Source organism: Stomoxys calcitrans, chromosome 1, assembly GCF_963082655.1.
Source record: "Stomoxys calcitrans chromosome 1, idStoCalc2.1, whole genome shotgun sequence".
Lineage (NCBI taxonomy): Eukaryota > Metazoa > Arthropoda > Insecta > Diptera > Muscidae > Stomoxys > Stomoxys calcitrans.
In genome coordinates, this window is record NC_081552.1 from 235,412,741 (window position 1) to 235,556,919 (window position 144,179).

A 144,179-nucleotide genomic window follows, 5' to 3' on the forward strand; every position below is an offset into this window, starting at 1 on the left:
GCCGACTATATGAAAAATCCGCAATTACTTTTTGGGCAACCCAATATATACTTTTAATTGAACTGTGGTATGTGTGCAGTTAGGTAGATATGTGCCATGGTCTACCACATCCATGGAGCCTACGGCATTCGAAATCTATTTTCAAGGTTATAAAAATAGCATTCTAAACCAATTCTTCCAATATGCGAGTGAATACATTTCCATGCTTCACCACCTACTCGATGAATAGCCAACAACCAACAGTTTTTCCTCATTCCATGAAGGAATCCATCATCGTTTGAAATGACCGCTGTTACATGAATGTGTCAACATTCGACTGTATGGATGCACATTTAAAGGTCTTTAACCTGACCGTCAATGCAACAGTCACGGTAAGATGATCCGTTGTTTTTGTGTTCACAACCACCCCCTAACTGCATGCACTGAGAGAAAGAAAAAATAAAGAGAGAAATTAAGGATGTATTTTGGCTTTGGTTTTTTATCACATTGGCACGTTGAAACCCATCAAGCTGGTCGTGAGGTTTGGCATCCTGGCAAGAATATCGTGCTAAGTTCGGCCTGGCCGAATCTTATATACCCTCCACCATGAATCGCTTTTGTCGAGTTCTTTTCCCGGTGTCTCTTTTTAGGCAAACAAAGGACAGGAGTAAAGAAATGAATTGCTATGCTATTGGAGCTATATGAAGTTATGGTCCAATTCGGACCATAATGGAATGAATGTTGGAGACCACAATTAAAGTCATTTAGGGGCTCAATAAGTAAAATAGGGAGATTGTTTTATAGGGGAGCTGTATTAGGTTATAGACCGATTCAGACCATATTTGACACGTATGTTGAAGGTCAAAATTTCACCCAAATCATATAATAATTGCGCCCTTTAGAGGCTCAAGAAGTCAAGATCCCAGATCGTTTAATATGGCAGCTATATCAGGTTATGGATCGATTTTGAATCATACTTTGCACAGTTGTTGAAAGTCATAAAGAAACACTTCGTGCAAAATTTCAGCGATATCGGATAGGATTTGTACCCTCTAAAGGCTCAAGAAGTCAAGACCCCAGATCCTTAATCGAGATATCAGTATATATGGCAGCTATATCCAAATCTAGATCGATCTGGGCCAAGTTGCAGAAAAATGTCGAAGAGCCTAACGCAACTCATTGTCCCAAATTTCGACGAAATAGGACAATAAATGCCCCTTTAATGGGACCAAAACCTTAAATCGAGAGATCGGTCTATATGGCAGCTATATTCAAAACTGAACCGATCTGCACGAAGTTGCAGGAGAATTTCGAAGAGGAGCCTAACACAACTCACTGTCCCAAACTTCGGCGAAATCGGACAATAATATGGCCCTAAAACCTTAAATCGAGAGATCGGTCTATATGGCAGCTATATCCAAATCTGGACCGATCTGAGCCAAATTGAAAAAGAATGTCGAAGAGCCTAACACAACTAACCGCCATTTGGCAATAAATGCACCTTTTATGGGTCCAAAGCCTTAAATCGAGAGATCGGTCTATATGGCAGCTATATCTAAACCGAGAGATCTGTCTATATGGCAGCTATATCCAAATCTGGACCGATCTGAGCCAAATTGAAAAAGAATGTCGAAGAGCCTAACACAACTCACTGATATTTGACAATAAATGCGCCTTTTATGGGCCCAAAGCCTTAAATCGAGAGTTCGGTCTATATGGCAGCTATATCCAAATCTGTACCGATCTGAGCCAAACTGAAGAATGATGTCGAAGGGTCCAATACAACTCAATATTCCATATTTTGGCAAAATCGGACAATAAATGCGCCTTTTATGGGCCCAAAACCTTAAGTTGAGAGATCGGTTCATATGGCAGCTATATCCAAATCTTTACCGATCTGGGCCAAATTAAAGAAGAATGTTAAAGGTCCTAACACAACTCAATGTCCCAAATTTCGGCGACATCGGACTATAAATGCGCCTTTTATGGTCCCAAGACCTTGAATCGAGAGATCGGTCTATATGGCAGCTATATCCAAATCTGGACCGATCTGAGCCAAATTGAAGAAAGATGTCGAGTAGCCTAAGACAACCCACTGACCCAAATTTCAACAAAATCGCATAATAAATGTGAATTTTATGGGCCCAAGACCTAAGCTATACCCAAATCTGGTCCGATCGATCTGGGGCAAATTGAAGAAGATTCTCGAAGGGCCTAACACAACTCTTTGTGCCAAATTTCAGTAAAATCTGATAACAAATGTGGATTTAATGGGCTTAAGAACCTAAATCGGCGGATCGGTCTATATGAGGGCTTTATCAAGATATAGCCCATCTTCGAACTTAACCTGCTTATGGAAAAAAAGAGTCTATGCAAAAATTCAGCTCAATATCTCTATTTTTACCTGTACCGGCTGAACCGATTTTCATGAAATTTTCGCAGAGGGTAGAGTTTGGGCCCCCGGTGAAAAAAGGCTAATTTTTTTGATAGGCGTAGGCGGACCCTCCTCCATACTACAATTTTCAAAAACAGCAGATCTCGGAGATGAGTGCACCGATTTAAGCGAAATGGTATGCCACGAAAATAGTGTAAAATTTTTGGGTCAAATAACGGCGGGACCGCTTTGGACAATATGGGTATCAAATGAAAGGTGTTAAGAAGTTGTGTACACATCTGTTGGGGTACCACATTAAGGTACCCCAAAACCACGAAATTAGTATAAAATTCTTGAGTCAAATAACGGCGGGACGCCCCATCCCAAAAACCACCCGCACGGACATGTTTACCGATTAGGACAATATGGGTATCAAATGAAAGGTATTTAAGAGTAGAGTACGAACTTTGTATACGACTTTCGCCCAAAGTGTTCGGGGGGGGTCCACCCAAAAAAACCCACAATAAGACTCTTTCACCGCTTTGGGCAATATGGGTATCAAATGAAAGGTGTTAAGAAGTTGAGTACACATCTGTTATAAGAATTTGGTCCAAGTTGTCTACTGGGGAGGCCCCAACCACAAAATCCCTTAAACGGGCATACTTGTCCAACGTCGCAAAATGGGCACCAAATAAAAGGTCTTTGGGAGTTGACTACGAATCTGGAATACATATTTGGGATAGACTCTGGCACAGGCCCCACCTCTAAATAACCTTCAATAACACGTGTAGTTTGAGCGGCATAATATGTGCATTAAAATAAAGGTCCATGTCAGTAGAGTTCGAATTTAATGTTGATATAGTGATACAAGAATATGGGTCACGTCCTGCCGTTCAGCAGGACATGTATATTCCGACAATGAAGGACTCAAATAAATTGTCTTTTGAGTCATAGCGTCGGGCGGAACGAACTTTCCTCCCAATAAAAACAACACCAAACTGTCATATAGGACGACCGAGAATATATTTTACCCAAACGAAGGATGTGTCAGCGAGCAATCCCCCTCCCTCTATTCTACCCAAAAAAAAGGAATTTAAAATAATATATGAACGTCGATCAGGATAGAATAGGGCAGCCATAAAAGTTCTTTGGTAGTAGAGTACCCATTTTATTCTCAAATTGGTACAGGCACAGGAGGACCCACAGATCTTTAAAAAGTCGTATCGGGGCAAAGGGTTTGGCAACTCAAATCCACCACCAAAACCAAGAGAATGAAGTAGATCCAACATCCAAACTGTAATGGGCGGATCCTCCCCTTACCCTATTTAGGGTAATGCCAAAAATTTGGTATCCTTCTTTAGGGTGGGATATCTAGGGGGCTCCGCCACCTTCAAAACCCTCCAAATGGAAATATAAACCAATAATGACAATATGGGACTCAAATGAAAGGTATTTGAGACAAGAGCACGAATCTGATATATTAGCCCCCACCTCACCCCCATACCGGATGTTTTTACCGACCATAGCAATATAAGGCTCAAATGAAAGGTATTTGAGAGTAGAGCATGAAAATGATATCCCCATTGGGGTAAATATCTGAAAGGCCGTACCAGCATCCCCCAAAACAGGACTTATTTCCTGCCCGTGTCCGTATAGGGTTCAGATAAAATAAGAGAGTGAAAGAAGGCGGAGCAGAGTTGGCCCTGTCCAGCTTGTCTCGACGTTCTGAGTCGATCTAGCCATTTCCGTCCGACCGTCTGTCGAAATCACGATATCGGTCGACCGCGTAAAGCTAGTCGCTTTGAAATTTTGCAACAGACATTTAATATTGATGTAGGTCGTTGGGGATTGCAAAGGGCCATTTCGGTTCAGATAAAGGTAAACCGATCTCCCGATTTGATTTCTTGAGCCCCTGGAAGCGGGTCGAAATCGGTCTTAATCGGTCTATAACCTGATATAGCTCCCATATAAAACGATCTCTCGATTTGACTTCTTGAGCCCCTGGAAGTCGCAATTTTTGTCCGATTTGGCTGAAATTTTGCATGTAGTGTTTTGTTACGGCTTTCAATAACTGTACCAAGTACGGTCGAAATCGTTCTATATCCTGATATAGCTCCTATATAAACCGATCTCCCGATTTGACTTCTTGAGCCCTTGGAATCTAAAATTTTTGTCCAATTTGGCTGAAATTGAGCATGTAGTTTTCTGTTATACCTTTCAACAACTGTGCCAAGTACGGTTCAAATCGTTCTATATCCTGATATAGTTCCCATATAAACCGATCTCCCGATTTGACGTCTTGAGGCCCTGGAAATCGAAATTTTTGTCCGATTGGGCTGAAATTTTGCATGTAGTGTTCTGTTATGACTTCCAACTACTGTTCCGAGTATGGTCCAAATCGGTCTATAACCTAATATAGCTCCCATATAAACCGATCTCCCGATTTGACTTCTTGAGCCCTTACAAGCCCTTACAACCCGATTTGGCTGAAATATTGTATGCGGTATTCTGTTATGACTTTCAACAACTGTGCCAAGTACGGTCCAAATCGGTTTATAACCTGATATAGCTCCCATATAAACCGATCTCAAAATTTGACTTCTTGAGCCCCTGGAAGCTGATTTGATTTGGCTGAAATTTTGCATACGGTGTTCTGTTACGACTTCCAAAAACTGTGCCAAATACGATCAATCGATAACCTGATATGACTCCCAAGTAAACCGGTCTCTCGATCATCCTTGTTCGGTTCCTAGAAGCTTTAATTTTTGCTGGTTTGACAAAAGTTTGGTATGTAGAAAAGTATGCCCTTCAACTAAATTTATTTTGTATAAATTTTTAGCAGAATCCATGGTGGTGGCTTCCCACGATTCGACCCGGCCGAACTTAGCACGCTTTTTTTTCCAGTGTATTTAAGATATTTTTTTGAAACGGGCGCCTTAAGGTAGGTAATTACCGACGAACATAGAACGTAAATACCAAACTATAAAACTTTTTGTTTTGTTTTTGCTTACCAAAGTTCTCCATATTCTTGTTTTGGTATGCAGCCTGAACATCAGTCCAGTTTAACGCACAGCTCAATATTTATTTAATATTCTCCCCCACACAGTGTTTCAAAACGGAGAATTAATATAATCGAATATTAATAAACTTCTGGGACAACCAAAAAGGGAACATTACAAATGCGACCCAAATTTAATAGAATTTGTGTAGACCCTCGATAGGCGAGTAGAGGGCGTGCTCGGATGGCCAGTGCGGGGGTCGTGGGTAAGATCTCCAAATGCCAGATGCCTGGTCTGTCGCTACTATGGCGACATTTTTGACGTACTTTGCATTGTAAAAACTTCTCCCCCAAGAGATGTCGCACTGCGGCACGCCGTTCGGACTCGGCGCCTATAAAAAGGAAGCCGCTATCATTGAGCTGAAAGTCACATCGGTTTCACCCCACTGTGCTGCACAGCACTTTTGGGGATTCCTCAATGTTTTCTTTTGTCCAATTTTGAGAAAAAAAAATTAAAGCAAAAGTAACAGACAAATAGGCAACAACATTTACACACAAAAAATACAACTGAAATTAAAAACCAAACAACAAGGTACTGGAAATGGCCTTTATTAAATTTTCACCTAGAAATTCCCACAGTCTAAACGTATCTTATCAAGGAACAACATGCGCCAAGAAATCGGTTGATTAAATTTAAAGAAACATTTTTTGTTTTTAATTTTTCTACACCCGTCATAAGCCTGTCTGCACCTTGCATTAAAGTTAACTGTTGACCTATTTTAAGTTGGATTTTATTTTTCCAAAAACGTAACTCCGGTACGGATATGTTATCTGATCCGGGTCTCAAGAAGCTGCGTAACATTTTCGTTGTCAATCAAATATTCGTGAATGTCGCAGTTGTCGTGTGTCTCTTATTGTCGTTGTCGTTAGCTGCAGCATATCCTTCGAACAATTATAAGGATTTGGATATATGCAATCATTGGAATGGTCGTCGCCATTTTCTCGAATTGGGTGAACGTGGAGAATTACATGCTCGCAATGTGACCACTTCAGCATATCGTGTAGGAGGATTTGTCTTTTTTTTTTTGAAGTTTAAATGCCAGCAACACTACATTTTTGGCACTAAATGTTGTTTGCCAATTGCTCGAAACCAGCTGTTTTCTATAGAGCGAAAACAGCTGATTTTGAAGAATTAGCTAAAGTTAGTGCTTTTGGCAGTTAGTTGAAAATTGATTTTGGAATTTTACAATTTCCAGAGTACTCTTTACTCATCTGCCACATCATCTACCTCATCGCCATCATCTCCAGTCAGAGGACGTTCTACGGCCGATTTTTGGTATCAGTGTAATCTGGAGTTGGTTACATGTGCTGAATGTGTCATTCGCATTACGGTCACCCATGCAAATTTCTCCAAAACCTGCGAACGCATCTCCAACTCAGCTGTGGGCAAATCATCACTGTGTCCCTGCGAGCACATACAATTCTCCGAGCCACCCTATGATAACACCATATCGGGTCAGGAGTTTTGCGGTGAAGGCAAAGTGTTCCGTAGCAAAACCCGTTCACTATTGCTGAAATTTTTCTATCGAGCTACAAATAGTCATGTTTTTTCGTTGCAGTACTTTTCCGAACGTGAGTATTGTTATTAGAGAGAAAGAATTACTGCTGAGGAGATGGGAGAAAAAGTCACAAAATTTATAAAGTGCAGTCGGGATTTTCGAAACTTTTACCTTTAGAGAGATAAAGAGAGAGAGAGAGAAATGTGAAATCTGTTGGAACGTAAATACCTTTCCACAAAATGATTATCAAATAAAAGATAAAAAATTATTATGAATATGCAAAAAAAACACAAAACGTGTGCCATCATCACTTAAAGAGCAGTATGCACCTCTGACGTAATTTTCGTTACCATAACATACCGTTACCGAAAATTTCGCTTGCAGTTACGCAGCTTAAACGAAATTTTCTTTGCGTAACAGGGTGCCGTAATAGGCATTGGAGAACTTTTCTTACAACTACAGCTGACTAGTTTTAAGCATGAAATAAAGTTATTTGCTAATAAAAACTATTAATTTCAGCTAATGTGTACTTCATTAGCCAAGAATTATTAAATATCGGCCAAAATGATCAATTAAGTTTATCGCCATCTTGTAGTTTACACAACTATTTTTCAGTGCAGTTGTAAGTGTCTTGACTGCAACCCAAGGCGGATTTGAAAAGCGATGGTCTCACGCGAACAGCTGTTTACAGCCGGCCAAGTTTGACGGTATTAAGATGTCAGGTTTTTGTTTGCATTCTCTTTGTTGTCATCTTCTTTCTCGCATATTTTCTGCTCATGTACGCACACAAAATTCTTTGTGTGTGTTGACAAAACGTCGATCAGCTTGATGGCTGCAACCAAAAATTTCTTTTGAGGTGCGTACTCCATTTAAAGCCCAATATTCACCTCAAGCAAAATCTTCGATAGCAAACACATGGTGACAAAAACCTATGTATTCCTTTTGGCCAATCTGCCACACTTTTTATACCCACCACCGAAGTATGGGGGTATATTCATTTTGTCATTCCATTTGCAACACATCGAAATATCCATTTCCGACCCTCTAAAGTATATATATTCTTGTTCAGCGGAAAAATCTAAGACCATCTAGCCATGTCCGTCCGTCTGTACGTCTGTCTGTTGAAATCACACTACAGTCTTTAAAAATAGAGATATTGAGCTGAAACTTTGCACAGATTTTTTTTTGTCCATAAGCAGGTTAAGTTCGAAGATGGGCTATATCGGACCATATCCCCATTTAGACCTATCCGCTGATTTAAGGTCTTAGACCCATAAAAGCCACATTGACTATCCGATATTGCTAAAATTTGGGACAGTGAGTTGTGTTAGGCCCTTTGACATCCTTCTTAAATTTGTCTCCGATCGGTCCATATTTGGATATAGCTGCCATATAGACCGTTCTCTCGATTTAAGGTTTTAGGCCCATAAAACGCGCATTTATTGCCTGATGTCGCTGAAATTTGGGACAGCGTGTTAAGTTAAGCCCCTCGACATACTTCTGCAATATGGCACAAATTGGTCCAGATTTGGATATAGCTGCCATATGGACCGATCTCTCGATTTAAGGCTTTGGGCCAATACATGGCGTATTTATTGTTCGATGTTGCTAAAATTTGGGACAGTGAGTTGTGTTAGACCCTTCGACATCCTTCTTCAATTTGGCTCAGATCAGTCCAGATTTGGATATAGCTGCCATATGGACCGATCTCTCGATTTAAGGTTTTGGGCCAATACAAGGCGCATTTATTGTGCGATTTTGCTGAAATTTGAGACAGTGAGTTGTGTTAGGCCCTTTGACATATTTCTTCAATTTGGCTCAGATCGGTCCCGATTTGGATATAGCTGCCATATGGACCCATTTCTCGATTTAAGGTTTTAGACCCATAAAAGGCGCATTTACAGTCCGATGTCGCCGAAATTCGGGACAGTGAGTTAGGTTATGCCCCTTGACATCTTCCTGGTATATGGCACAAATCGGTTCAGATTCGGATATAGCTGTCATATAGACCGATCTCTCCATTTAAGATCTTGCGCCCATTAAAGGCACATTTAATGTACGATTTTGCCAAAATTTGGGACAGTGAGTTGTAATGGGTCCTTCGACATACTTCCTCAATTTAGCCCAGATCAGTCCAGTTTAGATATCGATGCCACATAGACCGATTTCTCGATTTATGGCTTTAGGCCTATAAAAGGCGCATTTATTTTCCGATGCCGATGAAATTTGGGACAGCGAGATGTGTTAGGCCTTTTGACATCTTTCTTCAATTTGGCCCCGATCGGTTTAGATTTGGATATAGTCCCCATATAGACCGATCCGCTGATTTAGGGTCTTAGACCCATAAAAACCACATTTATTATCCGATTTTGCTGAAATTTGGGACAGTGAATTGTGTTAGGCCCTTTGACATGCTTCTTCAATTTGGCCGCGATCGGTTTAGATTTGGATATAGCGACCATATAGATCGAACTGCCGATTTAGGGTCTTGGCCCCATAAAAGGCGCATTTATTGCCCAATGTCGCCGAAATTTGGGACAGTGAATTGTGTTAGGCCCTTTGACATACATCTTCAATTTGGCTCAGATCAGTACAGATTTGGAAATAACCGCCATATAGACTGATCTCTCGATTTAAGGTGTTGCGCCCATAAAAGGCGCATTTATTGTACGATTTTGCCAAAATTTGGGACAGCGAGTTGTCGACATATTTCTTCAATTTGGCCCAGATCGGTCCAGATTTGGATATAGCTGCCATATGGACCGATATCTTGGCCCCATAGAAGGCGTATTTATAAACCGATTTCACTGAAATTTGACATAGTGACTTATGTTAGGCTTTTTGACATCCGTGTCGTATATGGTTCATATCGGTTTATTTTTAGATATAGCTACTAAAAAGACCAATATTTTGTTGTACACATTAAATAATGACTTGTACTCATTAGTATTTGGTCCAAATCGGAACATATTTCGATATAGCTGCTATGGGGCATATGGTATGCAATTTTTACCGGATTTTGATGAAAGGTGGTTTACATATATTCCCGATGTGGTGGGTATGCAAAGTTCGGCCCGGCCGAACTTAACGCCTTTTTACTTGTTCAAACTCAAAATTTCATAATTTCTTTGCAAATGCAGCTAATTCTTAACCCTTTTACCATAACAATTCCCCCCTAAAACTAGTTATGTTCCAAGTTTTTGAAAGAACTTTTGATGGGACAATTAATCGGAATCCTGACCACATTTACAATTTATTATGTCACCGCCAAACGGTATAAGAAATTTTTGAAATAATAATTTAAATATGTTTTGTTTATTTGAATGACCTTATAGGGAAAAGAATAATGACGCTTAAAGCCAATACATCCATTCTGTCACCGTACCCATGACAGTGAAAAGAAAGGCAGCCATATAAATAATGCTAGCATTACGACTTGTAACAACCCCCCCTATTGTAATGGGGTCATGTAACGATTGCGTAGATAGATGGCAGGCAAAAATCAATAGCAAATGCGAAAACACTAAAAACTTTTTATATGGAAACTAATTTAAGGCCAATTCGTTTTCTCATTGGCCTTAATCAAAAGTAAGGTTAAGGTTTTTCGAAAGCAAATTTGAAAAAAATTTTAATGACTAGATTTTCCTTAAATGCATGTAATACAAAATTGTTTCTCTCTTTTCCAGGTAATGTAAAAATCGTAAGTGGCATACCACACCAATCCGGCTTTGGAATAAGTCCCAATGGCAAAGGTCCCCAAATAATATCAACGCCCTATTTTCCCATGAATTATCCGAGGGATTATGGCACTGAACAAATACTGACATGTGAATCGGATAATTGTCATGTGCGTCTGGATTTTACAGACTTTCAGTTGGGTCTCACCTCGACTCTGGAAATCTTCGATTCGAATGGTCAAATGGTTGACTCTTATACCGGGGAACATTTTCGACCACCCATCATCATAAGTACGGATAAATCTTTGCTTTTGCAATTTCGTGGCAATGGTGGTACCAGTGCAGGATTTCGGGCGGAGGTGACATTTGTTACACCTACTCAACTAAAAGAGGATCGCTTATTGCCATTTACAGGTGAGGGGGAAAATATGCAAAAATACTATTTTAACCAAATAATCATTGGGTGTTGTTTTGGTTGTCATAGATTGTGGTGGCCTGGTTGCGGGACCCGGTGGTGCCATTACCATGATGAATATGATCGAGAATGCTACCGATGTTCGCCTATTCGATTGCATTTGGATTATAAAGCCCAGCAGCAATTACATGATGATGAAAACTCACATCTCTCTGCGCGTCGAGGAATTCCATAGTATGGCCTCACGATCCGATCTGACCATACGTCAGGGTACTACTTCCGATTCACCCCAAATCGAAGATGTTGTCTGGCCCAACAATGGCATGTCCAAGGAGAGCCATGTTGTGCCCGTGCTCACGGGTTACTACATACGCCTGCGTGGTGTCTTTGGCATGTCCTCCAAATTGGCCATAGTCTACAGTGTCTTCAACTATTTGAGTAAGTGCTAAGAGTGTGGGTAGATAACTGACACTTCCATTACTATTTTATTTAGATCCCTATATCCATTTAGATTGCTACATTGGCTCGGAGTTCTTGTGCAGCAATAATCACTGCATCTCTATACGCCTGCATTGTGATGGCTTCGATCACTGTGGCGATGGCAGCGATGAGCCGGACTCGTGCGAAGAGGATTGGGCTCACTTACAGAACGATCGTCGCTGGTATTCGCATAAACCCAATTATTATTTTCCCAAAATAGAACAATATCCCGATTTGAAAACAGCCACTGGGATATTTGTTGTATCGACATTGGGCATCTTTGCAGTTCTCTCCGGATGGATGGTTATTTTATATCGCATGGGTGTAAGGGCCCGACATCAGAGAGAACTGCAAAATCATTTACAAACTATAAGTGAGCTCTTGGGTAAGTAAAAGCCAATACAACACATTGAAATAAATCCCAAACGCTTTCAAGTCAATACCAGACAAGGAGATTTGGTATAAAATCAAAACATATTTAAACTATTTTTTATAACTAAAATTGAAGCCCTAACGGTATTGATTGCATAAATGATTGGGTTTGATTTTAATAACTATCTGATAGTTCCTAATTTTTCTTTTCTGAAGAAAACAAGTCATGAGACAAATTTCCGTAAAGAAAAATTGTCATGCGACACATTTTCGCATAAAAAAGTGTCATGAGATACATTTTTGTATAGAAAAATTTGTCATGAGACATATTTCGCATAAAAAACTGTCATCAGATACATTTTCGTACAAAAAAATGTTCGTGACAAATTTTAGAACAGCAAAATTGCATGAGACAAATTTTGTTATAGAAAAGACTGTCATGAGGCACATTTTCGTATAGAAAATTTGTCATGAGACACATTTTCGTATAGAAAATTTGTCATGAGACACATTTTCGTATAGAAAATTTGTCATGAGACACATTTTCGTATAGAAAATTTGTCATGAGACACATTTTCGTATAGAAAATTTGTCATGAGACACATTTTCGTATAGAAAATTTGTCATGAGACACATTTTCGTATAGAAAATTTGTCATGAGACACATTTTCGTATAGAAAATTTGTCATGAGACACATTTTCGTATAGAAAATTTGTCATGAGACACATTTTCGTATAGAAAATTTGTCATGAGACACATTTTCGTATAGAAAATTTGTCATGAGACACATTTTCGTATAGAAAATTTGTCATGAGACACATTTTCGTAAAGAAAATTTGTCATGAGACACATTTTCGTATAGAAAATTTCCCATGAGACAGATTTTCGTATAGAAAATTTGTCATGAGACACATTTTCGTATCGAAAATTTGTCATGAGACACATTTTCGTATAGAAAATTTGTCATGAGACACATTTTCGTATAGAAAATTTGTCATGAGACACATTTTCGTATAGAAAATTTGTCATGAGACACATTTTCGTATAGAAAATTTGTCATGAGACACATTTTCGTATAGAAAATTTGTCATGAGACACATTTTCGTATAGAAAATTTGTCATGAGACACATTTTCGTATAGAAAATTTGTCATGAGACACATTTTCGTATAGAAAATTTGTCATGAGACACATTTTCGTATAGAAAATTTGTCATGAGACACATTTTCGTATAGAAAATTTGTCATGAGACACATTTTCGTATAGAAAATTTGTCATGAGACACATTTTCGTATAGAAAATTTGTCATGAGACACATTTTCGTATAGAAAATTTGTCATGAGACACATTTTCGTATAGAAAATTTGTCATGAGACACATTTTCGTATAGAAAATTTGTCATGAGACACATTTTCGTATAGAAAATTTGTCATGAGACACATTTTCGTATAGAAAATTTGTCATGAGACACATTTTCGTAAAGAAAATTTGTCATGAGACACATTTTCGTATAGAAAATTTGTCATGAGACACATTTTCGTATAGAAAATTTGTCATGAGACACATTTTCGTATAGAAAATTTGTCATGAGACACATTTTCGTATAGAAAATTTGTCATGAGACACATTTTCGTATAGAAAATTTGTCATGAGACACATTTTCGTATAGAAAATTTGTCATGAGACACATTTTCGTATAGAAAATTTGTCATGAGACACATTTTCGTATAGAAAATTTGTCATGAGACACATTTTCGTATAGAAAATTTGTCATGAGACACATTTTCGTATAGAAAATTTGTCATGAGACACATTTTCGTATAGAAAATTTGTCATGAGACACATTTTCGTATAGAAAATTTGTCATGAGACACATTTTCGTATAGAAAATTTGTCATGAGACACATTTTCGTATAGAAAAATTTTAATTTTTAATTAAACTATTTGATTCATTACCTTTTTTATTTTTTTTTTTTAATTCTTCCACCAGATCGTCAAGAGGAAATAATTCCCGATGAACCGCCCAGTTACGAAGCTCCACCCGATTACGAGGAAGTCATTAAAATTGGAATGAGCAATGAAATGCGCGAACCTCGTGGTCGTCAACATCAGCGAAAACACCATCGGCGTCACAGGGATCGAAGTTGCAGCAGAGCGAACAGCAATACCACAGTCTCATCGACACTGCGCTTAGATCTTTATAGCGATCTACCATCGACATCAGCAGCAGCCTCCTCTTTGGTATTGGCCAATGAAAACGATGGCCTTCGAACGACAGCAGAAGAACAAACGGAAACAGAAAGTGCTGCAGCTGGGGGCGAGAATGGTGAACAACAGGATATGGTCCAGCAAATGGCAAGAGCAACGCAAAATTGTGGTAAATAACTTTCATACAATACAATATTCGGTGAATTAAGGATATTCATGATCGCCTTGACATGCTTTGTCGATCTATTTGTCTGCTGTAAATAGCTAAGAGGGTAACCCATCGACTCCTGCTGCCGCTCACACTTGCAAATTACAAATTTGCCCATTAACATTCCATTAAGGAACAGGACAAACTTCGCCTGATATGTGTGTTCAGCGGGTAACCCATCGACTCTTGCTGCCGCTCACACTTGCAAATTGTATATCAATGAATGCTGTCCGATTTAGTTTTAAGCCCAATGATGAGTGGCCTCCTCTTTACAGCCGAGTCCGAATGACATGCTGCGCGACACCTCTTTGGGGAGACGTTTTTACATAGCGTAGTACCTCACAGATGTCGCCAGCATTAGGAGGGGAAAGCACCGCTGAAATTTTTTTTCTGATGTTCTCGCCAGAATTCAAAGTCATGAGTTCAGCGCGATAGGCGGACATGCTAACCTCTGCGCTACGGTGGCCTCCATCTTCCGCTCACACTAACGTCTTTCCATTTCTCCCTTCTTCTTGTTGAATAGACGTTTTTTCCTTCCTTTTTTTCTCCCGACATCTTACTTTCGTTTAGCGTATTCGCATTATTCTGGGACTCGGTACCTTTTCGACACTCCTGGTGTCCCTTATGGAATCCCAACTAAGAGCATATAACTCTCATTTAAACCGAATTCGTCCGAAGAAGAAGGCAATCCTAGGTGGCCCAGCCAACTTAAAAAAATTCTTCATATAAACATGTCCCAGACCCTTCATCTTGTTAAACGGTTTTTTAAACCATATAAAGAATCTCGTTTGCAGGTATTACAGGCTCGGCTCAAGCACCAGAGACAGAGGCAGCGCAAGTTACATGCAAGTGTAACTGTAAGAGGCCGACATCAACGTCAGTAGTCGACAATGCCCCTAACGTCTTGCTAAACTCGTGAGTACCAGGAAAAAAGAAAGAATTTCTGGAAGATTTATAACAAGCTTTACTTCTGCATACTTGTCTTCCATTTCAGCAATACACCACAGCAAGAGGAAAGTGCTCGAGGTTTTTGTGATGATTCTTTAAATATCTCATGCACCCTGGGTAACATACATCCGCCGCCAGGCACAGCGGCCAGTGGTGCTGTCCTAAATGATAATAATAATGAAGGTAGATCATCTACTCACCCCCAACACCTTTCTTTTGTTAATTTTCAATTTTTTTTTTACAGCTGCATCCTCCAGACCCAAGAGCTCGCTGAATTGTACCGAGCACACCTATTTGAAGAAGACCTGGATTGTTATGAACAACGATGGCCGCAGCTATCGCGTGCAACGTCTGCGTCCCACTTTCTCTTCGCCCGAATCGTTTCTCAGCGATTGGTCCTGCTATGGAGATACCCTCAACTATGGCTCCATACTATCGCATGACCAACGCTCTAATTTAAGTCAGAATACCAGTAATTATATATCAGATATCTCTCGTGATCCATCCGACAACTTTACGGATGGCCTAAGAATGCCACCGGTGGCCAAACTGAAAACTAGTTCTCCCATCAATGGTGACAGTAATTCCAACACCTTCTCCGAGAGACGGGCATCCCATGATGCTGCCCTATCAAGGCAGATGGCTGTGATTACACTCAAGCAGAATAGTGGTGATGAAGATGAAGACGACGAGGACGATAAAGGAAGCAATAAACGCAGCATTTCCTGTTTCAGTGCTGTGAATAATCCCTTTAAAAGCTCCAATGGCAACAGGCAAAAATATTCCTCGGTGGCCGCTGGCCTAGGCATGACTTTGGGCGGTGGTCGCAATCGTCGCCGTCATGCCCGCAGTAAATCACTAACAAGCTCCGAACGTTTTACTGAAGCCAGGCGGCACAACTCCTTGAGGCGCACTTCCTCTGCGAACTTGTTGATGGGTTTCCAAACCGTTAGAGAGTGTCTGAATAGTGATAGGAAAGATTCCATATTATATTTAATTTAATTTAACTAAATTACAATGAACTATTTATACCAATTGAGTATGTGTGTTGTGTATATATACTACATGTGTATACGTATGCATATTTATAAAAGTAAAACAGTGATAAAAATATACAAAAATATAAAAAATAAATATTTTTTTTTCGATTTTATTATTCAAAGTTTCATACAGGTATGCATTGTTCCTAAAAGTTAAATAAAACCATACAAATCGCATAATAATCGGGCCCTATAGAGGATCAAGAAGTCAAATCGTGAGAATGGTATAAATGGAAGCCATATCAGGTTATGAAGCGTTTTGGAATACATTTGAAGCAAATCGGATTACAATTGCGCCCTCTAGAGGCTTCAAATGTCAAATCAAGAGATCGGTCTGCATAGGAGTTATATCAAGTTATATACCGATTTGGGGTACACTCAACACAGTAAGAAAACACTAAGCGCAAAATTTCACTGATATCCGATAATAATTGCGCTCTTTAGAGTCTCAAGAAGTCATATCGGTAGATCGGCTATTAGACAGCTGCATGAAAATATGTACCCACTCGGCCCATTTACGATCCCAATCCGCCAATAATAACAGTATATACGTAAAGGGTGATTTTTAAGAGCTATAGGAAAGTTTTCCCGAAAAAAAAAAAACATTAAGTTTGGCCGGTCCGAACTTTGGATACCCACCACCTCGGGTATATATGTAAACCCCCTTTCGTCACAATCCCGTGAAAATTGAAAGCTTTTATGAGCTTCAGACCCTTAACCGCCATATAGGTCTATATGACAGCTATATTTAAATACAGTCCGATCTGAACCATATTTGAGTCGGATGTTGGGAAGCATAAAACTACTCACTGTTCCAAATTTCGGCGAAATCGGTTAAAAAATAAAGCTTTTATGGGCTTCAGACCCTTTATCGGGAGATCGGTCTGTATGGCAGCTATATCTAAATATAGTCAGATACGAATTATATTTGGGGCGGATGTCGGGAGACCGAAAACTACCCTCTGTTTCAAATTTCAGCGAAATCGGGTAGTAAATAGAGCGCTAATGGGCTTCCGACCCTTTATCGGCAGATCGGTATATATGGCAGCTATATCTAAATATAGTCCGAACTGAACCATTTTTGGGACCTATTTTGGGAGGAGTAAAACTACCCACCGTTTCGAATTTCAGCGAAATTGGTTAAAAAATAAAGTTTTCATGGGCTCCAGACCCTTAATCGGCAGATTGGTCTATATGGCAGCTGTATCTAACTATAATCCGATTTGATCCATATTTAAGTCAGATGTCAGGAGGCTTAAAATAACCCTCTGTTTCAAATTTCAGCAAAATCGGGTTATAAATAGAGCTTTTATGGGTTTCCGACCCTTTATCGGCAGATCGGTCTATATGGCAGCTATATCTAAATATAGTCAGATCCGAATTATATTTGGGACGGATGTCGGGAGACCTAAAACTACCCTATGTTTCAAATTTCAGCGAAATCGGGTAGTAAATAGAGCGCTAATGGGCTTCCGACCCTTTATCGGCAGATCGGTATATATGGCAGCTATATCTAAATATAGTCCGAACTGAACCATTTTTGGGACCTATTTTGGGAGGAGTAAAACTACCCACCGTTTCAAATTTCAGCGAAATCGGTTAAAAAATAAAGTTATTATGGGCTCCAGACCCTTAATCGGCGGATCGATCTATATGGCAGCTATATCAAAGTATAATCCGATATGATCCATATTTAGGTCAGATGTCAGGAGGTTTAAAATAACCCTCTGTTTCAAATTTTAGCGAGTTCGGGTTATAAGTAGAGCTCTTATGGGCTTTAGACCCTTTATCGGCAGATCGGTCTATATGGCAGCTATATCTAAGTATAATCCGTTATGATCCATATTTAGGTCAGATGTCAGGAGGTTTAAAATAACCCTCTGTTTCAAATTTCAGCGAGTTCGGGTTATAAATAGAGCTCTTATGGGCTTCAGAGTACTACATTTGTTGATATCTGAAGGGGGAGCGGACCCTCCCCCTTACCCTAATTTTCAGAAACGCCAGATCTCGGAGATGGGTGGTGCGATTTAAGCGAAATTTTGTGTGCTCTCATACAGTACCCTAAAAATAAAAATTTGGTATCCAAATTTCGGATGGGGTACTTAGGGAGGCTGCCCCACCCTAAAACCCACCAAACATATATTTAGAACCATCACGACAATATGGGACTCAAATGAAAGGTATTTAGGATAAGAAAACGTATCTGATATCCAATTGGCGGACCAAGTGCTAGGTGGACCACCCCAAGCCCCAAAATACCCCTAAATCGGACATATTTACCGACCATGGCAATATGGGACTCAAATGAAAGGTATTTGTGGGACCACGTTTCTGGGGGTCCACCCCTTTCCCTAAACACCCCCCTAAACAGGACTTATTTACTGATAATACGAATATGGGGCTTAAATAAAAGGTATTTTAATGTAGAATACGAATCTGATATCCAAATATGGGACCAAGTGTTTGGGGGGCCGCCTCTCACCAAAAACACCCCCCAAAGGGGACAAATTACGACCATTTTTTGACTATTGCAATATGAGGCTCAAATAAGAGGGTTTTTAAAGTGGAACTTACTTTACTTTAATTGGCTATTACAGAATATTTCTTCCACTAGCCGAACGTAGAATAGCGGTCCAAGCGCCTCGATCTTCTGCGCTCATTCTAAAATCTCTGACACCAAGTTTCGAGGTGTCTCCCACAACTTGATCTTTCCATCGGGCTTTTGGTCTTCCCGGTTTGCGTGTACCACCGTGTTTGCCTTCAAAAGACATCTTTGCTGGAACTTCTTCATCCATTCTGACAACATGACCTAGCTAACGCAGCCGTTGTATTTTGATGCGTGTAACTATGCTATCGTCGTCATTCAGCTCGTGGTTCATGCGTCGCCTATATTCTCCGTTAACGCAAACTGGTCCATATATTTTACGAAGAATCTTTCTCTCAAATACTCCAAGCACTGCCTCATCTGCTTTCACAAGTACCCATGCTTCAGAACCATATAACAGCACGGGTAGTATCAGTGTTTTGTAAAGTGTAGTCTTCGTCTGTCGAGAGGTGGCCTTGTTTCTAAACTGCTTACTTAGTCCAAAGTAGCATCTGTTTGCCAGTATTATTCTTCGCTTTATCACAAAACTGGTGTGATTCGTTTCGGTTACGGCGGTGCCGAGGTAGATAAAGTTACTGACTGTCTCAAAATGTTGTGGTTCCCAACTTTCTCCATGGTCTTTATCTGCTCGGTTGTACAAGGCTTTTTGGGAGTGGAAACCATCCATTTCGTCTTATCTCCATTCACTGCCAGACCCATTTTCACTGACTCTCTTTCGATTCTTTCAAAGACTGCAGTTACTACTTCCGGTGACCGACCTATGATATCGATATCATCGGCATAGGCGACTGGCATGTGCTCTCTTGTGATTAGTGTGCCATGTCTATTCACTTCTGCATCTCGTATAATCTACTCCAGCAGGTTATTAAAGAGATCACACGAGAGGCTGTCTCCTTGTCTGAAACCTCGTTTGGTATTAAATGGTTCGGAGAGATTCTTTCCTATTCTTACTGAGGAACGCGTGTCAGCAAGTGTCATCCTGCAGAGTCTTATTATTGGGTTGCCCAAAAAGTAATTGCGGATTTTTCATATAGTCGGCGTTGAGAAATTTTTTCACAGCTTGTGACTCTGTAATTGCATTCTTTCTTCTGTCAGTTATCAGCTGTTACTTTTAGCTTGCTTTAGAAAAAAAGTGTAAAAAAAGTATATTTGATTAAAGTTCATTCTAAGTTTTATTAAAAATGCATTTACTTTCTTTTAAAAAATCCGCAATTACTTTTTGGGCAACCCAATAATTTTGCAGGGACAAACTCAGACATGACTTGAAATACCTTTGAACGTAAAGGAGTATCGAAGGCGGCTTTGTAGACAACAAAGAGGTGGTAAGTGTTGATTTGTCCTTCTCGGGTCTTTTCCAGGATTTGGCGCAGTGTGAATATCTGGTCTAGGGTGGATTTACCTGGTCTAAAGCCGCATTGATTCAGCCCAATTATCTCATTGACTTTAGGTTTTAATCTTTCACACAGTACGCTAGAGAGTATCTTGTATGCGATGGGGAGGAGACTTATTCCTCTGTAGTTGGCACATTCCGTCTTGTCTCCTTACTTGTGTACGGGACATAGTATGCTGAGCTTCCAATCATCGGGTATGCGCTGATGCATACGCCTTTTCAGCGTGTCGCCTCCGGTCTTAAATAGTTCAGCGGGTAACCCGTCGGCTCCTGCTGCCTTGTTGTTCTTTAATCGGGATATCGGCTACTTGGACCTCATTCTGACTAGGAGGTAAACATTCTATACCATCATCAGGGATTGGTTCTGCGGTATCCTCTTCGCCGCCAACCAACATCAGACACTAGCAGTTGGGTAAAATGTTCTTTCCACATCCTCAGCATGTTGTCTGTGTCCGTTACCAGATTTCCTTCTTTGTCTCTGCAGGAGGATGTGCCTGCACCAAAGCCATCGATTTGGTGTTTAATTCTTTGGTAGAATTTCCCAACTTCATTCTGACTCCTGTACATCTCAATTCGTTCGCACTCTCGTCTTTCCATTTCCTTTTTCTTTCTGCGGAATAGACGTTTCTCCTCTCTCCTTTTCTCCCGATACCTCTCCTTCATCTGGCGCGTTGCTACTGATTGCACGGTTGCTCTATATGCCGCATTCTTGGCTTCAATAGCATCTCGAAACTCTTGGTCGTACCATGGGTTTTTTTTTGGAGGAGGCTTTCGGTACCCAAGTACGGATTTCGCGGCACTTTCCATGGAATGGGCAATAGTTTGCCACTGCGCCATTATCTGATCGGAACAAGGAGTGCTTTCATCAAGCAGTTGGGTCAGTCGAGTGGAGTATGCCGCTGCCATTTGTTGTCTGCAGCTTTTCAATGTCTAGCTTCCGTGCAGTGTCAGATCGTACTTTCCTCGCCATGTTCAAACGGGTGCGAATCTTTGCTGCAGAAGGTAATGATCCGAATCTATATTCGCTCCACGGATCGATCGTACATCTAACACGCTGGATGAACGCCTTCCATCTATCACAACGTGATCAATTTGGTTTCTCGTGTTTTGATCGGGTGACAGCCATGTGGCTTTGTGGATATTTTTATGTTGAAATCTGGTGCTATTGGGTTGCCCAAAAAGTAATTGCGGATTTTTTAAAAGGAAGTAAATGCATTTTTAATAGAACTTAGAATGAACTTCAATCAAATATACTTTTTTTACACTTTTTTTCTAAAGCAAACTAAAAGTAACAGCTGATAACTGACAGAAGAAAGAATGCAATTACAGAGTCACAAGCTGTGAAAAAATTTGTCAACGCCGACTATATGAAAAATCCGCAATTACTTTTTGGGCAACCCAATACTAACTACCATGTTTTTCGCCGCGGCGAAATCTATCAGCCTCAACCCATTACTGGAGAGTTCTTCTGCTCTTACTTACAAACTTGTGGAAGACACCAAAGCAAAATTTTCTTCTTTTTTGTAGTTTTTGTTATTTTTTTTTTATTATGTTTTTTTTTTCTTTGTGTATATATATTTGTGATTCCGCTGATAAATATATACGTATGTATGCAAGCCCTTAATAAACTACATAAATAATTTCCATTATATATTTTGTAATTTCTTCCATGCAAATTCATTTAAATGGTGGTTAGTGGAGAGAATTGAATTACTTAATCACATATAATGTCGGTCTATCTGTCTGTCGTCCATTGCCCTTAAGTAGAGTGTTGTCTCAAGTGTGTGTGTGTGTTTGTTAGTTGGTTTTTATTCGCTTCAACTATATTGTGATGTATTAATTTCAAATTTCTTAGGTTTTTATGGAATGCTATGCAGTGGAGACTACGACAAAAAAAAAACAAATGCATCCAAAATTACTGCTGCTGCCGATGATGTTACTGCTGGTGCTGTTTTAGGGTCTCATTTAAAAGATGCTTGCCGGAATTCTCCAAAGGCACCACTATATTCCGTAGACTATCAATACTGTTGCGTAAACGGGCCGTTTGGAATTTCGAGGGTAACTTAGGTGAGCTGCTCACAGAGAAGGCCTTGAATTCCTTTAATTAGTAAGGAAATGTGGAGAGTAAAATATGGAAAAAAAGCAAATGGAAAATACCAAAAAGTAGTTCGTTAATAGTTTTACCAATTGTATATATTTTTGTCAGAGAGCATTTTCCGCTCCATGTTCATTTTCAGCGGATGGGTGGGGGGAAACAAAAAAAAAATGGTTTCAATAATAATTCATGGTAATAAAGACAAAGAAGACTTGTAGAAAAAATATAAAGATTCGAAACAATTATTGCAAAATGTAAATATGTCGATAAGTGTTTAGCTTAACTAGCTAGCTATTCGTGGGGATAAAACGATTTTTGATATATATTTAAATATATATATATAGTATTGTGTATAAACAACTTAACTTAGTTTAAATAAAGAACTTAAATATTTATAAATAAACACTGCATGTCATGATTGGGATTTGGGATTTGGGATTTCATTTTTGTTTATGATTTATGTAATATGTATAAAGAGTAAAAACAAATTTAAGCCGTGCTTAACAAAACAAAATAAAAACCAGAGAGAGAATTTGAATTCAATTCCTTTTCTAACAAAAAGTTTAACTCATAAACTTAAGCAAAATCAACTAGGACGGCTGAAAGCAGGCTGGGGCAATGATTCCCCTTATGATACCTGATGTCCCGATGGCGAATTAGTTTCACTTCCTGTCGCCGAGGACATGTATGACTGAAATGTGGGCGTTTGATCACGATTATTACTGCCGCCTCGTGTCGATACCTTTTCCTGTAACGTGTTGAGGGTCTTTGAAAACCATGGCTGCCAACTATTGCGATTGGATTGCATTTCGGTTATGGTCGTACTGAGCTGATGGTTTAAATCTTGATTTTTACATTCAGCTTCTACTTGTGCCAGTTTAGCTTGCGCCAACTCCAATTCAAGTTCACGTATATGCTGTAATGCAGCATGCAACGGATCCAATGGACCCAGTGGCGTTTCATTTGCATTCTTATTTGTGTTAATGGGTGATCGATTGTCGTTGTTGGACAAGGATGACGATGATGATTTTGTTGTTATGGCATTGTTGGCATGGCTATCCTTCTCAATGTGCTGCGAACAGTTATCACATTTGGCCACAGTGCTCTGAAAAAAAGCGAAAAATTAATGATATTGGGTTGCCCAAAAAGTAATTGCGGATTTTTTAAAAGAAAGTAAATGCATTTTTAATAAAACTTAGAATGAACTTTAATCAAACATACTTTTTTACACTTTTTTTCTAAAGCAAGCTAAAAGTAACAGCTGATAACTGACAGAAGAAAGAATGCAATTACAGAGTCACAAGCTGTTGAAAAAATTTGTCAACGCCGACTATATGAAAAATCCGCAATTACTTTTTGGGCAACCCAATAGAATTAAAAGTCAAAAGAATGTAAGCCAAATTATTTTATATCAGTCAAACGTTATAGATGGCGACAGCATATTCCAATGGCAACCGGTCGTACGCACCGGATTGACCCCATAGAACCCTTCATCGGCAAGAGCTGCCGCCTCAGTGTACGTGTTCCTCTTTTTTTCGTCATGGGAGAGGCACATCCCGGAGTGCCTTCTCCGCACGCTTCTGGTCTGTGCCGGGATTGAAAAGACCCCCGGACCCTGGTTCTGTTCGGTTTGCCAGAACCGCCTTCATCATAGGTCGGTGTCGGTGAGGTGTAATTGGTGCATGGAGTGGAGTACATTTCCGATCATTTCACTACGGGAGTATAGTCATACTGGATATGTTGCAAGTTGCTGTGCGAACATAGTAAGCAGTGGGTCACAAGCGTCGTCGTCGTCGCCTTCTGCGTCCTCGTCGTCGGACTATGTGACCCCCCGACCTCTTCCGTGTGGCAATATACGCAACAGCAGCATCCCAGCCCCAATATTGCGAGGTCAGTGCCGGGAAGAGCATCATTTTTGCAAGCAACTAAACTGCAACGGTCTTAGTGGCAAAATCGATGAGATTGTGAATTTTATGAGTCGAAAGAACATATTGGTAGCAGCGATCCAGGAGACAAAGCTGACCAAAGCTGATTGGAGGTGGGGGATTGGAGGTGGGGGATTGGAGGTGGGGGATCGGAGATGGGGTATTGGAGGTGGGGGATTGGAGGTGGGAGATTGGAGGTGGGGGATTGGAGGTGGAGGATTGGAGGTGGGGGATTGGAGGTGGAGGATTGGAGGTGGCGGATTGAAGGTGGGGGATTGAAGGTGGGCGATTGAAGGTGGGGGATTGAAGGTGCGGGATTGAAGGTGCGGGATTGGAGGTGCGGGATTGGAGGTGGGGGATTGGAGGTGGGGGATTGGAGGTGGGGTATTGGAGGTGGGGGGTTGGAGGTGGGGTATTGGAGGTGGGGGGTTGGAGGTGGGGTATTGGAGGTGGGGGGTTGGAGGTGGGGGGTTGGAGGTGGGGGGTTGGAGGTGGGGGATTGGAGGTGTGGGATTGGAGGTGGGGGATTGATGGTGGGGGAATGAAGGTGGGGGATTGAAGGTGGGGGATTGAAGGTGCGGGATTGAAGGGTGCGGGATTGAAGGGTGCGGGATTGGAGGTGGGGGATTGGAGGTGGGGGATTGGAGGTGGGGGATTGGAGGTGGGGGATTGGAGGTGGGGGATTGGAGGTGGGGGATTGGAGGTGGGGGATTGGAGGTGGGGGATTGGAGGTGGGGGATTGGAGGTGGGGGATTGGAGGTGGGGGATTGGAGGTGGGGGATTGGAGGTGGGGGATTGGAGGTGTGGGATTGGAGGTGGGAGATTGGAGGTGTGGGATTGGAGGTGGGAGATTGGAGGTGGGGGATTGGAGGTGGGGGATTGGAGGTGGGAGATTGGAGGTGGGAGATTGGAGATGGGGGATTGGAGGTGGGGGATTGGAGGTGGGGGATTGGAGGTGGGGGATTGGAGGTGGGGTATTGGACGTGGGGGATTGGGGGTGGGGGATTGGAGGTGGGGGATTGGAGGTGGGGGATTGGAGGTGGGGGATTGGAGGTGGGGGATTGGAGGTGGGGGATTGGAGGTGCGGGATTGGAGGTGCGGGATTGGAGGTGCGGGATTGGAGGTGCGGGATTGGAGGTGCGGGATTGGAGGTGCGGGATTGGAGGTGCAGGATTGGAGGTGCGGGATTGGAGGTGCGGGATTGGAGGTGTGGGATTGGAGGTGCGGGATTGGAGGTGCGGGATTGGAGGTGTGGGATTGGAGGTGTGGGATTGGAGGTGGGGGATTGAAGGTGGGGGATTGGAGGTGGGGGATTGGAGGTGGGGGATTGAAGGTGGGGGATTGGAAGTAGGGGATTGGAGGTGGGGGATTGGAGGTGGGGGATTGGCCTTCGTGATACATTATTTGGAGTTGGGGATTGAAAGTGCGGGATTGGAGGTGGGGGATTGGCCTTTTTGATACACCATTCCGTGCAATATAGACCCATCACGCTTGCGTCTGGTGTAGGTGACCCCTACAAAGAGTGCATGGGGATCGCAGTCAGGTCCGGTACTGCCGAGATAGAGCTATACAGCGTGTCCCAATTAATGGCCAAGCTTACTACCCCGACATAAGTGGATTACTATCTGGCCATAATCGTCTGGTTCTAGGGGACTTTAATGCGCATCACACTTCACGGCATTCTCCCCTAGGTAACGACCAGCGTGGCATAGCTTTGGCAAAGCAGATTGAAGGCTCCACGTTTTGCACGGTAAATGAGGATTACGAGGAGGTGCAGCAGCTTGCCACACATCTCCATTGCATCTCCTGAGTGACGTAGCCTGGGAAGCCGTCATCTCTTTGGAGTCAGACAACCTCTCCATAATTTTCACCATCGAACGACCATCCGACTTCATTACCTCTAAGCGCCGGACGTTTATCAATCAGAAGAAGGCCAATTGGGCTGGCTTCAGGGAGTATAGCAATCGCGGCTTCAGTGAACTGCCACCCCAGAGGAGACATTCGCCGTATCCGTGGTCTTCGAGTCGATGGACAGCCATCACAATTTACCATGGGCGAAGTTACGAATGTCATCCGTGGCGCCAAATCATCCAAGGGCGTTTGGCCCCGACGGAATCTCCACATTGATAGTGAAGAATCTGGATTTACCTGGAGTTGAGTACCTTACTACTGTCCTCAACCTGTCTTTAAACACTCTTACAGTACCCGATGTCTGGAAAATGGCCAGAGCGATCCCGCTACTGAAGCCTGGAGTTGGGGTAGTCTTACAATCCCATCTCCCTTCTCTCACCAGTAGCAAAGACGCTTGAGGCATTACTCCTCCCAAGCCTCGGATTTCGAAGACTGCATAGCTCAACAACTGCTTTCCATGACATCACCGCACACATTTGCCGTGACTTCAATCAGCCCAGGCCATGTGATAGGATGGTCCTCGTGGCACTGGACCTATCGAAAGCATTCGACACGGTCAGCCATGCCAAACTATTTGAGGACATCGCCAACACATCCCTCCAGCCAGGCCTGAAACGCTGGGTCGCTAGTGATCTGTGTGGTCGCCAGTCATTTGTGAAATTTAGGGATAAGAAGTCGAAGCACCGAAGAGTGAAACAGGGAGTTCCCCAAGGTGGGGTGATATCTCCGGCACTGTTTAACCTCTACCTATCCTCCAGTCCACCTCCTCCAGACGGCATAGAGATCGTATCATATGCGGACGACTGTACGATCATGGCATCAATCCCCCCACCCATTGTTGACATCTGTGATAGGTTGAACGTCTATCTCAACGAACTTGCCTCATATTTCGCTGCAAGAAATCTGAAGATATCTGCCACCAAATCTTCAGCCACATTGTTCACTACAAATACGCGTGAGGTGAATACCGAGCTGGCTGTAATGGTCGATGGAGAAATGATTCCGACCATCAAGTGTCCCGAAATACTTGGTGTCACATTTGACAGCTCTTACACGTTCTCCCCACATGGAATTTGCGATAAAGTCAAAAGTAGAAACAAGGTCCTCAAGTCACTTGCTGGCAGCACTTGGGGTGCAGACAAAGAAACCTTGTCGACCACGTACAAAGCAATTGGCCGGTCTGTGTTATGTTATGCAGCACCAGTATGGTCCCAACAACTCTGTGACATGCAGTGGAATAATATTCAGATTTGCCATAATGCAGGCCTCCGAACTCCTCAGTTCTCATGTGGACCACCTCCATCAGGAGACAAAGATCCTTCCAGTGCGAAGACATAACTATATGCTGTCTAAGCAATACCTTTTGGGCTGTTATCGCAGAGATCATCCAAATTATCACCTTGTAGATAGATATCCACCGCCCAGACGCCTTAAGGTAGATCTACATGAACTAGAGCGTGAGGTTCAGCGCTATAATAGAGAACCTCTAGACCAAGCGGCATGTGAAGCGGCATATCAAGCAGGTCTAGACAACATTCATGCAGACACCGTAACAAATGCCGTAAATAGCTACCGGGTGAATGTAGTCCTTGGAGAACGACCGCCTCCCATTGCATCTGAAGAAATTAACCTCCCCCGGCAAACCAGAGTGGTTCTGGCTCAATTACGTTCCAGCAGATGCACCCGGCCTTGAACCTAAATGTTCAAATAAACGATTAATCGAATTTCCAAAAATACATATAAATGTCCACCCTTGCAGTAGTCTCCGCAGAGATAACTACCAAACCAATGATTGATGATTTGATTTCTAGGAGATTTTACTTTCATTAAATATATCGACGATTTCAATAACACGATACGAATACAATAACTAAAAACTCACCATAACATTTCCCAACGTCTCATTCATTGTTGTCATATCCTGTTCCAAACGTTGTATTATCTGTTTGTACTCCTGTATAATACCAGTGTGTTTCTTCTCCCGCTCAATGGCACGTTCATTGGCTTCCGACAACTTTTGCTGTAGCTCATTTATCTCTCCCTGTAGTTTACGGCGCTCGGCGCCAAAACGATTCTCATATAGTTGTGATTCCTTTTCCAAACGGTCCTTATCCTGTTTCTGTAGTTTAAACTCTTCTTCGTACAATTTAAGTTTTTTAATTTTACGCTCACAAGCCATTTTCATTATACGTCTTGCCTGGCTGGGACTACGACATTTCTTGGGCAAGGTAACACGGAAATATTTCAATATACCTTCGAAATCAAGTTGACGCAAATCATTCTCACATATCGAGAGAAGTGTGAGAGCAACTTGGAATAGAACATTGATGCCGTCCAGCAGGAAAACATCGAGTACATGGAATACAAAGCACAAGGGAAAGCGTGCCGTGAACAAAGTCAGAAACCATTGTGAGGCATACATGTGAGTTTCAATGCCACAGTTAAGGAAATGTTCATAGAGCTTGGGTAATTGATCTTTAATCAAACGTTCCAATTGATAATGACGCAAATATAATACTTCAAAGCCTTGCTTGTATAGATCGCGTAAGCCATAGTCGTACATTAGGGAAACTAAAACGCAGAAAGCATCTTCCTCAGGCATCTAGAAGGAAAAAAATGCAGAGAAAATAGTATAAAAAACAAGTAAAAAGGCATTAAGTTCGGCCGGGCCGAACATTGGATACCCACCACCTCGGGTATATATGTATACCCTCTTTCGTCACAATCCGGTGTAAATTGGATAACTTATGCACTCAAATTCGGGACGGATATTGAGTGGTGCAATAAATATAAGTCACTGTTGAATTTTGTATTTCAAATTTCAACAAAATCGGGTAATGAATAAACCTTTTATGAGCTTCAGACCCTTAATCGGCACATCGGTCCATATGAATGCTATATCTAGCACATCGGTCCATATGAAAGCTATATCTGCAATCCCATAGCAGCCGGTAGTACGAACTGGATTGACCCGATGGAGTCCTCCATCAGCAAGCGCTGCCGCCTCAGTGTACAACACACTGCTACAACAACAAAGCTATATCTACAGTCCTATCTTTACCATATCAGCGAAATCGGATAAAAAATAAAGCTTTTATGGGCTTAAGACCCTTTATCGGGAGATCGGTCTATATGGCAGCTATATCTAAATATAACCCGATCCCAACCATATTTGGGACGGATGTCGGGAAACCTAAAACTACCCACTGTTTCAAATTTCAGCAAAATCGGGTAATAAATAGAGCTTTTCTGGACTTCAGACCCCATATCGGGAAATCGGTCTATATGGCAGCTATATCTTAATATAGTCCGATCTGAAACATAATTAAGTCGTATGTTAGAAGGCGTAAAACTACTCAATGTTGCAAGTTTCAGCGAAATCGGTTAAAAAATAACGCTTTTATGGGCTTTAGACCCTTTACCTGGAGATCGGTCTATATGACAGCTATACCAAATATAGTCCGATTTGATCTATATGTAGGTCAGATGTCAGAGGGCTTAAAATAACCCTCTGTTTCGAATTTCAGCGAAATCGGGTAATTAATAAAGCTTTTATGGGCTTCAGACCCTTTATCGGCAGATCGGTCTATATAACGGCTATATCTTAATATAGTCCTATCTGAACCATATTTGGGTCGTATGTTGGGATGCCTAACCCTACTCACCGTTTCAAATTTCAGCGTAATCGGATAAAAAATAAAGCTTGGATGGGCTTCAGACCCTTTATCGGGAGATCGGTCCATATGGCGGCTATATCTAAATATAGTCCGATCTGAACCATATTTGGGTCGGATGTTGGGAGGCTTAAAACTACTCATGCTTCCAATTTCATCGAAATCAGATAACAAATAAAGCTTTTATGGGCTTCAGACCCTTTATCGGCAGATTGGTCTATATGACGGCTATATGTAAATATAGTCCGATCTGAAACATATTTGGGTCAGATGTCAGAAAGCTTAAAATAACCCTCTGTTTCAAATTTCAGCGAAATCGGTTAAAAAATAAAGCTTTCATGGGTTTCAGATCCTTTATCGGGAGATCGGTCTATATGGCAGCTATATCTAAATATAGTCCGATCCGAACCATATTTGGGACGGATGTTGGGAAGGCTAAAACTACCCACTGTTTCAAATTTCAGCGAAGTCGGATAAAAAAATAAAGCTTTTATGGGCTTCAGACCCTTTATCGGCAGATCGGTCTATATGACGGCTATATCTAAATATAGTCCGATCTGAAACATATTTGGGTCAGATGTCAGAAAGCTTAAAATAACCCTCTGTTTCAAATTTCAGCGAAAACGGATAAAAAATAAAGCTTTTATGGGCTTCAGACCCTTTATCGGGAGATCGGTCTATATGGCAGCTATATCTAAATATAGTCCGAACCGAACCATATTTGGGACGGATGTTGGGAGGCCTAAAACTACCCACTGTTTCAAATTTCAGCGAAATCGGATAAAAAAATAAAGCTTTTATGGGCTTCAGACCCTTTATCGGGAGATCGGTCTATATGCCCAGCTATATCCAAAAATAGTCCCATTTGGCCCGTTCAATAGCCGTATCTGTGCCAAATTTCAGCTCAATATCTCAATTTTTGAAGGCTGCAGAGAGATAACAACAGACGGACAGACACACGGACATCGTTAAATCGTCTTAGAATTTTTCGACGATCCGAAATATATATACTTTGATATTTCGATATGTTGCAAACGGAGTGACTAAATGAATATACCCCCTATCCTATGGTGGTGGATATAAAAACGTTTAGGCAAATTCAATAGCTAAACTTACATGCAAAAGTAAACTGGCTGCAATGAAACTGAGACCTTGACAATAGCCAACTTCACTGTCATACACCGCATAAGCCTTGGAAACCTTGAACAGGGCATCTTGGCCTAAATGAAAGAATTTTCGTTTTAACCAAAAAAGTAAAGTGATAATGTAGTGGTAATAAGTTAATATACCTGATCCTCCAGTTTCCCTAAAGCATTTGTGGGCTGGAAAAGTCCTATGTATGTCACGTTGTATAACAGTTTCACATTTGGTTTCCTAAAGGGGAAATTATAAAAAAAAAACTGTTTTTAAACCCCTTTTAAATCTCAATGGCTTACTCACTTTGGTAATTAAAATTTTATACATATCCAACATTTCGGTTTTTGTCTCTATGCCAGCCAATTTTTTCCATATCATTTCGCGCATTGCCTCTGGTACACCCAAACGTACTAGGGGAGCCAGGGCCTTAGGCCTCTTCTCACCATCCCATTCCTTTAGCACTGGATCCCATTCGTCCAAAGTGTCCTGCGAACAATCGCGAGGCACTTCTCCAGTGCCGCTTAACAATGGCTCATCACCGTCTGAGAGATCTTCGGAGTCGGTAGGGCAGTCTTCCTCTATGGAGGCTATCGATGATGATCGCACTATGCGCGACAAATTATTCATGCCAAATTTTAGTAAATAAGATGAAGATGAAGTTGATTGTTGCGTTTGCTCCACTATCTCTTCGGCCGGATCTATGGAGCTTACTTTCCAGCTGAATTCATCGGTTGTACGTTTCAAATGCAAATAAAAACGTAAGGTCATGGGCCGCTTGGAGATAAAATGATCCATAATACGCAACTCGCCGGCCGACTGTATAGTAACGGGTGTCTCTATGACAAATCGCACTGGCTCTTGAATGCCACGCATAACAATATCCACAGCAACGGTGAGGAAAGTTTTAGAAGTTTCCACATTCAACTGATCAAAAGCCTTCTCGCTAGTTTTCCATTCGGCCTGAATGTGATAGGGATTCAAACACAAGGGAGTAACGGGAGGCACTACATCACCTCCTCCAACACCTCCCCCGCCTCCATTACTGCTAGTATTTGTTGCTGCGGGTTGTTGTACATAGCCCATGGATATCATATCGATTAAGCGCATATCAGCTTGTCTCACCAATTTACCAGGACTTAACAGTACACCAAAACAACGATCTATAAACAATGGCTGCAACACTGTCGACGGAGTCTGTTTAACGGTTATATAGACCTCTTTGTCGGTATTTGCTCGCAGTTTAAAGGATCCACGATCTCTTGGAACTGGTGCATATGAATTTTTAGCTACCTTCTCTCTTATCTCCAGCGACACCAAGAACTCATAACCAGCTGTGTTTAGCGGGTTGCCACTGACATCTGATGTTATGGAATTCATCATATTATTATCGGTAGCTGATATCAGACTGCAAGTCATACTGGCCGGATAGGTTTGGAAAGCTTTTTGGAAGCAAGCTATACAAAATGGAAAGAAAGGGTTAACAATTAAAAAAAATAAATAAAGAATTTTTGGACGATAAACCAACTACAAAATTTTATTAAGTAATTCTGCTAAACACAAATTTTAAAATGCCGTCGTTAAAAATATTGAATTCAGCGGAGTCGACCAACCGCACCCAGATAAGATTTTGACCAAATGAAAAACTTCAGACTGGTTCTCTGCTTTGCAGATCCCCACAGCTTTACCCATGGCATGAAGAAGCTTCTACATCGCTGCCTGACTCACCAGGTATATCCTGACAGCCATTTCCATCGCATTAAAATCGTCGCTGGTGTCTTTAGAACAGCGAACATCTCTGCCTGAAAGATGCTACACCCCTTCAGAAGATCATATAATTCTGTGATTCCAAGGAACATAAAGACTCCTACCCCGGTGCAATTTAGAGACATCCAAGTATCCAGAAGGTCACTGTAAAGTACTCACATCCCAGAGATTCCTATTTGGGAATTCGACATCTAACCCTTCAACAAGGATAAACTCCTCTGACTAATAATCGGATAATTTCCATTCGCCGAGCATCAACATGGATTTCGAAGACTGCATAGCACAACAACTGCTTTGCATGCCATCACCGCACACATTTGCCGTGGCTTCAATCAGCCCAGGTCATGTGATAGGACGGTTCTCGTGGCACTGGACCTATCGAAGGCATTCGGTCAGCCATGCCAAACTATTTGAGGACATCGCCAACACGTCCCTCCAGCCAGGCCTGAAATGCTGGGTCGCTAGTTAGCTGTGTGGTTGACAGTCATTTGTGGAATTTAGGGATAAGAAGTCAGAGCACCGTAGGGTGAAACAGGGAGTTCCCCAAGGTCGGGTGATATCTACGGCACTGTTTAACCTCTACCTACCCTCCATTCCACCCCCTCCAGACGGCATAGAGATGGTATCATATGCGGACGATTGTACAATCATGGCATCAGGCCCCCACCCATTGTTGACATCTGCGATAGGTTGAACGTCTACCTCAACAAACTTGTCTCATATTTCGCTGCATGAAATCTGAAGATATCTGCCACCAAATCTTCAGCCACATTGTTCACTACAAATACGAGTGAGGTGAATACCGAGCTGACTGATGGTCGATGGAGAAATGATTCCGACCATCTCTAAGCAATATCTTTTGGGCTGTTATCGCAGAGACCATCCAAATCATTATCTTGTGGATAGATATTCACCGCCCAGAAGCCTTAAGGTATATCTACATGATCTAGAACTTAAGGATAAGCGCTAGCGCAGAAACCCCCTAGATCTAGCAGGTCTAGATAACATTCATGAATGAAGTCCTTGGAGAACGACCGCCACCCATTGCACCTGAAGATATTGACCTCCCCCAGCAAACCAGAGCAAACGTTACGGCAGATGCGGCCGCCTCAACTCCAACAGAGTAAGAATTGATGCCGACGTGCAAGATGTATGTCCAAATTGTAACCAGGGACCGCACGATACACGTCACCTCTGTAACTGCCCAGCCAGAGCCACTCGACTCAGACCCAGATCCCTGCGGACGCACCCCATCTTAGTCGCAGAGTTCCTGGGTCTTGACACCCAACAGAATCCAGCAGACGAAAGATAGAACACAACAAACTGCTACAATAACAACTGGTTGTACGTACCGGATTGACCCGATGGAGTACTTCATCGGCAAGGGCTGCCGCCTCAGTGTATAATACACTGCTACAACAACAACAACATAATCGGGTTCTGACTCCCTTAGCCTAGAGGGGACTTTGGTTGCCACATTACCATCATACAGGTGCGAAAGGCACGGAATAACTATGGACACCATAGAGGTCCCAATTTTCAGCACCGATCTGTGTGGTGGTCGAGTCATCACGAGAAGCTCAGCTGAGAGCTATCAGACGCGTCGACAGGTTGCTGATAGTGGGATGCTTCATATACAGAATAGCTGCGACTGCAGTCGCGGACAATCAGCGGTATCGAGTGGAGAATATCTTGAAAGGGATCGCACCTCACATGCAAATGTGGCTACAGCAACTAAGAACGTACAATCAACACCTCCATCGGGCCACTTTTCCTAGCTCCAGAGATCACACACTGGGTACCGCGGCCAACCAACACCGTAAATATCAACCGTCGTAAACATCGAGGTAGGAGAAAACCACCGCTTAAAAATTTTTCTGATGTTTTCGCCAAGATTTGATCCAGGAGTTCAGCTTCAAAGGCTACGGTGGCCATTCCAAGCCCCAAAACACCCCTAAATCGGACATATTTACCGACCATGGCAGTATGGTTAGCAAATGAAAGTTATTTGAGAGTAGAATACAAATTTGATATCCAAATGTAGAACCAAGTGTTTGGGGGGTCCACCCCGTCCCCAAAACACCCCTAAACAGGACTTATTTACTGACCATGGAAATATGGGGCTCAAATAAAAGGTATTTGAGTGTAGAATACAAATGTGAGACCAAATGTTTGGAGGCTTGGAACACCCCCAAAGAGGAAAAATTTGCGGCCATAGCAATATGGGGTTCAATTGAAAGGTCTTTGGAAGTAGAGCACAAATCTAATAACAACTTTTGGGAAAAGTGTCTATGGGGTAACCCCAACCCCAAAACACCACCCCCATAACACCACCCCAATAAAACGTATTTGGTGACCATTGCAATAAGGGGCTCAAATAAGAGGTATTTTAGACTAGAACACGAATCTGAAATATATTTTCAGGACCAAGTCATGGATGGCCACCCCATCCCCCAAAACTCTCCCAAACCGGACATGTTTGTCGAATGAAAAGTATTTGGGAGTAGACCACGAATCTGATATCAACATTCAGGACCAACTATCTAGGGGACGTACCACCCCCATTACAACCTCCAAATAGGACGTATTTGCTCACCATGACAATTTGGGTCTTAAAGAGAATGGAGCTCGCTATTAATAGTTTTTAGAGCCCATACCTCTTAAATGAAAGGTATTTGAGATTAGAAAACGAATACGATAGCCAATTTTTAGACCAATGGCAATGTGGGGTTCAAATAAATGATATTTGAGAGTATTTCACAATGATGATAATTTTCAGGGCTAAGAGCTTCTGGGTGTCAAATGAAAGGTATTGGGGAGTAGATCGCAAAATTTATACCCACTTTCGGGACCAATTTTATGGAGGTCTACCCCTTTCCCATATGGGGCTCAAAAAAGGGTATTTGGGAGTAGAATACGAATCTGATATCCAAATGTAGGACCATGTATTTAGGGTACCACCCCTTCCTCAAACTGTACAAATTCACCGACCATGTAAATATGTGGTGTGGTATTGAAAACAATTAGGGAAGTGGTATTGAAAACAATTAAGGATTTTGTAAGTACCACGGAATTCCTAACTTAAAATTTTCTTGTTAAAGGTTACTTTATAGTTTTTGGAGCGCACAACAAACCGATTACTGGCTTAGGTGTATCTCCGTAGTGGCATGAGGCGTATTAATATCTGCACCCTCTTTTCAACCTAACCTTAACTAATATGTGGCTTAAATGAAAGGTATTTGAGATTGGAAAACTAATTTTATAACCAATTGTTGGGGCCAAGTGTTTGGGGAAGCTTCCCCCCCCCCTTAAACCAATGGCAATACGAGGTTTAAATAAATGGTATTTGAGAGTAGAGCATGATGCTGATATATTTTTCGGGGTTAAGTGTGTGGGGAACCACCCCACCTCTCAAAACATCCCTAAATCTGACATATATATTTACTGACCATTGCAATATTGGTCTCAAATGAATGGTATTTGGGAGTAGAGCACGAAATTGACTCACTTTCGGGACCACGTTTTTGGGTTACACCCTCAACCCACCAACCACCACCCTGGGTGCCTTCCCACAATCCCCACTAGGATATCGGGCTCAAATAAAGTCTATTAAGAATGGCCCTAAACCCCCCTAACATTTTAGCAGATTTGGTTACACCCCGAGAATGCCTTATAAGTTTCTATATGACAAGAACTACTTTATGGAGAAAAGATTACCGAATTCCATTGAATTTCTATAAGAAAAATTCAAATGGACTTCAAGGTACTTTAGTTATATTTCGTTGTTGGCCTTCGATGAAACTTTCATGTGTTGATTGGAAAATTACAACTAGCTGCCAGATATAATGGCGCAATACAAAATACATGCACTGAAAAGATTTATTGGCGAATTTAAGGATTTTGAGAAAACTGATAGCAAGAAATTTTTATAAGACACAGAGTGTCTTAGTGTCGTTCGAGATAACATAGGCTGTAGTGGAGTGTCATAGAAAAAAATTTTGCGTTGTAGAAGAATTTAAAATAGCATAGCCTAACGTTTGGAAGCCACCGTAGCGCAGAGGTTAGCATGTCCGCCGCATGACCATCAGAAAAAATTTTCAGCGGTGGTTTTCCCCTCCTAAAGTTGGCAACATTTGTGAGGTAATATGCCATGTAAAACTTCTCTCCAAAGAGTTGTCGCACTGCGACATGCCGTTCGTACTCGGCTATACAAAGGAGGCCCCTTATCATTGAGCTGTAACTTGAATCGAACTGCACTCATTGATATGTGAAAAGTTTGCCCCTGTTCCTTAGTGGAATGATCATGGGCAAAATTTGCATAGCCTAATCTTTATACATATAGGTGATAGCTTGCTATCGATTGCATATTTTTCAAATATGTTTGCCAGACATTTGTATTTTTTCTTCTTTGGTTATTCACATTGAAATGTATTAACCCGAAACGTGTAATAAAAACTTACCACTAACTTGATTCACCGCTTCTGGTATATGGCAACGAAATACATGACACTGAAACAAAGATTCACCATGCAACCAAGTAAAAGCGAAACATCCATGTTCCACCGTCTCAATGGGGCCACGAAAATATAAAATTATACTTTGTACTTCATAGGTGGCAATAATGGTATTTGATTCGGCGTCATGTAAAACCACCAAACCATCTGAACAATTCGGTATGCTTATGGAAATTTTTAGACCATTCGAAGAGGTGCCATTATTCAGCTCACTCATAATGCGATAGACATCCGATTCCGATTTGGGGGCATTGATATTGGCTGCTCCCAAATAAGTAACACCCGAGAATATGGTGCAGCCTTGATCAATATCTGAAACTAAACAAAAGCCAAGACATTGTATAGGGAACAAACAGAATGTGGGTATATTTGGTTTACCATCATCATCGGTGTCATTTCGTTCGGGCTTCATAATATCCTGTTTCTCCTCCACCTCAGCACCATCTCCTTTGGCCCTTTCGCCCATGGGTGCTGGTGGTGTAGCTGCATTGCCATCAAGACAATCGTAGAAAACCGATTGGCCCACACGATTTGGTTGTGCTGTTGAAATTTGACTGTTAGGTGTTGGCATAGTTCTCATTTTCATGGTACTGGCATTGTCCATCAATTTATCCTGCTGTTGCTGCTGCTGCTGCTGGGGAACCACCAAAGCTGGACTTGTTGTTCCCACCAAGGGTAAAGTTAATGATTTCTGCTTAACACTTGCAATGGCCAAACCAACTGCAGAATGAAGATAGCAAACGAAATTACTTCCAATCAATAATAATTTTCAATTGACTTTGAGGCCAAGTATGTTATGAATGAGTTGGGAAAACAGAGCCCACTAAAAACAGTAGTTTGTGTGTTTACATACAGTTAAGACGTCTGTCCGTATTTGGCGTTTAGGTAGATATCGTGGTAGGTACATTTATAAATGCTATGGTCGCTGTGTGTAATGAATGATTACTATTTTCTGGTATTGTATTTTGGTGGTTTCATTTATAAAGGGGCGTCATTTTTATGTTCGGAATTTTAAGTTCAGCAAGTATGAAGTTGTTCGTATGTATGTTTTTTGGTGTTGTTGTCATAGCAGCACATTGTTTATAGATTTTTTTCTAGATGTATGTCACAAATGCCCAGCTGTTTTCCCCCCAGCCCCTAGGATAGCCGTCGCTGACACCCGGACAATAGATTGCCGAAATTGGAACAAACATTTAATCAAGCGCATCGCTCATAATGTTCGTATAGGGTACACAAAAACTGGTAAGCGCCAGTCGATTTGCATTTCTTTCAAAGTGGAATTATTCAACAGAGCACATTTCTTATCTCCATTTGAAAATTAATTCCAAGTGCATTTACTTCAATGATAAGTTGCCTCAATGTGGTTTTGTAATAATTCATAAGTTTAAGAAACAAGTAAGAGTGTGCTTAGTTCGGCTGGGTCGAATCTTAAATACCCTCCACCATGGATCGCATTTGTCGAGTTCTTTGGGCGGTTGCTCTTTTTTTAGGCAAACAAGGAATAAGAACTGTAATGCTATTGGAGCTATTGGGTTGCCCAAAAAGCAATTGTGGACTTTTCATATAGTCGGCGTTGACAAATTTTTTCAACGGCTTGTGACTCTGTAATTGCATTCTTTCTTCTGTCAGTTATCAGCTGTTACTTTTAGCTTGCTTTAGAAAAAAAGTGCGCGAAATTTTGTTTACATTTGTTTGTTTGGCGTCAATTTTAATATGGAGCCCACAAAGGAGCATTTTCGTCATATTTGACTTTAATATTTCCGTAAAGGAAAAAACGCGGAGCAGGTTGCTAAAAAGTTACGAGATGTGTATGGTGATAAAGCCTTAAAAGGAAGACAGTGTCAAAATTGGTTTCGCAAATTCCGTTCTGGAGATTTTTCACTTAAAGATGAGCCACGTTCAGGTCGGCCAAATGAAGTTGATGATGACCAAATCAAAGCATTAATCGAATTGGATCGTCATGTAACTGATCGTGAGATAGGAGAGAAGTTAAATATACCAAAATCAACCGTTCATTATCAAGTCTTGGACTGGTGAAAAAGCTTGATATTTGGGTACCACATGTATTGAAAGAAATTCATTTAACAAACCGAATCAACGCTTGTTATATGCACCTTAAACGCAATGAATTCGATCCGTTTTCAAAACGAATCATAACTGGAGATGAAAAATGGATTGTTTACAATAACGTTAGTCGAAAACGATCATGGTCCAAGCATGGTGAATCAGCTCGAACCACTTCAAAGGCTGATATCCACCAAAAGAAGGTTATGCTGTCTGTTTGGTGGGATTGGAAGGGTGTGGTATATTTTGAGCTACTTCCAAGGAACCAAACGATTAATTCGGATGTTTACTGTCAACAATTGGACAAATTGAATACAGCCATCAAGGAGAAGCGACCAGAATTGGTCAATCGGAAAGGTCTAATATTCCACCAGAACAACGCTAGACCGCACACATCTTTGGTCACTCGCCAAAAACTGAGTGAGCTTGGCTGGGAACTTTTGATGCATCCACCATATAGCCCTGACCATGCACCATCAGACTACCATTTATTTCGATCTTGGAAGAACTCCTTCAATGGTATAACTTTCGGCAATGATGAGGCTATAAAATCGCACTTGGTTCAGTTTTTTGCAGATAAAGGCCAGAAGTTCTATGAGCGTGGAATACTAAATTTGCCAGGAAGATGGCAAAAGGTTATCGAACAAAATGGCAATTATATATTTGATTAAAGTTCAATCTAAGTTTTATTAAAAATGCATTTACTTTCTTTTAAAAATTCCGCAATCATCTTTTGGGCAACCCAATATATCAAGGTATAGTCCGATTTGGACCATAAATGAATTGAATGCTGAACATTGTAGAAGTCATTGTGTAATACTTCAGTCCATTCGGATAAGAATTGCGCCTTGTAGGGCTCAAGAAGCAAAAAACGGGAGATCGGTTTATATGGGAGCTGTATCAAGTTATAGATCGATTCAGACAATATTGAATACATATGTTGAAGGTCATGGGAGAAGCCGTTGTGCAAAAGTTCTGGCAAATCGGATGAGAATTGCACCCGCTAGAGGCTCAAGAAGTCAAGACCCAAGATCAATTTATATGACAACTATATCAGGTTATGTACCGATTTGCGCCATACTTAGCACAGTTGTTGGATGTCATAACAAAAGACGTCATGCAAAATTTCAGTCAAATCGGATAAGAATTACGCCCCCTAGAGGCTCAAGAAGCCAAGATCCAAGATCGGTTTATATGGCAGCTATATCAGGTTATGAACCGAACTGATTTGAACCATACTTAGCATAGTTGTTGGAAGTGATACCAATACACATCATGCAAAATTACAGCCAAATCGGATAAGAATTGAGTCCTTTAAAAGCTGAAAAATTCAAGACCCCAGATTGGTTTATATGGCAGCAATATCAGGTTATGAACCGATATGAGCCATACTTAGAACAGTTGTTGGAATTGATACCAAAAGACCATGTGCAAAATTACAGCCAAATTGGATAAGAATTGCGCCCTATAAAAGCTGAAAAAGCCAATACCCCAGATCGGTTTATATGACAGCTATATCAGGTTATGAACCGATTTGAACCATATATAGCACAGTTGTTGGAATTGATACCAAAACACAATGAGCAAAATTACCGCCAAATCGGATAAGAATTGCTCCCTCTTAAAGCTGAAGAAGTCAAGGCCCAAGATCGGTTTATATGGCAGCTATATCAGGTTATCAACCGATTTGAACCATACTTAGCATTGCCAGTGGAAGTGATACCAAAACACCACGTGCAAAAAAAATATTTATTATAAGAAATATCGAAAATATCGAATGTTGCGAAGGAGCTTGCCAAAGATCGCTGTGCATGTATGTGGCTACAACAACAAAACACTCCCTGTGAAGCACCCCATCTTAGTCGCGGAGTTTCTGGGTCTTGACACTCAACAGAATCAAGCAGACGAAAGATAGTACACAATAAACTGCTACAACAACAATAACTCGATCTTAGGATTTTGACCCTATATGTTGTGTGTGTGACAACGAAGACCGCCAGACGAACTATCATCGTCCTTGGGTATTCTTTAGTTCTGCTAGGGAATGGTGATGCTGCATGGTAGCATGCTACATGCTGCACGACGAACTTTTCACCAGCGGAGTCCTTGATTGTTGACGGATTGGACATAATTCTAGGCTGCAGGTAATCCCCTTTTTCCAGGACGGGTTTTAATTGTATGGGAGCAGGAATTTTCATTAGATTGAGATTTGGCATCAGGAGACATATGAGCTTCTGAGCGGTTGTTGCCTCTTTCAGGCGGAGTTCATCACTGTCCTGAAGCCTCTAAAGATTGTTTTGATGTGGGAGCTCTAGCCAGGGAGCACTGAAGGCTCTGCCGTCGGACCATGCTAAGTCGAGACTGGTTAGAAGATGCAAAGCTTCCTCGAACCACGGGGAAGGCTGTCAGGCTTTGCTGGATCGCGCACCATTTAAGCGGTAAAGCTTTCTTAAGGGTCATTTTTTAAAGCTATACGAAAGATTTTCAAAAAAAAATTCGGAAAATGCATGAAATCTGAAGATTATTTCATGCAAATGTTTACCGTGACTGCGCCTCAAATGGTCCATCCGCTTAGTCCAATTTTGGCATACCCTTTCCAACATTTAGGCCGGTATCTTACGAATAAATGTTTCAATGTTGTCTTCCAGTGCGTCAATTGAAGCGGTCTGTATAGACATGAGTATTAACATAGCCTTACAAAAAATAGTCTAAAGGCGCAAGATCTAGGCGGCCAATTTACCGATCCCGAACATGAAATAACAGATTCTTCAACATCCGTCGGCATCCAACGCCTTGGAAGATTTGGCCCAACAAATGACATTCGTAACTTCGCCCACGGTAAATCGTGATGGCTGTTCATCGGCTCGGAGACCACGAATACGGCGAATGGCTCTCATGTTTTATGGTGTTTTGGTTTGGTGGACGGCGCTTCAAAAGTCCACCTACTCTTCAATACTCAATCGTATCCAACGGATGGCTTATTTGTGCATAACAGCCGCACTGAGGACGATACCATCTGATGCACTGAATTTTATTATGACGGTTAGCACTACACAAATTAGAGACTAGAGTTCAAACCCGTGTGGTGCTCATATTCATCCCGTGTCCGCACTAATAATCCAAGCATGCTACCAACTCGGCTGATGACCACCCATAGGAGTAGTTCCCTGCTTCCTGCCCTGTGCCATCTTTTACTTAGCCTTATCAGTCATGGGGCCCACAATTTAGTCACGTGTTCCTGGCCATATGGGGAATTCAGTCCCTAGGGTTCCGATCAACCAGGAACTGGTCTAAGGATTGTATCAGATTTCGGTCTTCACAACTCATTCGATGTCAATGCATTCCAGCAACATATACTTCGTGGCATCGAAAGATTGCATACACAACCTCATGCATGGAGGTCATATCTATCTATAGGTTTTGGGGCCGCATAATTTGCTTTGGCGGTTTTGGGTATGAACACCACCCTTCCCTTCGGCCTTCGGAGTTCGTCGAATCCTAGGCACGTTGTGAATACAGTTGTTGTTTGTTGTGTTCTATGTTTGGTCTGCTTGATTCTGAATATAGTGGTCGGATTGGGATGATCCAAATGACTTAAATGGCTGGTTTTCAAGGCTTTCTTTAACATAAAGGCCTACATGATGAACCCTCGGTCAACCTCATTGGGTGTCCCGTGGTATCTTATGGAAAATGAGTCATCAAAAATATCTTCATTAGCCTTTTGCTCCCGTCTTCTTATATATAAAAATCAATTTGTTTGATTGTCTGTTCCGTATAGACTCCAAAACGGCTGAACCGGTTTTCTTGAAATTTTCACAGATGTGCAGAATAATCCCGTGGTGAAAATAGGGTCCTACATTTTTTGATATCTGAAGGGGCGGCGGACCCTCCTCCTTACCCTTATTTTCAAAAACGCCAGATCTCGAAGACAACCACACTCCTCAAAACACACCTTAATCGGTCTTATTTACCGACCAGGTCAATGTTGGGCACAAATGAATAGTATTGGGGAGTAGAGCACGAAATTGATACCCATTTTCGGGACCAATCTTCTGACGGTCTACCCCTTCCAAAAAACACCTCACAAACAGCAATTATTTATTTACCATCATAATATGGGGATCAAGTAAAAGTATTTGGGAGTAGAAAATGAATCTGATGAGACCATGTATTTGGGGCACCGCCCCTTCCCCCAGAGTATAAATTTACCGACCAAATGAAAGGTAATTGAGATTAGAAAATATGATAACCAATTTTGGGGCAAGTGTTTGGGGTACGCCCCATCCCATAAACTTTCCTCTAACCAATGGCAATATGGGGTTAAAACAAATGGTATTTGAGAGAAGAGCATGATTCGGACCAACCACCCCGAAGACACCCATAAATCTCACATACATATTTACGGGTCAAGGGGACTCAAATGAAAGGTATTTGGGAGTAGATCACGAAATTCACACCCACATTCGGGACCACGTCCGGAGGACGTCTGGAGGTCCACACCAACCCCTAAATATCGGGCTTAAATAAAGTCTCTTAACAATGGAGTACATCTAACATCCAAACAGTAAAGATCATATGGAATTCAGATAAAGGCATTTAAATTGTTTAATTGTTAACCAAGTGATATATATACAAATACTAGCTGACCCGGGCCCACTCCGCTGCGCCTTCTTTTGCTTTATATGGAACAAAAGTTTCCTTAGAATATTTATTTTCGACAATGAAAGAGCTTTTAGTGAAATACCATGGAAACTTGACTAACAGTTTAACAATATATTGGGTTGCCCAAAAAGTAATTGCGGATTTTTTAAAAGAAAGTAAATGCATTTTTAATAAAGCTTAGAATGAACTTTAATCAAATATACTTTTTTACACTTTTTTTCTAAAGCAAGCTAAAAGTAACTGACAGAAGAAAGAATGCAATTACAGAGTCACAAGCTGTAAAAAAATTTGTCAACGCCGACTATATGAAAAATCCGCAATTACTTTTTGGGCAACCCAATAAGTGCCTTTATCTGAATCCCACATGATCTTTATTGGTCTACGAATTTAAGTTTGGATGTAAGGTGTACTCCATTCTTAAAATATTGTACTTAATTTCAGCCCGGTATTCTCACGATGTCTGATTTGGTGGTGTTTTCGACGAAGAGGTGGTCTCCAAGATACTTGGCCCTGAAAAAATATCAGCATTGTGATCTTCTCTCAAATACCATTTATTTAAACCCCATATTGCCATTAGCTTAAGAGGAGTTTACAGGATGAGGCGTCCCCCAAAAACATGGCCTCAAAATAGGTAATCAAATTCGTTTTCTAATTTCAAATACCTTTTATTTTAGCCACATATTGGCATGGTCGAAAAATTTTTTTCCTTTGGGGGTGTTTTGGGAAAGGGGTGATGCCCTAAATACATGGTCCTACATTTGGATATCAAATTCGTATTTTACTCCCAAATACCTTTATTTGAGCCCCATATTGCGATGGTCACTAAAAAATTGTTGCTTGTGGGGTATTTTGGAAAAGGGGTAGACCCCCAGAAAATAGGTTCCGAAAACGGGTATAAATTCTTGCTCTACCCCCCACTTCCTTTCATTTAAACTCCACATTGACATGGTCGGTAAATATGCCGGATTTAGGGGTGTTTTGGGGATTGGGGTGGTCCCCCAAACACTAAGCGCGGAAAATATATTAGCAACGTGCTCTATTCTCATATATCTATATATCATTTATTCGAACCTCATATTGCCATTGCCCTCAAATTGGATATCAAATTCGTTTTCTAATCTCATTTAAGCTCCTTATTGCAAAAGTCAGCAAATATGTCCGGTTTGGGGTATTGGCCCTGAAAACTATGAATATTTAGTTCCACTCTCTTTGAGACCCAAATTGTCTTGGTGAGCAAATATGTCCTATTTGGGGGTTGTTATGGTGGTGGGACGTCCGCCAGACAGTTGGCCCCTAATGTTGCTATTAGATACGTGGTCTACTCCCACATACCTTTTATTTGAGCCCCATATTTCCATAGTCGGCAAACATGACCGGCTTGGGGGGTGTTTTGGGGGATGGGCGGCCGCTTAGTGAGTTGGTCTTAAAAATATTTATCGGATTCCTGTTCCACTTTAAAACCCTCTTATTTGAGCCTCATATAGCAATAGTCAGAAAATACTTCCTATTTGGATAGTGTTGTGGGAGTGGGGTGGCTCCACATAAACTTTTTCCAGAATATTGATATCAGATTCGTGCTTTACTCCCAAAGATCTTTCATTTGAGCCCCATATTGCTATGGTCGTAAATTTGTCCCCTTGGGGGGATGTTTTTGGTGAGAACATTTGGTCCCATATTTGGATATCAGATTCGTATTCTACATTCAAATACCTTTTATTTAAGCCCCATATTGCCATGGTCAGTAAATAAGTCCTGTTTGGGGGGTGTTTTGGGAAAGGGGTGGACCCCTAGAAACGTGGTCCCACATTTGGATATCAGATTCGTATTCTACTCGCAAATACCTATCATTTAAGTGCCATATTGCCATGGTCGGTAAATATGTCCAATTTAAGGGTGTTTTGGGGGTTGAGTGGTGCTATGGGGGTGGGGTGGCCCCAAAGGCACTTTTCCCGAATATTGATATCAGATTTTTGCTTTACTCCCAAAGACCTTTCATTTGAGCCCCATGTGGCTATGGTCGTAAATGTGTCCCCTTTGGGGGAGGTTTTTGGGGAGAGGCGGCCCCCCAAACACTTGGTCTCATATCTGGATATCAGATTCGTATTCTACACTCAAATACCTTTTATTTAAGCCACATATTCCCATGGTCAGTAAATATGTCCGATTCAGGGGTGTTTTGGGGCTTGGGGTGGTCCCCCTAGCACTTGGTTCCACAAATGGATATCAGATACGTTTTCTTATCCTAAATACCTTTCATTTGAGTCCCATATTGTCGTGATTGGCCTAAATATATGTTTGGTAGGCTTTAGGGTGGGGCAGCCCCCCTAGGTAACCCATTCAAAATTTGGATACCAAATTTTTATTTTTAGGGTACTATTGGGTTGCCCAAAAAGTAATTGCGGATTTTTTAAAAGAAAGTAAATGCCATTTTAATAAAACTTAGAATGAACTTTAATCAAATCTACTTTTTTACACTTTTTTTCTAAAGCAAACTAAAAGTAACAGCTGATAACTGACAGAAGAAAGACTGCAATTACAGAGTCACAAGCTGTGAAAAAAATTTGTCAACGCCGACTATATGAAAAATCCGCAATTACTTTTTAGGCAACCCTATATATGAGAGCACAAAAAATTTCGCTTAAATCGCACCACCCATCTTCGAGATCTGGCGTTTCTGAAAATTAGGGTAAGGGGGAGGGTCCGTCCCCCCTTCAGATATCAAAACATGTAGTACCCTTTTTTCACCACGGGGTCATTATGCACCATCGGTGAAAATTTCAATAAAATCGGTTCAGCCGTTTCTGAGTCTATAAGGAACACACAAAGACTATTTTCGTAGCATGGTGTTTCACTAAAAGCTCTTTAATTGTCGAAAATAAATATTTAAAGGACAACTTTGTTCCATATAATCGCATAGTATACATGTAAAACTTTTTTCCTATTTAATTTCTTAAGCTTCTGGAAGGCGTAAAATCTATCCGAATCAACTGAAATTTTGCACATTGGCCTTTTGAAATTGTCTTCAATCTTCTATGCCAAGTAGGGTCAATATTGTTTAATCGCATAGTATAGCTTCCATATACATAAACCATTCTTCTCCTGATTTATCTTTTTAAGAACTTTTAGGATAAGTTTTAAATTTCTGCTTATTAAGAGTAATCGTGCAAAGAAAGATTCCAACCTACTCTAATCAAGGCGCTTTTAATTATTCATACATTTCGTTATTTGCGCTCAAAAATGTTTATTTGAGTTCAGAAGCCAAATTAGTCGCAGAAGCCAGAATTGGTGGGTAGTATACTACCACATACAAATATGCAAGAATGCAACAAAAATTGGGACACGGCATTTTTTGGGGGAAATATGAAGTAATCTTCATTAGAACATTAAAAAAAAAACTACATATTTGTCTGCTACTCGGTTTTTGATGTGGGGGTAACAATGGAGTAACTATCTAACTATGAAGGTCAAATACACATACCCACAAGATGCAATAAAATAAGATTTTATAAATTGTGCATTGTAAACTTCCTCTCAAATCCTTATCACATTGTCTTTGACGACTGTTTGATATACTATGTACGTAAGGACATGTTAGTTTTGGTTCAAGTATACACATGGATTCTTACATACAAATGTATGTTTGTTCGTTTGTCACGAAGATGTATTTGGCTTTACAAAGAAGAAATTTTCTTCTTCGACTTGATGTGTGCGTACGAATGTGTGCTCGTATAATTGTGCATATGTAAATCGTCAGAACCACTGCACAATGAAACTTTAACGTCGTATCAAGCAATTCGAAAATACCTATGCAGTGGCTGTGGACAAACAAATGAAAAAATCCAACAACTATTGAGAACGGTGTCACTTACCCTCCCCACTTTTGTCCAGTTCCAATTCTTTCAAAGCATCTGTCATGGCATTTTGTATATCCGATAAATTGCGATTATTTATATCCATTAATGGCTGTTCCGGAGATGTTGAGTCGGTTGCAACAATTTCGTACTCCCCGCTGGTGGTTATAGAAGACTCTGAAGATTTTGTGCTCAGATTATCATCCATGTCGCCGTTTGGAAAATTAGGCAAGAATTCTTTATTTTTCTTTTCTGTGTTGTTCTTGTCCTATTAACGCATAGATAGATTTGTTAATTTACATATGAAACACTTCATACTTTTGACAAAAAGGACATGAATGCTCAAATATTCGAGTATTTGTTTTTAAAATAACAAATATATTTATTTTATTCGCCTTTCAATCGATGACGAATCTGAATCTGTTGTGTCGTGAACTGTTTTGTCTCCTCCCTTCCTTTTTTTGCTTTTTGACAGCTATAGCACAATTTTCCTCTAAAGTTTTTTTTTTTCTTTGAAATGTTCAAGTTTTCCTTAACATTTTGATTAAGGTTTCGTTTATTTTTACATTCACATATAGTTTGTTGTTCAGTTCATTAAATTCTTCTATATCTCTTCTAATAAACAGCAAAAAATTGCGATTTTGATTTTTCGTCTGTTTTGACAATTATATTGTTTATCAATTGCTGTGCTTTTCTTATAGGCAGTTTATACGGCACATCTTGATTGTGCTCATCCTGTGTAATGCCATATCCACATTAGCTGTGTTCGGAAACTCAAAAATTTGTGCAAATTTGCACAAATTTTTAATGGAAGTCGTTCGCGTTCTTTAGAGAAGAGCTAGCAGAAGAGAGCGCGAGAGAGAGCAAATTTTGACAGTTCGAAAATAGAGAACCTGCAAATTTCTACTGTAACTTTTTTTGCCAGCAGAAATTTGCAACTTTGAACAGATGTTTTGTAAAGGTCAGCTGTTTTATGAAAAGCAGCCGTTACATGAAAATACAAAAGCTAAAGGCAAAATGGATCAAAAAAACAGAGATAAGTAAAAAATAAAAATATTGTTAATTATTTAATTTGTTTAATTTGTAATTAATTTTAATGAAGATTCAAGGCAGCAGCTAGTGTTCAGGCAAAGAAAACTCGCCAAATGAAATTTTAATTTTACCTCAAGTCGGTTGTTCTACATTTAGGCTGGTACTGTATTCGTTTTTCACAGTTGAAAACACATTTTTCACGGTCACTTTTTCGAAACACTACAAATGAACTCAATGAAAACATAATACTTTTAAGAAAATGTTTTCATAAATAATGAGGGAAAGTCCTACTGAATGAAATCAGCAAGTTTTTTTGCTTCAAAATCAATTATCTAATAAAAGTAATCACGAAAAAATTTTGCGAAAAACGAACATAGTACTAGCCATTGGAAGGTAAGTGCAAAATTTGCGGAATTATTTAGAAAATCTTGAAAAATTAAGTGTTTTGATGGAATCATCCTCATCGGAGTGCTACGATGAAACCAACACCCAAGATATATTCATTTACAGGCAGTGGCAGTTGCCCAACAACAATATATTGAGTGCGTTATTTGTCAAAATCAGTGATTAGTGCAACTCTTATTTTGAGTATTTTACTAGTTCGCGCCATTTTTCGTTGTTTGCGTGTGTAATGGTTCTTAACTATGATATACACACACAACCAAGACTCGTTGACAGGTAGCGCACTTCCCGAGAAAAAATTGTACTCTGCTGTTTACGGTACTTTACCTCGTAATTATGTCATGCCAACACCGTTCCTTTGAATTTGTTAAGAAGGGAAGATGCTGCCATGGGACTGAGTGGGTCTCGCTCAAGATATATTCATTTACAGGTGGCAGTTGCTCAACAACAAAATATTGAGTGCACTATCCGTCAAATTCAGTGATTAGTGCAACTCTGATTTTGGGTATGTCAGTAGTCCGCGCCATTTTTCGTAGTTTTTCTTCTTTTTTAAAGCAGTTGTAGTCCTATGCAGCCTTCGAAATTCATGCTAATGCTCGGCGAATGGAAATTGTCCAACGAGAGGAGCGGGAGGAGTAGTTCCTCATACGTCTTGGCTACTGATGAGAAATGAGAGCTCGGTCTGTACGACTCCCCTTTGCTCGTGTCCTTTTCAGGTTTCAGTAGCGGAATCGAACTGTCCATCTTCCAAACATCGGGTACTATAATTGTGCTCAGATAAGCTGAGGACAGTTATAAAATAACCGACTCCAGGCAGATCCAGATTTTTCAGCATCAGTGTAGAGATTCTGTTTGGAACCAGCGCCTTGTGCGACTTGGCGCCACGGATGACATTCGTAGCTTCATGCACGGTTGTTGTTGTTGTTATACACTGAAAGGCTCCATCGGGCCAATGAAAGGCTCCATCGGGTCAATGTGGTACGTACAACCATCTGCCATGGGATTGCACGGTTATTTGTCATGGCTGGCCAGCAGCACGGAGATCACAGATATACGAATGGCCTCCTTCTAGCCTTTTACTCTCGGGTCAAAAAATTGACGTTTATCTAAGTAACTCACAAGTATCGCCAGCATTGTTTATTTAAAATAAGTGTTTTCCTAGCAAGCAAATAAAAAACCAATCAGAACAAAAATCGACTGTTTTTCTGCAAATTTTCACTGGAAGTCGTTCGCGTACTTTTGCTTGCAATTTTTTTTTAATTAAATGAATATATCTTGATACCAACCCTTCAGTCTGATATGATATTCGCTTTGCGCGATATTTTCGGCGATTACTTTTTTAGATAATCGATTTTTAAAGCAAAACAACTTGCTGATTTCATTCACCAGGACATTCTCTTATTATCTAAGGTAACATTATAACAAAATTGTTCTTTTATCAATGTTATTTGTGTAGTGTTTCAAAAAGTAATCGCGAAAAACATGAAATCATTCAACAGTGAAAAACAAACATAGTACCAACCTTTAGTGAGCAAATTATAAACTCGGCCTACTGGGTTGTTGTCTCCATTTGGCTGTCAAATTTGCACGCATGCCGCTCTCTTGACAGTTCAGTCATCATTTAGTGTAAAGGTTATAAAGAACCCCACTGTAATTTGTAAGATATCGTTGTTAATATATAATTTATAAAATGTGGCCCCGTTTCGGTATAAAAGTCGGCAACAGTACGCTATGCATTGCACAAGTCAAGCCCACGGATACAAAGCCAGATGTAATAGCCAATAAACAAGGTGATCGGACCTCCCAGGCTTGTTTGCTATGGGATGGGATGGATGAAATAGAATGCGGATTAACGGCGAATCAAAAGATGTCTTCAAAACCAAAGCAAGCTGTAGCCAATAGTTTTCAATTACTCAAAGATGCCCAAGATATTACCGAGGAGTTTCTGGCAAAGGCTCGAAAGGCCATACCGTGTGAATATGATGGTGAAAAACAAAAATTTGTGCTGAAAGCTGCGCAGCCAACAGACAATGACGAAGACAAGGAGGTGACGAAGGAAATGTCAGCTTTTGAGGTTCAGGTTAAGCTGTTTGAGTCCGAATTGGAATTGGCCAAACAGTACCATAACGAGGCCGGCAAACCGACAGTGGTGTTGTCGATACCCAGCTATTATTCAGACAAATCGTGGTCTTTATTGGCTCAAGCGGCAGAAAAGGCGGGATTTCATGTTGCTCAAATTGTCGATGAACCCACCGCAGCTATTCTGGCATATGGCATAGGCGAAGAAGTCTCCAACGATGAATCCAAATTTGTGTGGACAATCAAATGTGGTGGCCTATATTCACATTTTGCTTTGTACGAAGTCCGACATGGACTGTATACAAAAATAGAATGCTTTGGCCCATTTCCCATTGGTGGTCAGCAGTTTACGGAAGAATTGGTGAAATTTATTTGCGAAGAATTTCAAAGAAAGTACAAACTAGATCCACATGAGAGCCGGCGATCACTAGCCAAAATTCGTACGGCAGCCGCTAATTGTAAACATATTTTAACGACACTGCCATCCACTCAACTCTATATAGATTCACTCATGGATGGTGTAGATTTCAATGTACAAATGTCGCGTGCTCGTTTCGAAAGTCTTATACAGCCGGTAATCAATAGTTTTATGCAAACATTGGGAGAAAATGTCGACAAGGCTTTGAAGAATCATCCGAGAGTAAAGAAAATCGATTCAATTGTTTTATTGGGCGCCACAACGCAAATACCCAAACTACAATCTGCCATATCAGCACGATATCCTGATGCCGAAGTCAATAGTTCGATTTCGGCCGACGAAGTTGTTGCTGTGGGTTGTGCCCGTCAGACTCTATTTCTAGAGGATAGCGAGCGGCAGATTTTGGAAGCCTCCGAAGAATGTGAATGTGTTGAGGAGGAGGTGACAATATGGCATGGGACGCCCGATGATGATGCAGATGCTCAAAAACTATTGAATCCAGGAGATGTTCTACCCAAAACCGTGGTTTTGAATATTAAATTGAAGGAAACCTCTTTGGGCTCGGAAACCTTTCAGTTGCGTTTTGGCTCACAGACCGTCGAAGTTAATGTTCACAAGGCCGAGAGCAGCATAGAAGGTGAGGGTTTCGTTCGCCTGGAAGCCGAAATAGAGAAGGCAGAAAATAGTGCTCCATTGGTGCGTTTGAAGTGCATATGATAACATTAACCGAAACGACAAAAGAGAGTTGCCCATAAATTATGAAGCGTGTCAACGTGCTGTAAAACGATGCCTGGAGTTTAGTTCAACTCGAGATTGGTAGTACGAAAAGCCTTGCAACACATATTGCTTGTTATTAGTCTAACAAATTTATTTAAATAAAAAGAGAAAACAAAAACAATTTCGTATTAGAAAAACCAGACATGATTATAATTGATTTGGAGCGAACAATGTTAGGATGATCTACTTTTTGTGGTCTCTGGGGTTTTTCAAATATCGCTGTTCTATTTGAAAAACAGCAAATGAATTCGCAGCAATTCTGGTTGGTTTCAGTTATTTAGTTTCTTTTAGGGCCGCATACGCTCCTGGCATCCTATCCACAACTTGTGGATGCGCTCGGTAGCTCCCAGCTTAACCTCTTATAATGACGAAGAACACTACACAGATTGGGGTTCAAAGTTTCAGTCTGTGTGTTATAGTTATCCCCTGCCTGGCTGTCGGCTGTCACATACATACCCTCTGAGACTTTAGGTTCTTTCATACCATATGAACGGATGAATAGAAACAAAAATGTTTGGTATTTTCATAACTTTATTGTCTTAAATCTACTACTACTTTGGCTTTGTACTAAAAATCCATTCTCATTTCATTCAGTTTGACCGCTTTAGCCTTTAAACCAGTCTCCAATTTTCGAAGGAATTCCTCAAACACCACCACCCCCTTAAACATGCTGGTCTTCTTGTAGTCTTTTATGCGAGATTTTTCATCAGTCTCCTCTTCGTTCTTCTTCTTCTCATCGAATGTGTTGATCTCCTGCAATAGTTGGGCAATATTTGGTACCATGGTGGGATTAAATTTCGCCGCAGCACTTGCATTGAAGGGTACACAAACTTTTCCCGTCGCAGGATGTATGCAAAAGGGGGCCTTCAGCAAATGGTTAAAACCTTTGGTTACATTGATGTCCAAACGCGGATACATACATGCCAATTGTATCTCTTCGATAATATTCTTCAGGCGACGGGACCACACAGATTGTGTGGCATTACAGCGCATTGTATGCGCGTAGCGCTTAAAGGCCTCCCAAACTTTAAGGGCGGGCGCTCCATCTTCCAAGTTGTTTAACAAAAATTGTTCGGTTTCTTTTCGGGCCATTTCATCTGGTATAAATTGACACAATTTCTCAATGCCCTTGGGTGAACTGAATAGGTTTTGATCGATCAAAATGACCTCCTCGAACATGGGTTCAATTATTTGAAATGCTCTTTTGACACTGTGATGCATGCGGTCACCTATGTAGACACGTGACACATTGCTACCATTCGAACCCATGGCATGACTAATAATTTGCAAATACTCAGCAACAGCAGAGCGACCTTGTGTATCCAAATGACGAGCCTCATAGTCACATATCCAACAATGTATACCACGACGACCGGAGAATACCCAGAGAATGTGTTCCCAACCGAAATCTTCCTTGATGGCTGCATCTAGAATATTGGCTGCAATTGCCATAAATTTCCAGCATTTTTGGCATACGCTTTTGTCGCTGCAACAGGTACGAACATCATCATAATCGGTCATATCGATATCGAAAACAAGTTCACGCTGCACGGGCGCCATGGCGGCTGCCGATACACGATTATTTTTAGGTCTAAAAAGAGATGTAACAAGAACAAAAAAAGGCTGTTATTGGCTTTTGTGTTCTATTTAGGTTAGGTTAGGTAAGAGTGACAGTCCTTTACAGACTCACGTGGACAATTTTTTAGTCCATTGTGATACCACAGTAGCGACAGTTCAAGGCTTCTGGCGGGAATCGAACCCATGACCACTGCACTGGCAATCCAAGCACGCTAGCAACTCGACTGCCGGGGCGCCCGGTGTTCTATTTATAAGCATAAAAATATAAATGCAATGATTTCACCTTGACCCCAACTGACATCGACCTTAACCTACATGAGACCGCATGGTAAACTCTATAACCTTTAAGGAGTGTCTCAGAACTCAATAAATACTCTGTTCTTATTGCATTCGCCCATCATACACCTGTCCATGCAGTTGCCGGATTCGTCAAGGGCGGTGTACCGACATACATATCTGTCAAACACCTGTCTGGGAAGAGGATGTCCAAATTTTCATTGAAGACAACTCTCTATTTGCAGTGTCATCTATAGTCCATGACTCAGTCATGTTGTTATAGCTACATGTCTATATGTGGAGGTGGCGATCCTCGTCTAGCTCCTATAGGTGAGCAAGCTCGTTCGGGTCCAAAAAATCGATCGCCGACGAAACACGGTGGCCAATGGTTTTTTAAAGGCCCAAATAACTCGCCTTTTCATATAGATGATCATAGGCACTCAGTATATCTGCTAGAGCCGGTGTCGCCCGGCTTCTCACTGAGGCTCTCCGCTCGATACCCCTGATTGTACACGACTGCAATTGCAGCTACTCCGTACAGAGCATTCCACAATCCGCAACCTGCGGACGCTTGTCGGTAGCTTGCAGCTAAGCTTCTAGTGATAAAAATGAACACCACACAGATCGGGGCTCAAAGTTCCAGCCTGTGTGGTGCTCAGACGATCTAGCCATGTCCGTCTGTCTGTCTGTTGAAATCACGCTACAGTCTTTAAAAATAGAGATATTGAGCTGAAACTTTGCACAGATTCTTTTTTTTGTCCATAAGCATGTTACGTTCGAAGATGGGCTATATCGGAATATATCTTGATCTAGCCCCCATAAAGACCGATCCGCCGATTTAGGGTCTTATGCCCATAAACGCCAAATTTATTATCCGATTTGTTAAGCCCTTCGATATCCCTCTTCAATTTGGCTCAGATCGGTCCAGATTTGGATATAGCTGCCATATAGACCGATCCGCCGATTTAGGGTCTTAGGCCCATAAAAGCCACATTTATACTCCGATTTCGCTGAAATTTGGGAGAGTGAGTTATGTTAGACCCTTTGACATCTATTTTCGATTTGGCTCAGATCGGTCCAGATTTGGATATAGCTGCCATATAGACCGATCTCTCTATTTAGGGCTATGGGCCCATAAAAGGCGCATATTGGGGACAGTGAGTTGAGTTAAGCCCCTCGACATAATTCTGCAATATGGCATAGATCGGTCCGGTTTTGGATATAGCTGCCATATAGACCTATCTCTCGATTTAAGGTTTTGGGCTCATAAAAGGCGCATTTATTGTCCGATGTCCCCGAAATTGGGGACAGTGAGTTAAGTTAAGCCCCTCGACATAATTCTGCAACTTGGCCCAAAACGGTCCCGATTTGAATATAGCTGCCATATAGACCGATCCCTCGATTTAAGGTTTTGGGCTCATAAAAGGCGCATTTATTGTCCGATGTCGCCGAAATTTGGGACAGTGAGTTGTTTTAGGTCCTTCGACAATCTTCGTCAATTCGGCCCTGATCGGTTCAGGTTTGGATATAGCTGCCGTATAAACCGATCTCTCGATTTAGAGCATTGGACCCATAAAAGGCGCATTTATTGTCCTATGTCCCCGAAATTGGGGACAGTGAGTTAAGTTAAGCCCCTCGATCTACTTCTGCAATATGGCACAGATCGGTCCGGATTTGGATATAGCTGCCATAAAGACCGATCTCCAGATTTAAGGTTTTCAGCCCATAAAAGACGCATTTATTGTCCGATTTGCGACAGTAAGTTGTGTTGGGTTCTTCGACATCCTTCTTCAATTTGGCCTAGATTTGGATACAGCTGCCATATAGACCGATTTCTCGATTTGGTTTATTTTTAGATATATCTACTAAAAAGATCAATATTTTGTTATTATTGCAAATTTTGCCCATGAACATTCCACTGAGGAACAGAGGCAAACTTCTCACATATCAATGAGTGCAGTCCGATTCAAGTTTTAAGCGCAATGATAAGGGGCCTCCTTTTTATAGCCGAGTCCGAACGGCGTTCAGCAGTGCGACACCTCTTTGGAGAGAAGTTTTACATGGCATAGTACCTTACAAATGTTGCCAGCATTAGGAGGGGAAAACCATCGTTGAAAATTTTTTTCTGATGGTCTCGCCAGGATTCGAACCCAAGCGTTCAGCGTCATAGGCGGACATGCTAACCTCTGCGCTACGGACCAAATACTAAGTACTTATAAGTATTTGGTCCAAATCGGAACATATTTCGATATTGCTGGTATGGGGCATAAGGTATGCATTTTTCACCGGATTTTGACGAAAGGTGGTTTACGTATATACCCGAGGTGGTGGGTAGCTAAAGTGGGCCCGGCCGAACTTTACGCCTTTTTACTAGTTTCCTTTTAATCCCAATAACCATACTACGAAATATTTTGGCGATCGGTTAACCAAAACTCGAGCCGACACGACGTCTACAGTTGGATGTGTGCTTTCTAAGGAATCCAGTTGAGTATTTTGGATCATGGCATAAATTGATAAACTAAGTACAAATTTTTATGAAATTATTACAAAAAAAATTTACCCAGCGTCACCCACCACTATGGCTGTGATAAATTGTATAGTTCAACTGAGAAATTTCTTCTGATTCAGCTTAGCCATGTCCGTCTGTCCGCGTATCCTTTCTGTGCTGTCTGTACGTCTGTCTTTGTTTTGTAATCAAGAGGGCAAACGCATTTGTTACCCAATCATCACGAAATTTGGTATGGAATGCTGTAATACTCATCTGAATACCTCTGCTACATTCTATCATAATCTTAAAATTGAGGATTTTGATATGTTTTGCAAACCGCCTGCTCACCTTGTATTCATAACAGCTCCAATATCGATTTTAAATGGGCAACGGTTACACAATTCCCTTTCAAATTCGATTTGTGTTTCAAAACACAAATAACGTATGTAAATATCATCGTGTAGGGTAAATGAAATTTCACGATTAGCAAAGATGCCCTCCTCAGCTGAAAACGAAAAAAAAAGAAAATAAGATTTTACCGCCATAATCATGAGTAGCCCAACTTACATAGACCATATGAAAGCCATCTGTAGAATGGCTTGTGCGGAAACAATCGTCGATAGTAAACAGGCAACATATCAGGTAAAAATGCAGGATCATAAATAGCATCATTGTTAGACTTCTTTTGTTTTTCATCGGCAATCTCTGTGGTGGTGGTAGTTTCTACTTCCATTTCAGGCATGTTTGTTGCTGTAGTATGTTAAAAATGACTTTGTAGTAATACTTAGGATCTTGTTCTAGAAAAGAGATAAAGGAAGGCTTTAGAAACGTTGTGAAATGGAGTGCATAAAAGATATACAGCTGTAATTATAAACAGAAGATTGTAATTTAAGCTTTAAAAAAAATTTCCAAACAATTTTGTATTTAGAGAAAATTTCATAGAAATTTTGTCTTGAGAGAAAATTTCATAGAAATTTTGTCTTGAGAGAATATTTCATAGAAATTTTGTCTTGAGAGAAAATTTCATAGAAATTTTGTCTTTAGAGAAAATTTCATAGAAATTTTGTCTTTAGGGAAAATTTCATAGAAATTTTGTCTTTAGGGAAAATTTCATAGAAATTTTGTCTTTAGGGAAAATTTCATAGAAATTTTGTCTTTAGGGAAAATTTCATAGAAATTTTGTCTTTAGGGAAAATTTCCTAGAAATTTTGTCTTTAGGGAAAATTTCCTAGAAATTTTGTCTTTAGGGAAAATTTCCTAGAAATTTTGTCTTTAGGGAAAATTTCCTAGAAATTTTGTCTTTAGGGAAAATTTCCTAGAAATTTTGTCTTTAGGGAAAATTTCCTAGAAATTTTGTCTTAAGAGAAAATTTCCTAGAAATTTTGTCTTTAGAGAAAATTTCCTAGAAATTTTGTCTTTAGAGAAAATTTCCTAGAAATTTTGTCTTAAGAGAAAATTTCTTAGAAATTTTGTCTTTAGAGAAAATTTCTTAGAAATTTTGTCTTTAGAGAAAATTTCATAGAAATTTTGTCTTTAGGGAAAATTTCATAGAAATTTTGTCTTTAGAGAAAATTTCATAGACATTTTGTCTTTAGGGGAAATTTCATAGAAATTTTGTCTTTAGGGGAAATTTCATAGAAATTTTGTCTTTAGGACAAATTTCCTAGAAATTTTGTCTTTAGGGAAAATTTCATAGAAATTTTGTCTTTAGAGAAAATTTCATAGACATTTTGTCTCTAGGGAAAATTTCATAGAAATTTTGTCTTTAGGGAAAATTTCATAGAAATTTTGTCTTTAGGGAAAATTTCATAGAAATTTTGTCTTTAGGGAAAATTTCATAGAAATTTTGTCTTTAGGGAAAATTTCATAGAAATTTAGGGAAAATTTCATAAAAATTTTGTCTTTAGGGAAAATTTCATAGAAAGACTTTAGAGAAAATTTCATAAAAATTTTGTCTTTAGGGAAAATTTCATAGAAATTTTTTCTTTAGAGAAAATTTCATAGAAATTTTTTCTTTAGAGAAAATTTCATAGAAATTTTTTCTTTAGAGAAAATTTCATAGAAATATTGTCTTTAGAGAAAATTTTCTTAGAAAAAATTTTATAAAAAAGTTTTTCGTTAAATATTTTAAGATAATTTGTTCAAGAGAGTGTGACCCAATGCAGTTAGGGTAGTCCAATGATGTATGGCGATGCTGTCCAACATCTTTTTACAGTGTTGACGATACGAGCTAATATTGGCATCTTGCAGAGACAACACATTGAAGGAACGGCCCGTAACCAGATATTTTCCCTCCATTAAAGAATATTTTAAAAATATTTTTATTTGAATATTTTGTGATTTTTTTTTTTATTAATTTTTTTGTTTGTTTCGGTTTTAAATGTTAATAAAACATTAAAGAAAGACAAAAGATAAATGTTAAGAATAAATTTATATCTTTATTATCTAAACAAAATTTTTATTTCTTTGAAGTTTATAGTTTTCATATCATAGTTCGGTCATCACACCATTTTGTTTTGTCTTATATATTTAAGTATATATATATTTAGTTAATATAATGAAAATTTCTTTTTGTTTTTGATCGAGAATTTGCCAAACAATTCCTCGTAGTATTGCGAAATTTGTAGCAAATATTGAAAATTCATACATGCAACAGCGTATGTTGTTGTTGTAACGGAGTTTTGTACTCCCTGCATGTAGCTCCTCAAACTTGATCGGTATCTCAAAAAATTAAGACATGTATGTTTGTGCTTGAAATTCTTATTCATATAATCTTATCTAGAGCATAGTGTGCTCATGTAAGATCTTTTCTTATAGGCTCTGCTTTGAGTTTTTTTTTTATTTACAAGAGATATTTTACTCACGCCACGGTTAGGCGTATATCTTGCATTTTATGCTGTTGCCAGAGATCTTCGGAGGGTTTCGGAGGAGCTGTGCTATACAAAGTAACCGAAGCTATGTGATTGTTGGACATTACCTCAAATATAATGTCTTGATAGCCATAACAGAAGGTCGAACCAAAGGGATTGGCGGTATTGGTGGAACTGGCTCTATGCAGTACCACTGGACGTTCTGAGGGAGCCATGGCAGCACTTATTTCATTCCACTTTGAGTAGGCATTAATGGTGACAGGTGAGGTTACAGCATCTGGATTTCCTCCGCCACCTGTACCACCACTGCCATAGGAAGCACGTGATGCATTGTCGTTCAGAGAGGAACGCTCAGGTTGCAATTGAAATTGAAATTCACATCTATGGTACATGTTGAAGTTAAAGTGGCCGGGATAGTTGGTGTGTAAGATAAACTTCTTGCAAGTCTGGGTGCGAGCATCAAATAGCACATCTATTCCCAAAGTAAAATAGTTGAAGAATATGTCACTGCGTTTGGTTTGGGCTTGCCTATTCACGTTTGAGGAATGAATTTTCATTTTGTCTTCACTCTTGAAGAAAATACGATTCGGGGCTCCCAACTGTGTGGTCACATCTTGGCAGCTGTCTCCAAAAAGAATCTCCTTTGTGAAGCATTGGCGTCTAGGCTCCAATGAACGGCCCGAACCCTCGGTAAAGAGTTTCAATCTCAATCCTTTTGTGCAGCCAAGCACCGAACGTAGTACTGTTACCGTATCCAAATACAATTGACGATGATAGCAAGCTAAGGGCAGTGGTGGTGTTTTGTTCTCGGCCACATTGCTGCCAGCATACAAGGACATTTTGGAGACCACAGGTGAGGCTCCGCTTAAAAACACCAATGAGCCCAGACCATGAGCATAACCAGCATGCAATTTACTATCAACGGGAAAGTAGAAGCTCAAGCCACGAAAATGTAAGGCAAACAATTGCTTGGCCGCATCGTATACTCCAGGATGAGTAGCACCAAAGGAGTGCTCAATTTGTTCGATGGATGGCAAGACTTCAGGTGAATTAAAATAAACTCCTCCATACTTTAGCTTGACCAACTTCATATTGCACACCTCAATGTTTTTTAAACGTTGATTGACTGGGTCAAATATTAAACGCAATCCATCCTGAGGCAGATTAATGATGATATCCACACCCAACGGATTGCTGTCCGAGTACAGCACTTGAACACCTTTGATGATGCCCACCTGCGACTGTATGATGGCAATTGCTTGGGAGAAATGCATACCCAAAACAAATTCCCAGGCATCACAGCCCAAGGAAATTTCGGGAACTATCTCCAAGTCCAACATGTTTTGAAATAATACAAATTAAGCTATAATTACACACAAAAACAAATATATATTAGTAATTAATGCGACGCAGTATTTGCAATGTGAAAAATACTTACATTTTTTGTTTCCTATATAATAAGGAGTTGGCAGATTTGGGCAGTGTGATAAGTGTCTAAAAATTATTTTCTTTTTATAAAGATTGCCTTAGAAGACCCACGATTGCAACAAGGTTCTAGTTTTAATATTTTTTAAAACTTAAAATTTGACCCTGATATGAACAAACTATTGTTTCTGTATTTTCGTTTAAGTTCTTTGTTATGATGAAACAACAACTGCGTTCCCCGTTTCTCCGTCTTTAGCAATTTTCTCAACGGCGTCAAATAATGGAACGGCATATGAGTCTGTGTAAGCAACCATGGCCGAACACATGTGCAAATGCGACAACTTGCCGTTAGAGCCGATTATAAATAACGGCTTAATACCATGTTTTCACTTGGAGCAAATCTAGATTTGCGACAAGATTTCGGAAATCTCGTTTTTTTGCAACGAGTTTTCCCATACATTTTCAATGTGAACAAATCTACTAATTTGAAGAGATGCAGCAAATCTCCTTCCATATTCAAATTCAACACTGCATTTGCATTAAATACCGGTTATTATTGGGATTTTTGGGCAGCACTTTTTCTTAACATCTGACAATTTCTTATTGAAATTATAAAATTTAGTAGTAATTTGATAAAATCCTTTCGCAAACTTAATTGCTGAAGACAGTAAAGATGCCAATCACTATCAAAACCGTCACTGCTGGCAAATAAAAACCGCATAAATCGCAGTGGAAACTGGTTTTGAAGATTATCTCAAATCAAGTGGATTTGGGCTCTAGTGGAAACATGGTTTAAAACTTAAAATGCGAAAAAAACAAATATTTGTTGGCATTCTGTTCGGACATACAGGCCTGTTCCGGTTTTCAAAAACGGAAAACGAAAAAAATGTTTGTGCCTTTATTTACTAAGCCCTCTTCGTTTATCGTTTGATATCACTTGTGATTCCTCTTAATATATAGAAATTTGATTGGAGTATGCTTGCAGCTTGGATATAGCAAGATTTGTAAAATATAAGGCAAACAAAATCTCTCGTGTTACGTTTTTGAAAACCGAAACTATTATTATGTTAGCCTCTGGCCCTTTTTTACAAATAAATTACAAATCTTTATTTTGGAAAGGGCAAAAAAATGCCACTCCTGCCCTATACACCTTCAAGAGCGCCATTGGCAGAAGTTGGGGGTTTAGACCGCGTGGCGTGCAGTGTCAGACCTATTATGCTATATGGTTGTTGTTGTCGTAGTAGCAGTATGTGGTACACTGAGGCGGCAGCCCTTGCCGATGAAGGAGTTCATCGGGTCAATCCGGTACATACAACCGGCAGCCATGGGATTGATATGGTGTTGGGGTCTGGTGGACGGCGCTTCAAAAGTCTACCTATTGCTTAATTCTTAACCGGATCGAAAGGATGACTTGTTTGTGCATCACAGCCGCACTGAGGACGCCACCATCTGATGCACTGAATTTAATGCAACATCTTATGCCTCTGGCCAAATTGCAGCGACTACTGCCGTGAGGTTAAGGGAGCTTTCTCATTGGCCATGTGGCTGCTACGGACACTGTGCTATCCTTGATACAATATCCGATGTTCCAATCAGTGTGGATTATACCCTACCTGAGCCGCTTTTTGATAAAAATAACTATACCACTATTACTGATAGAACCGTTTGGAACTACGATATCCCTGGTAACAGAAGTTACATAGACTTCTATACGGATGGTTTGAAAGTAAACGACCAGGTGGGCTTTGCGGTATACTCTAAAGATCTAGAACTGGTCATATCGAAAAGGTTACCCGACAACTGCAGTGTGTATCAAGCAGAGATCCTTGCAATTAAGGAAGTTGTGGAATGGCTAAGATATAATGTCATTACGACGATTGGCATAAATATCTTCACAGGCAGCCATTAAATCCCTGGAGAACGTATTTCTGAACACAAAAACCACTCTCGACTGTCGCAGATCTCTCAACGAGATTGTTGAACAGATCAAAATTCACCTGTTCTGGGTACCGGGCCACAGAGATATCCCAGGGAATTGCAAAGCGGATGAGCTTGCGAGACTAGGAACTACCCCACACATTCCAGGGATACTGAAATCTGTGGATTTGCCTCTAGCGACATGAAAGCTAAGTTTTCAGGACCAGGCCCGAAGGACAACGAATGATAGATGGCCCAAAACTATGTGGCCTAATCTAGACTAGAAGAGGTCATTGTCATTGGCTAGAACAGACGTTTCGGTCATTGTGTCCGCCATGACAGGCCACTGTCTAAACTTTCGAACCGAACACTGATTTTGGTAATAAAATTCAATGATTTGCAAGCGTTGCTCGTTAGTAAGTCTATTCATGATGAAATGTCAAAGCATACTGAGCATCTTTCTCTTTGACACCATGTCTGAAATCCCACGTGATCTGTCAAATACTAATGCATGAAAATCCTAACCTCAAAAAAATCACCCTTTACCTTGAGTGGAAAATATCGTAAATTGAAATGTCAAAGCGGTTTTAGAAATAATGTTTGTTTTACAACTTATCTTCTTCAAATGTGTTTTATATTTGTATTTTCATCATTATAACACTGTTTTATTGCTTATATGTGAAATATCGGATCAATAGAACATCTTTTTAAGATTTTAGAAAAAACTCACAGCTGTGTTATCAAACCTTTGACATTTAGATTAACGTCAAAATCAAAACAAAAATAGAAAAATTGAACTCAACTATTCGCATGCATTCTGGTTTCCTTGTATCATATTTTGATGAGTTTTTATTTAAGATTAAAGGAATATATATGGCAATTCGATAAAAAAAAAACTTCGCGCTCAAAACAATTTATAAATTCGGCAATGCATCTTATTTTAGTCATTAATAGACAAAGCTCACTCATTCGTGCCACAGAAAATAATTTTTGAGAAAAAAAAACTAAAAATCATCACCCTATTGTACATATCTGCTACTACTGCTATGATACAATTGTTTACCATACCGCACACCGTTAATCGTCATGTGTTTTATGTTGCGTTACGTTCATATAAATCACTCGATTACTAAATAAGCACTTGCAATGCTGATCCCTTAATTTTGGCGCGAAAAACTACATCGACTATTGTTCACTGAAAAACATCACATACCTTGGACAAAATACTTTTGATTCATAAATTTCCAACACTATTTCACTTGTATAGTCTTTTTCAAATAATTTTAAGGCTAAATTATAAATGGAATGAACAAATTTTAAACTTTTTGGGGAGCAGCCTTCTTGACGTGACTTGTTGTTTTGGTTGATGTTTTTGTTACTGGTATTGCCATATGATTCGAAAAGTTAGTAGTGCCAGTATTGTCAATTATTTTTACTGAAACGACATTCAAAATCGCAATGGCACATGAAGGCAGTAGTAAGCGAAACTGGAAAAACTGCACTTTATGTGGTGCACCCCCGATTTTTATACCCTCCACCATAGGATGGGGTTATACTAATTTCGTCATTCTGTTTGTAACTCCTCGAAATATTCGTCTCAGACCCAATAATGTATATATATTCTTAACCATCATGACATTTTATGTCGATCTAGCCATGTCCGTCCGTCTGTCTGTTGAAAGCACGACGCTTACTTTCGAAGGAGTAAAGCTAGTCGCTTGAAATTTTGCACAAATCCTATTTATTAATGTAGGTCGGTTGGGATTGTAAATGGGCCAACTCGGTCCATGTTTTGATATAGCTGCCACATAAACCGATCTTGGGTCTTGACTTCCTGAGCCTCTAGATGGCGCAAATCTCATCCGATTTGGCTGAAATGCATGAGATGTTTTGTCATGATTTCCAACAACTGTGCTAAGTTTTGTTGAAATCCGTCCATAACCTGATATAGCTGTCATATAAACCGATCTGGGGTCTTGACTTCTTGAGCCTCTAGAGGGCGCAATTCCTATCCGATATGGCTGAAATTTTGCACGACGTGTGTCGTTATGACTTTCAACAACGGTGTGTGTTATTATCTGATTTGGGTGAAATTTTGTACAACGGCTTCTCGTATGACCTTAAACTTACAAAAAACATCCGGCAGGGTCCATCAAAATTGTTTCAGAATTAGACATAGCTCCCACTTTGTACCTCTAGGGTAGGTGTAGGGTTGTTGTTGTTGTTATAGCAGTGTTTTGAACACTGAGGCGACAGCCCTTGCCAATGGAGACCTCCACCGGGTCAATCCGGTACGTACAACCGTACAATGTCATGTAGGGTATTATAAAGTAGGCACCGCCCGACTTTTGCCTTTCCTTGCTGGTTTTTTCATATCTATTCCTTCGTTTCCTTCATTTGATACCCATATTGCCTATGCTAACAAGGTGCAAAATTCTTAAGATCCAATTGTCCAATTTGTAGGCATATTTTTGCATAATAGTAATCTACCCGACAATACCTATCATTTGCCTTGGTTGGACCACTGCGCCCAAGGGGGTTTTTGGGCCCATGAAGGGCCAGTAGCCTTTGCCCCAAAAACGGAGTTTGGATTCGTGTTTGTTGTCAACCCACATCTGCACACCAAATTTCAGCGAAATCGGAGGTGCGCCCTATAAAATGCAGTTTTACCGGGTAATTAGATAAAATCGATCAAGATCACAATGTCGCGATTGGTAGAAAGGTAGTTTATGCCTAGGCACGGTGAAACGAATCGGTGAATCGAATGAACCATAACATATGCCTTAAGAAACGCCATATATTATATAGCGACGAGAGTTTGAAAGAGTTGTGCATGTGAGTTGTCGTGAGACCAAAACCGTGACCGTGGGATTGAATTAATATTATTCGTGCTTAAGCGTAGGTTAGGTTAAGTAAGAGTGACAGTCCTTTTACAGACTCACTTAGACAATTTTAAGTCCATTGTGATGCCACAGTAGCTTCTGGAGGGAATCGAATCTACGACCCCTGCACTAGTAATCCAAGCACGCTACCAATTCGGCTACCGGGCGCCCCACAAAAGTTTTTGGGAGGCGCCCCGGTTTTTGCCCGCGATTCTGGGTGTCTGCAAATTGCCATAAGACACGAAGGCACGAAACAAAGCCGTGCCTTTGTGTCTTATGGCAGCACTTGGAGGATAGAAAAAGAAACTCTATTGGCATTCTACTATAAAGCGTCGGGGTGACCTGTAATGAATTATCCGCCACAGCTTAACCTACCTCAGATGTCATTAGCTTGGAGTACTGAAGCCGTATAAACAAATTTACACTGTTGTTGTTGTAGCTGCAGATTTGCGGAGGGGAGCTATCCCTGGCCAGTTTTAATCCTTCATAGATCCCGGTACATTGTCAAAAATTTTTTCGTTTGTAAAACACTTTTATATACTTTTTGATGTTGTGGTAAAATTTGCCATAGAAACTATTTCTCTTAATACAAATCTTTAAAAATCGTTGCTATTCTAAGTTAATAATTCTAGGTCTACATTTTGTTTTTTTAAATGTAATTTTCACTCAATTTAACTCTGTAAAGCTCTGATGCCCTGTTCTGTGTTTTCTAAATTGCAAATCTTATACTAATATTTCTATATTCAACTTATTCTACAGTGGTTCTATACCTCCCGCTGCAACAGGGCTATCACAAACCGTGCAACAGAAATTCGAATCTGTGCTGATATTTGCTGATAAACAATAATAGCAATAAATATGCTCGCAACCCATATAGTGAGGCAATGTGGGTCGTTCGCCACAAAATACGCAGGTAGTTGTTGGCGTTAGTTTTGGTTTCCCTTTGGCTGTGGGAGTCAGAGCCTCATTATCTGCCTCTTCGCTTGAAATTGATTTTCGAGAACTTAGGAGATTGCGGGCCACACGCTGTATTTTACGGAAATTAATAATTGGCAGAACCAAACCCAACATTTCCTGCAAAGAAACTTTAAAATTAAAAAAATAAACCAAGTAAACTTTTATTACTTACCATAAATCCACCCCATAACAATTCACGTGTTAAATATTTGTAGCCAATATCTCTGCGTTGATTGTGGCGCAAGCTTATGTAGTCCAAACCCAGTAAGAAGTCAATCAGAGTTGGCTTTCTACCCGTTTTCAAAAATCGAAAGAAATTCAAAACGGATAAAACAAGAGCTGCATTCTCTCCATATTCGATTGCCTTGGATAGCCATTCGACTCGACGAGTTAAACGTCTTTCTTCGATCTTTTTTATGTAGCTGGGTAAAACGGTAAGACAAAAGTGTAGTACTAATCTGGATAAAGTCAAGCGTTCCGAGTCGTAGGCCAATACCAATAGTTGTTGGCCAAAAGTTGAACAGCGTTTGCCCACAGAACCAAACCAAATGGCTGATTGTATGAGTAAATCTAGCTCAGGTTGTATTTTGAAAAACAATACGGGCTGCAGGGAGATATAAACAGCATTAAGATAATCCCAAGACAGATGACTGATTGTTATGTTTGCTTACCGATATGGCTTGTAAGTTCTCTAGAAGGGTATCCCTTATCAGTCTTGTAATATCTTTATTCAAGCTAATGGCATCAATCTGAAATGGGGGTAATTGAAAATTGTTTTAGCAAGAATTGATGGTAAATGATCTAATAACTTACTTGATTGACTCTAGGTACGTATTGATTTTTTGTTTCCATTTTGGAATGTTTCATTAACCTGTGGCTGTTTGATTTACTACTGTAACATTTAATTTAGTTCTTGTATTAGCAATTTTGTTCTTGGATTGGCTGCGTATAATTAATTCAAAAGTTCAATGGTCAATTCCCTACTGAGGAAACAACAACAACATAGCCGCAAGTAAACACAGCGTTGATGTATAGCGGAACTATAGGTCTATTCGTGTATTTTTCCAGTATTAATATGCAGAACAGTAAAGGCAGGTACTATATTCGGTTTTCGCGTTGAAACTCCATATAAAAAAAAAAAAAACAAACAGAAAAATTTGCCGAAATGTGTTTGTTTCGTCATAAATTGTTTTTTCATCTGGGGAAAATTTACATTTCGGGACGCCGATTGAGAGCACAACCACATTCGCTGTGCAACAAGTCACTTCCTTAAGCGAAATAAACGAGCGTCAAACCTAGAAGGGTTAGTGACATGACATAATTACTAGGTAGTGTACCGTAAACAGGTGAGTACAACTTTTTCTCGCGAAGTACACTATCTGTCAACGAGTTTTGGTTGTGCGCGTGTATTATATTTAAGAACGATACATACACAAACAATGGAAAATGGTTCGAACTAGTAACATACTCAAAATCAGAGTTGTACTAATCACTGATTTTGGCAGATAGTGCACTCAACATTTTGCTGTTGGGCAACTGCCGCTACCTGTAAATGAATATATCTTGGTTAGTGATGTTGCTCATATGTATTTACTCAAGATATATTTATTTACAGGTAGTGGCAGTTTCCCAACAACAAAATATTGAGTGCACAATCCGTCAAAATCAGTCATTAGTACAACTCTGATTTTGTGAATGTTACTATGTTTGTATGTGGTATGGTTCTTAACTATAATACACACACACACAACCAAAATTAGTTGACAGATAGTGCACTTTGCGAGAAAAACATGTACTCAGCTGTTTAAAGTACGATACCTGGTAATTATGTCATGGTTCTTACTCTCCTGCATACTTTTACTGGAAAGTGAACGCGAACAGACCTTTTATATACATAACATCAACAATCAGCTGTTTATTAATCTGTTAAGAAGGTGCAGCTAAATGAAAACGCCTCAACTGTTCAAGCAGTTTTCAACACAGTTTTAGTCTACGTCTTTGTTTAAGTGAATTTGGTATTGGCATATTTTTGACGCGTAAACATGACAAAAAAGTCTTCTTTTCTCTCACTGTAATTGTTGCAAATTATAATCAATAATAAACACAAGCCTAAAGTTTAATAATGGAACATTACTAACAATAAATTCTAAGTAAATTTGACATTATGGATATTAATAATTGCTCAGCTTTGGTCACAAATCAAAGTGAAAATCTCGAACAACCACATTCCACAAAAGATAATGAAAGTAGCAGCATCACACCACAAGCTGTGAGGGAGGAGGGACATGATAAAGAGGTTCTTGAAAAATTCACAAATATGGAAGGCACAAACGCTGCTGCTGCAACCATTGGTCCCATTACAAATATTTTCGAAAATTGTGTAGAAAATCTAGCAGATAACCAGCATACCAGGAGTGATGAAGGCGAAGCAGTAGTGGCCAATAATTTAATATTGGTAACTGACCAACAGCAAACCAGTCAGCAATTGGGGGAGGAGGAGCAGGCAGTAGCAGATGTGAGCGCGAATATATTGCTGCATACAAACACAACACCAACAACGTCACCAGTCAAAGCTAATGATGTCTCAAATGTAAGCTCTAGTACCACACAAACAATAACGCCAACGACGGAGACAAATACATTAACAACAAGTGTTTCTGCCACCGACTCTCCCTCCATACGTTTCTTGGACCTGATGCAGCAAGCTGAGGCCGTTGATTATAATGTCGATGTTGAGAAAGAAGACTCTGTAATACAACAGCAAGAGCAACAACAACAACAGCATTCGCATTGGACAGAAGAAGTTAATAAACTAAAAGAATGTCAAACAAAATTCCAGCAACAACAAAAGCAATATGAACAACAATTGGAACAGTTACAAGCCGCACTGGCCCAGAAAGATAATATGATATCTCTGTTCCAAAGAGAGAATGCCATATTGGAAAAGGAAAAAGAGGCGGTAAGTCAAACGTGTGTATAGTTTAAGTAATGGGTTAAAAATTGACCAATGGGAACGTGAAGAAAAAACAGTTAATGCCCGTAAGTTGGCCATGTAAGTTGTTCCTTGTTTTCCCTCTTCTATTTCTGAGAAATCCTTTAAATAAAAGATAAAAGTTACTTAAAATACTTTCTCGCAACACCGAGAAGAAAAGACAAATGCCTTGCTCTTATCTCAGTTTATCACTGGAACTCTGATGGTTCCATCTCATGTTCTTTGTGTACAGTGTGTAGCATTTTCGTTCCTAATTTGTCTGCTAGATTCTGTTAAATATCTAAATAAAACATATCCTACAGAACCAGCACCCTGCTGTGCTTCTTCTTGGACAACAAAATGGACGGCAAATAACACTGAGATGCCCTCTTGGCCCATAGTTACTCTCCGGTCAATATTTATAGTCATTATACTCTACACCACTACTATGGTACAGGGAATTAAAATTTAGTGCATTTGTTTGTAACACCCAGAAGGAAGAGATATAGACCCATTGATAAGTATTCCGATCGACTCAGTATCACTTTCTGATTCGATTTAGCTATGTCCGTCTGTCTGTCTCTCCGACTGTCCATTTTAAATTGTATACAAACTATAGGTCTCAGTTTTCATCCGATCGTCTGCAAATTTGGTATAGGCATGTTTTTTGGCCTAGAGACGAAGCCTATTGAAATTGGAAAAAATCGGTTCAGATTTAGATATAGCTCCCATGTATATGTTTGTCCGATTTGCAGTAATAATGCAATAATATGGTCATTTGTTAACCAATTCTCTCAAAATTGAGCAGGAAGGATTTTCTTATGACTCTTGACATTACTGATGAATTTCATGGAAATCTGTTCGGAATTAGATATAGCTCTCATGATTTTTTTGAGGTTAGGATTTTCATGCATTAGTATTTGACAGATCACGTGGGATTTCAGACATGGTGTCAAAGAGAAAGATGCTCAGTATGCTTTGACATTTCATCATGAATAGACTTACTAACGAGCAACGCTTGCAAATCATTGAATTTTATTACCAAAATCAGTGTTCGGTTCGAAATGTGTTCAAATTTTGACAAATTTTGTTCAGCGATGAGGCTCATTTCTGGTTGAATGGCTACGTAAATAAGCAAAATTGCCGCATTTGGAGTGAAGAGCAACCAGAAGCCGTTCAAGAACTGCCCATGCATCCCGAAAAATGCACTGTTTGGTGTGGTTTGTACGCTGGTGGAATCATTGGACCGTATTTTTTCAAAGATGCTGTTGGACGCAACGTTACGGTGAATGAACACATTTCGAACCGAACACTGATTTTGGTAATAAAATTCAATGATTTGCAAGCGTTGCTCGTTAGTAAGTATATTCATGATGAAATGTCAAAGCATACTGAGCATCTTTCTCTTTGACACCATGTCTGAAATCCCACGTGATCTGTCAAATACTAATGCATGAAAATCCTAACCTCAAAAAAATCACCCTTTATATGTCGCCCGATTTTTACACTTAGAGTCCCTGCAAGCTCATTAGTTGACCAATCTTCCCAATTATTTGTACAACGCTTTCCTCGACGACTTTCGCAGTATCTGAGAAGTTTGCTCGAAATCGGTTCAGATTTAGATATAGCTCCAATATATATGTTCGTTCGATTTGCAGTAATATTGCAACAAAATGGTCTTTTGTTAACCGATGCTGTCGAAATTTGGCAGGAAGGATTTTTTATGACTCGCGACATTTTTTATGGAAATCGGTTCCGATTTATATATGGCTCTCGTATATATATCGCCCGATTTTCACTCCTTGAGCCAATGCAAGCGCATTTATTGACCAATCTTCTCAAATTTTTGCACAACGCTTTCCTCGACGACTGTCACAGTATATGAGAAGTTTGCTCGAAATCGGCTCAGATTTAGATATAGCTCCCATATATATGTTCGTCCGATTTGCAGTAATATTGCAATAAAATAGTAATTTGTTAACCGATACTCTCGAAACTTGGCAGGAAGGATTTTCTCTTGACTCTCGACATTGATCGGTTCAGATTTTGATGTAGCTTTCATATATATATCGCCCGATTTTAACTTCTAGAGTCACAGCATGCGCATTTATCGACCAATCTTCCCAAAATTTAGTGCAACGCTTTCCCCGACGACTGTTATGGTATCTGAAAAGTTTGCTCGAAATCGGATCAGATTTAGATATAGCTCCCATATATATGTTTGACCGATTTGCAGTAATATTGCAATAAAATGGTCTTTTGTTAACCTATTCTGTCGAAATTTGGCAGGAAGGATTTTTTTATGACTCGCGACATTACTGGTGAATTTCATGGAAATCGGTTCAGATTTAGATACAGCTGTCATATATGTATATCGCCCGATTTTAACATCTAGAGGTACAGCAAGGGAATTTTTCGACCAATCTTCCCAAAATTTCGTACAACGTTTTTCTCGGCAACTGTCACAGTGTCTGAGAAGTTTGATCGAAATCGGTTCAGATTTAGGTATAGATCCCATTTATATGTTCGTCCGATTTTGAGAAATATTGCAGTAAAGTGCTCATTTGTTAACCGATTCTCTCGATATTTAGCAGAGAGGATTTGCTTATGACTCTCGACACTACTGGTGAATTTCATGGAAATCGGTTCAGATTTGGATATAGCTGTCGTATATGTATATCGCAAGATTTTCACTCCTAGAGCCACTACAAATGCATTTATTGACCGATCTTGCCAAAATGTTGTACAACGACGACTACCACAATATCTGAGTTTGCTCGAAATCGGTTCAGATTTAGATATATCTCCCATACATATGTCATTTGTCGACCGTAGTTATTACATATTGAACATATTTGCTCAAAATTTGATAAGGATTGTTTAATAATCCAACTATAAACATCCGCCAAAGTCCATCAAAATTGTTTCAGATTTGGATATAGCTCCCACATTGTACTTTAGGGTAGGTGTAGGGCCCGACTTTTGCCCTTCCTTACTGGTTTTATTGGTCAAATTAGCAAGATGATCTCCCCTTTGGGACAAAAAGTAACTTAAAGTTGGAGAACATTATTATAGGAACTTTTTTATATTTCTTTCTTTAGTTTCGTAGAGAAAAAGATCTTGCCAATAAAGCCCGTGAATCGACTGTCATCCAATTTGCTATGAAAGAAAAGAACGTCATTGATGCCAAAAAAGAAAGGGAGGCGGTAGAGAAACAATTGGCCGAAGCCAAAAAGGAAATCAAAAACTATACCACAAAATTCCAAGCCTTAAATGAGGAGAAATCACGAATAGCATATTTAATGGATGAAAAGGTAAATGCATGCAATTTAAATTTGAATCTACTTTCATTTGTAATGCAACGTTTTGTTTTTAATCCACAGTGTAACGAAGTAAGAAAGTACCAAAGAGAATGTGAAAAACTGAAAACGGATTATGGGCACTTGGAGTCGAAATTAAAGTATCACATGAATAAACTCAATATGGAAACTGAAGCAAAATTGGCCTTGGAAAAGAAACTAGAAGAAGAGAGAAATGCTCCCAATAAATTGGAGGAGAAGGCCAATGGTATAAGGATATATTTTTTATATAATTATTGATTTATAATTCCTCTTTTTTATAGAAAAATTGAAAATAGAATTTGAGGCGCAAACCATACTGCTTAAGCATGAGATTGCCAATAAAACCGAACACTTGGAAAAACTTTTGAAAGAAACGGAAGCCCAAAAAGAAATTATTAAACAACTACAAGATCAATTAAAGCAAGACTCTGAAGAGGTGTGTAGTTATTTTAAAACTTCTATTTCTGTATAATAAATTAACCCTTTCTTTCTTGTTTAGAAATCTCAATTATCAGAGGCCTTCTTGCGCCTACAGGATGATCACAATCAGGTACAAAATTCCTATAGTGAGGAAATGCTGCAATCAGCTAAACTACGCGGTCAATTGGATGAGCTGCAAGTTCTAAAAACTCAAAATACATTGTAAAAAATCGAATTTTTAATTTTCATTACCCTTAATTAATTTGTTTGTTTTTTAACTTTCAGAAATGAAGAAAAGCTATCTACCTTAGCGGAAGAACTAAATGAGGCCAGACAACGATTACAGGACAATGAACAGGACTTGGAACAATTACATGAAAAAGAAAAGGAGTTGTTAAGTTTTAACAGGGAGATGAGTGGCAGTATTGTGGATATGCAAAATCAAATATGTTTATTAAAATCAAAGGTAAGTTCTCACTTTCAAATAATAGTCCCTTCCCTTTGCATTTAAAAGTTATTTCCATGGAAATCTCATTAAGGAATAGAAGGAGAATTTGCTTCAAAAAGTGCAGCTTTATTGTCTTTAGCAGAGTAGTGAAGGGCTTGAAATTTGCGTGTGGTTGTTTATTTCTTTGCAAAAAAGTAACTTAAACGACAAAAAGATTTTGCCTCAAGAATACAAACAACATGTACATAACACATGCACTTTAGTAGCTGTGCCACAGTTAAACGGACATTACCCGTTTGTTGTTAGACCATAGTCGCATGATTCTTCATGACAAATGTCCACCAAGAGGGACAAACTCTGGGGGAGTAAATTGATGGATTTGCGTTTTGCACAATGTAAGAGAATGCTCCCAACAGAAGATTTGGTTGTAGTCGTTCTTCAGTAATCTCCATTGTGTCCATCCATTGTTTCCATTCAACAGAAGTTTTTTGATCTTATCTTCCTAAATTATATGCTTTGACGATTAAACTCCTATCTTGACGCTGAACGTTAATTAGTGAAAGGAAGCCGTCTCCGATCATCACTGCTGTTGGTTCTTTGAACTGGGATCATTTCCCAAAGCAAATGATATTAAAACTATCCTTTCCCAAAGCATGTGATATTGAAACTATTTTTCCCCAAAGCAAATGATATTAAAACTGTCCTTTCCCAAAGCAAATGGTAGTAAAACTATTTTTACCAAAGCAAATGATGGCAAAACTATCCTTTTCCGAAGCAAATGATATTAAAATTATTCTTTCCCAAAGCAAATGATAATAAAACTATCCGCTCTCAAAGCAAATGTTATTAAAACTACCCTTTCTCAAAGAAGGGGTACTAAAACTAACCTCTCCCAAAGGAAGGGGAAAAACAAATTAACCTCTCCCAAAGAAAGGGCTACTAAAACTACCCTTTTCCAAAGGAAGGGTTACAAAACCTACACTTTCCCAAAGGAAGGGGTACTAAAACATCCCATTTCGATAGGAAAGGGTACTAATACTACAAAAACTATATTCTCGTAAAGGAAAGGGTGCATCCTTTCCTAAAGAAAAGGAAAATGTTCTAAAATATCCTTTCCAAACGGAAAGGAAAGATACCAAAAATATCATTTCGTTTGGGAAAGGGTACTAAAACTACCATTTCTTTTGGGAAAGGGTATTAAAACTACCATTTCCTTTGGGAAAGGGTACTCAAACTACCATTTCTTTTGGGAAAGTATACTAAAACTACCATTTGCTTTGGGAGAGGTACTAATATTACAATTTCTTTGGAAAGCGTACTAAAACTACCATTTACTTTGGAAAAGTACTAAAACTACCCTTTCCTATGAAAAAGGGTAGTGCTAAAACTACCCTTTCCTTTGGGTAAGGGTAGTACTAAAACTACCCTTTCCTTTGGGAAAGGGTACTAAAACTACCCTTTCCTTTGGGAAAGGGTACTAAAACTACCCTTTCCTTTGGGAAAGGGTACTAAAACTACTTTTTCCTTTGGAAAAGGGTAGTACTAAAACTATCCTTCCCTTGAGGAAAGGGTAGTACTAAAACTATCCTTCCCTTGAGGAAAGGGTAGTACTAAAACTATCCTTTCCTTTCGGAAAGGGTACTGAAACTACACTTTCCTTTGGGAAAGGGTATTAAAACTACCTTTTTTTTGGGAAAGGGTACTAAACTACTATTTCCTTTGGTAAAGGATACTAAAACTACCCATTCTTTTGGGAAAGGGCACAAAAACTACCCTTTCCGTCGGTAAAGGGTACAATAATTACCCATTTCTTTGGAAAAGGGTAGTACTAAAACTATCCTTTCCTTTTGGAAAGGGTATTTAAACTACCATTCCTTTTGGGAAATGGTAGTAAAACTATCCTTTCTTTTGGGAAAGTATACTAAAACTACCATTTGCTTTGGGAGAGGTACTAATATTACAATTTCTTTGGAAAGCGTACTAAAACTACCAATTCCTTTGGAAAAGTACTAAAACTACCGTTTCCTTTGAAAAAGGGTAGTGCTAAAACTACCCTTTCCTTTGGGTAAGGGTAGTACTAAAACTATCCTTTCCTTTCGGAAAGGGTATTAAAACTACCCATTCCTTTGGGAAATGGTACTAAAACTACCCTTTCCGTTGGAAAATGGTACCAAAACTACCCATTCCTTTGGGAAAGGGTACTAAAACTACCCTTTCCTTTGGGAAAGGTTACTAAAACAAAACTTTCCTTTGGAAAAGGATACAAAAACTACCCTTTCCTTTGGGAAAAGCGCTAAAACTACACTTTTCATTGGGAAAGGGTATTAAAACTACTATTTTTTTGGAAAAGGATACTATTACTACTATTTCCTTTGGTAAAGGATACTAAAACTACCCATTCCTTTGGGAAAGGGCACAAAAAACTACCCTTTCCGTTGGGAAATGGTACTAAAACTATCCTTTCCTTTCGGAAAGGGTACTAAAACTACCCATTTCTTTGGGAAATGGTACTAAAACTACCCTTTCCGTTGCTAAAGGGTACTAAAATTACCCATTCCTTTGGGAAAAGGGTAATACTACTCTCATTTCCTATGGGAAAGGTTACTAAAACAAAACTTTCCTTTGGAAAAATGTACAAAAACTACCTTTTTTTTGGGAAATGGTACTTAAACCAACATTTCCTTTGGGAAAGGATACTAAAACTACCGTTTCCTTTGGGAAACTACCCTTTCCTTTGGTAACTAAAACGAAACTTTCCTTTGGAAAAGGGTACTAAAACTGTCCTTTCCTTTGGGAAAGGATGCTAAAACTGCCTTTCTGTTGGGAAATGATACTTAAATTACCCATTCCTTTGGGAAAGGGTACAAAATCTACCCTTTCCGTTGGGAAATGGTACTAAAACTACCCTTTCCTTTGGGAAAGGGTACTAAAACAACCTTTTCCGTTGGGAAATGGAACTAAAACTACCCTTTCCTTTGGGAAAGGATACCACAACTATCCTTCCCTTTGGGAAAGGGCGCTAAAAATACCCTTTCCTTTGGGAAAGGGTATTAAAACTACCGTTTCTTTTGGGAAAGGGTACTAAAACTATCCTTCTCTCTTTGGAATAAGGGAAGTGCTAAAACTGTCCTTTCTTTGGAAAAAAGGTACTATAACTACCCATTCTTTGGGAAAGGGTACTAAAACCACCCTTTTATTTGGGAAAGGTTACTAAAACAAAACTTTCCTTTGGAAAAGTGTACTGAAACTAAACTTCCCTTTGAGAAGGGTACTTAAACTATCCTTCCCTTTGGGAAAGGGCGCTAAAAATACGCTTTCCAAAAAACTACAATTTCTTTTGGGAAAGGGTACTAAAACTACCATTTCCTTTGGGAAAGGATGCTAAAACTAACCTTTTCTTTGGGAAAGAGTAGTACTAAAACTACCCATTCTTTGGGAAAGGTTACTAAAACAAAACTTTCCTTTGAAAAAGAGTACTAAAACTATCCTTCTCATTGGGAAAGGGCGTTAAATCTAACCTTTCCTTTGGGAAGGGGTACTAAAACTACTATTTCCTTTGGGAAATGATGCTAAAACTACCCTTTTCTTTGGGAAAGATTAGTACTAAAACTACCCATTCCTTTGGGAAAGGTTACTAAAACAAAACTTTCCTTTGGAAAAGAGTAATAAAACTACCCTTCCCAAAGGGAACGGGTACTAAAACTATCCTTCTCATTGGGGAAGGGCGTTAAAACGAACCTTTCCTTTGGGAAAAGGTACTAAAACTACTATTTCCTTAGGGTACTAAAACTACCTTTCTGTTGGGAAATCATACTAAAATTACCCATTCCTTTGGGAAAGGGTACTAAAACTACCCTTTCCCTTGGGAAATTGTACTAAAACTACCCTTTCCCTTGGGAAATTGTACTAAAATTACCCTTTCCTTTGGGAAAGGGTACTAAAACTAGTCTTCCCTTTGGGAAAGGGTACTAAAACTACCCTTTCATATGGGAAAGGTTGCTAAATCAAAACTTTCCTTTGGAAAGGGTACTAAAACTACCCTTCCCTTTGGGAAGGGTACAAAAATTATACTTCCCTTTGGGAAAGGGCGCTCAAACTACTCTTTCCTTTTGGAAAGGGCATTGAAACTAGCCTTTCCTTTGGGAAAGGGTCATAATAGCAACTTTTCCATCGGGAAATGGTAATGAAACAATTCCTTTCATTTGGGAAAGTACTAAAACTTCCCTTACCTTTGGGAGAGTACTAAAAAAATGTACCCAAAGCAAAAGCTACTACAACTATCTTTTCCCACAGAAAAGGATACTGAAACTGACTTTTCCTAAAAAGAAAGTGTACTGGAACTACCTTTTTCAAAGGAAAGTGTACTAAAACTACACTTTCCCAAATGAAAGGGTAATAAAATTATCATTTTCCAAAGGAAAGGGTACTAAAACTACCCTTTGCCGAAGGAAAGAGTATTCTATCTGCCCTATTACAAACTTCCCCTTTCCAAAAGGAAAGTGTTCTACCCTTTCTAAAAAGGTAAATAACTTAAACCACCCTTTCCCAAAAGAAAGGGTACTTAAACTATCGTTTCTCAAAGAAAAGTGTACTAAAACTACCCTTTCCCAAAGGAAAGTGTTTTAAAACTACCCTTTCCCAAAGGAATGGGTACTAAAACTACCCTTTCCCAAAGGAATAGGTACTAAAACTACCCTTTCCCAAAGGAACGGGTACTAAAACTACCCTTTCCCAAAGGAATCGGTACTAAAACTACCCTTTCCCAAAGGAATGGGTACTAAAAGTACTCTCTTCGAAAGGATAATTGTTTAATCCTCTTGACTAGATTGCGATTTACATGCCTGCTGAGAAAACTCTCAACTTAAATTTTGTGTCATCTCATTTTTTCCTTGACGAATTGACCCAATGGAACCCTTCATTGGCTTTGGGCCGCCTCCCCTTCTGTGTTTATATTTTATTACCATTTTACTAACACCATCAGTGTTGGGTCCAATGATATGGGGGCTCTTCTAGCAACTGCGTTACTTTTCGTGGACCATCCCAAGTCGAAAAATTGTCTCTGCTTCATATGTAAGATAAATGGGACCAATCTAACTGTTTTGCAACTTTTTCGGTACTCTGCCTTTACATAAAAATGTCTGTCATAACTTGTCAACATTTTTCAATTTCTCTCTATTTTTTTAAGGCTCAGGGTATAGAAGCTGAAAATGTTTTACTTAAAAAAGAGCGAGCTGCATATGATGATAAATATGCGGCACTGGAACAACAACTCAAGCAGGAGCAAAATCAAAAAAACGAAGAACGACTTTTATTAGCCAAACATTTGTCGGAAAAGACAAAACTGTATGAGAATACAAAACTCAAATTGGAAAATGTACAGGGAGATTTTGAAGCTACAAAAAACAAACACAATACCATAGTCAAGGAATTGCAACGAGAAATAATGAAATTCAAAAGATCAATTGATCCACAATCGGCGAATTCCTGCAACTATATATGCAGCAGATGCCAACAGCCAGCACTACAACAACAGAGTAATGGATATCATAAAACACAAGAGGAAACCAAATCACAAATGGAACAGTTGGAGGCCAAGAGGTCACACAGTCGCCAGAGCAGTAGTAGTACAACAGTTCAGAGTGTCAGTTCAACTGGCAGCAGAAGGGGCAGTGAATCTTCCGAATCGGATACGGTTGTGACGGGAAGGGAACTAGATTTCAAAGATGAAAATAAGGTAAAAATTTAAATAACTAAGAGGAAAAAATCAAATTCTACTTATTAAACCTAAAAAAGGAAAATTGCTTTTAGAAAGTGTTTAATGTCCTTCCAAGTATCAGTGTCATTGATAGCAATCTTTGTTTGTTTTATATATTTTTCTACATTTAGGGTCCCTCTAAGAAACATTTGGTCGAACGTATATTACGTCTGCAACAAGCTTCCGCCCGGCAAGCTGAGAAAATCGATTTTCTCGAACAACATACTCTGTCTCTGGTAGCAGAGCTACAAAAGAAATCCAAAGTCGTCCAACACTACATGTTGAGGGATCAGGCTGGAGCCTTGACCTCTTCCAAGAGCGATCAAAATAAAAGTGAATTAGCTAAATATGGAAATGGTGTTATGTCCGCCATATATGGAGGCATTAAGGGTGTGGAAAATAAAAGTATGTCGTTGGAATTGTCTTTGGAAATCAATAAGAAACTACAGGCGGTTCTAGAGGATACGTTATTGAAAAATATTACCTTAAAGGTGAAAACAAAATCCAAAAAAATTTTTTAGTTTACTATAAATTTTTTTTGTTTTGTTTTCTAGGAAAACCTTGATGTATTGGGTTTGGAGGTAGACAATTTAACTCGAAAACTAAGGCAAATGGAAGCCATCAAACGTTAGCAATAATCCATTGCTAAGGAAAAAAGTGAATACATTCGTTTTTATTTTTTCCATAACGAGTACTGAGATTGCTCCAAATTCTTTGTATTCCTTTATCATTTTGTATGAAGTACAAGTACTATTTATATGTGTATGTGTAAATATTAGAATAATGAATTATTATAATTCCAAGAAATCAATAACAAGTATTTAAAGCGGTTTCATTCCGAAACAAATGTAAAAAGAATATATTTCTTTGATTGGTTAGGCCGGGATAAATCCTAAGAATCTCTACCAACGATAGAGTTCGTCTATTTCACCGGCGGACGGTGGATGCCTATTCACACGATGGTCTACGAGGAAGCAGTCCGGTAGAAACTGCTTAGGTGGCATGTAGTATCTTTGTCTACCCATGGAGTTGGTCCATATGAGAACTCTGATATAACACATCCTTGGGGAATCCTATGTTTTTCTTTACGGTACTTTGACTTCTGGCGACCACACAGATAGTTTGTAATCCAACGCTTTAGCGCCGGAAGAAGAAGCCCCTCAAGCGTTTTGGTTACAGGCGAGAGAAGGAAGATTGGTCTATACAACTCTCCTTTACTCGTCTTCTGTAGCGGGATCACTCTGCCCATTTTCCAGACATCGGGAACTATGAGAATGCTCGGAAACAGTTTGAGGCTTTGTGTCATGTAGGATCCGTCTGAGCCCAGCATCTTGGAGGATTTGGCGCTGCCAGGCACGGAACAACTATGAGTACCACAAAAGCTGGAACTTTATGGTATTCATCATTAACATGAGAAGCTTAGCTGAGAGCTACCGTGGTATCCACAGGTTGCAGATAATAGGATGCTTCTTACAAAGTATATGCAATTGCAGTCGAGGACAATTGGCGGTATCGAGTGGAGAGTCTTAGTGAGAGGCCGGTATCGAGTTGATACATGCTCGATACAAGGCGATATATAGGCGCCTTTAAATAGCCAATGGTCATGTTTCCGCGGCGATCGGTCGGAACTTGCTTGCTGATCTATAAGAGCTTGACGAGTACCGCCACCTCCACATGCAAATGTGGCTACAACAACGTTCCCGCAGCGCAGTTTCGTCTATAGGACCTATATACGCGATAGGTCCTACAGATGGAAAAAAAACTTGCTCACCTTTTGGAGCCTCCACATGCAAATATAAACGATGTAGAGATACTGGAATAGCCAAGGGGTTAGACGGTTTAATTTTAGAAATGGTAAATGCAGGTATTGTATGGACCACACGAGCTATACAAAGGCACTGCTTATTTAAAATATCCATTGCTGACACTTTTTACAAAGTTTATTTTTTCCAATTTCCAACAAATTTTTTTTAATAGACACAGATTAAATTACAGCACACCTTCATATAACTTTTGTGAAACTGGTGCTGGTTGACCTAGGCCCATAGTGATTTGTATATCGGGCTTTTCTCCCTCTTTGGCTAGTCGAACAAATTTATTATCAGTGGCCTTAAAATGAACCTTCATTTGGGGATCCTTCTGGCCGGTCTCTTCGCAAACAAATTCTCGTAATAAAGGTGGAAACTCGACGTGGGTGCTCAATAGTTTCTCTACAATTTTGGAATTATTCTGTAGATATTTATGTTCATCCTCTTTCTCAACTAATTCGTAGTCAGCCTTATAGCTGGTGCTATAAATTTCCACCGGCTTGGGAAGAGTAACACCACGCCAAGTTTTTTGTACTGTGACCTTAACCTTGCGGGGATTGTCGGAATTCTGTAAAATACAAACGGTGATTAGACTTAGTCATGAGTTGTCTGTTTTAAAGGCTTACCTGGGAACCATCCACAGTCTCCACTTTCAGTATGCGCATATAACAAGGTTCTGCATAGCGTTGAAACATGTTACGCACTAACAAGCGACCCACACCAAAATCTTTGAGATCTCCCACAATCTCCCATAGCGTTTTACCTTTAAAATCTGTTGTACGACCCACCAATTTAATAGTTTTTGTTGCCATTTGTAATTAGTTTAATTATTTGAAGTTTTATTTAAAGAAACCTACTGAAATTAAAAGCGATAAGATGTTACGTTATTTTCGAGAGAATAAAATGACACACACACAGAAGGGCAATTATACACATAGCAGTGCAATCAGCTGTTTGCTATTTGATATTTACATTGCACATGGTGTTTAATTGAAAACCTCAGCGGCAACGGCGTAGAGAAATGGACAATTTAGCAAGAAGCAATTATTTTAAAATGAAAAACAGGTATAAGAGAAGGGTATTATGGCGATTAAAATTAATTTTAATAAATAAATTAAAAATAATTGAGGTAACAGCCCAACTCATTCGAATCCATTATCCCATCGCTTTTATTTAGATGAGCCTGTGGTTTAAAATGTTTTCTACATCTACTACTATTTTCTTGTATTGTATGTGCAACCATGAAGGGCTAGTAACGGAAATCGCGCGCGAATGATGAAGTTGTGTTTTTAGTTTACTAAATTATTGTTTCTTATTGTTTGTTTATTATGCAAAAAAGTTTGATGTTTGCGAAATTTATTTAAGGCAAACAAAAATAAATGCAATGCTAGTGAAGTTAAGATAAACAAAAATAAATGCAGTGCTAGTGAAGATACGATAAACAAAAATAAAGCGGTGCTTAATAGTGTGAGTGAAGTTTTCAGTGGTCAAAAATAAAAACTGCTTTATTACTTTATAACTTACCGAAATCTCATGCGACATTATCTCATTGCGGGTAAGTTGATTTTCACCTAATAATAAAAGAATGATTATATGTCTCCGGACATACAAACATAACTCCATAAATGGTTCTGGGACTTGTGGCCATCATTACTATTAGAACAGTTGTTGTTGTAGCAGTGTGTAGTACACTGAGGCGGCAGCCTTTTCCGATGAAGGAATTCATCGGCTCAATCCTATGCGCACAACCGGCTTCCAGTGTTTTGATGAAATGCGTTGAGAGTGATCTAACATCTGACAACTTGATCTAGAGGCTCTCTTTTTTTTTGCGCTGAAACCCTCGCTCTAGGTAGATATCGCTGGGCCGTGGTTTCCCATACGCACGATAATTGTTGTTGTAACGCAGAATTGCGGAGTTGAAGCGGTTCTTGGCCAAAAATGATCCTGAATCGTTCGCGGTACGTAAACCCGACAGCATAGGGAATCGATGATGAATCGACATGATGGTTGTTGTTGTAGCAGTTCGTTGTGTTCTATCTTTTGTCTGCTTGATTCTATTGAGTGTCAAGACCCAGGAAATCTGCGACTAAGATGGGGCCATATTTTAGTGGGTCTGGCAGGGCAGTTTAACAGGTGACGTGCATCGTGTGGTCCCTGGTTACAATCGGGACATACATCTTGCACGTCGGTATCAATCCTTTCTCTGTAGGATTTGAGGTGGCTGCATTTGCCGAAACGTAATTGAGCCAGAACTACTCTGGTTTGCAGGGGAAGGTCAATTTCGTCAGGTGCAATGGGAACGCTGAACCTCTCGCTCTAGTTCATGTAGATCTATCTTAAGGCTTCTGGGCGGCGGATATCTATCTACAAGATGATGATTTGGATGGTCTCTGCGATAACAGCCCAAAAGCTATTCCTTAGACAGCATGTAGTTAAGTGTTCGCACTGGTAGGATCTTTGTCTCCTGATGGAGGTGGTCCATATGAGAACTGAAGAGACAGCCCGTCGCAGTTCGGAGGGCGGCATTCTGGCAGATCTGAATATTATTCCACTGTGTGTCACAAAGCTGACGAGACCACACTGGAGCTGCATAACATACCACAGACCGGCCAATTGCTTTGTACGTGGTCAACAAGATTTATTTGTCTGCACCCCAAGTGCTGCCAGCATGTGACTTGAGGACCTTTTCTTCTTTTGCATGTGGGGAGAATATGTAAGAGCTGTCAAATGTGACGCCAAGTATTTTGGAATACTTGATGGTCGGAATCATTTTTCCATTGACCATCACAGTCGGCTCAGTATTCACCTCACGCGTATTTGTAGTGAACAATGTGGCTGAAGATTTGGCGCCAGATATCTTTAGATTTCTTGCAGCAAAATATGAGGCAAGTTCGTTGAGGTAGACGTTCAACATATCGCAGATGTCAACAATGGGTGGGGGGCCTGATGCCATGATCGTACAATCCTTCACATATGATACGATCTCTATGCCCTCTGGAGAGGGTGGAATGGAGGATAGGTAGAGGTTGAACAGTGCCGGAGATATTACCCCACCTTGGGGAACTCCCTGTTTCACTCCATGGTGCTTCGACTTCTTATCCCTAAATTTCACAATGACTGGCGACCGGCAGTTCACTGAAGCGGCGATTGGTATACTCTCTGAAGCCAGCCCAATCGCCCTTCTTCTGATTGGTAAATGTCCGGCGCTCAGAGGTTATGACATATCACATAGTCCGACGACGAGGACGCAGAATACGAAGACGTCAACGACGCTTGTGACCCACAGCTGGCTATGGTCGCACAGCACCTTGCAACATATCCTGTATTACTATACTCCTGTAGTGAAGTGAGGCCGGAGAATGATCGGAAATGTACCCACTTCATGCACCGGTTACACCTCACCGACACCGACCGATGATGGAGGCGGTTCTGGCAAACCGAACAGAACCAGGATTCGGGGTTCTTTTCAATCCCGGCACGGACCAGAAGCGTGCGGAGAAGGTACTCCGGAGTGCCTCTCCTATAACGAAAAAACACGAAAACACAGTCGTCGTCCTATGCAATCTGCACAGAATGGACCCTGCCCCTTACCCCAATTTTCAAAAACGAAAGATCTCGCAGATGAGTGCACCGATTTAAGCGAAATCTTGTATACCCCCTTATGGTTACCCAAAAACACAACATTGGAATAAAACTTTGGGGTCCAATAAACGTGGGGACGCCCTTTCCTAAAATCCATCCAAACGGACAGGTTTCCCAATTGGGACAATATGGGTATCAAATAAAAGGTAATTAAAGGTAGATTATGAACTGGATAAAACAATTTGACTTTATATGTCAACGGTGGTTATCCCCTCCTAATGCTGGCGACATTTGTGAGGTACTATGCCATGTAAAAATTTCTCCTCAAAATAGGTGTCGCACTGCGGCATGCCGTTCGGACTCGGCTATAAAAAGGAGACCCCTTATCATTGAGCTTAAACTGCACTCATTGATATGTGAGAAGTTTGCTTCTGTTCCCTAATGGAATATTCATGGGCAAATTTGCAATTGTCTAGACATCGGGAACATGTATACAGAGACAGGTTGAGAGCCTTAGTCGGGTTGACGACTACTTGTACATCCTGCTTTTTCAGTAATAGTTTAAATATTCCGTCGGGGGCCGACACCTTGTATGACTTGGTGATGTGGATAACGTTTGTAACTTCGTCCTCGGTAAATTGTGATGGGTGATGTTTAGGAGGCGAGATCACAGCTGCATTGAATGACTCTCCTTTTTGTTTTATCATAGCTGATACATCTCTGGATTATTATGGGGATATCTGATGAAAAGCTGCACATATTTCTGGTGGGACATACTCACTCACCGTGCTAAACATGGAGTCATCAATTCGTCCTGCCAAAAGCATGCCTTTTGCAAGCGCATTGAAATATCTCAGTACCAAGCGATCATAGCCAGGTAACAGGTGAGTGATGTCGGGTTTATTACTAGGACCACAATTGTCAACAGTCGGTATGCACAGTTTGCAATCCCATGGTAGCCGGTTGTATGTACCGGTTTGACCCAAAGAATTCCTTCATCGGCAAGGGCTGCCGCCTCAGTTCACCACACCAGGGGTGTGGAAAAAAAAAAAAAAAAAAAAAAAAAAAAAAAAAAAAAAAAAAAAAAAAAAAAAACAACAACCAATCCCATGGCAGCCGGTTGTACGTACCGGATTGACCCGATGAAGTCCTTCATCGGCAAGGGCTGCCGCCTCAGTGTACAATACACTGCTACAAAAAAAAAAAAACCACACCAGGGGGAGGGCTAAGCATTCCCAGAATAGTTTTAGCGCCCCCTCCTCCCTACGTTTTATTCGACAAAATTGCAAATTTGTGTGATTCTCAAAGGGTTTGAGACCCTACCCAAACCAATGGGTTGGCGACGCTAATGATTGGTGGTAAAATTATAACAAAAATAATCGCTTATATATGTATGAGTAATATTTTATTTAAAACTATATTTGGCTTAGTATTTTTTTCAACTCAGATGTTTGGCAGATGCGTTTAGTTTATGAACCTTACAAATAAGTTAGGAATTTTGTGAATCTTATGTAAAAAAAAAGTAAAAATAACTAAAATGTATCACTCGTTCCTATTGTTTCGCCTCCATTCTATCAATGGATGAGTGTGAGGGATGTCTTCGTGACACCGAATGAATTTGATGTGTCAAAGCTTGAGCATCTTCGAAAGAATCATCTGCGGAGGCAGAGGGAGGATGGTCGTGGGTACTTTCATGCAATTTTTGGGTTGCATGAGCCGCAGCCTGTGAAGCATTGACCTGTGCCGCTGCCGCTGATGAGGAGGCCTTTAAGGCTGCCTCCTTGGTAGCTTCAAAATCGATGGTGGCCTGTTTCAGTTGTTCCTCCACTTGCTCTAGGCGCGATTTGGCCTGACCCACCATAGATGACTGGGAGGCTAATTGATTTGATACCTCTTGAGAGGTTTGATCCGCATGTTCGGCCACTGCCTTGGCGTTATTGAGAGCAGCTGTTAAAACAGAAATTTGATTTCGCGCTGCCCTAGCAGCTTGCTGCGCCAAATGGGTGGTAATTTTGGCCAACTTTAATTGTTCCAATTCTCGAGATAGACCCTGCTGTGCCATGGCCGCTTGCTGTTGTAGTTCTTGCAATAGCACTTGCTTGCCCTCTAAGGCTGCCTGTGCAGTTGCGGCTGCCTGAGATGCTGCCTGGGCCAAAGAGTTTTTGGCCAAAAATGCTGCCTGCTTAGCGGCAGCATGTTGTGAGGCCACTGCACTGTAGGCCTGATTAGCAGAGCCTTGAGCTATGGAGCGTAAGCCACTGCCAATGCTGTAACCGGATTTGGGAGCACTGGAAATGGATTCACTGGTCAAATGATATGTCACATCATGATCACTGCCCGATGAGCTGGAAATTTTCAAGCCACCAGATTTGGAAGAGCCTGTTTCACGTTCCAAATGATATGAGGATGATGATGGTCCACCACCACCCACAGTGTTAGATGATACTACCCTGTAGTCGTAGTAATTATCTTCATATTTACTGTGAGGTGAGGAATCACTTCCACTGCCACCATCCCCATAGGAGCCATCATGACCTGGAGCCGAGTGCGATTCTTGGGGTACAAACAAAGCACTGCCACCATGTGGCGATGATGATGCTGAAGATGATGGCGATGACTTGTAAATATAACCATTACGTTTAGTCAGACGTCCCACTACTTCCCCGGAAGAGTGTAGAGCTGAAATAGACAAAAGTTTTTTCGTAATCCATATTTCAGGAGGATTTCTATCCTTTTTTTTGGCTTATGCCTACCAACTTACCTAAAATAACGCAGGCTATGCTCTTGATGAAAATTACTCTGTTCATCACTATGCAACTATAATTTATGGAATGTCCACTCATTGTTGGTTATACATCAATTTTATACCATGCACCAAGTCAAGTAATTGATAAAAGGTTTGTTTGTACATCGGTGGCCATCAACTACATAATCCAAGTTTTGGTTGTTTTTTTGTTTTGCATTTGAGAGCAACAAGCAACAGGCAACAGGCAAATGGCTACTGGCGCATGATGGTGTTCATGTCCATCAATTTGTTGCCATGAACGATGGACGCCGTCATCGCCACCTCCACGGCTAGAGTTTGGAATGGAAAATAATTGCCGGCACGCTTGTTAACAATTTTCATTTTCCACCTTTGTTTTGTTTTAAGGCTAGCAACCGAAACCAAAACTAAATACACGAAATTTTACCCTCCTTTCTGATAGTGGTTCATGTGCATTAAGGAAGTTTTTGCTTAGCTTTTGGACGTTTTAATGACGGCTTCTTCTCACGGTAGGGGTAGACGTGTGTGCAATCAACATATAAATTTGGATTTCAATTCAAACTAGCAATTAATGCTTAACAGCCTTTAACTGATTTTGTAAAAAATTCGAGATAATTTTCGGGAAACAACATTTTTTCGATATTAAAAAAAAAAAATAAATATGAATATAAATTTTGTAAGTATTTTATTTTGATATTTTGATCAAAATTTTTCATTCATATTTCATTTTTATAGAAAATTTAGTCAAAACTTGATTTCTATATTGGAAATATTGTCAAAATTTGAATTTTACCAAAAATTTTTTTTCGAAATTTGTTTTTTTTTGTAGAAAATTTTGTCAAAACTATATTTTTATAAAATTAAGTCAACATTTGATTTTTATAAAAAAAAGGTTTTTGAAATTCTATTATAATAAAAATTTTAGAAATTCGATTTTAAACAAACTTTAGTCGAAATTCGAATACTACCTAAAATTTTGTCGAAAATTTCATTGAAATCTAATTTTCATAGAAAATACTGCCGAAATTCGATTTATCGAAAATTTTGTTAAAATTAAATTTTTATTAAAAATTTGTTCAAAACTGGATTTTCAAAAAAAATTTAGTCGAAGGTTATTTTTACTAAAAATTTTGTTAAAGTTTTTTTTTTTGTTTTTATAGAAAACTAGCTGACCGGGGCCCGCTCCGATGCGCCTTCTTTTACTTTATATGGAACAAAAGTTTCCTTGGAATATTTATTTTCGACAATTAAAGAGCTTTTAGTGAAATACCATGCTAACTTGACTAAAATTTTAACAATAAAAGTGCCTTTATCTGAATCCCATATGATCTTTATTGGTCAACGAATTTAAGTTTGGTTGTAAGGTGTACTCCATTCTTAAAATACTTTATTTCAGCCCGCTACTCTCATGATGTCTGATTTATTGGTGTTTTCGGGAGAGGTGGTCCCCTAGATACTTGGCCCTAAAAAAATATCAGCATCGTACTCTTCTTTCAAATACCATTTATTTAAACCCCATATTGCCATTGGCATAAGAGAAGTTTACAGGATGAGGCGTCCCCCAAACACATGGCCCCAAAATAGGTTATCAAATTCGTTTTCTAATCTCAAATACCTTTCATTTGAGCCACATATTGGCATGGTTGAAACATTTTTTTCCTTTGGGGGTGATGCCCTAAATACATGGTCCCACAAGTGGATATCAAATTCGTATTCTACTCCCAAATACCTTTATTTGAGCCCAATATTGCGATGGTCAGTATAAAATTGCTGTGTGTGGGGTATTTTGGGAAAGGGGTTGACCTCCAGAAAATTTGTCCCGAAAGTGGGTATCAACTTCGTCCTCTACTCCCCAATACCTTTCATTTGAGCCCCACATCGACATGGTCTGTAAATATGGCCGTTTTAGGGGTGTTTTGGGGATCGGGGTGGTCCCCCAAACACTAAGCCCGGAAAATATATTAGCAACGTGGTCTATTGTTATATATCTAAAGGGTGATTTTTTTGAGGTTAGGATTTTCATGCATTAGTATTTGACAGATCACGTGGGATTTCAGACATGGTGTCAAAGAGAAAGATGCTCAGTATGCTTTGACATTTCATCATGAATAGACTTACTAACGAGCAACGCTTGCAAATCATTGAATTTTATTACCAAAATCAGTGTTCGGTTCGAAATGTGTTCATTCACCGTAACGTTGCGTCCAACAGCATCTTTGAAAAAATACGGTCCAATGATTCCACCAGCGTACAAACCACACCAAACAGTGCATTTTTCGGGATGCATGGGCAGTTCTTGAACGGCTTCTGGTTGCTCTTCACTCCAAATGCGGCAATTTTGCTTATTTACGTAGCCATTCAACCAGAAATGAGCCTCATCGCTGAACAAAATTTGTCAAAATTTGAACACATTTCGAACCGAACACTGATTTTGGTAATAAAATTCAATGATTTGCAAGCGTTGCTCGTTAGTAAGTCTATTCATGATGAAATGTCAAAGCATACTGAGCATCTTTCTCTTTGACACCATGTCTGAAATCCCACGTGATCTGTCAAATACTAATGCATGAAAATCCTAACCTCAAAAAAATCACCCTTTATATATCATTTATTTGAACTCCACATAGCCATTGCCCTCAAAATTGGATATCAAATTCGTTTTCTAATCTCATTTAAACTCCTTATTGCAAAAGTCAGCAAATATGTCCGGTTTGGGGTATTGGCCCAAAAAACTATGAATATTTAGTTCCACTCTCTTTAATACCCAATTTGTCTTGGTGAGCAAATACGTCCTATTTGGGGTTTTGTTGTGGTGGTGGGACGTCCGCCAGACAGTTGGCCCCTAATGTTGATATCAGATACGTGGTCTACTCCCACTTACCTTTATTTTGAGCCCCATATTTCCATAGTCGGCAAACATGACCGGCTTGGGGGTGTTTTGGGGGATGGGCGGCCACTCAGTAGGTTGGTCTTGAAAATATATATCGGATTCGTGTTCCACTTTAAAAAATCCTCTTATTTGGGCCTCATATTGCAATAGTCAGAAAATACTTACTATTTGGATGGTGTTGTGGGGGTGGGGTGGCCCCATAGACAATTTTCCCGAATATTGATATCAAATTCGTGCTTTACTCCCCAAGACCTTTCATTTGAGCTCCATATTGCTATGGTCGTAAATTTGTACCCTTTGGGGGATGTCTTTGGTGAGAGGCGGCCCCCAAACACTTGGTCCCATATTTAAATATCAGATTCGTATTCTACACTCAAATACCTTTCATTTAAGCCCCATATTGCCATGGTCAGTAAATAAGTCCTGTTTGGGGGATGTTTTGGGGAAGGGGTGAACCCCCGAAAACGTGGCCCCACATTTGGATATTAGATTCGTCTTCTACTCGCAAATACCTTTCATTTGAGTCCCATATTGCCATGGTCGGTAAATATGTCCGATTTAGGGGTGTTTTGGGGCTTGGGGTGGTCCCTCTAGCACTTGGTCCGACAATTGAATATCAGATATGTTTTCTTATCCTAAATACCTTTCATTTGACTCCCATATCGTCGTTATTGGTCTTAATATATGTTTGGTAGATTTGAAAGGGGAGCGGCGCCCCTAGGTACCCCATCCGAAATTTGGATACCAAATTTTCATTTTTAGGGTACTATAAAAAAAGGGTACCCCTTTAGATATCAAAAAATTCAGTACCATATTTTCACCACGGTGTCATTATGCACCATCTGTGAAAATTTCAAAAAAATCGGTTCTGCCTTTTCTGAGTCTATAAGGAACACACAAACAAACAAACACAAATTGATTTTTATATATAAGATTTTGTCGAAAATCGTTTTTATAGAAAATTTTGTTAAAATTTGATTTTTTATAGAAAACTGTCTGGCCTGGTGTGCTTCGCTACGTTTTAAGTGTTTGCGGCCCCCTTTCGCAATTGCAAAATTGCCCATGACCAGGGGCAAACTTCTCACATATCAATAAGTGTTGTCTGATTTAAGTTTAAGGTCAATGATAAGGGGCCAACTTGTTATAGCCGAATCCGAATGGTGTGCCGCAGTGCGACACCTCTTTGGGGAGAAGTTTTTACATGGCATAGTACCTTACAAATAGCCTCAGCATTGGGAGGGGATAATCACCGCTGACATTTTTTTTGATATTCTCGCCAAGATGTATACCCAGGCGTTCAACGTCATAGGCGGTCATTCTAACCTCTGCGCTATGGTGGCCTCCTTTTGACAAGGTTCAAATTTTGAAAATGGTATACATGCGCATTTGGGGCATAATTTTGGGGTGGGGCGTCCCTTGGGAATTGAACCAAATTTGTATATAAGTTGCGTATTCTTCTCTCAAAAAACCTTTCGTTTGAGTCCCGTATTGTTCCGTTCGGTGCCCGAATCTCATTTGGGACATAATTTTGGTGTGGGGCGACCTTCCTAGGAATAGACTCCAATTTTTTATATAAGTTTCGTATTCGACAGTCAAATTCCTTTCGTTTGAATCCCATTTTGTCGCGATCGACCTATATGACCGTTTGGGGTGGCTTTTGGGTTGGGGCGGGCCTCCTGGGACTCGACCCCAAATTTTTTATATAAGTTTCGTATTCTACTTCGAATTCTTTCATTTACTGCTGCCTGTAGGTAACAAATTAGGGGCCAAGGACGCTCCAAGATCATGTATTCCAATCTATACTTGTATAGATCTACCGCTTTGTTGTCGTTGCCAGGATTATTGTGTCCGTCAATACCGACCATTGTCGTCCGGGCGAACTTCGGATACCCACCACCTCAGGTATATATGAAAACAAATTTTCCTCATAAACCGGCGAAAAATGCTTAATTTATGCACCGATAGCAGCTTTATCAACATATGGACCAAATTCGGCACGGACCTTCAGTGGTCTAATAAATATAAGCTTAAGACGTGAAATCGGGAGATCGGTTTATATGGATGTTATATCAGGTTATTGACCAATTTGAACAGTATTTGACACGGTTTTTTGAAGTCGTAACAGAGCACTACGCGCTAGGACAAACAAATAGACTATTTTTATACCCACCACCGAAGAATGGGGGGTATATTCATTTTGTAATTCCGTTTGCAACACATCGAAATATCCATTTCCGACCCTATAAAGTATATATATATTCTTGATCCCCGTAAAAATCTAAGACGATTTCGATATGACCGTCCGTCTGTTGAAATCACGCTACAGTCTTTAAAAATCGAGATATTGAGCTGAAATGTTGCAAAGATTCTTGTTTTGTCCATAGGCAGGTTAAGTTTGAAGGTGCGCTATATCGGACAATATTTTGATATAGCCGCCGTATAGACCCATCCGCCGATTTAGGATCTTGGGCCCATAAAAGCAACATTTATTATTCGTTTTTGCTGAAACTTGGATCAGCGAGTTGTGTTAGGCCCTTTTACATCCTTCTTCAATTTAGCCCAGATCGGTCCAGATTTGGATATAGCTGTCATATAGACCGATCCGCCGATTTAGGGTTTTGGGCCCATAAAAGCCATATTTATTAGCCGATTTTGCTGAAATTTGGGATAGTAAGTTGTGTTAGGCCACTCGACATCTTTCTTCAATTTGGTCTAGATCGGTTCAGATTTGGATATAGCTGCCATATAGACCAATCTCCCGAGTTAGTGCTTTGGGCTCATAAGGGGAGCTTTTATTGTCGGATGTCGCCGAAATTTGCGACAGTGAGTCAAGTGAAGCCCCTCGCCATACTTCATTAACATGGCATAGATCGGTTCAGATTTGGATATAGCTGCCATATAGACCGATCTCTCGATTTAAGGCATTGGGCCCATAAAAGGCGCATTTATTCTCAGATGTCGCCGAAATTTGCGACAGTGAGTCAAGTTAAGCCCCTCGACATACTTCTGCAACATGGCACAGATCGGTCCAGATTTGGATATAGCTGTCATATAGACCGATCTCTCGATTTAAGGCATTGGGCCCATAAAAGGCACATTTATTGTCCGATATCGCCGAAATTTGGGACAGTGAGTTATGTTGGGCCTTTCGACAACCTTTTTCAATTTGGCCCAGATTGGTCCAGATTTGGATATAGCTGCCATATAGATCGAACTCTCGATTTAAGGCTTTGGGTTCATAAAAGGCGCATTTATTGTCCGATGTCGCCGAAATTTGGGAGAGTGAGTTAGGTTAAGCCCCTCGCCATACTTCTGCAACATGGCATAGATCGGTCCAGATTTGGATATAGCTGCCATATAGACCGATCTCTCGATTTAAGGCATTGGCCCCATAAAAGGCGCATTTATTGTCAGATGTCGCCGAAATTTGCGACAGTGAGTCAAGTTAAGCCTCTCGACATACTTCTGCAACATGGCACAGATCGGCCCAGATGTGAATATAGTTGCCATATAGACCGATCTCTCGATTTAAGGTTATGGGGCAAAAAAAAGGCGCATTTTTTGTCCGATTTTGCCAAAATTTGGGACAGTGGGATGTGTTGGGCCCATCGACATTCTTCTTCAATTTGGATCAGATCGGTCCAGATTTGGATATAGCTGTCATATAGACCAATCTCTCGATTTAAGGATTTGCGCCCATAAAAGGCGCATTTATTGTCCGACTTCGCAGAAATTTGAGACAGTGAGTTACGTTAGGCTCTTCGACAGGTGGTTTACGTATATACCCGAGGTGGTGGATATCAAAAGTTCGGCCCGGCCGAACTTTACGCCTTTTTACTTGTTTAATTTAGTTTAGGAAATCTTTCGTTTTGATCACTTTTCAAAGAAAATTTGAAAGAGTTTCATTTTGGCGCTAGCCTAGGGATCGTATATCGTAATGAAATTTTGTCTATTACTGTATCGGAAATTTTAAAAATCAATTTAGTGCCATTTTGAATATCAAATACCCCACCGTGTCATGGTTGTAGGTTCCCAAGATTCGGTCAGGCCGAATATAGCACTATTTTACTTGTACTCATCCACATCGCTTTTGTTTAAAAGAATGGAATGGAATTCATATAGGCTATGTTGAACCAGTAAAGGAGATCCTTTTTTTCATATAATTTAAAATAATTTATTTTTCTAAACAATACATTTCATTACAAAAAATAAATTAATTATGGTATAAAAAATATCATTAAAAAATAATTTAGGAATGTTTCGTGATTAACTTCTTACGGGCGTTTTCACGCAACAATCTCAGTTGGGAAATTTAACATAAAAACAAAAAAACAAGCAGTATAGAAAACAATAAACAATAAATACATAAAGCTTAGAGCACGATTACGCTTACAACACTAACAAAATAAATTAATTAGCTCATATTACAAAAGTCGTATTACATGGCGATTTAAAAATGAAATTCGAATATGTCACGTGAGTGACAACACCTTCGATGGGATTTGGGGGAGGTGAGCCGTGATCATTTGTAGTACTGGGTGATTTGACGGATCCAGTCCAAGTAGTGGGAAACCTTAACATAGACGCCAGGAACATTCACCTGACCACAGCCAATACCCCAGGAAACCACACCGGCCACATGCCAAGCACCTTGACGTTCGCAAACCAAGGGGCCACCGCCATCACCTTTGCAGGCATCCTTGCCCTCCTCACCGCCGGCACACAAGAAGCCAGGATTCAATTTGTAGCCATAGCCAAGGCGAGTTTGACGCAATTGGCTTTCACACTGGTGATGGGACAAAATGGGCACATCGACCTCCTTGAGAATGTTTTGGTATTTGCCATGTTCACCGAAGGCGTCTTTGCCCCAGCCCGTGGTCCAGCAACGGGCGCCAGTGAAGTCAGAGAATTTATCAGGCAAGCAGGCGGGGCTAATGTGGGGATTCTTGGTGAAGTCAACGGGATGGTCCAATTTCAAGACAGCCAAGTCATTGTCCAAGGTGCCGGCATAGTACTCGGGATGTATGTGCACGGAGACAACATCACGTTCGATGTAGGGGAAGAATTCCACATCATGATTGACATCCCATTCACCCAAGCGAGCTCTTAAATCGAAGCCATTTTGCCTGTTGGATTTAGAGAAGAAAAGGGGAATTTTCTCAATTTGTGATTGGGGGCGGGGGGCAATTTAAAAAGCAAACTTACGCTTTAATGCAATGAGCTGCTGTAATAACATGTTGAGCATCTATAAGTGTAGCACCACAGGCATAAATGGACTCTTTGGGATCCTTCTTCAAAATGGCCACATGCCAGGGGTATTCACCGAATTCACTGTCGCCATCGACATAAACTGGATTCTTAATGCGTCCTGTGATACCGGCAGCATTGCGTACGCCACAACGACCAAATTGTTGTGGTGGTGGTTGGGGAGGACGCAGGGGGCGACGGCAGCAAACTTCATTAACACGGCAGGTCTTCTCAACGGGACGGTTACCATAGTAAGCGCGCTATACGAAAAAGAGGTGGAAAATTAAATTTAAAAAATTTTAAAAATTACGAAATTTTTCCTACGACCCATCCTGCGTTTGGAGCCTGCTCTGCTTTTTAATACCTGTTCCAGTTTTACCGTTTCTGCTATAACACTACCATGCTCTTCAGCATTAGGCTCGTGATACTCTACGCTGCGCCTTTTACGATCCCTGGGAAATGAGACATAAGCGCTTCCCTCTGCAGCTCCCGGAGCTTGTGTGGGTATGTTATGGGTATTTTGCAGGTATTGTAAGGTTTTGCCTTTGCGATTACGATGAGAGTCCGTAAAGATCAGCGTTTGATTGCCACTGTAGCTACGATCATAGATGTTGCCAATGCCCCCTGCTGCTGTGGCACCATAACCAGTAGCATAACCCTGGAATTGGTTAACTGTAGGGTAAGGGGGATTAGGCGCACCAAAGCCAGAGCCAGAACCACTGGGCGGATATGAGGGAATGGCTGTAGCACCTCCACTTGGGGGATAAGAGGAAGAGTGACTTCCAAAAGTACTTCCGCCGCTAGTTGCATATGAGTTACTGCCAAAACCAGCACCTGCACCGCCACTGGGTGGATATGAGGTAGAGTGACTTCCGCCGCTAGGAGGATACGCAGCAGAGTGACTTCCGCCACTGGGTGGATATGAGTTGGTAAGACTCTCCAAGTTTGAGACTTCAGGATATGAAGACGACAATGAGTGACTGGCAAAAGACTCATGGCTAGCATGATGTTCCTCATAATGCTGATCACTATGCTCATCCAGATGATTATGATCCAAAGGACTTGGTACAGGATGTTCAATTGGTGGTACCACCTGAGCACCACTATGGTACTCAAAGATAGGTTTGCTGGGATACATTTCCACTTCGTAATGCTTGTGACCCGTTGGCGGTGATGGGTAATGATGTATAGGCCCTGGTGCTGTCACTATGTCCTCCAAGTGGTGAAAATGCTCTCCCCCTCCCGTGGGGGGAGAGGAATAATGATGTACAGGCCCCGGACTGCTAACTATGACGGGATGATGTTCATGGTGGCCATGGTGTTCAAAACCTGTATAGTGATCATGATGATGATAGTGATGATTTTCCACCACAGTCTCCTGACCCTTAAAGAGACTACCGAATTTTTCGAAAATATGCGCATTGGGAGTAACATGAAGATTAACCAAAGGCTTAATCACTTTGTCGCCAAACTCGGTTTTCTGTACTTGCACCGAAGCCAAGGGGTTGACATTGATCAAGCCCAGATTTAGACCATTGGGTCCAATTGCGCCGAAATACGGATTTTGGGCAGGATAATGATCACCCAAAATATTGGGTGGATAGCCCCCAGGGTAATTGGGATAGGGGAGACCAAATGATACTCCAAAGGTGGGCAAGACTTTGCGTTTCACCAATTCAATGGCATGTATTGCGGTGGGGCTGTCGAAAATTCGCTAAGAATAGTAGAAAAGTGGGATGGTAGGCTTTTAGGGATAAAAATCTTGGATTGAGGCAAACAGTTAACTGGGCATGGGGCCATGTAGGGTCATGCTTCATTAGGAGGCGTGTGTGCTTGATGGAGCTGTACAAACTCGTGGGTGTAATAGTGCGGTTAGCCTAATGATGCTGATGGTTTAGTTGGTATTAGTTACATAAGGCACCTGCTACGCCACCGCACATAAACTTAACGCACGCACGACATCCTTGACATGGCTCACACACAAATATCTCAAGAGAAGGCAAGGCAATAACCCAGAGAGTGCTTAACTCCGGCAACATGTACAGATACACTGAAAAATAGTTTACGTTGGGGCAGCGTAGTGTGCAGCATTACAGAAACGTCAGGATCAGGTATTAAAACAGGGTTAAAAGGCTTTAGTTCGGGAATTAACATTTGAGCTTTCCTCCAGGCAGGTTAAGAACGATATTAGAAGAATTTTTGTAAAACTTACCCCTTCAGCATCCAAAGGCAAGTCGGCGGCACCATCATCATCCTGTTTATCCTCAGCCTTGGCTGCCTCACGTTTGCTGCGTGTTGCCTTATCATCGTCCTTCAAGTCAGCGGATGTTTGCTCCTCCTTCTTCTCAGGATTGGCATTGATGGTTATGTTGGCAGCAGCCTCATCACTCAAGGCTTCAATGTCCTTACCCAAGTTACGAGGGTCAATGGGCAAAATCAAATCCTCTTTGCGTCCAATACGATCGGCAGCGGGGCATTGGTTGAAGGGTACACATTGGCAGTCGACAAATTGATTGCGCGAAGTATCATAGCCACCGCCATACAAAGATTGTTCATTGCCATAACCTGAGGTCAAGCTGTTGAAATTGCTGGAAGAGGATGCTTGGATGCCGCCAATATTGTGCAATTCCTTTTTGTAGTAATCGGGATTTTGGCTGTGATAGCTGGGGCCTGCAGTACCGGAGGAGCCAAAGCTGGAAGCAGAGCCATAATTTGAAGCAGAACCAAAGTTTGAGGCCGAACCAAAACCGGAAGAGCCATAAGTTGCGGAGGAACCACCATTGCCATAAGAGCTTAAACCACCAACGGCAGGCTTGTACAAATCTCCTCCTACATTGGGCTTGAAGCCATTGGATCCTTGTGAAATTAAACCTCCTTGGGATGCAGCATTGAAACCGGCACTATAAGATCCTTGTCCTTGGGCATACAGTCCTTGAGATCCCTGGGGTGTAAAGGCTGTCGAGGATTGTGCCAAAGCCGAGAAGTCAGTGTTGATGGTTTGACCAGTTCCCAAGGGCACCGGCACACTGGGAACTTTAGCCGAATCTGCTCCATCCACATGATGGAAGTGATGATGGACATGTTGTTGCAAACCAGCATTTGCTACTGGGGCACCCGCTACGACCACTTTGGTGCTTGATGACTGAGAGGCAGAGGCAGAAGCGGATTGATGGCTATAGAAGTTGGTTTGTTGTGAGCCAGCAGCATGGATTTTTTCAGGATTCTCAAAAGCATAGGGAGGAGGAACATTGCTGGAGCCACCAGTATAGACTGGACCTGGGGGTTTGCTGCCATAGATAATAGCTCCAGGTGGTGGCTTATTGAATGTGGTCATGCCAGAACCATCAATGGCCGAGGGAGGAGGAGTTTCCAAATAGGGCCCATTATAGGAGCCCACAGGGCCAGTGGGTCTGTATCCAGCAGGCTTGTAAGAAGATTCATAGCCTACTTTGCGTGGTGGACCAAATGAATTGATGGACGAAGGAGGAGGAGGACCCATGGGGGGGCGGCCATTGTAGAATCCAGGAGGAGGCATGGGTTTGGCAGGACCATAGGGACCACCACCATATTTATTGGGCGGGGGACCTTGAGCGTAGATGGAGGAATAGTATTGGCGCTTGCCCTCGGCCTCACAGCTCATAAGACCCAATTGACACAGCTTATCACGCACCAAGTTGCGGGCCTGCATATCATTGCCTTGCATCAAAGCCTGATCAACATTGCCATCAGCATAAACCTGATCAAAATCATTCAAAATTCTACCCTCACGACGGGAGCTAAGAATTTGGTCGATCAGCTGATTGACTTCGGTGTCATTGCTATAGATGGGCTCATGGACATCATAGTTGCGGCCTTGTCCTTGCTCTTCAGGTTTGACTTCAGCCTCAGCTGAGCGGCGGGTTAGCATAGAATCCTTAACGTCAGGCATGGACCAGCTGCCTGACCATGCTGAGGCATCTTCAGCCTTTGTTGTGCTGCACATGGCAACGGCCATTAAAACCGAGGCCAAAAGGGCCCTCTGCAACGTTACTCTCATGCTGTAAATGAGGGAGGAATACAAAAAAAAGAAGAAATTATTGTTAACCTTCAAAAAATATTCCAAATGCTTATGGGTTGATAAATGATCGTTATGAATATTAAGTAATCGCTGATGATGATTTGTTTGTCCCTCACTCATGTCCATAGTTTTGAAGACACCTCCGCACAACGAAACACAAACATACATACATTTGGCCTCAATCCCTAGCACTTAAGTGGTCATTGTGCTACTTTTGGTCTTGCCATGCAACAACAACAACAATAACATTTCCAAACAGACCGAGCGCTATACATGATAATAAACGCTCATTAACAGCTGACTATGGCGGTGGCGGTGGTGTTCCTTCACTGCAGACCGGTTTCTGCAGCAGATTTCAAAGATTGACTCATTCACCCATAACTTACTACTTGGCTGCAGTCCAAGAAAATATGCCGTGCCCGCAGTGATGCGGTGCGCCGGCGTGCAGCCCAGCTAATTTTATTACTTTTACTTTCGTTTTAAGGTCATTAGCTTAAAGCCGGCAATGTACAAGTCATGATGTGGCTTATAAAGTGTAAACACAACAAGAAACGAGTCATACCTCGGAATGGCTGGCTGGTTATACAGGCCTGATGGTTGAGTAAGATATTGTTGTTGCCTTGTCAGATAGAGATAAACTTGGCTCAAGCATCCCGACCCATAACAACGTTTTATGAAGTAATTTTGGTAGTTAATTTAATTTTTTTTATTTTGTAGTTTTATTTTCCTACCGCTCCTATCTTCCGCTCTTTTGGTTGTTTGTCTGTTTATTTGAAACTATTTTGCAATATTTGTTTTCATTTACTCAAGACCTAGGCAAAGTGAGGCTTAAATTTAAAGCTGCTCCATGCGAAGTTGGCCTTAGTTAAACTGTGACAGCTGTCAAGCTGTTTGAAACCTTTGCAATTTCTTTGGCTTGGGCTTTGGGAAAAGACTGGGCATACGTTGGAAAGAGGAAGTCGATGGTTTCCTTTTTACGCCCTATGACTTTTGGGCTGTGGCCCTCTTTCCTTCCCCTCTCTTCACAAAGCAAAGTCAAGCGTTGTGTATTCATGACATAATACTACCAATAGCATGCCATCATATATGCGGGGGCTGACGATGATGATTTTAAAGCGTTTGCTCTTTTTCTAGAGCGCAAAATGTTATGCAAAAAGCGCAGCATATTGTTAAAGTCGTTGATTTTGGCGGCTTATGATCATCGAAAGTAAGCACGAAGCTATTGTAACGGTTTTTTCGTATTACATATTACTATGATGTTACTACGCAAAACCGGATGTTGCTCTTATAGCCAGACAAACGCTCATTGTAGTCTACTTAGCTGTAATATAGTGTGTATTGTCTGTTGCATGGAAGTGCTGATACTTATTATGTATTCAAGCTTTCTGTTATTGTTTCCTTGCAGTGTTGCATTTTATGCAAATTTCCTTTGCCGGCCATTGGCTGAGGGAAAATATTTTGTTTTCCACTAAATTAGCATTTGTTTACCAGCGACTGGGTATTTCGCACGATATGAAAGGATGGTAATGTTGTGGGGAATTTTCATTTCAATCTATCTCCTCTTTGGGCTATACACAATGATGGTGGTCATCTCTAAAGGTTAATGACTGGCCTCCAAAGCAATGGGAAAACCTACGCAATAACACTGACTAACTGAACTATTTTGACATAGTTTACCAAGAACACTTTCTTTTTTAAGGCGCAATATATGTTTATGCATCGCTTGGTATTGGCGTATGACGCAGGGAAATAAAATTTTCTCAAAATGAAATATTAATTCGACTCAATAGAGGCTTCCTTGGTATAATTTTAAAGAACTTTTTAAAATACAACTCAAAGTTATGATTAAAAGAAAAAAATAAAAAGATATCTCTTCTAATCAGCAATATATTTGCATTTAAAATCATTTCAAGTCCATTATTGGTATCAAGTTTAAAAGTCAAGGGCTAATCTTGAATTATAAAAGCAGTAAAAGCTACTTGCTGAATTTTAATTTCACGAATATAAATTTTATCTTTTCTAGGAAAATAATGCTCAAGAAATGATAAAGTGTATAAAATGGTCCAAAAATAATAGGAATTTAAAACCAGGCACCTTTGCCTGACAAACTGAGGATATATTTGCATTTAAAGTTAACTCTTCGATTACAAGAGGATATTAATCCAACTCATGTCTTGGTGAAGATGGATATATTTGCATTTAAAGTTATATATTTAAATCATAATCTTAATTAAACAAAAATATAGAAAGACGAATAAGTCGGGACTTTAAAAAGTAATTCAGCAGATATCAGAAGGAAGTTTGGAGATGTGTTCAGTTTTAGCCATAGGCAAAAATTTGGGCTAATTCTCTTGAAATTTCTGCAAAGTCGAATCGAAAACGAATTTCCTGTTGGATCAGCAATCAAATGGGGAGTTTTGTATTGAATGATATGCCAATTTCTAATATTCTGCTGCCAGAAGTACACACATGGACAATGGATTAAAATTGTCCAAGTGTGTGTTGAGAAAATTTACTACCGTTCTAACCTAACCTAGTAAGTGATGTTCTTTTATGACCTCCCACTAAGTGGAGTTCTTTTAGGATCTCTCAGTATGCACCAAATGTCCCTGGGGAACACATTTTTATACCCACCATCGAAGGATGGGGGTATATTCATTTTTGCAACACATCGTAACATCCATTAACGACCCTATAAAGTATACACATTTTTGATCGTTGTAAAACTCTAAGACGATCGTGCCATGTTTGTTGCTACAGTGTTAAAAAATAGAGACATTGAGCTGAAATTTTGCACAAACGCTTTTTTTTCGTCCATAGTTCGGTAAAGTACGAAGATGGTCAATATCGAACTATATCTTTATGTAGCCCCCATATAGACCGATCTGCCGATTTAAGGTCTTAGTCACATTAAGGCCACCTTTAATATCCCATTTCGCTGAAATTTGGGACATTTGTGGTTGTGGCATCTCGACATCCTTGTTTAATTTGGCTCAGATCGGTTCAGAATTTGATGTAGCTGCCATGTATACCGAACTCCCGATTTAAGGTTTTAGACACCTAAAAATTTACTTTATTAACCGATTTTGCTGAAATTAAGCACAATGAGTTACGTTAGACCCTTTGAGAGTCGTACCGAGTATGGGAAAGGTCTGTCTTTATTTGGATATAATTGCCCAGAGACCGATCTCCCAATATGAGGTATTGGACCGATAATAGGCGCATTTGACGTCCGATTGACAAGATCGGTCTATATTTGGATGTGGCTGCCATATATACCGATCTCCTGATTTAAGATTTTAGGCTCATTAAAGTTGAAATCTAGCACAGTGAGTTGTGTTAAGCCCTTCGACGTTCGTACCGAGTATGGTCAACATCGGAATATATTTGGATATGCAAATACAAATGCAAATATTGCCCATAAACATTCCACTAAGGAACAGGGGAAAACTTCTCACATATCAATGAGTGCAGTCCGATTCAAGTTTAAGCACAATGATAAGGGCCCTTCTTTTTCAGCGGAGTGCGAATGGCGTGCCGTAGTGAGACACCTCTTTGGAGGGAAGATTTACTCACACATGTTGCCAGGAAATACCATCGTTGAAAATTGTTTCTGGTCTTGCCAGGATACGAACCCAGGCGTTCAGCATCATAGGCTAATATGCTAACCTCTGCGCTACGGTGGCCTTAGATATAGCGCCAAGCAACTCGCATTACAACGATGTTGATCGAGGCAATAGAGTTGGATACCCTATGGTCTCTCCTCTGGACATGGTGCAGTAGCTCCAAGGGTTATTTTATAACCCCAGCCTATACATGTGAGTTGTATTCGGCTGTTAAGTTAAGAAGATCACAGAAAGTGAAGTAGTTCTTGCACCTCTTAAGGAAGCCTAAACACTTGAATGCTTGCTCGACACTTCAAATATGTGTTTAGCCCAAAGGACATCACACTGTATCTTCATGCCCAGAACATCAAGAGCTTCTGATTGTTTGACATTAATACCGTCGATAGATAGAGACGATCGTAATCGATCGGCGAATCGTTTGTGTCACAACAAACAGCATTAAGTCTTCCGTGCAAAAAATCTACTCTATTCCTTCGACCCCAATCAGAAATGGCTAGCAAATCCTGTCAGAGTGTATTGCCCATAATCCGCCTCTTGTCCTCGATCGGTCGAATCGGTATGTCGGTCGAATATGTATGTCTCAGAAACGAAATTATAATACAAATAGTCAGCTTAAACATCAATAAAATCTCGATCTGTGGATATATTTGCATTTAAAGTAAAAGGATATTTTAAAAGGTCGTCATTAACCATTCAAGGTGCTTTTCTAACCTCAATCATGCCACAGAAATCATTTCATCGGATTTTGGAAAATATATAATTTTATTGAGTTATTTGCATTTAATGATACAAGATTAATCAAAAAGAGTATCAATAAAACCTCAATCTTGCCACAGAAGTTTTTTAAAACATAATTTAAGATAAGAAACATTAAAATTCAGGACCCATTTATGAAAAAAGTTTTAAATATTGTGCAAGCTTTTATATTTTGTTTTTATTACTTGTCTATTTTTTGGTACAAGAACATGTAAGAGATGTTTCTTTGAAACTGAATTCCTTAATTGTATTTGGTCTTGCAAAACTTTAAGAATCAATAGAGAATAACTTTTTGTCAGTATCAATATCCTTGCTCATAACACCGGGATATGGCAACAGCTTTATTATCTAAAGCAACCAAAGAGGAAACATTTAAATAAATTTTCCACAAGCCTGCCTCTACAAGCCATGCAATTTCAGTTACACACTATGCATAAGGGAAAAACTTTCATTTGATGAAAAAAAAAAAAAAATGCTTTTCAAAAATTATTCAAAATTGTGTTAACAATTTTGTAATAAAAAAATGGAAGCTCTACAGGGTGGCTGATGAATATTGCTACAATGATGAATATTGCTACATTTTTTTTTCGGTGTATGGAATACATTTTTCTTTTATTCATGTTAAATTAAATTATTAAATTAATTATTAAATTATTATTAATTAAATTAATAAATTAATTAATTAAATTAATTATTAAATTATTATTATTAAATAGAAAAAAAGTTATTACATTTTTTTTTGGTAGCGGCTTTCATCAGCCACCCTGTATATTATTTTCATTATAATTGTTTGCACATTCCACATTAAATCCATTCACCGTGAAATGTATAATTATTTAGTTTTTGTCTTTCTTTCTTTTACACTGCCATATGAATTGTATGTCTTGTTGTTTCTCTCACTACTTTTTAGAGTGTATCTTTTTATTCACTTTCAATTTCGTTCATTCCACCTTGTTGTTTTTTGTCAATTTCAATTCAAGGTCTATATTTCATAACCGTTTTATTTTTTTTACGGATTTTTTTGGCTTGTTTCTTTTTTTTTTCCATTTCAAAATATCACTGATTGTTGTTTTCATTGGATGCGGTCGGTTGGCTGGTTGGTAAACTCACTTTGTGTATTTGTTTATTGTTTTTGTTTTAATCCTTATGTAACAAATAGTAGTTTAAGTAAATATCCTTCGATCGTTGTTACTTGCGATCTACTTCGTTTGTTGTCTTATCGTTGACTGTGCTTTGTGGGCCAGACCCGCTTCTTTTTATACTTTAAACCACAATAATCCCCATCTGCAGCTCTATGCGCAAGATCACCAATATACCACTGAGTGAGTGTCTCTGCTTTGCCATTTAGGCTTTTGGAAAATCTCCCAAAATCTGAATACAGTCAACGACAACTTGGCTAAAAACTGAGCTTAGCTTAGTGACTTTGGGGGTTGATGTTTACTGGCAGCTCTGCTCTTAGTTATGATGAACCTCAATAATTGAGTCGTGAGCACATGTGACGTCAGTATGGTTTTTGGCCATAAGTTTAGTGTGCGAATAAAGTGGTTGAAATTGTTATTTCGGTTGTAGCGCATGCGCATGAATTTCTAAGAAAAATTGAGGACGTTTTTTTGGTAGTTGAAGTGTTTGGTACATGAACTAGTTTACATTGAAGTATCCTGAGGTTATGAGGTGTTTTCTATTGGATTGTTCAGTCTATTTCGGTGTTAGGAAAGTCCTCCAATAGGCAAAAACCGTTTAAAAATTGAAAGAAATCCTCAAATGCGAAATTAATATAGAAACTTGTAAATTTTCATTTTTTTGTAGTTGAAGTATTTGGTACATACAACTAGTTTATATTGAAGTATCCTGAGGTTATTGAAGTTATTTTCTATTGGATTTTTTGTCTTTTCGATGTTGGAAAAGTCCTCCAACTAAGCAAAAGGGACAGAGAGCCCTCAAATTTGATAAAAAAAACTTTTTAAAATTTACATAGAAATTTACAATTTAAAAAAAAAATTCGCATTTTGCGCTTAACGCCTGTGTTCCTGACGATAACAAATTAAAAAAAAAATCAGCTGCAGTTATACCCTCCTAATGCTAGCGACTTTTGTGAGGTACTAGACCATCGTTACACTATCGCATATCGTTCGGACTGTCCCTTATTATTTAACTTGCAACGGACAATACCGATTTCCTTAATTGAATGTTTATTGGCAAATTTGTAATTTGACCTCATTTTGACAGTGTAGGCCTTGGGTTAGGGTATATTTTTTCCCCTTTTTCGTTTTCTTTTACTTTTTTGCCACTTCACTTGTTATTGACCTTCACTTGTTATTACCATAGGATGGGGGTAAACTAATAGTGTTCTGAAACCCAAAAAAATATATTATTCTAGATCGTCTTGATATTGTACTAAGCCATGTCCGTCCATCTGTCTGTCTGTGAAAAGCATGCTAAATATCGAAGGAATAAAGCTACGTGCTTTGGGTTGTAGATAGGCCAAAACGGTTCCTGTTTTTGTAGAGCTACTATATAAACCTATATCGGATCTTGACGTCTTGAGTCCTTAAAGGGCGAAATTATTATAGGACTTGTCTAAAACTAAGCACGAGGTGTTTTGTTATGGATTTCTACAAACGTACTAATTATGATCCGAATCGGTCCATGAGCTGATACACTGATACTAAATTTGCCAAGAACATTCCACTGAGGAACAGAGGAGAATTCCCTTATATCAATGAGTGTAGTCCGCCCAATTATTGTTAAAGCTCAATGGTAAGGGGCCTCCTTTTTTATGCCGAGGCCGAACGAGGCGACACCACTAAGTAGAGAAGTTTTCACGTGGCAGGATACCTCACAAATGTAGCCAGCATTAGTAAGGGGATAACCAACGCTGAAAATTTGTTCTTGATGTTCACGCCGGGATTGAACCCAGGCGTTTGGCGTCACAGGCGGCCATGTTAACCTCTGCCCCACAGTGGCCTCCGATATAGCTTCCGATCTTCCAATTCTGATCCCAATTGGCTGATCGGTTTAAAGTATCTATTGTATATATATTCTAGATCGTCTCGATATTATGAGCCATATCCGTCCGGCAGTCAAAAGCTTGTAAACTTTCGAAGGAATAAAGCTAGGCTCTTGAATTTTGCAAAAGTACTTCCTATTAGTGTAAGGATAGGTTGGGATGGTAAATGGGCCATATCGGTCCATGTTTTGATGTAGCTGCCATATAAACCGATCTTGATTTCTTGTGCCTCTAGAGGGTGCAATTCTTATCCGTTTTGGCTGAAATTTTATAACAGTTGTTTTTGATATGACTTCAACTGTGTCGATTATGGTCTAGATCGGTTCATAAACTGATGTGGTTCCCATCTTGACTTCTCGAGTCTTGGATCCTGGTTTATTGAGCCTCTAGAGGGTGCATTTCTTATCCGATTTGGCTGGAACTTGGAATGATGTGATTTGTTTTAACTTCCAACAACTATGCCAAGTATAGTCTACATCGGTCCAAAACCTGATATGGCTCCAATATAAACCGATCTCGGAAGTTTTTTTTTGCAAATAGAGAAACGCATACCTACATCTGAACCGATTTTGATGAAATTTGTCAGACGTTTCCAAATGAGTAATAAGACACTTCATACCAAATTTGGTGCAAATCGGTTGTAAATTTTAGTAACTACGCCCTTGTGAGTCGAACTACACATTTTATCACAGCCACAGCAGTGCAGTGTACAGCTTTTGGTTTTGTAATAAATTTTTTATAAATGTGTACTTAGTTCACCAATTTCATGCTACGACCTAAATACTCAACTGGATTCCTTAGAAAGCATTACCTCGAACTTTGGACGTCTTGGCGGCGTGGGTTATCGTCAACCGATCGCCATAATATTTATATTTTTGTACCCACTACCATAGGATGGGGGTATACTAATTTAGTCATTCCGTTTGTAGCACCTCGAAATATTGATCTAGGACCCCATAAAGTATATCTATTCTTGATCGTCTCGTCATTCTGAGTCGAATAAGCCATGTCCGTCTGTCTAAATTACGATAGCGGTCGAACGCGTAGAGCTAGCCGCTTGATTTTTTGCACATATACTTAATATTGATGTAGGTCGTTGGGGATTGCAAATGGGCCATATCGGTTAAAATTTGGATATAGCTCCCATATAAACCGATCTCCCGATTTGACTTCTTGAGCCCCTGAAAAACGCAATTTTTGTCCGATTTGGCTGAAATTTTGCACATAGTGTACTGTTATGACTTCCAACAACTCTGCCTAGTACGGTGCCAAGTATAGTCCAAATCGGTAAAGAACCTAGTATAGCTCCCCACTTCCAACAACTGTGATAAGTACGGTCCAAATCGTTCAAGAACCTGATATAGCTCCCATATAAACCGATCTCCCGATTTGACTTCCTGAGCCCCTGAAAACTGCAATCTTCAGCCGATTTGGCTGAAATTTTGCATGTTGTGTTCTGTAATAACTTCCTACAACTGTGATAAGTACGGTCCAAATCGTTCAAGAACCTGATATAGCTTCCATAGAAACCGATCTCCCGATTTGACTTCTTGAGCCCTTACAAGCCGCAATTTTATCCGATTTGGCTGAAATTTTGCATATAGTGTTCTGCTCAACATCTGCGCCAAGTACGTTCCGATTCGGTCTATAACCAGATATAGCTCCCATATTTTAGCAGAATCCATGGTGGTGGGTTCCCATGATTCGTCCCTGGCGAACTTAGCACGCCTTCACTTGTTCTTGCTGGGATCAAAAGGAAAAAAAAATAGAGAGTATGGGTTTAAAAAGAAAAACTCTTTGTTTTTGTGACACTGTAATGTATATTCTTGATCGCCATGACATTTGAAGTCGATTTAGCCATGTCCGTTTGTCTGTGGAAAGCACGCAAACTTTCGAAGAAGTTAAAGCTAGGCGCTTTACGGTTGTGATTGTAAGTGGGCCATACCGGTCAATTTGGCTGAAATTTTGCACAATGACTTCTACTGAATTGGAGCGCAATTCTTATCATAATTGGCTGAAATTTTGTACTTAAACGTCTTCTATGACATTTAATGGATATACCAAGTAGGATTCGATCTTAAACCTACTTCAACCATACATACATGTTGAGTATGACCTGAACCGGTCTAAAACCTAATATAGCTCCCATATGAACCGATTTCCCGATTTTACTTCTTGAGGCCCTATAGGACATAATTCTCATCGGACTTGACTGAAATTTTGCACATACACTTCTCCTATGACCTCCAACATACATGCCAAGAGTGTCCCCATTTGACTTCTTGAGCATTTATGACGTCTTCTATGACATTTAATGGATGTACCAAGTATGATTCGAATCGGAACAGACTTTACTTCTTGAGCCTCTAAAGCACGTAATTTTTATCCGATTTGGCTGAAATTTGGCACAGTCGCTGGTAACATGACCTCTAAAAAACATGCCAAATATGGTCTGAATCAGTCCAGAACCCCATATAGCTCCCATATAAACCAATCTCCCGATTTTATTTCTTGAGCCAATAGAGGGCGTTTTTCCTATCCGATTTAGCTGCAATTTTGCTCAATGGGATCTACTATTGTCTTTAACATTCAAGCCAAATATGGCCCGAATAGGTTTATAATTTGACAAAGCTCCAATAGATAGATCTTCCAATACTGATTTACATAGCTCCAATATAAGTCGATCTCATGATTATTCTTCTACGGCACCTAAAAGCTTAAATTTTTACCTGATTTAGCTGAAATTTAGTACGTAAATTACCTATATGTCCTCGATAGTTTATTTGCATAAATTTTTGGCAGTATCCTCATGGTGATAGTTTTACATTATTCAGCCCGGCCGAACCTAGCCCTTTTTTACTGTTTTTGTACTCAAAGTACCACACTTTTCGTTTTATGTTCCCTAAACGTATTTTTTCAAGGATCTTAACATATTCTTATCATAAATTTTCATGAAGGCGTTAACCTACTTTCATTATGACCTTGAATATCAACAAAATTTTGCAGACGAGTTTCAAAAGTATTCCCAAATTTAGACCACAATTCCCAGGCCATGATGTTTCTTTTATTTTTATTTTATTTTTATGCCGCCTAAAATGATGATTCATTTATGGAAGTTTTAGCATATCATGCATCAATAAATTTAAACAAATTTTGTTGTTGTAGTCAATGTCTGCGCCTCTCTTTTCGAATTCAGGTTTCCATGAGACGTCGAAGCGTGCAGTGCCTATTAAATTGGGAATGGGATTCAAGCCGTGGTGATGGTGTTGATGGTGTCATGCGTCTTTGTTTACATTTTGAAAAAAAAAACAAACATTTTTAAGAAATTTTAACAAGATTTAACTCTTTAAAGAAACGTGCATGAAGGTCGTTTGCAGCGACCAAAACAAAAAAAAAGTAACCACAATAGTTTGATAATTTTCAGACGAAACTGTGTTTTCCAAAGAAGATTCAAATCAAAACATAAAATCTGAAAACTTTGATTTTAAATGGAATTCCTGTTTTTGTATTATTTTCCAAAAACCATACCAACGAATTATGCATTTGGGTTTTTTTTTGTTGGTTAGATACTCGTTTTCAATAACCTCACCAAGTTCAAAGAACCGGTCAATCAAAATTCCCACGAACTAACAATCAGAATACAAATGTGAATTTGCATTAAAATCCATGCGATTGGCACACTTTTAAGACATCAATCAACTGGTATTTTCTAGCCTTACTACATACGGTAGTGGTGGTATACGTATGCTTAATCTTGCTTTTTTTTTTGTTAATGATGAGAACATTATTTCGTAGAATCGCTGGAGTGTCATGAATTCACTTCAACCTTTTCCGTCTGTCTGTCCATCCAACCGTCTTTGCTTTAAACATAGCCAGGGGAATACTGACCACACTCAATATCAGCGTTCACTCGAGTTCAGTCAAACGTTATTGTCATGATTTTGACAAATGAGATTTTTTTTTGAATAGCCAAACAAACACCAAAATGTTAATTTAAAATTCAAACCTTTTTGTTGTTGTTGCCCAATACGAATGTTTGCCATATGCAGTGTTTATATGTATGAATGAACGAATGTTTATACCCTAAATCAATGATCATCGGTAATTCCGAATGTCGTTGTTGTATGCTTAACCCCTTGGGGGTAATATAGGATAAACTGCTCAAAATTTTATATTTCTCCAGAAAATTTTGTCAATATTTTATTTTTATAAACATTTTTCAAAAAAATTGTTCTGTCAAAATTTCATTTCTATAGAAAATTTCGTCAAAATTTTATTTCTATAGAAAATTTTGTCAAAATTTCATTTCTATAGAAAATTTTGTCAAAATTTCATTTCTATAGAAAATTTTGTCAAAATTTTATTTCTATAGAAAATTTTGTCAAAATTTTATTTCTATAGAAAATTTTGTCAAAATTTTATTTCTATAGAAAATTTTGTCAAAATTTTATTTCTATAGAAAATTTTGTCAAAATTTTATTTCTATAGAAAATTTTGTCAAAATTTTATTTCTATAGAAAATTTTGTCAAAATTTTATTTCTATAGAAAATTTTGTCAAAATTTTATTTCTATAGAAAATTTTGTCAAAATTTTATTTCTATAGAAAATTTTGTCAAAATTTTATTTCTATAGAAAATTTTGTCAAAATTTTATTTCTATAGAAAATTTTGTCAAAATTTTATTTCTATAGAAAATTTTGTCAAAATTTTATTTCTATAGAAAATTTTGTCAAAATTTCATTTCTATAGAAAATTTTGTCAAAATTTCATTTCTATAGAAAATTTTGTCAAAATTTTATTTCTATAGAAAATTTTGTCAAAATTTTATTTCTATAGAAAATTTTGTCAAAATTTTATTTCTATAGAAAATTTTGTCAAAATTTTATTTCTATAGAAAATTTTGTCAAAATTTTATTTCTATAGAAAATTTTGTCAAAATTTTATTTCTATAGAAAATTTTGTCAAAATTTTATTTCTATAGAAAATTTTGTCAAAATTTTATTTCTATAGAAAATTTTGTCAAAATTTTATTTCTATAGAAAATTTTGTCAAAATTTTATTTCTATAGAAAATTTTGTCAAAATTTTATTTCTATAGAAAATTTTGTCAAAATTTTATTTCTATAGAAAATTTTGTCAAAATTTTATTTCTATAGAAAATTTTGTCAAAATTTTATTTCTATAGAAAATTTTGTCAAAATTTTATTTCTATAGAAAATTTTGTCAAAATTTTATTTCTATAGAAAATTTTGTCAAAATTTTATTTCTATAGAAAATTTTGGCAAAATTCTATTTCTATAGAAAATTTTGTCAAAATTTTATTTCTATAGAAAATTTTGGCAAAATTCTATTTCTATAGAAAATTTTGTCAAAATTTTATTTCTATAGAAATTTTGTCAACATTTTATTTCTATAGAAAATTTTGGCAAAATTCTATTTCTATGGAAAATTTTGGCAAAATTTTATTTCTATAGAAAATTTTGGCAAAATTCTATTTTTATACAAAACTAGCTTAACCGGGCCCGCTCCGCTGCTCCTTATTTTACTTTGAAAAGAAAATTTTAGGTTAGGAATTCCGTGCTACTTACAAAATCCTTAATTGTTTTCAATGCCACTCCCCTAAGTTGATTCATGTCTGGTATTGTGTCTCCAACTAAGTGTCGGTATCTGTTAGACGCGAAAGCCGGGCAATGACAAAGGAAATGCTCCAACGTCTCATCATCTTCCTCACATGCCCTACACATGCTTTCACTTGGCGCACCGATTTTACATAAGTGGTCCTCGTAGTCCCATGTGTCTCGTTATGATACCAATAGCTATACTGACCTCCTTCTTGCTTTCTTTCAGTAATAGCCTCGTCTTCTCACGATCTGGATCTCCCCATAGGACTTTCGCCGTCCTAACGACCGTTTCGCTGTTCCACAATGTTGCATGCGCATTCTTCGCCCACTCTCTTAACTCGGACTGCGTCGACCCGAAAGGCTTCGAATTAACCAAGTTTATTAACGGCAGTCCTCTGGCCTTCACCGCCAAATCGTCTGCCCTTTCGTTTCTTACTCCGTTATGGCCCGGCATTCAAACAATGCGGATCGTGCCATTCTCAGAGAAGCCGCTAATCTCCTTTTTACACTGCAAGACTGTTTGTGACCTTGCGGTCCTGGTTGTTATTGCCCTTATGGCAATTTTACTGTCGGTAAAGATGTTCACACTCGACGTCCTCGCGTTAGCACCACACCACTTCACGCATTTCGTGATCGTCCGGATCACCGCCTGCAGGACCGTATTATGGTCAGGCAGTCTGAAACAGATCTCAGTCCCTGGGTTCTCCATGTAAACTCCCAGGCCTACTCTGTCCTCTAGCTTTGATCTATCCGTGTTAAATGATCTTCCAGATGGCAATACTAGAGTTCCGTCAATCCAAGACTGTGCCGATGGTAGCAGTGCCTCGCACTCGACTTCAAGGTTCATCTCAGGTATCCGATCGGAAACCTCTTCCATTCCTTCCAGGTTTCCTATCGTCGTCTCGATTATACCGCGATGGTATAATCCTCAATCCATTCTCTTATCGCCTCAAGTCTCATAGCCGCAGTGGCTGCCTCAGACTTAATCTGTATGTCAATGGGCCGGATATCTAGAATAGTCTCCAGTGCCCTAGTGGGCGTGGCCCTCATTGCTCCGCCTATGCCAAGACAACATGTTCTCTGAACCTGTTGTATGGTCCTTATGTTGAACTTTTTCTCCATAGCAGTCCACCAAACTACTGAGGCGTAAGTAAGTATTGGTCAAATCACGATCCTGTAGAGCCAGTGGACTATTCTCGGATTTAGGCCCTTTCTCGAGTATACGGCCCGTCTACATAGTGCCCAACATCTGTGAGCCTTCTCAGTACGCTCCTGAATGTGACACTTCCAATTCAGTTTCCTGTTCAAGATCACACCTAAGTATTTAACCTTGTCAGATATGGAAATCGTCTTATTGAAGAAACGTGGTGCGTTAAATTGGCTCACCTTCGTTTTCCTCGTGAACAGGCATATTTCAATCTTCTCTGGTTTGATATTGAGACCTCTGGGTCTAGCCCAGTCATATGCTATATGCAAGACCCTTTCGGCCCTTCTGCATAACTCGTTCGGATTCTTACCTCTTAGAAGTATTATAACATCGTCTGTATAGCAGACGGGTTCAAATCCCTCCTCAATCAGCATCCGTAATAGGTCATTTATGGCGGTCACCAATAGGAGTGGCGATAAAATACCCCCTGTGGCGTGTCTTGTGCCACTTTCGCTTGACTAAGAGTATCACAATAAAAGCGCTTTTTTCTGAATCCCTTTATCTGAATCCCATATCATCTTTATTGGACTACGAATTCGCTCGATGGGTTTAATGTCATTTAAGTTTGGGTGGGTCCCCAAAAACCCACATTTGGATGTCAGATTCGTATTTTACTCGCAAATCCTTTTCATTGGAGTCCCATTTTACCATGGTCAGTAAATATGTCCGATTTAGGGGTGTTTATGGGGTTGGGGTGGTCCCCCAAACACTTGATGGACAATTGGATGTCAGATTCGTTTTCTTATCTTAAATACCTTTCATTTGAGTTCCATATTGTCGTGATTGGTCTCTATATATATATATATATATATATATATATATATATATATATATATATATATATATATATTTGATAGGTTTTCGGAGTGGGGCGTCTCCCCTTAGTACCCCATCCGAAATTTGGATACCAAATTTTTGTTTTTGGGTTACACACAAAATTTCGCTTAAATCTCACCACCAATCTCCGAGATCTGGAGTTTTTGAAAATTTGGGTAAGGGGGAGGGTTCGCCCCCCTCCTTCAGATATAAAAAAGGAATAAAGTACACTATTTTCAGCACGGGCCCATAATGCACCATCAGTGAACATTTCAAGAAAATCGGTTAAGTCGTTTCGGTTAGGCCGTATACGTATTTTTATGTCCTCCACCATAGGATGGGGATATACTAAATTCGGCCCGGCCGACCTTAGCACGCTTTTATTTGTTATATATAAGCTGGACAGGGCCCGCTCCACTGTGCCTTCTTTCATTCTCTTATTTTATCTGAGCCCTATACTGGCAAAGCCAGAAAAAAACTTCCTGTTTGGGGTGCTGGTACGGCCTTTCAAAAATATATCCCCCCAAAGTGGATATCATATTGGTGCTCTTATCCCAAATAACTTTCATTTGAGCCTTATATTGCTATGGTCGGTAAATATGTCCGATATTTTTGGGGGTGAGGCGGACCCCCATTTGTAAGATTCGTGCTCTAGTCTCAGGTACATTTCATTTGAGTCCCATATTGTCATTATTGGTCTATAATTCCATTTGGCGGCCTTTGGAGGTGGTTCCCTCCAGCATAGGATGGGGGGTATACTAATTTCGTCATTCCGTTTGTAACACCTCGAAATATGCGTCAAAGACCCCATAATGTAAATATATTCTCGATTGTCATGATATTTTAAATCGGTCCAGCCATGTTCGTCCGTGCGTTCGTCTTTCGAAAGCACGCTTACTTTCGAAGGAGTAAAGTTAAGCGCTTGAAATTTTTCACAAATACTTCTTATTAGCATAGGTCGGTTGGGATTGTATATGGGTCAAATCGGTCCATGTTTTGATATAGCTGCTATATAAACCGAACTTGGGTCTTGACTTCTGGAGCTTCTAGAGGGCGCAATTCGTATCCCATTTGGCTGAAATTTTGCGTGACGTGTTTCCTTATGACTTCCAACAACTGTGCCAAGCTTGGTTCAAATCGGTTCATAACCTGATATAGCTGCTATATAAGCCGAAACTACCTGCATGAGAGCCATTGGCAAAAGTTGGGGGTTGAGACCGCGTGTCATGCATTGTGCATATACTGCAGTTGTTAGACCTATAATGGTATATGGTGTTGTGGTCTGGTGGACGGCGCTTCAAAAGCCCACCTACTGCTCAATACTTAACCGAATCCAAAGGATGGCTTGTTTGTGCATTACAGCCGCATTGAGAACGACACTATCTGATGCCTCTGGACATTGTGGCTAGACAAATTGCGAGCGACCACTGCCGTGAGGTTAAGGGAGCTTTCTCATTGGTCATGTGGTGGCTTAGGACACTGTGTTATCCTTGATACAATATCCGATATTCTAGGCACCTTACCTTCTATGGATTAAATCTTACCTGAGCCGCCTTTTGATAAAAAGTACTGTACCACTATTTCTGATACAACCGACTGGAACTACGATATCCCTGGTAACAGAAGTTACATAGACTTAAAGGACCAGGTGGGCTTTGGGGTGTACTCTAAAGATCTAGAACTGGTCATATCGAAATGGTTACCCTACCACTGCACTGTGTATCAAGCGGAGATTCTTGCAATTAAGAAAGTGGTGGAATGGCTAAGATATAATGTCATTAGGACGATTGGCGTAAATATCTTCCCAGACATCCAGGCAGCCATTAAATCCCTGGAGAACGTATTTCTGAACACAAAAACCGCCTTCGACTGTCACAGATCTCTCAACGAGATGGCTCAACAGTTCAAAATTCACCTGTTCTGGGTGCCGGGCAACAGAGATATGCCAGGGAATTGTAAAGCGGACGAGCTTGAGAGACTAGGGACTACCCAACACATTCCAGGGATACTAGAATCTGTGGGTATGCCTCTAGCTATCGTTTCAGGACCAGGCCCGAAGGACAACGAATGATAGATGGTCACAAAGAGGGGGCTGTGAGCATTTCAAAACTATGTGGCCTAATCTAGACTCGAAGAGGTCTACCGTTTTGCTGTAATTGGCTAGAACAGACGTCTCAGTCATTGTCTTCTTCATGACTGGGGACTGTCTAAGCGAAAATTATGCTGACAGACTTAAGGTTGCCAGCAACGACTTTTGTAGAAGCTGTATAGACATGGAAGTTGAAGGGACTATAGAAAACCTTCTGTGTGTGTGTCCCACACTAGCAGTCAGAAGGAGTTCCACTTTAGGTTCCATTTCTGTGAGAACCTGTTTGATTTAGCGTATGTGAACATTTGCAAGTTGTTGGGCTTTTTAAAGCGATCCGAATGGTTCAACGGTAGGAGCTAGAAGGCATCTTCTTCTTCTGTTCCTGTGATATCACAATGGACGAAAATGTCTAAGTCTGATGGCAGATTGCCACATGAACCTTACCTACTTGTTATACCCACCACCGACGGATGGGGGTATATTCATTTTGTCATTCCGTTTGCAACACATCGAAATATCCATTTCCGACCCTATAAATTATATATATTCTTGATCAGCGTAAAAATCTAAGACGATCTAGACATGTCCGTCCGTCTGTCTGTTGAAATCACGCTACAGTCTTCAAAAATAGAGATATTGAGCTGAAACTTTGCACATATTCTTTTTTTGTCCATAAGCAGGTTAAGTTCGAAGATGGGTAAAATCGGACTATATCTTGATATAGCCCCCATATATACCGATCCTCCGATTTAGGGTCATAGGCTCATAAAAGCCACATTTATTATCCGATTTTGCTGAAATTTGGGACAGTGAGTTTTGTTAGGCCCTTCAACATCCTCCGTCAATTTGGCTCAGATCGGTCCAGATTTAGATATAGCTGCCATATAGACCGATCCTCCGATTTAGGGTCTTAGGCCCATAAAAGCCCCATTTATTATCCAATTTTGCTGAAATTTGGGTCAGTGAGTTGTCTTAGTCCCTGCGACGTCCTTCGTCAATATGGCTCAGATCGGTTCAGATTTGGATATAGCTGCCATATAGACCGATCCTCCGATTTAGGGTCTTAGGCCCATAAAAGCCATATTTATTATCCAATTTTGCGGAAATTTGGGACAGTGAGTTTTGTTAGGCCCTTCAACATCCTCCGTCAATTTGGCTCAGATCGGTCCAGATTTAGATATAGCTGCCATATAGACAGATCCTCCGATTTAGGGTCTTAGGCCAATAAAAGCCATATTTATTATCCAATTTTGCGGAAATTTGGGACAGTGAGTTTTGTTAGGCCCTTCAACATCCTCCGTCAATTTGGCTCAGATCGGTCCAGATTTAGATATAGCTGCCATATAGACCGATCTCTCGGTTTTAGGTTTTGGGGCCATAAAAAGCGCATTTGTTGTCCGATGGTGCCGAAATTTGGGACAAAGAGCTGAGATAAGCCCCTCCACATATTTCTGCAATTTGGTCGAGATCGATCAAGGTTTTCATATAGCTGCCATATAGACCCATCTCTCGATTTGAAGTTTTGGCCCCGATTGCACTGAAATTTGACACATTGACTTATGTTAGGGTTTTCGACATCCGTGTCGTATATAGTTCAGATCGATTTATTTTAAGATATAGCTATTAAAAAGACCAATATTTTGTTATATACAATTGAACAATGACTATTATTACTATTTGGTCCAAATCGGAACATATATTGATATAGCTACTATGGGGCATAAGGTATGAGATTTGCACCGGATTTTGACGAAAGGTGGTTTACATATATATCCGAGGTGGTGGGTATCCAAAGTTCGGCCCGGCCGAACTTAACGCCTTTTTACTTGTTTTATATTACTTTTAGGAGTATAAAATATTTTTGTATAAATTTCATGTTTTAAAAAATTGTGTCAAAATTTTAAAACCTATTTTTATAAAAAAAACTCTGTCCAATTTTTTTTTTAAATGTTTTTTCAATATTTCATTACCATAGAAAATTTTGTAAAAATTGCATTTCTTTGAAAAATGTTTTAAAAATGATTTTTTTTTCGCGCCCCCTAATGGGTTAAACCTCAATATTCGTCCAAAATACACATTCATACACGCAAATTCAATTTTGTGTTTAGTACATGCAGACATTGTGGTTTTGAGCTCAGTCTGCCGGTTTGTTTTAAAATTCAATACAAATACAATTAATCGCATTGATGACGTATTAAGTGGCATTGGGGGGATTTATGAAATTTTGAAAAACGCTTTGAGTCATATTTGTCATGGATCAAATAGAATCGACTGCTTGATAATGAATGATTGACGATCAAACATTTCTGCACTGGACTACTGCCTGCCTGCACTACAAGGGGCCATTTGAAAAAAAAAATAATTAAACGTTTTTCAACATCTTAGTCACATACCGGGCAAACCAGACTGATTCCCTTGTTGGTAGACGACTGACCATCAGTGATTTGTGGATTGAATTTTTATGACGTCAAAGACTTGAACTTGTTTTTATAGTACTGTACTGGGGCACTGTTAAATATCTGTGTCACATCTATCCCTTCCAGCCAGGGCCATATGGCGATGGAGATAAAATCTTTAATAAATTTTCATTTGTATTTTTAATTGTAGGGAATTGCTCTGAATGAGGTCTATACAACGTTTTTACCATAAATCATCCCATATTGCATTTCGTGAACAGCTCTGGTTTCCTTTTTTTTGTAACATGCTTTAGTTTATGTTTTTTATTTTTTGGCAACCCCATGAAGTGGCAGTGGAGTGTAGTTTTGACATATTTTTTCAAGTTTCTTATGATGTTTTTTTTTTTTTTAATTTTTTATATACTTTTACACCGCGTTGCATAATTTTTATTTTTGTTTTGAATTTCATTCATGAATTTTATTTAAGTTGCCAACTTTGTTTTCTTTTTTTCGTTTTTGGATTTTATTTCATATTTTATATGGTCTCTGACCATATTTTATTGTTGTTGATTTTCTGCTGGAGGCTGTTGCTATTTTTAGTATGAACTTTGCCTTTAAAAAGGTGTTAACATGCCTTTGATGATATATTGCGGGGCAGTTTTAATTTGGATTGAATGGAATGGTAAATTTAATTAGCGCCTGCCTACCCAATTATGGAAATTTTATTGTCCGAGTTTGCTCATACATGCAACAATCTAGGATCATAACATTTTAGCAATACTTGTGACGTATAATAATCTCTCACTTAGTGAATAAAAATTTTAACAAATTTCCATAGAAATTAAATGGTGGTCAAAATTTTTTATGAAAAAAAATATTTCATAAAAATTTCGAAATTTGGCTATTTACCCCCATGGATGGAGGCCACCATGGCGCAGAGATAAGCATGCCCGCCTATGACGCTGATTACCTGGTATCATATCCTGGAGAGAACATGAAAAATCTTTTCAGCGGTATCCCCTCCTAATGCTGGCAACATTTGCGAGAAACTATGCCATGTATAAACTTCTCCCCAAAGCGGTGTTGCACTGTGGAACGCCGTTCGGACTCGGAGAAGAAGGCCCTTATCACTGAGCTTAAAACTTCAATCGGATATAAGGGAAGTTTGCCACTGTTCCTAAATGGAATGTTCATATTGGGAGGCCTAAAACTACTTACTGTTTCAAATTTCAGGGAAATCGGATAAAAAATTAAGACCCTTTATCTGGAGATCGGTCTATACGGCAGCTATATCTAAATATAGTCCGTTTAAATCCATATTAGGGTCAGATGTTACTGTTTCAAATTTCAGCGCAATCGGGTAATAAATAAAGCTTTTATGGGCTTCAGACCCTTTATCGGCAGATCAGTCTATATGGCTGCTATATCTAAATATATTACAATTTGAACCATATATAGGTCACATGTCGGGAGGCTCAAAATAACCCACTGTTTCAAATTTCAGCTAGATCGGGTAATAAATAGAGCTTTTATGGGCTTCAGACCCTTTATCAGCAGATCAGTCTATATGGCTGCTATATCTAAATATAGTCCAATCTGAAATATAGTCCGATTCAAACCATATATGGGTCGGATGACAAGAGGCCTAAAACTACCCACTGTTTTAAATTTCAGCTAGATTGGGTAATAAATAGAGCTTTAATGGGCTTCAGACCCTTTATCGGCAGATCGGTCTATATGGCAGCTATACCTAAATATATTACAATTTGAACCATATATAGGTCAGATGTCAGGAGGCTTAAAATAGCCTACTGTTTCAAATTTCAGTGAAATCGTGTAATAAATAAAGCTTTATGGCCTTCAGACCCTTTATCGGGAGATCGGGCTATATGGCAGCTATATCTAAATATAGTCCGATCTAAACCATATTTAGGTCACATGTCGGGAGGCCTAAAATTACCCTCTGCTTCAAATTTCAGCGAAATTGGATAACAAATAATGCTTTTATGGGCTTCAGACCCTTTATCGGCAGATTGGTCTATGTGGCAGCTATATCTATATATAGTCCGATCTCACCCATATTTGGGTCCTATGTTGGGAGGCCTAAAACTACTCACTGTTTCAAATTTTAGCGAAATTGGATAACAAATAATGCTTTTATGGGCTTCAGACCCTTTATCGGGAGATCGGGCTATATGACAGCTATATCTAAATATAGTCCGATCTAAACCATATTTAGGTCACATGTCGGGAGGCTCAAAATAACCCACTGTTTCAAATTTCAGCGAAATCAGTTAAAAAATAGATCTTTTATGGGCTTCAGACCCTTTATCGGCAGATCGGTCTATGTGGCAGCTATATCTAAATATAGTCCAATCTGAACCAAATTTAGGTCACATGTCGGGAGGCCTAAAATTACCCACTGCTTCAAATTTCAGTGAAATTGGATAACAAATAATGCTTTTATGGGCTTCAGACCCTTTATCGGAAGATCTGGCTATATGGCAGCTATATCGAAATATAGTCCGATTCAAACCATATTTGGGTCGGATGACAAGAGACCTAAAACTACTCACTGTTTCAAATTTCAGCTAGATCGGGTAATAAATAGAGCTTTTATGGGCTTCAGACCCTTTATCGGCAGATCGGTCTATGTGGCAGCTATATCTAAATATAGTCCAATCTGAACCATATTTAGGTCACATGTCGGGAGGCTTAAAATTACCCACTGCTTCAAATTTCAGCGAAATCGGTTTTAAAAAAGTAAAGCATTTATGGGCATTAGAGCCTTTACTGGCAGATCGGTCTATATAGCTGCTATATCCAAATATGATCCGATTTGGTCCGTTCAAGAACTTAAAATCGTACAATCGTATTAGGTAAAATCGTACAAAAATTACGGCTTGCAAGGAAGCTACATCAGGTTATGGACTGATTCGGCACAGTTGTTGGAAGTCATCCCAGAACACTACATGTTCAATTTCAACCAAATCGGACAAAAATTCTGGCTTGTAAGGGCTCAAGAAATCAAATCGGAAGATTGGTTTATATGGGAGACAAGCCGAACCAGGCCGGCTCCGCTGTGTCTTCTTTAACTCTCTAATATCTTTTAAGATTGGGGACACTTCGCCCTGAATGCGGATATCGAATTCGTGCCATTGTAGCCTATGACGCTGAACGCGTTAGAATCCAGGCGATAACATTGCTCAAAGCGGTGTTTATCCCCTCTTAATGTTGGCGACATTTTCGAGGTACAATACCATGCAGGGTCATTTAAAAAATTTTCCCCAAAGAGGTGCCGCATTGCGGGCTGTGGTTCGGACTCGGCTATAAAAACAGAACCCTTATCATTGAGTTCAAACTTGAATCGGAAAGCACTCATTGATGTGTGAGAATTTGCCCCTTCTCGGTTCCTGGTGCTTATGGTCTTCCTTAGGGTAATGTTCTCATTAGGGGAGGGATGGCACCTCAGACATTTCGACTCAAATATGGATATCAAATTCGTGCTGCACTTCCAAATCCCTTTAATTTAAGCCCCATATTGCCATGGCCGGTAAATATGAACCGTTTGGAGGGTATTTTGAGGCTGGGGCGGCCACCGGCACTTTGCACTGAAAAAAGATATCAAATTCGTTCTTTATTCCCAACGGAAATTAAGATCTGTTTAGGGGGTGCTTTAGGGTGTACCCCAAAACACTTTGACCCAAATTTTAATACCATATTCGTTTTCTGGTCTTCAGTACCTTTCATTTGATACCCTTATTGGGCCACTTTCGGATATGGGTGGCGATTTTGAAGTAAGGGGAGGGTCCGCCTCCACCCTATACACAAATGTACACAATCTATGAAAATTTGAAGAAAATCGGTTAAGCCAAGTATCATATAGTCATAATTGGTTTAATTGCGTTTTTGAGGGGTGGCGTGACCTCCTATACTTCGATCTGATTTTGTATGCCAGATTCGAAATCTACTCTCGAATACCTTTCATTTCTTTTGGGTTGGGGCGGCCCGATGGGTACTTAGACTCTAATTTTAATACCATATTTGTATTCTACTCTCCAATACCCTTCATTTGTTATCTTTATTGTCCCGATCGGTCCACTTTTGATTTTGGGTTGTGTTTTTGGCATAAGGAGGAGGGTCCATCCCCCTTCCGATACCAAAAAATTATATAGCCCATGCTTTCTTCCAGACCCACCTACACAATATGCGAAAATTTCGAGAAAATCGGTTCTGTCGTCTTTAAGCCTATGCAGAACAAACATGCCCATTTTGGGCGTTTTTTGGGGGTACTCCTGCATACTTTTCATTTGATTCCCATATTGTCATTATCGGTCCACTTTTGATTTTGGGTGGTGTTTTTGGGGTAACCGTGGAGGGTCCGCCCCCTTCCGTCATCAACAAATTATAAAGCCTATTCCTACTTTCTGAATATATTCGTAATCTTCTCCCAAATATCTTTTTTTAGAGTCCCATGTTGTCATGATCGTCAAATAAACCTATTTTAAGGGGATTGGGGCTGGGGCGGTCCACAGGTACTTTGACCCAATTTTTATCATGAAATTCGTACTCTACTCCTGAATTCCTTTCATTTGAATCCCATTTTGTCCCGATCGGTCCACTTTTATTTTTGGGTAGAACTTTTGTGATAAGGGGGAAAGTCCGCTCCCCTCCCGATATCAAAAAATTATATAGCCTATGTTTCCTTCAAGACCAACCTACACAAATGTGAAAACATTGAAATTTTCAGGTTATAAACCGATTTAAACCGTACTAGATGTATTTGTTGAATGCCATAACAGAACACTACATGCTAAATTTCAGCCAAATCGGACAAAAATGTCCACTTTCAGTGGCTCAAGAAGTCAAATCGGGAGATCGGTTTATGTGGGAGCTATATATAAATCTGAACCGATATTGCCCATTTGCAATCCCCAATCAGTATTAAGTATCTGTGCAAAGTTTTAATCGACTAGCTTTCCGCGTTCGACTTCTGTTGTGATTTCGACAGACGGACGAACGGACATGGCAAGATCGAATCAGAATGTCGAGATGATCCACAATATATATACTTTATGGGGTCGCAGATCAATATTTCGAGGTGTTACAAACAGAATGACTAGGTTAGTATACCCCCATCTTATGGTGGTGGATATAATAATTTCGGTTTTTTAATAAATATATGCCCTCGAGTCAGGCAAACAGCGACAAATAAAAACAAGTAAAAAGGCGTTAAGTTCGGCGGGCGGAAATTCGGATACCCACCACCTCGGGTATATATGTAAACCACCTTTCGTCATAATTCGGTAAAAAATGCATTATTTGTGCTCCCATAGCAGCTTTATCGAAATATGGTGCGGTTTGGACCAAATTCGGCACGGACATTCACTCATTGTAGAACAATATATTGGTCTTTTGATAGCCATATCCAAATATGAACCGTTTGGTCCTGTTTCAAATTTCGGCGAAATCGGATAAAAAATGCGCCTTTTATGGGTCTTAAACCTTAAATCGGGAGATCGGTCTATATAGCAGCTATATCCAAATCTGGACTGATCTGGACTACATTGAAAAGGGCTGTCGAAGAACCTAACACAACTTCCTGTCCCAAATTTCGGCGAAATCGGACAATAAATGCGCCTTTTATGGGCCCAAACCCTTAAATCGAGAGATCGGTCTATATGGCAGCTATATCCAAATCTAGACCGAGCTGGGCCAAATTGCAGAAAAATATCGAGGGGTCTAACACAACTCACTGTCCCAAATTTTGGCAAAATCGGACAATAAATGCGCCTTATATGGGCCCAAACCCTTAAATCGAGAGATCGATCTTTATGGCAGCTATATCCAAATCTAGACCGATCCGAGCCAAATTGAAGAGGACTCTCGAAGAGCCTAACTTAACTCACTGTCTAAATTTTCGGCGACATCGGACAATAAGTGCGTCTTTTATGGGCCCAAAACCTAAAATCGAGAGATCGGTCTATGGCAACTATATCCAAATCTGGACCGATCTGGACCAAATTGAAGAGGGCTATCGAAGAGCCTAACACAACTCCCTGTCCTCAATTTCGGCGAAATCGGACAATAAATGCACCTTTTATGGGTCTAAAACCTTAAATCGGGAGATCGGTCTATATGGCAGCTATATCCAAATCTGGACCGATCTGTGCCATATTGTAGAAAGATGTCGAGAGTCCTAACTTAACTGACTGTCCTAAATTTCAGCGACATCGGACAATGAATGCGCCTTTTATGGGCTCAAAACCCTAAATCGAGAGATCGGTCTATATGGCAGCTATATCTAAATCTGGACCGATCTGTGCCATATTGTAGAGAGATGGCAAGAGGTCTAACTTAACTCATTGTCCTAAATTTTGGCGAAATCGGATAATTAATGCGCCTTTTATGGGCTCAAAACCCTAAATCGAGAGATCGGTCTATATGGCAGCTATATCTAAATCTGGGCCGATCTGGGTGAAATTGAAGTGGGATGTCGAGTGGCCTAATACAACTCCCTGTCCCAAATTTCAGCAAAATCGAATAATAAATGTGGCTTTTATGGCCCATAATGTGGCTTTTAGGCCCTAAGACCCTAAATCGGCGAATCGGTCTATATGGGGGCTATATCAAGATATAGTCCGATAGAGTCCATCTTCGAACAGCTTATGGACAAAAAAGGAATCTGTGCAAAGTTTGAGCTCAATATCTCTATTTGTCAAGACTGTAGCTTGACTTCAACAGACAGATGGACGGACATGCCTAGATCGTCTTAGATTTTTACGCTGTTCAAGAATATATATATATATATATATATATATATGGATATTTCGATGTGTTGCAAACGAAATGACAAAATGAATATACCCCCATCCTTCGGTCGTGGGTATAATAAAAGGTCAATTATTCCCCCAAAAAATAAAATAAAATTTTGCAAAAAAATTTTTTTTAGAACAACTTTGATACAATCTTACATAGAAATGCAATTTTGACAAAATTTTCTATAGAAATACAATTTTGACAAAATTTTCTATAGAAATACAATTTTGACAAAATTTTCTATAGAAATACAATTTTGACAAAATTTTCTATAGAAATAAAATTTTGACAAAATTTTCTATAGAAATAAAATTTTGACAAAATTTTCTATAGAAATAAAATTTTGACAAAATTTTCTATAGAAATAAAATTTTGACAAAATTTTCTATAGAAATAAAATTTTGACAAAATTTTCTATAGAAATAAAATTTTGACAAAATTTTCTATAGAAATAAAATTTTGACAAAATTTTCTATAGAAATGCAATTTTGACAAAATTTTCTATAGAAATGAAATTTTGACAAAATTTTCTATAGAAATAAAATTTTGACAAAATTTTCTATAGAAATAAAATTTTGACAAAATTTTCTATAGAAATAAAATTTTGACAAAATTTTCTATAGAAATAAAATTTTGACAAAATTTTCTATAGAAATAAAATTTTGACAAAATTTTCTATAGAAATAAAATTTTGACAAAATTTTCTATAGAAATAAAATTTTGACAAAATTTTCTATAGAAATAAAATTTTGACAAAATTTTCTATAGAAATAAAATTTTGACAAAATTTTCTATAGAAATAAAATTTTGACAAAATTTTCTATAGAAATAAAATTTTTACAAAATTTTCTATAGAAATAAAATTTTGACAAAATTTTCTATAGAAATAAAATTTTGACAAAATTTTCTATAGAAATAAAATTTTGACAAAATTTTCTATAGAAATAAAATTTTGACAAAATTTTCTATAGAAATAAAATTTTGACAAAATTTTCTATAGAAATAAAATTTTGACAAAATTTTCTATAGAAATAAAATTTTGACAAAATTTTCTATAGAAATAAAATTTTGACAAAATTTTCTATAGAAATAAAATTTTGACAAAATTTTCTATAGAAATAAAATTTTGACAAAATTTTCTATAGAAATAAAATTTTGACAAAATTTTCTATAGAAATAAAATTTTGACAAAATTTTCTATAGAAATAAAATTTTGACAAAATTTTCTATGGAAATAAAATTTTGACAAAATTTTCTATAGAAATAAAATTTTGACAAAATTTTCTATAGAAATGAAATTTTGACAAAATTTTTTTTTTGGAGATGAAATTTTGACAAAATTTTCTATGGAAATAAAATTTTGACAAAATTTTCTATAGAAATAAAATTTTGACAAAATTTTCTATAGAAATAAAATTTTGACAAAATTTTCTATAGAAATAAAATTTTGACAAAATTTTCTATAGAAATAAAATTTTGACAAAATTTTCTATAGAAATAAAATTTTGACAAAATTTTCTATAGAAATAAAATTTTGACAAAATTTTCTATAGAAATTAAATTTTCACAAAATTTTCCATACAAATTTTGACCGATTTTTCCAATTTCTTAGAAATTATATTTTTATCCAAATTATGTCTAAGTTTTAAATAATGCACCAATTTAATTTCCTCTCTTAATTGCCAAAATTAGCTTCAAGTTTTTTCTCAATATAAACGCGGATGTAATTTCCTTGATGCATTAAATTTTTCGTCTTAAAAAACAAATCAAATAAAATTCAAAAACTAAATTAAGCGCAAAGAAAACCCGCTATGAAAAATCATACAATTCGTTTGTTTTTCCAATTGTGGGTTTTGGGGAAAATCCCAGCCACATTGGCTAAAAATAACAACAAGCGTCTAAAGCTAGTGCTCCAACTCAAAGTTGTTATGGTTGGTAGAGTGCAACAAACACTGCAAACTAAGCACACACAACTGAAACTGAGAGTTTTATGTTTCTTTAGGGCCTCGGCCATTTGGTTTTTGTTTAAATTGTTATGCATGTTTGCGGGCTATTTTTTGGCAAATTCTTATTTCCTGCCCATTTACTTTTCAATCATTGAATTCTGTTCTGCTGTCTGTTTGGGCTTGGCGTTACCAAGAAAAACAAAAATCATTTAAAGCAATTGGAAAATCCCGGTAATGTAAGCCTTGTGGGGAATTCCCAATCTTTGACTTGAGCATGGCTTTTAATGCTTTAGTGTGGCATAGCCCCAAATTGGTGTTATGCCTCTTCAAGAGAGCTTTGGCTATTGCCGCATGACATAACTTTAAAACCATGGTAGACGGTGGTAGTAGCCTATGCCGAGACATGCAGTACATCGCCCCATGGCACAGAAACACACTGGTGGTGGCTTTAAAACCTGATTTACGTTATTAAGCTGCACATTTTATAGGCATCCACAAATTGTGCATCGGGTTTGTGTGTCAGGCATTCTGTCAACTGAGGTGGTTAGATGAATGTGAACAACCAATGATCTTAAATTTTGATGGACTTAAATTTTGATGGGCATGCAAAGAAGATTTACATCTAGAGAATTGAGTTTGCTGATATCAGCAAACACTGTCTGCTGATTTTAAATTCAAAATTTTCAACTATTGAGGGAAGGTTAGGTGTAAGTGGCAGTCTGCCATCAGACTCACTTAGACATTTTCATCCATTGTGATACCACAGGAACAGAAGAAGGCAGGTTCTACCGTTGAACCATCCAGATCGCTTTAAAAAGCCCAATAGCTTGCGAATGTTCACATCCGCTAAATCAGACTGATTCTCAAAGAAATGAGAATCGCTTTAAAAAGCCCAACAACTTGCAAATATTCACATCCGCTAAATCAGACAGGTTCTCAAAGAAATGAGAACCTAAAGTGGAGCTCCTTCTGACTGCCAGAGCGGGAAACGCACACAGAAGGTGTTCTATGGTCTCTTCTTCTTCGATGTCCTTACAGCTTCTGCAAAAGTCGTTACTGACAACCTTAAGTCTGTCAGCATGTTTTCCTATTAGACAGTGACCTGTCAAGACGGAGACAATGACTAAGACGTCTGTTCTAGCCAATTACAGCAAAGTGATAGGCCTCTTCAAATCTAGACTAGGCCACATAGTTTTCGAATGCTCACAGCCCCATTTTTGTGGACACATCGAAGAAAAATAGACTATAGAACACCTTCTGTGTGTATGTCCCGCTCTGGCAGTCAGAAGGTGTTCCACTTGAGAACCTGTCTGATTTAGTGGATGCGAACATTGGCAAGTTGTTGGGCTTTTTAAAGCGATCTGCATAGTTCAACGGTAGGAACTAGAAGGCAACTTGCTTCTTCTGTTCCTGTTCTATTCGTTGTCCTTCGGGTCTGGCCCTGAAAACTTAGCTTACATGTCGTTAGAGGCATATTCACAGATTCCAGTATCCCTGAGATGTGTAAGGTAGCTCCTAGTCTCGCAAGCTCGTCCGCTTTACAATTCCCTGGCATATCTCTGTGGCCCGGCACCCAGAACAGGTGAATTATGAACTGTTCAGCCATCTATATCGTTGAGAGATCTGCGACAGTCGAGGGGGGTTTTTGTGTTCAGAACTGCGTTCTACCACTTCCTTAATTGCAAGGATCTCCGCTTGATACACACTGCAGTGGTCGGGTAACCATTTCGATATGACCAGTTCAAGATCTTTTAGTCGTTTAGTTTGGAACCATCCGTATAGAAGTCTATGTAACTTCTGTTACCAGGGATATCGTAGTTTCAATCGGTTCTATCAGGAATAGTGGTACAGTACTTTTTATCAAAAAGCGGCTCAGGTCGGGTGTAATTCACACTGCCTGGAACATCGGATATTGTATCAAGGATAACACAGTGTCTGTAGCCGCCACAGGACCAAAGAGAAAGCTACCTTAGCCTCACGGCAGTGGTCGCAGCAATTTGCCTCGCCACAATGTCCAGAGGCATTAGATGTAGCATTAAATTCCGTACATCAGATGGTGTCATCCTCAGTACGGCTGTGATGCACAAACAATTAATCCTTTTGATCCGGTTGACTGTTGAACAGTAGGTGGACTTTTGAAGCACCGTCCACCAGACCACAGACCAGTTTGGCTTAGATCTGTCCAGATTTGGATGTAGCTGCCATATAGACCGATCTCTCTCCATTTAAGGTTTTGGGCCCATAAAACGCACATTTATTGTCCGGTTTCGCCTAACTTTGGTACAGTGAGTTGTATTGGGCCCTTCAACATCCCTCTTCAATTTCGGTTCAGATTTGGATATAGCTGCCATAAAGCCGATCTCTCGATTTAATGTCTTGGCCCCATAAAAGGCACATTTATAATCCGATTTTACTGAAATTTGACACAGGGACTTGTTAGGCTATATATTGGGTTGCCCAAAAAGTAATTGCGGATTTTTTAAAAGAAAGTAAATGCATTTTTAATAAAACATAGAATGAACTTTAACCAAATATACTTTTTTTTACACTTTTTTTTCTAAAGCAAGCTAAAAGTAACAGCTGATAACTGACGCCGACTATATGAGAAATCCGCAATTACTTTTTGGGCAACCCAATATATATAAATAGTTCAATTCGGTCTACATTTGGCTATGGCTATCAAAAGACCAATATATTGTTCTACAATGAGTGAATGTCCGTGCCGAATTTGGTCCAAATCGCACCATATTTCGATAAAGCTGCTATGGGGCATTAATTATGCATTTTCACCGGATTACGACGAAAGGTGGTTTACATATATACCAGAGGTGGTGGGTATCTAAAGTTTGGTCCGGCCGAACTTAACGCCTTTTAAGTTGCTTGCTGTGTTTAGCCTCTTATCCACCGGAGTATAGCTGCAGACATCGGTTTTTACTATTCCTTTGTTTCTCATAGTAGTTGTCATAGTTTTCCGGGGTCGGGTTTGCACATATATCCCTCGTTGTGGCGAGCCGCTTGCTTCAAGATCCGACGCTCGCCTCCAGCCGCCTCTAACCTGAGAACAGACGCTGATGTTGGCCATTGGTTATTTGAAGGCGCCAATAACTCGCCTTGTCATCTCGAGCATCATTGGCACTCAGTATTTATTTAAGAGCCAGTGCCACCTGGCCACCTCACTGAGACTCGCCTCTCGAAAATCGCTGACTGCCCGAGGCCGCATTTGCAGCTACTCCGCATAAAAACGGAGCTTTCCACCATCCGCAACCTGTGAACGGTAGCTTTCAGCTAAGCTTCCCGTGATAATGATGGACACCACACAAGTCGGAGCTCAAAGTTCCTTCCTGCCTCATAATTAGTCCTCATAGTTATCCCGTATCGGCCGGGACTTGCTTAACTTACTTTACATTAATTGGCTATGACAGAACATTTGTTCTACTAGCTGAACGTAGCATAGAAGAATAGAGGTCCAAGCGCCTTTATTTTCTGCGCTCAGTCTATCTCTGACACCAAGTTTCGAGGTGTCTCCCACCACTTGATCTTTCCATCGGGCTTTCGGTCGTCCCGGTTTGCGTGTACCACCGCGTTTACTTTCAAAAGACTTCTTTGCTGGAGCGACGATAGCAGGGTTACACGCATCAAAATATTGGGTTGCCCAAAAAGTAATTGCGGATTTTTTTAAAGAAAGTAAATGCATTTTTAATAAGACTTAGAATGAACTTTAATCAAATATACTTTTTTTACACTCTTTTTCTAAAGCAAGCTAAAAGTAACAGCTGATAACTGACAGAAGAAAGAATGCAATTACGGAGTCACAAGCTGTGGAAAAATTTGTCAACGCCGACTTTATGAAAAATCAGCAATTACTTTTTGGGCAACCCAATACAACGGCTGCGTTGGCTAGCTCATGTTGTCAGAATGGATAAAGAATCTGACAACATGACCTAGCCAACGCAGACGTTGTGTTTTGATACGTTTAACTATGCTATCGTCGTCATACAGCTCATACAGCTCGTGGTTCATACGTCACCTATATTCTCCATTAACGCAAACTTGTGCATATATTTTACGAAGAATCTTTCTCTCAAACACTCCAAGCATTGCCTCATCTGCTTTCGCAAGTACCTATGCCTCTTTCTCTCAAACACTCCAAGCACTGCCTCATCTGCTTTCGCAACACGGGTAGTATTGCTTGCTTTGATTTTTCTCCAAGTGTAAAATTGTGTCAAATTGGTAACATTACAAAACAACTTCTATTGTCTTTGGTTAATTGCTCTGCTTCAAACTATAACAGTTTGTTGTTTCAGACATTCACAATGCACACATACACACCTTGTGCGTAGGAGTTTCCCCATTCAGCGTCAATGCTAAATGTCTGAAGAGTGCTCACTCCAATGATCGATCGATGGTTTTAAGCTTTGAGTAATGTGCGATGTGATGTGACAATAAAACGAAAATAATGCAGAGATAATATCGAAATGTAACCTTCTTTCGAGCACTGCTTTAAAATGGCTTGACCACAGACATGTCTCATAAGTGGTTATTGCCATTTTTAAGTAGTTATTCTCAATTAGCACCTGTAGATGGCATATTTTTGTTATTGTTTAACAAACATGAAACTATTGGGTTGCCCAAAAAGTAATTGCGGATTTTTTAAAAGAAAGTAAATGCATTTTTAATAAAACTTAGAATGAACTTTAATCAAATATACTTGTTTTACACTTTTTTTCTAAAACAAGCTAAAAGTAACAGCTGATAACTGACAGAAGAAAGAATGCAATTACAGGGTCACAAGCTATGAAAAAATTTGTCAACGCCGACTATATGAAAAATCCGCAATTACTTTTTGGGCAACCCTTCAAATTGTGTACAAGCTTTAATTTTGATCGCAACTGCTGGCAACAACATGAAAGAAATGCAAAGCATTCACCACCATGCAAGGAGTTTTTTGCACTTTTTGGAGCTTCATCATGGTGATTCATAAGTATGCCATAGTTTGGGAAAAACTAGCAGGGTGTCCAAATAACTGTGTGTGATTGTTATAATAGGTATGTTCGTGTGTTTTTTTTTAGTAAAAATTTGCAGAAGAGTAAGAATCACAGAGAGTAAACTCTCCCGAAAAAAGTGTGCGTACGAGTTCCAGTACAAATTTGCAGAACAACAGCTGTTGAAGTCAAACTGCCACTTCATTCGATGACATTTTTATACCACATAATAATAATTGCGACCTCTAGAGGCTCAAGTCAAGAGTCAAGATCCCAGATCGGTTTATATGGTAGCTATATCAGGTTATGGACCAATTAAAAGCATATTTGTTGGAAGTCGTAACAAAACACTTTTTGCAAAATTCCACCCAAATCGGATAAGAATTGCGCTCTCTAGTGGCTCAAGAAGTCAAGATTCTATATCGGTTTATATGGCAGCTATATCTGGTTATGGAACGATTTGAACCATACTAGGCACAGTTGTTGGAAGTCATTCCAAAACACTTCTTACAAAATTGCAGCCAAATCGGATAAGAATTGCGCCCTCTATGGCAGCTATATCAGGTTATGGAACGATTTAAACCATACTAGGCACAGTTGTTGGAAGTCATACCAAAACACTTCTTACAAAATTGCAGCCAAATCGGATAAGAATTGCGCCCTCTAGAGGCGTACGCCCTCTAGTGTGCGTCCGAGTTCCAGCAGAACAACAGCTGTTGAAGTAAAATTGCCACTTCATTCGATAATATTAATGTACCACATAATAATAATTGGACCTCTAGAGGCTCAAGAAGTCAAGATCCCAGATCGGTTTATATGGCAACTAAATCAGGTTATGGAATGATTTGAACCATACTAGGCACAGTTGTTGGAAGTCATACCAAAACATCTCATAAAAAATTTCATCCAAATCGGATAAGAATTTCGCCCTCTAGAGGCTTAAGAAGTCAAGACCCCAGATCGGTTTATATGACAGCTATATCAGGTTATGGACCGATGTAAATCACACCTAGCACAGTTGTTGTAAATCATAACAAAACACCTCATTCAAAATTTCAGCCAAATCGGATAAAAATTGCGCCCTCTAGAGGCTCAAGAAATCAGGATCCAAGATCGGTTTATATGGCAGCAATATCAAAATATGGACCGATATGGTCCATTTAAAATACCAACCGACCTACACTAATAAGAAGTAATCGTGAAAAATGTCTAGCGGCTAGCTTTACTCATTCGAAAGTTTGCGTGCTTTCGACAGACAGGCGGACGGACATGGCTAGATAGACTTAAAATCTCATGACGATCAAGAATATATATACTTAATGGGGTCTCTGAGGAATATTTCGAGGAGTTACAACAGAATGACTAAATTAGAATACCCCCCATCCTCTAGTGGAGGGTATAACAAGGATTCTTTGTCTATACAACGTTAATTTGAGAACTTGTTCATTAGGGTGATGACTTTTTGATTTTTATGTCCACCGCAATTGGATGCGGGTAAACTAAACTAGTCACTCCGTTTGAAACACCTCGAAATATTTATCTGCGACCCCATAAAGTACATATATTTTGGATTGTTTGGACATTCTGAGTCGATATAGACATGTCCGCCCCTCCGTCCGTCCGTCTGCCGAAATCACGATAGCAGTTGAACGCGTAAAGCCATATACGAAACGAATGTCGAAAAGCCCAACATAAGTCACTATGTCAAATTTCAGTGAAATCGGATTATAAATGAGCCTTTTATGGGGCCAAGACTTTAAATCGAGATATCGGTCTATATGGTAGCTATATCCACATCTGAACCGATCTTGGGCAAATTGAAGAAGGATGTCGAAGGGCCCAACACAACTCACTGTCCCAAATTTCGGTGCAATCGGATAATAAATGCGCCTTTTATGGGCCCAAAACCTTAAATCGAGAGATCGGTCTATATGGCACCTATACCCAAATCTAGACCGATCTCGCCCATATTGCAGAAAGATGTCGAGGGGCCGAACGTAACTTACTTTCCCAAATTTCGGTGCAATCGGACAATAAATGTGCCTTTAATTGGCCCAAAACCATATATCGAGAGATCGGTCTATATGGCAGCTATATCCAAATCTGTACCGATCTGGGCCATATTGCAGAAAGGTCTCGAGGGGCCGAACTTAACTCATTGTCTCAAATTTCGGCGACATCGGTCAATAAATGCGTCTTTTATGGCCCCAAAATCTTAAATCGAGAGATCAGTCTATATGGCAGCTATATCCACATCTGGACCGATCTGAGCCAAATTGAAGAAATATGTCGAAGAGCCCAACGCAACCCACTGTCCCAAATTTCTGCGACATCCGACAATAAATGCGCCTTATATTGGCTCAAAACCTTAAATCGAGAGATAGGTCTATATGGAGGGGCTTAACTTAACTCACTGTCTCAAATATCAGCGACATCAGGCAATAAATGCGTCTTTTATGGGCCCAAAACCTTAAATCGAGAGATCGGTCTATATGACACCTATATTCAAATCTGGGCCGATCTGGCCAAATTGTAGAAGGATGTCGAAGGTCCTAAGCGACATCGGTCAATAAATGCGTCTTTTATGGGCTCAAAACCTTAAATCGAGAAATCGGTCTATATGGTAGCTATATCCAAATCTGGAACCCACAATTTTTGTCCGATTTGACAAAACTAACTGACTTCTGACTTCTTGAGCCCCTGAAAGCTACAATTTTGCGTATAGTGTTCTGTTATAGCTTCCAACAACTGTGCCAAATACGATCAAAATCGGTCTATAACCTGATGTAGCTCCCATATAAACCGATCTCCCGATTTGACTTCTTGAGCCGTTACAAGAAGCAGCTTTTGTCCGATTTGGCTGAAATTTTGCACGAAGTGTTCCGTTATGACTTTCAACAACTGTGCCAAGTACAATCCAAATCGGTCTATAACCTGATGTAACTCCCATATAAACCGATCTGCCGAACCTCTGGAGGGCGCAATTCTTATCCGACTTGGCTGAAATTTTGCACAATGACTTCTTCTGTAACCCCCCAACATACGTGCCAAGTATAGTCTGAATAGGTGTAAAACCTGATTTGGTTCCCATATAAACTGATCTTTCGATTTTACTTCGTGAGCCTCATACGATTTTGCTACAATCACTGTATCTATGACCTCTGAAACGGTCCATAAGCTGATATCGCTCCCATATAAATCGATCTCCCGATTTTACTTCTTGAGCCCCTATTGGGCGCAATTCTAATCCGATTTAGTTGAAACTTTGCACAATGGTATCTACTATGGTCTCCAACATCCAAACCAAGTATGGCCCGAACCGATTCATAAGCTGATATAGCTCCAATAGCATAGCAATTCTTATTCAATATCCTTTGTTTGCTTTTAAAGAGATACCGGGAAAAGAACTTCAGAAATGCGATCCACGATGGAGGATATTAAGATTCGGCCCGGCCGAACTTAACACGCTTTTACTTGTTTTTTTGTTTAAACATATAGGGTCAGAATGCCGCTCACTGTGGCAATTTTCACCGAAATCGGGCTTAATTTCAGTGCAATTTTATTTTATTTAATGTACCTTTAGGGGCCTAAAACCCTAAATCGGGAGATCGGTACATACTGCGGCTACATGCAAATCTAGACCGATCTTGGCCGCATTGAACTGGAATCTCAACGGTCATACCACAACTCACTGTCCCAAATTTCAGCGCTAACGGGCAATAAATGCGGCTATTATGGTGCCAAGGGCTTAAATTTAGAGATCGGTATATATGGCAGTTATATCCAAATAAAAACCGATCTTGACCATTCTCGGTATGAACGTCAAGGGACCTTACGCAACTCATTGTGCTTCAGCAAAATCGGTAAATAAATTCACCTTTTATGGGTCTAAAACCTTAAATCGGGAGATTGATATATATATGGCAGCTATCCGGGCCGCATTGAACATGGATGTCTAAGGCATGTTTAAAGTCTTGGGCTTCTTCATGGACACGATCTGGGCCGTATTGAACAAGGATGTCGAGAGGCCTAACACAAGCCACTGTCCCAAATTTCAGCGAAATCGGATAATAAATGTGGCTTTAATGGGCCTAAGATCTTAAACCGGCAGATCGGTCTATATGGCGGCTATATCAAGATAAAGAACAATATAGATAGTCCATCTTCGAACTTAACCTGCCTATGGAAAAAAATACTCTGTGCAAAATTTTAGCTCAATATCTCTATTTTTAAAAACTGCAGCGTAATTTCAACGTACAGTGGGACAAACGAACGGACATGGCTGGATCGTCTTAGATTTTTATGATAACTGAGAATATATATACTTTATAGGGTCGGATAGGTCACCGTAGTGCAGAGGTTATCATATCCGCCTGGGTTCGAATCCTGGCGAGACCATAAGAAAAAATTTTCAGCGGTGGTTTTCCCCTTCTAAAGCTGGCAACATTTGTGTAAAACTTCTCTCCAAAGAGGTGTCCCACGCCGCTCGGCCTCGGCTATAAAAAGGAGGCCCCTTATCATTGAACTTAAACTTGAATTGGACAGCACTCATTGATATGTGAGAAGTTTGCCCCTGTTCCTAAGTGAAATGTTCATGGGCAAATTGACCAGCAATTTGCAATTTGAACTAGAATTAATGCCTGTTCAGGTAACCAAACAGGCCTGGGCTGAGAAGGGGGTAGCGACGCACAAGCTGCTCTACCAACCGATGTGAGCTATTCAGCGATGCATCATCGGCCGCTTCGTAAGTTAGAATTGGTCTAATTACGCTCTTGTAGAGCCAGTGGACTATCCTCGGAGCCTACGACCTGTCTACATAGTGCCCAACATCTGTGAACCTGTCGCATCGATAAAAACGCCATGTCCGCCTGAAAGACGCTGCATACAATCCAGACTTCGGAATTCATTCTGATTCCTGAACATCTAGATTCGCTCACACTCACGTCTTTCCATTTCTCTCTTTTTCCTGATGATTTAACGATTCTCCTCTCTAAAACTAAAACCTCTAAAACTTCTCTCGAAAGAGGTGTCGCACTGCGGCATGCCGTTCGGACTCGGCTATAAAAAGGAGGCCCCTTATCATTGAGCTTAAAATGATATGTGAGAAGTTTGCCCCTGTTCCTTAGTGGAATGTTCATGGGCAAAATTTGCAAAATTTGGAATGTTCATGGGCAAATTTCACACTCACGTCTTTCCATTTCTCTCTTTTTCCTGGTGATTTAGCGATTCTCCTCTCTTCTCTTTTACCGATACCACTTATTTTCTTGGATTGGCGCTACTCCCGTCAGGGTTCCTCTGTATGTCGAAACATTATTGACTTCAATAGCATTTTTATACTACCTGTCGTACCATGCGTTAGTTAGGATCTACGGGGGAACGGATTTCGGGGCATTTTTCATGGAATGGACAACACCTTGCCATTGCATTAACAAATTATCGGGCCAAGAAGTGTTTTCTTCAAGCAAGTGGGACAGTCGGGTGCCATGAAGTTTTTACATGGCAAAGCACCTCAACTGAAGGGGATAACCATTGCTTAGATTTTTTTCTGATGTTCTCGCTTGGATACGAACTCAGGCTTTCAGCGTCATAGGTGGACATGCTAACCTCTACGGTACGGTGGTGAAATTAGTTCTCTAAAATCCTTCGCAGACCATGAAGAGGATATCATTGCTGACCTTTTAGTAGTTTGCCAGATAAACAATTTAGCAATTTCTTACAATTTGGTCATCGCCACAGAAAATTGTTTTTCATTTTTCACTTTATGAAGAGAAAAGGTTAAAAAAAAATTTTACAATTATTCCAATTCGCAAAGACAAGTGAAAGCAAAAACAGCGATTGAAAACATAAGACATCAAGATTGCAAATTTATTTTGTTTAATTGAAAACGTCATCATCACCACACCACAACGATGACAGTTTGTGTGGTGTAGTAAATACCACAACCGCGGGAGAGCAAAATTAAGTTGCCATTGTTTCCATGTCAGATGGGTGAGAGAGCAAAACAAAGTTAGTTGGCTATTGCCCTCCCCATCAAGTGAGTGTACATAAATTGTTGGTGCATAACTTATGATGATGATGGCGATGATGATAATGACTATGAAGGTGATGAAGTTGATAATGACGATGATGGTACATCTTGATATATGTCTTTATTATGTCATAATTTTACGCTAAAATCACTGAAAAATGTACTACCAAGTGTTAGAGTGGCGAGTGTAGTTTTGCGTGAGCTCACATTTTAGGACTTCATTGATTTATGACTGGACCCAAATGTATGTTTGGGTAATAAAAACTAATTTGCATATCCAGTAATGAGGAAGGGAAGCAAGTACATACATGGGTATCATGACTGTCTCGCAAAAGTAAGTAAAGGTGATAGATAAAGTAAATTTTGTTCTCCTTATTACGATTTCATTTTAAGTGCTGGTGAGGTGATGCAATTTTTAGTACGCTACGCTATGCCTTTGGTTGCTTCAATTCTATTATAAAAAATATGGGTCAACTGGAATCATGTTTGATAGCTTTAATAAAGCATATGTTAAACTTGAAAATAAGTATAACATAGACGATTACATTTGTATCACATAAGATGAGTAAGATAAATATCGTGAAAATAAGGTTCTGTTTAGTTTTGATCCTAGGATATTTAAAACCATTATGGACCACACTACTGTAGCTTACATCATGGTTGTCAAAAAAAAGTTCAATACAAGAAACCAGCATAATCCCTTTGGATCATCAATACCTGAGACCAATTCCAAGAACAATGGTCCAAATAATCTTAAGAAGATACAGACATTTTAAGTTAAAACATGAACTGTATGCTGCGTCACTGCTGTAGCTGTAATGGTTTAGCCATGCCCGTCTGTCCACCGTAGTGCAGAGATTAGCGTGTCCGCTTGACCGTCTGAATAAGATAAATATCGTGAAAATAATGTTCTGTATACTTTTGACCCTAGGACATTTAAAACCAATCATGACTAACCTACTGTAGCTTACATCATGGGTAACGAAAGGAAAAGTTTAATACAAGAAACCAGCATAATCCTTATGGATTATTAATCTCTGGGACCCATTCCAAGAACAATGGTCCAAATAATCTTAGGAAGATACAGACATTTTAAGTTAAAACATGAACTGTGTACTGCGTCACTGCTGTAGCTGTAATGCAGAATACAGCTAGAGCCGGAAATTCTTCATGATTCCATATAGCCTTGCCCCTCTGTCCACTGTAGCGCAGAGGCTAGCGCGTCCGCCTAAACGTCTGGGTTTGAATTCTGGCGAGAATATCTGAAAAATATTTTCAGGTGTGGTTATACCCTCCTAATGCTGGCGACATTTGTTAGGTACTTTACGATTTGGTATGGCAGCCATGTAAAAACTTCTCCACAAAGAGGTGTCGCACTGCGACACGTCGTTCGGACTCGTCCCTGAGCTTAAACTTAGATCGGACAGCACTTATTGTTGTGTGAGAAGTTTGCCACTGATCGTTAATGGAATGTTTATGGGAAAATTTGCATTTGCATGTCCGTCTGTCCGCTTATTCTCTCTGTACCGTTTGTCCCCCCTTTGGTTTTCCTCCGGCAAAAAAGTAAGCAAACAAAATGATCGAGAATCTAACAAGTAAGGCGTTAAGTTCGGCCGGGCCGAACTTTAAGTACCCACCACCTCGAATATATATATGTAAACCACCTTTCGTCATAATCCGGCGAAAAATTCATAATTTATGCCCCCATAGCAGCTTTATCAAAATATGGTCCGATTTGGACCAAATTCGACACGGATATTGAGTGGTCTATTAAGTACAAGTCATTGTTCAGTTTTGTGGAATAAAATATTTGTCTTCTTTGTAGCCATATCTAAATATAGACCGATCTGAACCATAAACGACACGGATGTAGAAAAGCCTAACATAAGTCACAATGTCAAATTTCAGCGAAATCGGATAACAAAAGTGCCTTTTATGGGGCCAAGACTTTAAATCGAGAGATCGGTTATATGGCAGCTATATTAGAATCTGACCCGATCTGGCCCAAATTGAAGTGGGCTGACGAAGGGCCTAATACAACTCTCTGTCCCAAATTTCGGCGAAATCGGACAATAAATGTGCCTTTTATTGGCCCAAAACCTTAAATCGAGAGATCGGTCTATATGGCAGCTATATCCAAATCTGAATCGATCTAGGCCAAATTGCAGAAAGATGTCGAGGACTTAACACAACTTACGGTCCCAAATTTCGGTGACATCGGACAATAAATATGCCTTTTATGGGCCCAAGATCTTAAATCGAGAGATCGGTCTATATGGCAGATATATCCAAATCTGGATCGATCTATGCCATGTTGCAGAAGAATGGCGAGGGACTTAACTTAACTCACTCTCCCAAATTTCGGCGACATCGGACAATAAATGTGCCTTTTATGGGCTCAAAGCCTTAAATCGAGAGATTGGTCTATATGGCAGCTATATCCAAATCTGGACCGATCTGGGCCATGTTGCAGAAGTATGGCGAGGGGCTTAACCTAAATCACTGTCCCGAATTTCGGCGACATCGGACAATAAATGCGCCTTTTATGAACCCAAAGCCTTAAATCGAAAGTTCGGTCTATATGGCAGCTATATCCAAATCTGGACCGAGCTGGGCCAAATTGCAGAAAAATGTTGAGGGGTCTAACACAACTCACTGTCCCAAATGTTGGCAAAATCGGACAATTAATGCGCCTTTTATGGGCCCAAGACTTAAATCCAAATTGAAGAAGGATATCGAGTGGCATTACACAACTGACTGTCCAAAATTTCAGCAAAATCGAATAATAAATGTGACTTTATGGGCCTAAGACCAAAAATCAGCGGATCGGTCTATGTGGGGGCTATGTCAAGATGTAGTCCGATATAGCCCATCTTCGAAATTATCGTGCCTATTGACAAAAAATGAATCTGTGCAAAGTTTCAGTTTAATGTCTTTATTTTTGAAGACTGTAGCGTGATTTCAACAGACAGACGGACGGACATGGCTAGATCGTCTTAGATTTTTACACTGATCAAAAATATATATACTTCATAGGGTCGGAAATGGATATTTCGATGTGTTGCAAATGGAATGACAAAATGAATATACCCCCATCCTTCGGTGGTGAGTATAAAAATGCTCAGTGGTGGTTGTCCCCTCCTAATGCTGGCGACATTTTTTAGGTACTTTGCCATGTAAAAACTTCTTGCCAAAGTGGTGACGCACTGCAGCAAGCTGTTCGGACCCGGCTATATAAAGCAGGCCCCTTATCTTTGAGCTTAAACTTAAAACGGACAGCACTCTATAATGGAATGTTCAGGGGAAAATTTGCATTTCGAGCTCTGTGAAACTCTGATTATCTTCAAAGGCATTTTGTATCTCTTTCTCCCAAAGCCAAAGCCCCAAAATATCCATTGTTAAAATACTAGACATAAAAACAAAATATACGAACATTGTACTTATTTCAAAGCTTTTATTTAACTAGAAATAATTGTGGAGTAGACTTTTTTTGGGAAAATTTCGGGAAAGACTGACTACTAAGAAATAAAATGTTATTGCTAAATTGACCAAAAAGGACTAGCTCCACAGGAGCTTAATCACTATGCAGCATTAATTCAATGAACTTTAAGGATATCACTGAAATTTAGCGAAAAAATCCCACATTATTCCAAAATACCACTGACGTTACATTCCGACTACAGACCACACAAAGTAGTGAAATTTTTAGTTGTAACTTTCAAAGGATGTTCTTAGAAATGTTGCTTTCCGCTTTCTCTTCTTCATTATGCTTTCATAATGTGATACTCAGAATTAAGTAGTAGTTTATGATGATGATGGAAGGAATGTTGACAAGAGAAACAAAAAATCTTTACGTCTTTACGCATCTCTATTGAGTTCAATGGAATCGTACTTTTTTTGTGAAATTTATTTCGATAAATGATTTCAGCTAATTTGTTACTTGTTCTCTTTTCCACTAACAAGCTATCCTGTGGAGCAAAGTATTTGAGTGTTTGTGTTTTGTACTAGATTTTTCAATATTTTTGTTCTTGTTTTGCCTTCTGGTAAAACCCCTAACAATCTGTCTAAGGTCATAACAAACAGTGGGATATTTGAAAAATTCCTTCTTTCACTTGAATTATGCCATTAGTAGATAATTTCCAAGGAAAAATTTTATGAATAATGCACTTTAACAAAACAAGTAACAAAAACATGGTTGCTAAGATTCTGATTTTCTTTATTTAATTTGGAAATTGAAAAATTATGGGCTTTTATAGGTTTGCTAGCTGAACCGGGGCCGCTCCGCTGCACCTTCTTTTTTAATATATATGAAATATTATCATTTGAATATATGTTTTCGACAATTAAAGAGCTTTTAGTGAAATACCATGCTAGGAAAGTGTTATATGTATGTCGCTAGACTTAGGGTATACCAACATAAGTGCCTTTATGCCGCTTCTCTGCCCCTTCTTTAACTCTCTAATATCTTTTGAGTGTCGGGTCACTTCGCCTTGAATGTGTATATCGAATTCATGCCACTGTAGCCCATGTCCGCCTATGACGCTGAACGCCTGCGTTCAAATCCTGGCGATAATATCGTACAAAATTTAAAGCGGTGGTGATCCCCTCTTAATGCTGGCGACATTAGCCATGCATGGTCATGTAAAAAATTCA

At 39.5% G+C, this 144,179-nt stretch overlaps 10 protein-coding genes across 12 annotated transcripts; 3 read left to right on the forward strand and 7 right to left on the reverse strand.

The window, feature by feature from the left end:
* The first annotated feature begins 5,983 nt into the window (after positions 1–5,983).
* LOC106090460 (uncharacterized) lies at positions 5,984–16,345 on the forward strand. 2 transcript variants are annotated; one of them, XM_013256640.2, is made up of 9 exons: positions 5,984–6,412; positions 6,608–6,983; positions 10,597–11,001; positions 11,072–11,440; positions 11,496–11,867; positions 13,845–14,231; positions 15,065–15,185; positions 15,265–15,401; positions 15,463–16,345. In XM_013256640.2, exons 1-9 carry the CDS (start codon positions 6,176–6,178, stop codon positions 16,218–16,220), a joined length of 3,162 nt encoding a protein of 1,053 aa, XP_013112094.2. In that variant the 5' UTR covers positions 5,984–6,175; the 3' UTR covers positions 16,221–16,345. The 2 variants fall into 2 exon arrangements, with proteins under 2 accessions (XP_013112094.2, XP_013112095.2); XM_013256641.2 differs by having other exon boundaries at positions 11,514–11,867.
* Positions 16,346–21,811: 5,466 nt separating this feature from the next.
* On the reverse strand, positions 21,812–48,489 carry LOC106090459 (rab GTPase-activating protein 1-like). Its single transcript, XM_013256639.2, has 9 exons — positions 47,869–48,489; positions 37,652–37,993; positions 37,220–37,591; positions 31,299–32,449; positions 31,148–31,232; positions 30,975–31,078; positions 28,067–28,786; positions 22,986–23,453; positions 21,812–22,351 (listed from the first exon to the last, which is right to left on the reverse strand). Exons 1-9 carry the CDS (start codon positions 48,056–48,058, stop codon positions 22,190–22,192), a joined length of 3,594 nt encoding a protein of 1,197 aa, XP_013112093.1. The 5' UTR covers positions 48,059–48,489; the 3' UTR covers positions 21,812–22,189.
* Positions 48,490–50,891: 2,402 nt separating this feature from the next.
* LOC106090455 (heat shock 70 kDa protein 14) lies at positions 50,892–52,700 on the forward strand. Its single transcript, XM_013256634.2, has one exon. The coding sequence runs from the start codon at positions 50,975–50,977 to the stop codon at positions 52,496–52,498; it is 1,524 nt and encodes a 507-aa protein (XP_013112088.1). The 5' UTR covers positions 50,892–50,974; the 3' UTR covers positions 52,499–52,700.
* Positions 52,701–53,071: 371 nt separating this feature from the next.
* LOC106090462 (DNA primase small subunit) lies at positions 53,072–64,495 on the reverse strand. Its single transcript, XM_013256644.2, has 4 exons — positions 64,326–64,495; positions 57,468–57,697; positions 57,249–57,405; positions 53,072–54,149 (listed from the first exon to the last, which is right to left on the reverse strand). The coding sequence occupies exons 2-4, from the start codon at positions 57,640–57,642 to the stop codon at positions 53,126–53,128; spliced, it is 1,356 nt and encodes a 451-aa protein (XP_013112098.1). The 5' UTR covers positions 57,643–57,697; positions 64,326–64,495; the 3' UTR covers positions 53,072–53,125.
* On the reverse strand, positions 59,319–61,431 carry LOC106090463 (PHAF1 protein CG7083). The gene is made up of 2 exons (XM_013256646.2): positions 61,209–61,431; positions 59,319–61,133 (listed from the first exon to the last, which is right to left on the reverse strand). The coding sequence occupies exon 2, from the start codon at positions 61,108–61,110 to the stop codon at positions 59,761–59,763; it is 1,350 nt and encodes a 449-aa protein (XP_013112100.1). The 5' UTR covers positions 61,111–61,133; positions 61,209–61,431; the 3' UTR covers positions 59,319–59,760.
* Positions 64,496–66,439: 1,944 nt separating the features above from the next.
* Positions 66,440–67,950, reverse strand: LOC106090457 (peroxisome biogenesis factor 2). Its single transcript, XM_013256636.2, has 4 exons — positions 67,765–67,950; positions 67,623–67,700; positions 67,124–67,555; positions 66,440–67,068 (listed from the first exon to the last, which is right to left on the reverse strand). Exons 1-4 carry the CDS (start codon positions 67,816–67,818, stop codon positions 66,748–66,750), a joined length of 885 nt encoding a protein of 294 aa, XP_013112090.1. The 5' UTR covers positions 67,819–67,950; the 3' UTR covers positions 66,440–66,747.
* A 994-nt stretch (positions 67,951–68,944) lies between these two features.
* On the forward strand, positions 68,945–80,706 carry LOC106090466 (coiled-coil domain-containing protein 186). Its single transcript, XM_013256651.2, has 9 exons — positions 68,945–69,910; positions 73,024–73,236; positions 73,306–73,489; positions 73,545–73,699; positions 73,763–73,905; positions 73,969–74,149; positions 79,317–79,865; positions 80,018–80,377; positions 80,441–80,706. Exons 1-9 carry the CDS (start codon positions 69,116–69,118, stop codon positions 80,516–80,518), a joined length of 2,658 nt encoding a protein of 885 aa, XP_013112105.2. The 5' UTR covers positions 68,945–69,115; the 3' UTR covers positions 80,519–80,706.
* A 1,102-nt stretch (positions 80,707–81,808) lies between these two features.
* On the reverse strand, positions 81,809–82,604 carry LOC106090458 (uncharacterized). Its single transcript, XM_013256638.2, has 2 exons — positions 82,321–82,604; positions 81,809–82,262 (listed from the first exon to the last, which is right to left on the reverse strand). Exons 1-2 carry the CDS (start codon positions 82,504–82,506, stop codon positions 81,876–81,878), a joined length of 573 nt encoding a protein of 190 aa, XP_013112092.2. The 5' UTR covers positions 82,507–82,604; the 3' UTR covers positions 81,809–81,875.
* Positions 82,605–86,717: 4,113 nt separating this feature from the next.
* On the reverse strand, positions 86,718–88,203 carry LOC106090465 (uncharacterized). Its single transcript, XM_013256650.2, has 2 exons — positions 88,038–88,203; positions 86,718–87,955 (listed from the first exon to the last, which is right to left on the reverse strand). The coding sequence occupies exons 1-2, from the start codon at positions 88,117–88,119 to the stop codon at positions 86,829–86,831; spliced, it is 1,209 nt and encodes a 402-aa protein (XP_013112104.2). The 5' UTR covers positions 88,120–88,203; the 3' UTR covers positions 86,718–86,828.
* Positions 88,204–95,161: 6,958 nt separating this feature from the next.
* Positions 95,162–105,824, reverse strand: LOC106090464 (uncharacterized). 2 transcript variants are annotated; one of them, XM_013256647.2, is made up of 5 exons: positions 105,727–105,824; positions 98,390–100,214; positions 96,542–97,891; positions 96,136–96,437; positions 95,162–96,056 (listed from the first exon to the last, which is right to left on the reverse strand). In XM_013256647.2, exons 2-5 carry the CDS (start codon positions 100,211–100,213, stop codon positions 95,453–95,455), a joined length of 4,080 nt encoding a protein of 1,359 aa, XP_013112101.2. In that variant the 5' UTR covers position 100,214; positions 105,727–105,824; the 3' UTR covers positions 95,162–95,452. The 2 variants fall into 2 exon arrangements, with proteins under 2 accessions (XP_013112101.2, XP_013112103.1); XM_013256649.2 differs by lacking the exon at positions 96,542–97,891.
* Positions 105,825–144,179: the final 38,355 nt, after the last annotated feature.

Bases quoted from the DNA above. Each gene is read 5' to 3' on its own strand.
- LOC106090460 (XM_013256640.2), top strand. From the start codon at position 6,176: ATGTTATCTGATCCGGGTCTCAAGAAGCTGCGTAACATTTTCGTTGTC. The intron at 11,002-11,071 runs GTGAGGGGGAAA...TGGTTGTCATAG, and splicing joins TCGCTTATTGCCATTTACAG to ATTGTGGTGGCCTGGTTGCG. The intron at 11,868-13,844 runs GTAAGTAAAAGC...TTCTTCCACCAG, and splicing joins AACTATAAGTGAGCTCTTGG to ATCGTCAAGAGGAAATAATT.
- LOC106090459 (XM_013256639.2), bottom strand. From the start codon at position 48,058: ATGGATGATAATCTGAGCACAAAATCTTCAGAGTCTTCTATAACCACC. The intron at 37,994-47,868 runs GTAAGTGACACC...TTCATTCTGCAG, and splicing joins ACTGGACAAAAGTGGGGAGG to TTGGTTTGGCCATTGCAAGT. The intron at 22,352-22,985 runs GTATCATAAGGG...TACTAATTAAAG, and splicing joins ATTCGCCATCGGGACATCAG to GAATTCAAGGCCTTCTCTGT.
- LOC106090455 (XM_013256634.2), top strand. From the start codon at position 50,975: ATGTGGCCCCGTTTCGGTATAAAAGTCGGCAACAGTACGCTATGCATT.
- LOC106090462 (XM_013256644.2), bottom strand. From the start codon at position 57,642: ATGCCTGAAATGGAAGTAGAAACTACCACCACCACAGAGATTGCCGAT. The intron at 57,406-57,467 runs GTAAGTTGGGCT...TTTCGTTTTCAG, and splicing joins ATGGCTTTCATATGGTCTAT to CTGAGGAGGGCATCTTTGCT. The intron at 54,150-57,248 runs GTGAGCAGGCGG...ATCTCTTTTTAG, and splicing joins GGAGCTGTTATGAATACAAG to ACCTAAAAATAATCGTGTAT.
- LOC106090463 (XM_013256646.2), bottom strand. From the start codon at position 61,110: ATGTTGGACTTGGAGATAGTTCCCGAAATTTCCTTGGGCTGTGATGCC.
- LOC106090457 (XM_013256636.2), bottom strand. From the start codon at position 67,818: ATGAAACATTCCAAAATGGAAACAAAAAATCAATACGTACCTAGAGTC. The intron at 67,701-67,764 runs GTAAGTTATTAG...CCCCCATTTCAG, and splicing joins ACGTACCTAGAGTCAATCAA to ATTGATGCCATTAGCTTGAA. The intron at 67,556-67,622 runs GTAAGCAAACAT...ATCTCCCTGCAG, and splicing joins AGAACTTACAAGCCATATCG to CCCGTATTGTTTTTCAAAAT.
- LOC106090466 (XM_013256651.2), top strand. From the start codon at position 69,116: ATGGATATTAATAATTGCTCAGCTTTGGTCACAAATCAAAGTGAAAAT. The intron at 69,911-73,023 runs GTAAGTCAAACG...TTCTTTCTTTAG, and splicing joins TGGAAAAGGAAAAAGAGGCG to TTTCGTAGAGAAAAAGATCT. The intron at 73,906-73,968 runs GTAAAAAATCGA...TTTAACTTTCAG, and splicing joins CTAAAAACTCAAAATACATT to AAATGAAGAAAAGCTATCTA.
- LOC106090458 (XM_013256638.2), bottom strand. From the start codon at position 82,506: ATGGCAACAAAAACTATTAAATTGGTGGGTCGTACAACAGATTTTAAA. The intron at 82,263-82,320 runs GTAAGCCTTTAA...TGTATTTTACAG, and splicing joins AGACTGTGGATGGTTCCCAG to AATTCCGACAATCCCCGCAA.
- LOC106090465 (XM_013256650.2), bottom strand. From the start codon at position 88,119: ATGAGTGGACATTCCATAAATTATAGTTGCATAGTGATGAACAGAGTA. The intron at 87,956-88,037 runs GTAAGTTGGTAG...TGTCTATTTCAG, and splicing joins CATAGCCTGCGTTATTTTAG to CTCTACACTCTTCCGGGGAA.
- LOC106090464 (XM_013256647.2), bottom strand. From the start codon at position 100,213: ATGAGAGTAACGTTGCAGAGGGCCCTTTTGGCCTCGGTTTTAATGGCC. The intron at 97,892-98,389 runs GTAAGTTTTACA...TACTATTCTTAG, and splicing joins TGCCTTTGGATGCTGAAGGG to CGAATTTTCGACAGCCCCAC. The intron at 96,438-96,541 runs GTATTAAAAAGC...TTTTTCGTATAG, and splicing joins AAACGGTAAAACTGGAACAG to CGCGCTTACTATGGTAACCG.